Source organism: Rhipicephalus microplus, chromosome 3, assembly GCF_043290135.1.
Source record: "Rhipicephalus microplus isolate Deutch F79 chromosome 3, USDA_Rmic, whole genome shotgun sequence".
NCBI lineage: Eukaryota > Metazoa > Arthropoda > Arachnida > Ixodida > Ixodidae > Rhipicephalus > Rhipicephalus microplus.
In genome coordinates, this window is record NC_134702.1 from 77,699,563 (window position 1) to 77,843,741 (window position 144,179).

At 45.6% G+C, this 144,179-nt stretch overlaps 4 protein-coding genes across 5 annotated transcripts; 2 read left to right on the top strand and 2 right to left on the bottom strand.

Annotated features, from left to right (window-relative positions):
* Positions 1-9,575: 9,575 nt before the first annotated feature.
* LOC119173182 (dynein light chain 1, cytoplasmic) lies at positions 9,576-12,406 on the top strand. The gene is made up of 2 exons (XM_037424162.2): positions 9,576-9,732; positions 11,408-12,406. Exon 2 carries the CDS (start codon positions 11,409-11,411, stop codon positions 11,676-11,678), a length of 270 nt encoding a protein of 89 aa, XP_037280059.1. The 5' UTR covers positions 9,576-9,732; position 11,408; the 3' UTR covers positions 11,679-12,406.
* A 502-nt stretch (positions 12,407-12,908) lies between these two features.
* Coq5 (ubiquinone biosynthesis protein COQ3, mitochondrial) lies at positions 12,909-47,611 on the top strand. Its single transcript, XM_037424161.2, has 7 exons — positions 12,909-13,261; positions 13,325-13,474; positions 15,952-16,128; positions 29,967-30,073; positions 35,949-36,037; positions 36,532-36,643; positions 47,094-47,611. The coding sequence occupies exons 1-7, from the start codon at positions 13,075-13,077 to the stop codon at positions 47,193-47,195; spliced, it is 924 nt and encodes a 307-aa protein (XP_037280058.2). The 5' UTR covers positions 12,909-13,074; the 3' UTR covers positions 47,196-47,611.
* A 6,292-nt stretch (positions 47,612-53,903) lies between these two features.
* LOC119173150 (3-hydroxyanthranilate 3,4-dioxygenase) lies at positions 53,904-84,400 on the bottom strand. Of its 2 annotated transcripts, none has more exons than XM_075889864.1 (5): positions 84,175-84,400; positions 66,463-67,261; positions 61,928-62,178; positions 56,704-56,961; positions 53,904-55,250 (listed from the first exon to the last, which is right to left on the bottom strand). In XM_075889864.1, exons 2-5 carry the CDS (start codon positions 66,763-66,765, stop codon positions 54,998-55,000), a joined length of 1,065 nt encoding a protein of 354 aa, XP_075745979.1. In that variant the 5' UTR covers positions 66,766-67,261; positions 84,175-84,400; the 3' UTR covers positions 53,904-54,997. The 2 variants fall into 2 exon arrangements, with proteins under 2 accessions (XP_075745979.1, XP_037280057.2); XM_037424160.2 differs by lacking the exon at positions 84,175-84,400 and adding an exon at positions 74,987-75,182.
* Positions 84,401-90,260: 5,860 nt separating this feature from the next.
* Positions 90,261-90,560, bottom strand: LOC142802841 (mitochondrial import inner membrane translocase subunit Tim9-like). The gene has a single exon (XM_075887897.1). It carries the CDS (start codon positions 90,558-90,560, stop codon positions 90,261-90,263), a length of 300 nt encoding a protein of 99 aa, XP_075744012.1.
* Between the last annotated feature and the right edge of the window lie 53,619 nt (positions 90,561-144,179).

Genomic DNA, 144,179 nt, shown 5'->3' on the forward strand with positions numbered 1-144,179 from the left:
GCGAGCGCCCATAAGAAAGTAAATATTTTTGTCCTAATGTAGAAATGCAATGTAAGATTTCACTTTGCGTAGGTTGTTGGTCAACACTACTTGTGTTGGTCGCACACAAAAGCAAACCGTTTCGCATGAATGCACATCTTTTTTTGCTCCTCAGGAAGCATGAAAGATGCTTCTATTCTTATCATCATAATAATATCCACACCGCAAGCATGCAAAAGAGATTCTTTATTTTGGGCAAATGAATACTCGCACTTGAATATGTCAAGTGTGTTGCCAGAAATTATTTAGATTAAAATGCTTTGATTTTGTCACTTTTACTGTAAAACATGAAATAAAAGCAGCATGCATCATTTGAAACACATGGTCCCTTTGGAGGGTATGACATAATGCATGATTCTGAAGGAACACAAGCTTGTTAATGTTTGTGAAATACTAAATTGCTTTGTGTAACATGAGACAACAAAGTAATGCAAATAAGTTCAATGAAACATGCAAGGGGGCAGAATGATTCAGAAAGGGAAACTAGACAACCACCTGTTTGTGGCACGAGGCCACAAAGAAAACTGTACGGATTTCTCGCAAGGAAAAGCTAGTTGCCGAAAAATTTATCTTGGTCCGGGGATCGAACCAGAGACCAACGCCTTTCCGGGCGGTTGCTCTACCAATGCGACAACAAAATGACAGGTAGCAGAAAACAAAGGCATACAGGGGTGGCGCAAGGATTTCTTCACTATGGGGGTCACCCGTGATACGCAAGTTCCTTCAAGGGGCAGGGGCGCTGAGAACTTCTGTGCTGTGTTTCATTATGTTTGCTTTTGTGGTGGCAGGGGGGGGGGGGGGAGCAGGTGGAAATTTTCAGGGGGCTCCAGCCCCCCACAACTTCCCCCCCACTGCTGGCACTGCCCCTAGAGGTGTACTTACTGAATGGCAGGCAACTGTTTGCCATTAGTAATCCCCTCAGCAATTTTCTGGAAGCCAGTTTTCCATGCAAAAATGTCACTGCTCGAGAATTGTTAAAGTTGAACTCACCATGTAAGTGGCAACATATGCTGTTTACACTTGCACTTAACCACTTTATTGTTTCAAACCAATAACTCGTATAGCAATTGGCAATGTGGTTGCAGACACACTTCCAAAAACATAATTTCAGTTATGTGTTCAGTTGTAGTATCGCTGGTTCGGTATGATGTCCTACATTTGAAAGTTTTGCTCTAAATTGGCAACATATATTTTTTGGCTTGGATTCAGGCGGGTTTTGAGAAAACTGATTTGGATTGATTCTTACTAAAAATTACTCTTTGGGTACAGTTTTTTTTATTGGGGTTTGATGTGACACCTTGGTGTTACTCCAAATAATGAACGAGCAAATATGTTGCGAAGAAGGCATTTTACAACATGCATGCCGACTAGTATAAGCATGACGTGCACAGTGCCATCCTCGGCGACCCACTTAAGGTTGCTTTCACTGCAATAGGTTACAATTCCCATGATTTGTCAGGCTTAGTGCTTAAAAGCTCATGTTTGGACTTAGCTCAGATTTTATTTTGAGGATATCGGGAGTGGGGAGAGAGGGGCAATTTAATCACTATGTACATACAAATGTGAGTGTACATGATCTCGCACATTCAAACTGAATCATTTTTTAGGTGTTTCAAACATATTCTTTACCTTGTTGTGGTCTGTAGCCTATGCAATATGGGAAGGAATGAAGCATTACTTGTGATATGTGGATTTGCATTGAGTATGTGAATGCACAATCAATTGACCTTCAGCACAATGGCTTGTCTGCTGTTGGTTTATAACAACAGAGAGTCTTAAATTTTTTGTTGTGCTGATGGGGCTGTTTCCATTATGCTTGTTTACATGAATAGCTTACTGTGAAACATGCTCACAGTATCACATTTGCATGCAACGTATTCTGCACTGTTATAAAGGGGTGCCCAAGAACTGTGAGTCTGTACTACAACCCAAGAACAACGTGACATGTTTTCCTGTGTACCCTGTGCTATATCCTGTGCAACCTGCTAATAAACTACCTTGTGTAATGCAACCGTTATCGTCTTTCATTAGAGGATGCAAAAGTTATTCAGACAAAATTAATGAATTGATTGCTCATACCTTGCAGCAATTTACAATTAGTACAATAGCACATGTGGCTCAATGTTCTATCCTATGTCATTTGTTGCAAGCTTTCGTCTCATTGTCCACTTAAGCAGCTTGCTAGAAGAAATGAACCTGTGCTAGAAGGTAAACCTTTTTTTCTATGACACCACTGAACCCATATTAAATTTTAATCATTGTGTTATCTTGGTTTAGTTTAGAATAAAAGACAGATACTAGGAAGCTGTGCATGTCATTTCATTTTATATTTATTTAGCAAGTGCTGACCTTTTGACACTTTATCACTGTGCTATACATTTTTAAAATAAAACGTAGTGGCAGATGGTCAGCCACCAGGATCTTGTTTTATAGGTTTTGGTGCCCCCTCTGCACTTGTAATGCTTTATACTCAATATATGCATGAATGAAATTTGGCACTATACATCACCACTGTGAGAAGAAGAAATACCACAGGTGGATTTTTATCTACTGCTATTTGTTCTTACAGTGGTGACATTCAAAAACAATAATTAAAATCAATATTGAATTTGTATAAAGATGCTGTGATAGTCTGGTTCAAGACAAGAAAAGAGAACAAGATATAAATTTACTGCAAATCAAAACAGACTTTTTTTTTTCAGTATCGAGGTTTTTCTGAAGCAAAATTTTCTAGTGAAACAACAGCTACAGATAGAGTATTTCACATATTACAAAAGTAATAACACTACAAGTAATCATCTTCTTGGGGTGTTCATAAGTATGTTGAGCCATTCCTGTTCTGCTCTATGGCAATAGACTGTCACAGACAGACAAAATGTCTCATCAGACTGACTCAAGAATGGCTTGCAATTTGCTGATGATGTTTCAGTATCACAAGAGCAATATGAAAGAGACTCATGTTATCAGCAAAAAACACTTCATGTTATCAGCAGAAAACAATTAGTGATCTACCCAATACATTTACATTAATACCACAGGTGACAGAACGAAACGGCTCGATGGGCTAGTACAGCATGACTGATAGTTTATTTTAGGATGGTACAACAAAAACATTACCATGCCAATGCCCCATCTCAACTCCACACGTCACATCATGTTCACCCTGTAGTCAGTGGAAAGAGGCTGTGCATACACATCTTATGCTTAATAGGGCAAGGCATACAACGTTGATGCAGTCCAGTGGCAAAGCCAGGGGTTGGCACACCGGGCTCATACCCTCCTCCCTTTTTCGAATATTTTCCCCCCGTAGTATACAGAGTGCAAAATGACGCTCGATCACATCCACGAACCGGGCCACACATAAGATCATAGTGGTGCCCCTCCTCCAATTCCACGCCCACAAAAAAAAAAATCTGCCTACACCCCTGTGGCAGCCCACACACATTCTGGTGCTCTCTTCAGTGTTGTCAATCGTTGCCATAACCATGTGTACGCATAATGTGAAGGCACACATTACATGCACATTTAGAATAGAATAGAAGGACATGCGTATAAAAAAAATAGTGCTGAAGCTCAAGCACTTTCACACCAGTCAGAATTCAGGATAGTGTGGCAGATTTGGCAAAATAGTCTATACTAGTTAACTTGGCAGCCAAAAAAGAAGACATCACAAATTGTATCACAAGTTGTCCCGAGGACAGCTAGTTAAAGCCAAGGCCATGCCTTGTGCCAATAGAATGGTCCTGCACAGCGTATTACACTACGTTGTGGCTGTTCTTGTTTATGTAGCCAGAGTTAAAGCGAACAGAAGTGTTCTTGTCTCTTCTGAAGCCTTACACATTTCAACACATTTACATTTTCAGCAAGGTTTCTTTGCAAGAACCTTAAAATTCATGAATTGGAGAAGTGACAAATGATTTGAATTTACTGATACAATTATGCCCCAAAATGACTGATAGCTGCAAATGTGTCTCAGAAGGAGACGTTCTGCACAGCTCAATTGATCATAGAGGGAATGCCTTAGATGCTGCCCATGCTTTACTGCATTTGGCACTCTGTGCCAGCTAGCAGAATATTAAATGGACGAATTCGGGCTTCCCCAGAAGAGACTGAAATATTGAGTGATGAGAAAGAAGGTTTACCTTAGAGTAAGCACAAATATGCGTCAGTGAACGAGATTCATGGTTTTATTGGCGTCCAAAAAGGAAAACGCATTTCATTCAAACATGCCTTTCACTGGACTACTGTGAACATAGCCAAACAGAAGATTTCCTGCTAACAATTACTCAAACGGGGGAAAAGGAAGCTGAAGCACCAAAAATTTGTCACAGATCATCCACAGAACATTCAAGTGGGTGGAGAAACCTAATATTCCGAAATGAAAACCTGGTTATGACATCATGTTAATCCATGTAACATTGAGGCTGTGTCGGGGTATGTAATGAACCATATTGCCAATGGGAAAAGATGATGAGGTGAGCAACAGGAATGTAGAAGAGAATGGGTTGTAGCAAATAAATTGTGAAACCTTCAGATGAGTTAAAATAACAGCGATGTTTGTGGTGTCATTTTTTACGTACACCAACAAAAATTGCAGACATGTGTTTTCGACAGCAACAAGGTGTCTTGAATAAAATGTAAACACACATTACGCTTCATATTTGGATTCTTTAAAAAAACAAGCTATAGCGCCTCTCATATGATGCATGACTACTTGATATGCCCATACATTTAATTCCAGCTTTAATGAATATATCACACGTGCTAAACATTTTCTTCTAGGCTAAAACTTCAATTACTTCAATACTTGTCGAGCTCATTGTGACATGTTATAGAGCAAACGCGAACTTGTATAGAGCAAAGTAAAGAGCGCGTTAGCTAGCCGCGCACAACGATATACACCAGCGCCCAATCATTAACATTACTGACCAGTCGATTCCTTCAGCTATTCGTAGATAGCATCGCGGTATCGCAGCGTGCAATGCCGCTGCAATTGTAGGCCTTTTCTTCATTGTAATACAAAGCGTTTGTACGTGTTGGCGCCCGCATTCCTGCTAGCTGTAAAAGATCGCCGTCGCGCCAAATGCAACTCGAGCGATACGAATTGTGTGCGGTAACGACGACAACAACAAAAAGGGAGCGCGTAATTAGCCTCAAACACAGATGACTACGGTGACGCAACACTTGCGGCCGAAAAACGCGTTGTGAAAGCACAACAGCCTCAATTTCACGATAAACGCGGCGGCTTGAACCAACGCATTCAAGAGCTTGTCAGCTTCGCATGCGGTTGGTGATGGTTACCGACCTCGAAAACTGAAGCTTCGCCAAATGGTTTCTCAACCTTTCCTGTGGAAAACGCCAACCGTACCACGAGAACACTGCCCTCCCTCTACTTCCAGGGATTGCGACTATATAGTCGTGGCAAACCTAGCACGAGGACCACATCTCGGGCCTTCTCACCACCGAAGAAAAAGCCGATCAGGCTTCAAAACATCGTGTTTCTTAAAATATTATTAGTTGGAGTTTTCTCCATTCCTCTGTTGTCCTAACCAAGCATACTTCTGCCGAATGTTCACCTTTGGAAGAATAGAGATATCTGTGTTGTACGCCCTAAACCTGGAGTATGGAGCTTGTTGCTGCGTTTTGTACCCTGCCTGCATTCCTTGGGGCGTACAAAGAGCGCGAAAGTTATGCACGAGAAAACTGAGCCCGTGTCGTCAAGCTTTGTGCAGTGTGGACTGGGCGCACACAATGACGGTGAGAAACCGCCGGAAGTGCTTCCGCGTGTCAAACCTTACTATGAAATGGAAAGGTGCTTGAATTAGAAAGAAAATGAAAATACGAAAAAAAAAACATGGAGCTGCTATGTTGGGTCGGTACAGAGTCTTGAACTAAAGTGGCTAACTCCAGGCAGGCCTTTCAGTCATGTTAGTATTTTAATATATATATTTAACCTAAGCGTTGCATTTCTTACCGGGATTTGATTCCATGCCTTTAACGTTAATGTTATCATTTTTATTCAAACATATCAGCTAGTGGTTTTTATCAAAGACCTCCACTGGAATGAGTTCCGATGGTGTGGGGAAATAAACAGACTCATTATTTGAAAAATCAATTCTGTGGCTTCAAAAGCTGGAACATATACGAGTGACAAGGCACACCATAAAATGAGACTATAAATTTTTGTAACCATAAGTCAGCAGAATAAATGTAGCCTACACAGACTCCCTCATTAAATAAGTTTTTTTTTTCCCGCATAAGGCTCACTAGGACTCAGACTAAGCAACATTTTGCTGAAGCAAACTCACTCGGACACAGATTCACGGCAATATAACTCAGCCGGACTCACTCAGATGTAGAGGCTCACGAATGCTTTCGTCAACCAGTCTCACTGACACTTAGATTTAACAAAATTTTACTCAAGCGTACTCACTCGTACTCAAACTCACCGAAGTGAAACCCAGCCGAACTCATTCGCACTCAGACTCACGCCTCACTATGAGTCTGAGAGAGTCGATAGACTCATCAGTGAGTTTGACAACGTATAATCAGAACACATCTCTCGTTACCGTCCCGCGTTGAGGAAGACCTTATGTGTGCGTGCACGGGGAGAAAATATAGAAGAATGAGGAACGGTGGGAGGGTGGTTGTTAGGTCCACATGACGACAATAGGGATGATCTTTACCTATATACGTAAGAAGAAACCACTGAAAAACACGAAGTCTGCACATGAACCGGGGAAGACATGAGATGGACTCGCAACTAAATGTTTAAAGAAAGCTTCTATACAGTGGAACCGGAAGCACGTACTTAAAAAAGGCTATCTGAGCCACAATTGCACAAGTAACAGTACACATTTGCCAATAAATGTGTCAAGGTGGTATTAGCATCCGATATCCACGGAACAACAAAATATCAACGCTACGTGTATGTATACCTGCTATCTAGAACCGCGACTCGCTCACTGGATTTCGTGCCGACCGGTTGTGCCCTCGCGATCTCCGACGTCAGCGTAGCTCTAACCGACCGGGCTTTCTCTACGTCATCTCCTGACGCCGATCTTCGACGACAGCGTAGATCGGACCTACTGGACTTGTGATACGCTATTTCCTGACGCCGACACGAGCTCTCGCCAGTGGTGCCCCGTCCTCGGACTCCTGCAACCGTGTCCGTCTTTTTTGTCTTCTCCTTACTTCCGTCGTTCGCTGTCGCTGCGCCTCGCTCTCTCCTTCCTCTCTATCTCTTTACCTCTTAATCCCTTCTCTACCCCCATTCCTCGTGAGCTACTGTTGAGGTGTCCGCCCCGTGAGAGACAGTTACGGGGCTCACTTTTCTCTTCTTTTCACTCAAAATCACCCCCCCCCCCCCGCATCGAGAAACGCGCGTTGTCTATCTGAAGAAACCCGGGGGATCACTCACACATATGACACTCTGCTCTGGTTTTACTTTAAAGGCTTCACAAGTTTCGCGTTCAATCTTATTTCTTCCTTTGCCAATTTAATTCACTGATTTGAAACAACTTCTTTTGTCATGTGACCGTGTCTACAGAGATCAGACGGGTGGAGGCTTTAGTGACACCTAGGCGGTGTGAACAGCCTTCAGGCACTAAACTGACCTCTGCGCTAGTATCTGCATCCTTAATATATCAGTGAGTGTCATTGGCAATTGATGAAAGAAATAAGATTGAACGTGAAGTTTTTGAAATCTTCAAAAAAAAAAAAAGGCAGCTAGGGCAAAGTGAAATGCATGTGTAACTGATCCTTCATTGTCAGTTGTCCTTACAGTAATACAAGGAATTCACGTTGCTAGATAGTGGGTGCACGAGGCGTTGATCATGGAAGTGTGCTGTTTGTACCATTTTGACATGCTTCTTGCCTTTGTAGTGTTAGGTGTGCAACTGTGGAATGCCTAAGACTATTTTTTTTTAATGCACTGCTAGCACACGTGTGTGTCGTCTTTCGGCAATAAAGAATTCGTTCGAAGTCCTGCCTGGTTGGTCTGATTGGTTTCTTCTTCCACAAATGTTATGAAAGAACTCACCCCACAAGCTTCGTTAGTGCTGTCCTGTTTCAAATACGGTTGTGACAAATCGGCGACCATAGTTAGTCGAATCAAGTCCTATATATTAACGGGCGAAAGAAAGGCACATTACTTAGCTTGATAGTGTGGCGCGGAGAATCGCTCAGAGTGTAGGACAAAGCACGTTGAAAATACAAGCGCACAATCCAGTGTGTCTTCCGCATTCATCTTCTGTCTGTTACATCACAGTTCACACGAACTTAATTTATGGTGACCGCCATCTCGTCCATATTGTCGACATTGTTGAACCTGCCACCCCGAGCATCGGTGCTGTTTGATAGAGCATTTTGTCTATTAGTTGTCATTTGAAGTTTATCCATCAAAGGCCGCGTATGTTGTCCGGTTTTTCGATTGATTTTTCTCTCTCTAAACATATGCCCTCAACAGCTAGCTCTTCCTCAGTTAGGCTGCTTTGCAACATCTTCCATAGACATCGAATAGAAGCGCTTCTATCCTGCCCGTCTTGATTCCTAGCCCCCACCATTCGTATCTGAACTGCATTTGTTCTCCGACTCGCTTTCACAGTCATAATCATGAATGTTTCAGTACCGGCTTTCCTCATATTTCATCACTGTTCAAAGCCCACCTCACATATTACGTATGAATATGACGACAGTCCTCGCCAAACACCACCGTTGGCAGCCACTGAGCGGGATTCACTTAACTATAGTGAACTCGTAAGCATGTTAAAATTCACGCTTAAATAGAACTCAACACTACCTTTTCACGTCTTTATAAACACTTCACAAGTTTTTTGTTATCTTTTTTGTTTTTTATATAGTTCAGTTATTTAACTAGAAGTGGCAGGTGAACCAATCGCAATGCGTTTGCGAAGTGAGCAGAATAAAAAAAATAGGCCAGAATATTTACTAGTGGCAGAAGGTGCAAAATCAAAGTAGGAGAACTAAAAAAAATCTATTTAAATGGCGCGCTGATCGCGCCTAAAACACAAGTTGGCGGTGGTGGTGGCGGCGTGCCAATCAGTTGGCGTCGACGGTGTAGCAAAAACTGTCGGTGGCCGATGTCGGATGTCGGTGGCCCATTGCTGAAGCCCACAGAGGAAGGAAACCTTTTCCTTCCTCCGTGGCTGAAGCCTGAAGCAAACAAAAGCCATTTTTTTGTAGCTCGTTCGCTGACCGCAGCGCACTGTTGAAAAAACCACGGTGGCTCGCTTCGCCAAAAGGACAAGGCCGCGAAATTTCCAACTTAAACAGTTTCTATATCCAGCTCCCGAGAGTATCACCAAGCTTGTATTTTTTTTACTTTTATGTTATCAACGAGTAAACAGCCTTATTTGAATCAGTTTATTTTCAATTGTCAGTTTATATAGGCTATATCACTTATACAATCTGAAAACGAAACCAGAATCTGTTAAAAAAAACCGCAAGGAATGCTGGGCTGATAGAAGACCTGGCAGAAGACCCTCTGTGGGCCAATCAGAAGGCCGTTCTCACATTCTCTGGCCCAATCAGGGATCGCCGTTGGAAATAGGACGTGCACATTGCTTTTGGAACTCCTCGTTCGCCGGCAGTCAGGAGGTGCACACGGTCTTCGTTCGACGCCTGAACTCTTCCACGTCTACCTTCACGGCCGCGTGAAAGGAAATCCGTCAGGTAAGCATCATCTTCGTTTCTGACCACGCTTTGGGGCTTTTTAACCCGAGAAAAAGAAAGAAGACAGCCTGCGCATTCCGTGACATTACCGGCGCGCGAGGCATTGCACACAGCGCGAGGCCTGTCTCCGAACCCTCAGCGGCCGTTCGTCACCATTGGCTTGCCGTTCTACGTGAAGGTAATAGCCGTTAAGAGTTTTGATGCTTGTTATTTGTGGTCGCCTTGTTACCAGTAATTGTAGTTTTCACGGGTCACTGGTATATTTGCGACATGGCGCCGCTTCGGTGGGACACGTCTTTTTGGCGCGCGCTGTTCCCGGCTTTTGGGCTATTGTCCTAATCAGCGCCAAGGCGCTGTCTTAATACGTAGTCGTCTTTGACCTGGGAAGTTGTGCTCATTACCCGATAACCAGCCTCGGTAATAGCTAGTCTTGGGTTACTGCGGAGGGGCAAGGTTCTAGAAAAGTGCAGGTGTAGCCGTGGAACGCGGGCGTTGCGTAGGGTGTGCTATGCCTTCCATGTAAGGAAGAGGGCGTGCTGAGGTGTGGAACGCGCCAATGTTCGGGGACAAGAGTGGCGTTTGTAATTCAGTCTCCCTTTACTAAACGCATCCAATTGCTTGCCCTAACGTGCGTTACCCTGGTTGTCACGTGGGCATTGGTCGCATTCGCGGGGCGAAGCTTTTGTGTCGCGCGCAGCAGCGGCGAAACGTACTACCGAAAACAGTTGACGGTCGTCATTTTTGAGCGTGACCCTTCCTAAGCTTGTGGACTGCTGCTCGTTTGTGCCCGAGCGCAGTAACTCGTTGCATTCTTGGTGTCAGCTCGCCGCCGGCATTAGTCGCCGTGTGTGACACGCAGGATTTCAAACGCTGTGTTTGAAGCGTGGTTATGCCATTGGCCTCGCTATTATTAGGCTGCTTCTACGAAAAAAAAAATTAAATTTGATGCATTCACTGCCGACCTTATTCATGTGCTTGCTATCCTTTTTTTTTTCAGTAGCAATCAAGCAGTTATACACGATACAGCAGCACTGTGTAGTTGTGTAGATGAATTAAAAAAAAAAATGGTTTGTAAAAGTACCATCATTTCTAAGACGTTCGCATTTACAGACTGCTTTGATAAGTCGCATCTTTTTTTCGTTCTCCGATGTCGGGGATTCTACTTCTTTGAAATTTGTGCTTAGTACATTTGTGGGTATCCGTATCGTAAATTTGGTAGTTAAATGTTTTTTTTTTTTTCTGTAATGCACTAGGCAGCAGTTGGCCGTTTCCTGTTCATTAGCCTGTTTTCCAGCCATAGTTCCCTCATGGGGTAATTCTGATCTTTATATACCTCTGTTCATACTTTTTTGTGTTCATCATTATAAAACAAAACAGTGAACGTCGGGCTAATTTGATTAGTGTTATAAATTCTTGGCAAATGTAACGAGGGTTATCGCATTGGTGCCATGTTGGAGCTCCATTGTGGCTGAGTGATCAGAGTGCAAGGAATCTATGTTGCAGTTTGACATAAACTAACGCTAACAATGGACTAAAAGGTCACTGGGCCAGATATATCCCTACAAGCTGTAGTAGCAGGTGCATGCCCCATTGTCCAATCGGAACTTTGTTGCTTGGAGAATGCAGTTTTAATGGTCCGTTTCCTGATTGGGGCACCCTCTTTCGGTCTTCGCAGGATGAGCGACAGGAAGGCAGTCATCAAGAATGCGGACATGTCCGAGGAGATGCAGCAGGATGCGGTGGACGTCGCCACCCAGGCCCTGGAGAAGTACAACATCGAGAAGGACATAGCGGCCTACATCAAGAAGGAGTTTGACAAGAAGTACAACCCCACCTGGCACTGCATCGTGGGGCGCAACTTTGGATCCTACGTCACCCACGAGACAAAGCACTTCATCTACTTCTACCTCGGCCAGGTGGCCATCCTGCTCTTCAAGTCTGGCTGAGCCAGCGGAAAGGACGGTACGGTTGGCAGGGAATGGATTAGCTCAAGGGGGACAAAGGACTGGATGCATCGAACACTCTGCAAAAAAAATTGTGACTCGTCTGAACATTTTCAAAAAATGCAATCGCAGATGATGAAAGCTGGTGCTTTTCGCAAATAGGGGCAAGAGATGTTGACCTGTTTCCGCTTCCTGCGGCAAAAGTGTGCGTGCTGCACCCCCGTCAAGTTCTCTCTTCTCATCTTGTAACACGGCTTTTACAATTGTTTGCTGCACAAGAGAAATGAAATTGTCCTGTCCCAGAAACCCTGCCTTGAGGGCTGCTGTAAATCTGCTTCTGCTGCTGTCTTTTCTCTCGCACAAAATGTACTACTCTGCTGTCATGATATAATGCTGCTCATCATAGGCAGCCCCCCTTTCAGGTTCATTCCCTGACCTTCCCCCCCCCCCTCCTTTTTTTTTTTTTGAAAGTTCAAAACTTGTTGCTGCTAAGACTAGGAGTTCCCCCCCCCCCCTTTTTTTTGGCATTTACTACACACTGATAAACTTCATCACTTCATTTTGTTAGCTGTTAAAAATGCTATGGTTGTTCACACAATTTTCTTTTGTTCAGTGTTCCATCACTTAGTTTTCCTATCTTGTACAGCAGCTTACACAAGTCAACTGTGTGTGTGTGTATGTGTGTGTAAATGGCATAATAAATTTTACTTCGAGAGTTCTTGTTCTAAAAACCTGGGTTTGTAGTTTTTCTTCAAAATGTGTTCAAAACAGGGATGGATTGAAGAGTTTTTCCAGCACTTTATCTGTCATTGTAAAATCAGTGGCCAAGAATGATACATTAACACTGTAATGCCCACCGTATCATATTTGATGCAGTGAATATGATGCCCCAATAATGCTACTAAAAGCTACTATAGGTGTCACGATTAGCAGCTATTGCAGATTTAGCACCTTGTAAAGAAGGTACAGTGACGCATTTGATACGATAGTAATTATTTCCAATTAGTACTTATGTTATGCCTCAAACAAAATTTCACATTTTTAAAAGATCAACTGTACAAGAGGAGTGAAAAGAATCTGCGTTTTCTCGCAATATTTCTGAAGGCGTCACTGTTCCTAGGCATTACAGGGTTACATAGGCGAAGGGTCCATCAGTTATCAATTCTGTGGCCTAGACCTTTGGGCTTTTTTTCAGTATTCGATTAACTGACATTAACGCGTGCGGTGGTTCTTGCCCGGTGTCCGAAGCGATCCGCGTACGTCTCTTGCCTGTAGTGGATTCGTCAGCAAAGCCTGAGGGCAGAGCAGTTTGTACCTGCTGCATATGTCACCACTGATGTCACTGTGCGCGGCGGCGTTAACGTGCGGCGTCGGTTAACGTTGGGCCCGACTCAAAAAGATGGCGTCCTCCAGTCGGTTGCGGTTTGTAGCCAGCAGGTTCGTGGGGCACAAAAGTTGTTTGGTAGCGTCTTTGAGATCTCTGAGCGGCGGGCCGCAGAGTTCCCCTCAAACTGAAGAGGCCCTGAAAGATCACAACACGAACTTCGGCTATGAAAAGGTCTCCGAGTACGAGAAGGCCGAGAAAGGTAAGCTTCGTCGACGAGCGACCGTTCTCGTCTGAAAGGGTAAACTTCGCGTTTGGTGCGCAGTTCGTCAAGTTTTCAGCCGTGTGGCGGAAAAGTACGACTTGATGAACGATGCCATGAGTGCGGGAATTCATCGCCTTTGGAAGGACAGGTTGATCTCGGTCCTGGGTCCGCTGCCCGGGATGCAACTCGTCGATGTTGCCGGGGGAACTGGTAGGTCTCTTTTTTTTTTTTTGTCGCGTGGCCCAATTTTGCTATATATAATATGCCTTAGAAACATTAATATACTCTAATGTGCTCGGGGGAGTTTCTAGATATGTGTACGTGCATTTTACTAGATTTTCAGCGTGAGACAAAGAGTTTATTTGTCTCTCTAATGCCATTTGACCTGCCTGGTGTAACCGATCTGTTAGCGATCAAGAGCGAATGCAAGCCTGTAAACGCTGACCAACATTGTTCTATGAGGTTTATTCTAAGCTTTCCCTGCTCTGCTCCTTCATCTAAACCCTGTGAATATTGTCATGACAGATAGCTACTGAAATTTCAGTCTGAAACGTATTTTCGCCCACTAATTAAAAAGCAAAAAGGGCAAGTGTGCCTAGCGAAAATTGCTGCTGCGAAACTTTCCTTTTTAGTGTGAAAAATAACCCGTTGCGTGGTAACAAAGTGGTAAATCGTGACATTTATTTATTTATAATATATTTATTTATTCGAGTATTCTAATGGCCCAGCTGACAGGGCAGTACATAGGGAAGGACACAAGTGTGAGTACGTAAAGGGCGTGAACGGACCTGACCTTATTTTACTTATTTTTTTTGTCTAAAAGGGCCAGGTACATTTTAACTGAAGCTGAGAAAAATAGTTTTTTTAATTGTTTTGCCACTGACAAGATGGTTGAGCCTGGCCCAACAATATATATTTTTTAAAGATGAGATTCTTTCTTGGGTACCTTCGACAGAAAATTTTTGTCTGTCTGTCTACATTTGTCTGACCGCCCTTACCGATACCTCAAACGGCACCAAACGGCCCACCCAAGCTGCGGGCCCACCAATATTCTCAAGATTCACCGCTCATACTTGTGCGATTGTCAATTAAAAAGCAATGATTGCGCCTATCTGAGGCACCATAACAACATGTCGATGTTTTGTATGTGTGCCGTTATACTAGAGAAGGCACACACAAGTAATTATAAGGACCATAGAGTTAATCATGCTGCACTGACAGTGCAACACGATGCTCAAAAAGGTTAGTGCTTCCAACGCTTTGCTAAGACGACACAATAGTGGCATCTGCCCGTCGCTTTGCGTTCTACACCTTATCACCTCCGAGACAGGCGTGCATCTTTCTCCGCGGGCGCGCACGCCTTCCTTCGTTTTCGAACTGCCAGATGGTGCTTGTGTCTAGCGTGCCTCGATGCGTTCGTTCGGCTCCGCTACACGCTCGAGGGACTAACGCAGCGCCCCCACAATACCATTCACCAATTTTCTTCCGCAGAACATCAAATAAACGTTTTGTTCATTTTCTCCAGACGCAAGACTATCGTCTTTCGACGAGATTTGCAGTGTAACATGCAGATTCGGGGCCAATTTTTTCATTGTGCTTATGTCTCCAAAATATCTCAAATCTATAGTGCGGTTAAAATCTATATAACCTGCTGTCGTTGATATGCAGAACTAAATGTTGGATTTGGCTCTCATTGATTGCAACACTTCATTTAGGCTTAAATTAGTTTGTAAAACTAGTCTAAAATGAATGAAATGAACAATATAGGAATATTTCTCGACAAAATTGACACTCTCCTCAAGCCTCTTTCGGTGCCATGCAGTGTGGCATCAGTGTAATTGCAATGACTAGACTTATAAAGCAAAGTGGTGCTTTGAGGCAAAAGGTGCGCTATTCTAGGCTGACGGCAGGGTTTTCTTGTTCTTGGCATCTATTGGAGGCCCTTAAAAAGTGCTTCAGCTTTTCTTCTTAGCTCCCTTTATGCCACATCATTTCGGAATACTTCTTGTTTAAGGAAAAACTCTGGTATCAGCTTTTGCAAAATGTAAGTGTCTTTCAAGGTAGCCTAATTTCTTGCATGCTTTGAGAGTGGTGTGTTGAATGTAAGCATTCAGCTTAACTTCAGTGTAAAAAGACCACTGAAGTATTTAATTGAGGATACTGAGCAGATATTAGCACCACATATTTTATACTAATTTGTCTGTACAAAATATGCAAAGATGTACATGTCTTCGAATTCTTTTTTTCCTACAAACTTTCTGGATGCAAATAAATCATGCAGCACAGGTCATCTTGAAGGGCCTTTTAAATATGTACGTTGTTTGGATGGAGTTATCTTCATCTGTGCTTCTGATATTTAGGCATCATGTTGGTGTTTGCAAATTTATTCATGCAGTGCCGGAAAGTGATATCTGGGCTGTGCCCATTACGTTTTCATGCTTCTGTTCATGAATCATTGCACTTGTCAAGCTCTTGTAGGCCCGTGTGCTCAGATTTGGGTGCACGTTAAAGAACCCCAGGTGGTCTAAATTTCCGGAGCCCTCCACTACAGCGTCTCTCATAATCATATAGTGGTTTTGGGACGTTAAACCCCACATATCAATCAATCAATCAATCAATCAATCAATCAATCAATCAATCAATCAATCAAGCTCTTGTAATGCAAAACACCGCTGTTTGTTCTGCAGGAGACATTTCAACAAGATTCATCCAAGCTGTGAGGTATCAGGAGCTCCAAGCCGATGACAACTTGGATATGGATTTCCGAGACGGCTCATCCAGTCAGCGTGCGCATGCTTTTGTTGTAGACATCAACAGAGAAATGCTGGAAGCTGGCAAACGACGCAATGATCTCCTTTATCCTGGTTGGTTGCCATGACTTGGTAGTCATGCTGATATTTGAGTTTGAATATTGAACGTTACAGCGTATTTGCAGAAAGGCGCAAAATTTGCTAACTGTAACATATTCTCATTAAGGTGTTTTACAAAGTGCTGTATAGCTTTGACATCCCTGCGGTTTAGCAGTGTTAGATATCATCAAGCATTGTACATTTAAAACTCAATTTAACGAGGTGATTACTATGCTCAAATTATTTCATTAAATTGGGAAATATGTAAAATCAAAGAGGGGATATTTCGATCTTTTGGAATAAAAAATTGCTGGGTATAGACACTGGAAGACTGCTGCCACATTTTATTTACCACTAGCACGTACCTCCAAGTATGAAAATTCCACTAGGGCAGCCCGGACATGGAACCTGCCATGTCCAGGCTTTGCTGATATGCAAAGACACGAAGGTATAATGCAATGGTTTGAGTAGTCAGGCAGAGCAAGGTAGTGTCAAGGAGATGAAAAGTGTCGAGTTACAAATGATTGAATAACGAGAGCAATTCTGCGTTTTTGTGGAAACATGTACATAGACAACAAACCATCACCGCCTCTCGTACTATTTGGCTCGCAAAAGCGCTGCCAAGCAAGTCCGTGCACGCGCATGGCTTGTATGCTTGTCCAAATAAAACTAGAGTGTTGACTAAGGCAGCGAGATCCGTTAAAGCGAGTTTTTACAGGGTGCACTAGAAGAACCCATCTGTGTAAGAATCAGAAACAAACCACTGCATATTGTCGCGATGTGAAGACAGGGGTCGTATTGAAGAGGCCGAGAAAGCGGCAGCGGGTCGGTATTTTTATTTACCGTGCGCCAGAGCGTTCCTCGTCTTTCTCGTTATTGCTTTCTGCAGATGCACGTATGCACTGTCGCCTTCGTCTTTCTCTCAGCATGTACGTTGCATTTGCCTCCCTCCGAAAATGGCATCAGCCCAATGCGCAGCCAAGGCGCTCTACTTATAAAAATGCACATATACACGCTGGCGCCCACAACACAAGCGAGAGTTAGCTGGACAAGTTGGGTTTCATCGGGACGACATGCACAATCTCTAGTGAACGCTTTCGGCGACTGGAACTGCAATCGCCGTCGGGAATAACTTCATAGTTGACGTCTTTCGAGTGTCGGGTGACTCGATATAGGCCGAAGTATCATCGTAATAGCTTCTCTGAAAGTCCGCGTCAATGTATTGAGCTCCAGACCCATACCTTGTCGCCTGGTGTGTAGGTTACTAATTTGTGTCGTAGGTCGTATCGTTTCGTATCTTTGCATTGATGGTGACAAATGCGCATGCGGGCTAGCTGTTGGGCTTCGTTGGCGCGCTGACCAAATTCTTCAGTGTCGGCAAGAGTGTCGTCACACTCGTGCAGCAGCGTAGCGTCCAAGGTTGTAGTGACTTCAGGACCATGAATTAAGCTGAACGGCGTCATTCCGGTAGTTTCCTGCCGGGTAGTATTATAGACGAAGTTCACATAAGGCAAGATTTCATCCCAGTTCTTATGTTCTGTGTCGACATACATGTAGAGCATGTCTGCGAGGTCTTACTAAAGGGCTCAGTTAGTCCGTTCATTTGGGGATGGTACGCGTTGTTCTTTGGTGAGCATACTTTACCGCTCAACCTTAGAACAGACTCCAAACGTTCTGCCGTGAACGCAGTTACTCTATCTGTGATGAGAACTGTTGGAGCACCGTGCTGAAGGACGACATTGTCAATGAAGAAATGAGCCGCTTCTTCTGATGTACATAGACAACAAACCATCCCCGCCTTTCGTACTATTTGGCACGCAAAAGCGCTGCCAAGCAAATCCATGCACAGGCATGGCTTGTGTGCTTGTCCAAATAAAACTAGAGTGTTGACTAAGGCAGCGAGATCCGTTAAAGCGAGTTTTTACAGGGTGCACTAGAAGAACCCATCTGTGTAAGAATCAGAAACAAACCACTGCATATTGTCGCGATGTGAAGACAGAGGCCGTATTGAAGAAGCCGAGAAAGCAGCAGCGGGTCGGTCTTTTTATTTACCGCGTGCCAGAGCGTTCCTCGTCTTTCCCGTTATTGCTTTCTGCAGATGCACGTATGCACTGTCGCCTTCGTCTTTCTCTCAGCATGCACGTTGCATTTGCCTCCCTCCGAAAATGGCATCAGCCCAATGCGCAGCCAAGGCGCTCTATTTATAAAAATGCACATATACACGCTGGCGCCCACAACACGAGCGAGAGTTAGCTGGACAAGTTGGGTTTCATCGGGACGACATGCACAATCTCTAGTGAACGCTTTCGGCGACTGGAACTGCAATCGCCGTCGGGAATAACTTCATAGTTGACGTCTTTCGAGTGTCGGGTGACTCGATATAGGCCGAAGTATCATCGTAATAGCTTCTCTGAAAGTCCGCGTCAATGTATTGAGATCCAAACCCATACCTTGTCGCCTGGTGTGTAGGTTACTAATTTGTGTCTTAGGTCGTATCGTTTCGTATCTTTGCATTGATGGTGACAAATGCGCATGCGGGCTAGCTGTCGGGCTTCGTTGGCGCGCTGACCAAATTCTTCAGTGTCGGCATGAGTGTCGTCACACTCGTGCAGCAGCGTAGCGTCCAAGGTTGTAGTGACTTCAGGACCATGAATTAAGCTGAACGGCGTCATTCCGGTAGTTTCCTGCCAGGCAGTATTATAGACGAAGTTCACATAAGGCAAGATTTCATCCCAGTTCTTATGTTCTGTGTCGACATACATGTAGAGCATGTCTGCGAGGTCTTACTAAAGGGCTCAGTTATTCCGTTCATTTGGGGATGGTATGCGTTGTTCTTTGGTAAGCATACTGTACCGCTCAACCTGAGAACCGACTTCAAAAGTTCTGCCGTGAACGCAGTTACTCTATCCGTGATGAGAACTGTTGGAACACCGTGCTGAAGGACAACATTGTCAATGAAGAAATGAGCCGCTTCTGCTGCTGTGCTCCTCAGCATGGCTTTTGTCTCTGCGTAGTGAGACAAGTAATCGGTGGCGACAATGATCCATCTGTTTCCTGTGGTAGAAGTTTGGAATGGGCCCAGGAAATCCGTCATCTGCATAGGTCAAAGGACATGGCTCAGGTGGTGGCGCCTGTGATGGAAAGGCTTGCCCCAGCTCGGTGAGCACGATTTCCGCAACAGAAGCGACTTGAGGCTCAGTAGACGGAATGCAAAGGCCTGCAGCTCTTCCCGTGGAATCGGCCTAATCATTTGCCGTAGAGAGCTTTCCGAAACGGCAGCGTTCTGAGCGGCGGTACCTACAGCAGTTTGGTCAGGCTGGCGGTCAGAGTGGCGGCATCGTTGCCATAGCGCCCGCTCGATGACAGACGCTTCTTTGATTAATTCATCCACTGTTGTTGGCGGATTTCATACAAGGCCGGCGAAATGTGGTTCCTTGACTCCCCGGATCAGGTGACGAACTTTTCTTGCCTCCGGCATGTCTGGGTCAGCGCGACGAAATAGACGCGCCATATCCTCAGCAAACCTGGTGACGCTTGCCTTTGATTTTTGCACGCGGGCTTCAATAATCTGCTGCACGAGATCCCGCCTCTTTGTGCTCAGGAACATCTCGAGAAGCTTTTGGCGGAAATTGTCCCAGGTTCGGAAAGTAGCCTCGCTCTTCTTGTATCATGTGCGAGCGCTATTTTTCATCGCGAAGTAGGCACGGCCAGGTTTCTCTTGTGCGCTCCAGCGATTTACCACAGCGGTTCGTTCGAGCTGGTCGAGCCAGCCCTCGACATCCTCAAACGCTTCTCCACGGAAGACTTTTGGAACACGAGGAAGCTCAAAAGTCACCTGGAAAAGAAAAGTCGTCTGGGCAGGAGGAAGATTCGCAGATGTTGTAGGGGCGTAGGGGACGTCATGTTGGTAAGACAAGACGCAGTCAAGAGTTTCGGACTTAGACCTAGTAGGCACTGGCTGAATCTGTGTACTGGAGTCGTAACGAGATGTTGAGACTCCAGATTGGGTGTACGGTCCCAAACAACTCTTTCCTGTATCAGGTTGCAGGCTCCAGCACCTCCTCGAGTGTCGCGACGTGAAGACAGAGGTCGTATTAAAGAGGCCGAGAAAGCAGTAGCTGGTCGGTCTTTTTATTTTCCACGCGCCAAATCGTTCCTCGTCTTTCTCGTTATTGCTTTCTTCCGATGCGCAAATGCACTGTCGCCTTCGTCTTTCTTGCAGCACGCACGTGGCAATATTCAACTAATTTATTTCTGGAAAAATTTTAAATTGGGTTTAGTGTCATGATAGCTTTGTTTACTCGAGTTGATCACAACTGTAAACCCTATGGGTACCCGCCAAGGAATAAAAATCTTGTTAAATTTGGAAGTTCATAAAATCGGATCTCATCAAATAGAGCTTTAAAGGGGCCATGCAACACTTCTTGAACATAGTCAGAAAGATGATGCTGAGTGGTAGTTAAGGCTCCCGAGAACAAGCCAGCCAAATGTTTTGGCACAGCATGTAGCTTAGAATTCACTATTAGTTTTCAAAGTCAGTGAGAAATCGTTCCCTCTTATTTCTCCAAATAGCGCTATGTACTAAAATGACCATGCCATACACCCAAAGTCACAGCCATTGGCTTATATGAGCATCGTGCGCTGCTTCGTTATGGAGTCCGCCACAAGAAACCTCAGCATGACCATGCAAGAACTAACGATGCACAGAAAGTAAGACAGTGTTCAGAGAGAAAAAAAAATAAAGTGGCCGAGGTCATGACAAGCACATGATCTGCAACTTTTTCCCCATGCCATCCCTTCCTGCTTAACGTCCAGCACACTTGTTGAGACGAGAGATGAGAGGAGGCAAGTGACGAAATCTCTGCACCTCTACTTGCACTTGACAAATTCTGAAATTTTTTGGCACACTCGATTTATGAGCCGATGAACTTATTTATGAAGCCATGCGAAGGTCACATAGGAAATTATTGCAGGGCCTCTTTAACTGTAGCTTGTTGTGCTGAGGGGGTTACATTTGCTGGGGGTTTTGTATGCATGAAGCATATAAGTGGGACATGCTTGGTACCTGTAGTACTTTTGAAAGTGATCTCCAGCAGTTACGGCAGTTAGAGCATTTGCTCAAGGCATACAAACCTATACAAAATTTCTATTAAGCATTTAATTGTGGTACACTGTGGTTGCATCTGTCAAATGCCATAGTAAGTATGTGTGTGGTATTTCTTGGAAATAGACTTCAAGGGCTGGCAAATGGCACTTATGATCCACACCCCCTGAAAAGTTTTTTTCTTACCGAGAACTATATGGTGCCTGCCATTTTCGAACTCAATGCAGGAGCAATAAGTTACGCTACTAAACATGTATTTAATCAAAGAGCAGCATTTTTTACTGAGTGTGTGACTGCATTTCACATACCTATATTCTCACATTATTATTTCAACGTGAAGGTAACCCCCTTAGCTCAACTTGTTTCTTTTTATTGAAATAGAAAATAAACGAAGGAGTATTTGTCACCGTTACTTGGCGACGGCTATCCCTTTCCACTTAATTGGTACAAATAAAAATATGAAAAAACAAACAAACAATAGCATGTGTACATATATACAGTCCTACATGGGCGAGAGAAAAAGTTTCCTATATGGGCAGAACAAACACGTGGATGACATGCTCACTTTTAAGTTTTGTCCGCTCAGTATTCGTCACAAATCTTCGTTTCTTCGAAGAACTGTCGCAGCACCTTCACTGCTTTGCCGTTTGTTTTGGATGGCCATGGACCTAGTATTTTATTAAACCGGAATGGTCGCTCAGGATCTAACCTATGCAGTTCTTGTTCTAGTTGCCTTCGGTGTGTGTCGTGTTTCGGACATTCGAGCGAGAGGTGACAGATATCCTCGTCATTGTGGCTGCATGCACATGCTGACGATGTTGCACGATGAATACGAAGTGGTAAGTGCTTTGTGTAAGCAGTTCCGAGCCGTAGGCGATGAATGAGTGTGTCGATACGTCTTGGGAGGTCACGGTCTAATTGGTATTCAAGATTAGGATCAACAAAATATAGGATCGATTCCTTTGTTTTGTCTGTGAACCAGGTAGACAGCCATAATTCACGTTTTGTTGTTCTTAAAATTCTATTTACATCATATTGAGATACTGGAATGAGGCATGTTTGCGTAGAATTATGAGCGGTTTTCACCAACTCATCCGCCATTTCATTTCCCTTAATTCCGCAGTGACTGGGGACCCACTGAAATGCCACTCGATTGTTCGACTTCGTAGCTTCTGGGAGCTCTTTTAGTACAGCATATACTATACGCACATCAATGTGTCTTGAAGTGGCACTTTCCACACATGCCAGTGCTGCCAGAGAGTCTGTAATTACCACCAATTTTCTTCGTGTCGTTGACAGTTTAATAAAGCTTATGGCTAGCAAAATTGCTACGAGCTCCAACGTTGTTGAAGAAGATAGGTGGCCCAACCGACATGCATATTCTTCGTGCAATTCCAGAATTATGAATGCTGATGTCGCTGTCTTTTTGGTGAAAGAGCCGTCAGTGTACATGTGAGTGTATCCTTAGTACCTGTCAAACAGATGATGTTGTGATGCCAACTGCTGAGTGGCAACGGTTCGCCAGTGTCAAAGAACTTGATGTTGCCAGTGGAACCCCCAGCATATGCTTAAGCTTCGTGCTTGTAACAGCTGCAGTCGGTGTAGCGACGTCTGAGAGATGTTGTGGAGAACTGGCGCAGAGTAGGCAATTTGCTGTCAGATTAGTGCACAATGGTCATGGAGGAGAGACGCTGATGTATTGCCCCATTTTGTTCCCGCGATGCGACGTATAACATTCATGTTTGCTGCGAAGTTCTTCTATTGACGTTTCAATAGTTGGTAGCTCAAGCAGCCATGGAGGGTTGTTTTGGTCCAGTGACCAATGTGTCGACACAGGAAGCCGGAAAATGTACTGTTGATGCACATGGTGTATTTGCTCTCCAGCACGGTTCACGATGTTGGATATGAGCGGATGGGAAGGGTGTTGCGTGACTAGACGAAAAAGGTGCCGACATGTCTCCACATTTCTAATTACTATAAAGTTGGTTCTCTTGCCTCTTCCAGTGTCAAAGAACTTGATGTTGCCTGTGGAACCCCCAGACATATGCTTAACCTTCGTGCTTGTAACAGCTGAAGTCGGTGTAGCGACGTCTGAGAGATGTTGTGGAGAACTGGCGCAGAGTAGGCAATTTGCTGTCAGATTAGTGCACAATGTTCATGGAGGAGAGACGCTGATGTATTGCCCCATTTTGTTCCCGCGATGCGACGTATAACATTTATGGTGCTGTTCACTTGATTTTCTAGATCAGCAATATGCTGACTCCATCTGAGTTGGCTATCTAAGGTAATGCCAAGGAAGCTATGCTTTCGTGCGATTTCGATTTTCTGGCCATCCACAAAAAGCTTCAAGTTTTTCACTCTTTTTCTCGTGAATGGCAGAACTACAGATTTGGCGTGAGGAATCTGTATGCCTCGCTCTTTGAGGTAATTACTTATTGCGTCAAGTCCTTGTTGAAGCCGATGTTCGATCACTTCCAGTGATTTGTGAGACGTCCATATGCATATGTCGTCTGCATACATGGATATGGTCAAGGCTTCGGGCAGTACTTCTGGAAGACCTGCCATTGCAGCATTGAAAAGAAGCGGACTTAGAACGCTTCCTTTGGGTACACCTCTGCTCATGTTGAAGCGATCGCTGTCTGCGTTATTGATTGAAATATATATTTGTCTGTTACATAGGAAGTTGGCGATCCATTGAAAGATACGACCGTGAACCCCTAGTGAGGTAAGCCTGTGCAGCACAGAAATGTGGCTCACAGAGTCGAACGCCTTCTTAATATCTATGAACGCCGCAACAGCCATGTTTCCACAGCCCATCTCATGTTCTACAAATGTAACGAGGTTGAAGACGCAGTCCATGGTGCATCGCCGTCATCTGAAGCCAGCCATCTGTTCTGGAAGTGAGTTGTTAGCTTCAATCCACCACTGTAATCTTCTGTCAACCATTTTTTCCATTACTTCAGATACACAGCTGGTGGAGCTGACTGGTCGGAATGGGTCAAGCGAAAGCGGTGATTTACCGGGCTTCAGTGTGAGACGATTCTCGCGACCTTCCAACACATTAGAACGAACGCCTTTGTCCACATGCCGTTATATATCCGTAGAAGAACTGGCATGTTGTTGGGTCCTAGATTTTTCGGAACACTGTACGATACGTTGTCTGGACCGGTTGCCGTTCCTATGCGGGTTAGTGATAGAGCAGTACGCAACTCTAGTAGAGAATACGTGTTACCCAGTTGAGCATGTGATAAAGTGTATGCATCTTGGATTTGATGCTCTACAGAACTAGGCAGTGCAGTAGTGTTGTGAACCAATTGCCCAGTTCTAGTGAGCATTGTGCAAAACGTATTAGAAACATCACGTTCAGATAATCCAAGAGATATGGCCAATGCTGTGAATGGGTTTCGCTGGGATACTGGATGACTTAGAGCAGTGATTGTTTGCCAGATTTTCGGAAGTAGAGTTAATGTGGTCAATGAATTTCAGAAATCATGCCATTTTTTCCGACCTAACTTTTGCATGTGTCGGTTAGATTGGATGTGTGTGGCCTGACTCTTCTTATAATCTTCAAGCCTCCGAGTGCGGCGATAGCGACGTTCTGCTCGCCTTCTAATAGCTCGTAGGTGCTCAGAGTCAGCATCTACACTGTTAATCGTCTAAAACGCCAAGATCATCTGCAAATAGTAGCCTGAATGATCTACTCAGTCTCCTATAATGTAGTGCCTGCAGTAAACTTGCTGCAGCAACTCTGATCACTCAACGCAAGAGGCTCAGCAAGACCACTTCGAGTGTTGACATATGAAAGAGGATTGGTGTACCGCTCCAGCCAAAGTATGTGAGCAAGGAGCTTTTATGTCTCGTTCCCTTGGAGAGAAGCCACTCGTATGTGTCCCCTTTGCCCAAAAACATGTACCCAGAGTACCATGGTGGTTAGACGTAAGGCTCCCACAAAGTGTGTCCAAGCGTTAATGCAGTGTTTGAATAGGAAGGACGTCTGCAGTTTAGACGTCTCCGCCTATGGACAACCTAACCCGCAATGCAAATGCCGCATCCACCAGCATGTCACGGCGGTGGTGCTCAACAAACGAGGCAAAGGGCCGTGTGCGCTCTTCTTCAGGGAGGACTCGGTGACTGACAATACCAGGACTATCGGGCTAACCAAATACACGGGTGAATGTAAAGGCCGTGACAGTACTATTGTGGCAGGCTTTCAGGCCATGTGTTGCCAGTTAACATGAAGCGAAATTCTGGAATGCTTAACGCTGTAATGCAGGCCTGTAGCCAGGGGGAGGTGCCCTGGGGTCCTCCCCTCCCTCTTCCGAAATTCGGATGGAGGAAGGTGTTTAATCAATACAGAAAATAAACGATGAAAATGCAGGTGTTGCGAGGCCTTTAGCAAGTGCCCCCCCCCCCCCCCCCCAAAAAAAAAAAATTCCTGGCTACGGCCCCCTCTGCAACTGCCACTTGATCTTTCAGTGCCCGAAACACCAGGGTTTTAATGCAGATGAGAGGGCTGATGCCTTGGCTGACGCTCATATCACAATTGTAATGCCATAGCCACAATGTACCACAGTTTATACTCTGCCCCACAAAGATCTAGCAGGAGAGGAGGTTATCGATTGGCAAAAACTTGAAACAGCTTTCGGCATTCGGTCTCTAGGAAGTACTACACCATACTGCATTAACTGAGCGTTCGCAGGAGAGCCCCCCACACCTGGAAAACACAACGTTGGTAGCAAGAAACACAGAACATTGAAGGGCTCAACTGTCCCACTCAGCCTGGCCAGGCAGCAGTCACTAATCGATTAAGGTATATGTGTGGCCAAGGCCACTGGGGGTCTAGGGTCTGTCGTCCTTGATATTTTTTAGTTCGGTTTCTCCTCAACAGGAAGAGTACTGCGAGACCATCTAGCATTTGCTGTAGGTAGGATATTTTATGAAAAGTTATTGCTGCTTGCACGCTTTTTATTAGTGCATTTATATTATCACGTGCGTCCTGCGAGAAAGACGAAGGCACCCGCTTTTATGCAGAACGCAACAACAAGAAAGAGGAAGAACTCGCTGGCGCGCGGTAAATAAAAAGACCGACCCGCTGCTGCTTTCTCAGCTTCTTAAAATACGACCTCTGTCTTAACGTCGCAACACTGGTGGAGGTGCAGGGGCCTGCAACCTGATACAGGAAAGCATTGTTCGAGACCGCACACCCAGTCCGGAGCCTCAACATCTTGTTACGTCTCGAGTACACCGATCCAGCCAGTGCCTACTAGACCTAAGTCCAGAACTCTTGACTGCATCTCCTCTTACCAACATGGCGGCCCCTTCAACGTCTGCGAATCTTCCTCCGGCCCAGACGATTTTTCCTTCCATAATAACTTTCGAGCCTCCTCGTGTTCCCGGAGTCTTCCGTGGAGAACCGTATGAAGATGTTGAAGACTGGCTCGACCAGTTCGAGCAAACTGCCGTGGTGAATCGCCGGAGCGGGCAAAAGAAACTTGGCCGTGCCTACTTCGCAATGGAAAATAGCGCTCACACATGGTACGAGAACAGGGAACCTACTTTCCAAACCTAGGGCAATTTCCGCCAAAAGTTTCTCAAGACGTTCCTGAGTGCGGACCGACGGAATCTCGCACAACAGATGATTGAAGGTCGCATGCAAAAGCCGAACGAAAGCGTTGCCATGTTCACTTGAGGATATGGCCTGTTTATTTCGTCACGCTGATCCTGACATGCCCGAGGCGAGGAAAGTTCGCCACATGATGCGGGGTGTTAAGGAACCGCTTTTCGCCGGCCTTGTATGAAATCCGCCAACAACAGTGGATGAATTTATCAAAAGGCGACTGTCATCGAGCGGGCGTTTCGGCAACGATGCCACCAGTTTGACCACCTGCCCAACCAAATGCCTGTTGGTGCCGTCGCTCATAAGGCTGCCGTTTTCGAAAGCTCTCTAAAGGAAATGATTAGGCAAATCCTGCGGGAAGAGCTGCGGGCCCTCGGCCTTCTGTCTACCGAGCCTCCAGTTGCTTCTGTTGCGGAAATCGTGAGCCAAGAACTACGGCAAGCCTTTTCATCACCGGCCCCACCACCTGAGCCACGTCAATTGGCTTATTCTGATGCTGTCTGCCGTTCTCTGCCAGCCCCAGAAGAAGCACCTTTTCAGCCACGGCCCGTTGTCTTGCCTTGGTGGCAGTGAGAACCTGTGCAGCGACCACCAGTATGCGGACTGACTTGTGGTGCACTGCCGACTGTCGACCCTTTTGTTTCCACTGCGGCGAACCAGGCCACATCTCGCGCTACTGCCGTCACCGAGAAGCCTAGTTTGGAAACTTTTTTCGTCCCCCTTCATTCTACTTTGAGGACCTTCGTGATCGTGGTGCTAATCACCTGCCGACCAACCAAGCGTCTTCACCAAATCGTCGCTGGCGGTCTCCCTCACCTGCATGAGGTCACAATTCCCCGAATCGCCAAAGTTATGGTGACGTCGTCAGAAACCGCTTCCCAAGCCCGTGCCAGGGAAACTAACTGCTGCGACCTCCGGTGGCAAATTTGCCAATTGCCGAGACGCCAAAAAGACCCCCTTGCCTCTACACAAAGATGACGACGGTGATGACGAGAATGACGACAACCACGAGTACTAATGCCGATGAATTAGTACGTGCCGACCTAAGCGTTATTATAGACGGACACTACGTAACAGCACTGGTTGACACTGGTGGTGACTTCTCTTATTATGCGACAAGAGCTCGCCGACTGCCTTAAGAAGGTCAAGACGTCATGGAGTGGGCCGAGCATAAGGAGTGCTGGTGGACAGCTAATGACGCCAACCGGTAAATGCACCGCCCGGCTCGTAATCGGTGATTCGAGCTTCGTCGCCACTTTTGTCATTTCACCGGACTGTTGTAAAGAGCTTATTTTGAGTGTGGATTTTCTGCGAGAGTACGGTGCTGTCATCAAGGTTCCAGAACGTATCGTCACCTTTTCCGCCCATCGTTACCTCGACGCCACCACTGAAGAACAACTGCGACGTTTACGTGTAGCCAATGATGTGACGACAATACTTCGGCCCATATGGAGCCATTTGACGATTGAACGACATCAACCACGAAGTTATTCCCGACGGCGATTGCAGTTCCAGTCGCTGAAACCGCTCACCCGAGATCGTGCATCTCATCCGCATGAAACCCTACTTGTCCAGCTAACTTTTGCTTGTCCTGTGGGTGCCGGAGCATATGTGCATTTTTATAAGTAGAGCGCCTTGGCTGCGTATCAGGACGATGCCATTTTTGGAGGGATGCACATGTCACGTGCGTCCTGCGAGAAAGACTAAGGCGACAGTGCATACGCGCATCTGCACGCTTTTAGGCAGAACGCAACAACGAGAAAGACGAGGAATTCGCTGGCACGCGGTAAATAAAAAGACCGACCCGCTGCTGCTTTCTCAGCTTCTTAAAATACAACCTCTGTCTTCACGTAGCAACAATATTATAATGTTGCTGCTTACATTATCAGAAATAGCTCCCTGAACCACTCGTGCTCACTTTGGCATGGACGTAATACTTTCTTTTTCATATGAATCCTTTGTTCTTGTCTAAGTCAAACTATTGACACAATAGAAAGCAATGAGAAATCTAAAATAATGTCATTGAAATCTTAAAAGTGCTAACCTACCTTTCGAAGGACTTAGCATGAGCACTGTCAAAACGAAATAAGGATGCACAGCTGCAGTTTTCAGCAAGGAATGGCAGTTGCATAGACTTTTATAGCCAAACTAATAATGAGTTACTTACATTTTTCTGGACATGTGCTTATCAAGAAGTGTATATACATGGTAAAAAGGTTAAAATATCTATAAACAAATTTATTTGTGCACATACACATGTAACATGTGTTAAATATGTCCTTCCAATATGCTTTTTGAAAATGTGAAATCAGTGTGGTTCTTTGCAGTGCTTTTCTCGTGATATGTGATTAGACCATGCAGTGTGCAAGGCCAAGCTAAAACAGTCAGATGGTTTCTTTTTGTTCCCACCTTCTAGAGTGCATTGTTACGACCGGCCCTGGGGAGCCAAGCAGGGAGAGTTTGGGGGAGAACCGGTTCTTGACCTGACGGTGTCGTCCACCCCCAACTCCCCATTCGGGTTCCTCCTCGCCGGGAGAGCTACGGGGTCTGCTGTGCGTTCGTGACCATATTTGGTAACATTTTGGGGCGCCGGGACCATATATGGACCTCGTGTTGGGTTGTGCCACTCCTTGTGTTGTGAGAGGTGTTTTCCCCTCCCTCGTGGCCGAGGTGCCGGCGACACCGTATTGGCTGACGATGCGGACAAGGCGCCCAGTGTCAACGGCGCGGCGCTATAAAATGCCGAAGACGTTTTGTATCGCACGCACTCTTCTCTCTTTGGGTCAGTTGACCACTTCTCCACATGTAAATAAATCTCTGTTGTTCGTTCGGGCGCTTCTTGCGCCCCAAAATGTTACCAAATATGGTCACGAACGCACAGCAGACCCCGTAGCCCTCCCGGCGAGGAGGAACCCGAATGGGGAGGTGGGGGTGGACGACACCGTCAGGTCAAGAACCGGTTCTCCCCCAAACTCTCCCTGCTTGGCTCCCCAGGGCCGGTCGTAACAGCATCGATACAACTTTGGCCTGCTTTGTTGTCTATTGGTCAGCTCGGTGTAGCCAAATAGGAATGCACTCTTGTACCAAATGTGACTGAATGACCATTAGTCATGTACTTCTTTTTTTCTGTAGATATATCGTGGACTCAAGGAGATGCTGAAGAGCTGCCATTTGGTGATAGCCAGTTTGACGCCTATACTATCGCATTTGGTATTCGCAACGTCACCCATATAGACAAGGTAAGCGTGTGGTTTAGTTTGCTGGGCTGTTGTGAGATGATGTTGGCTTGAGTTAAATTTATACATGAATTCTGAGGGGTCAAAAGAGCTGAATCACGCTGACCAGGGTGCATTTGTTAAAAAAGATAGAAGTCTGCACTTACAACACTTCGTACATGTTGCTGTTATATGCATCATAAGAATGTACGATATAAGAGAGAGAGAAAGATTAGTTTTTGTTGTTCATACAACTCGTTCATACTGTCATTGTTTACAACATGCAAGATGCCACATTAAGTGCAGGGAAATTTTCTGAATTTGGTCGTTGTGTCACGTGAGAAATCTCCAAACCATATAGTTTTCTAAATATATACTAGAGAGAACTCTGGCACTAGTGTCTATGGTAGCTGCAATGCACGGTGCCTCAGCGAGCTGGGGAATGATGGGTAGTACATGGATTTGTCTAATCTTCGTACTTCTGGCTCCGTGTGTGCTCGTGTGGCTTGGAGCTGTTTTCTCACGAAACGACAGTCGGCAAGTGTTCAGGGGTTGCGCTTCGCCACCTTATTCTTTTAGGCTTACCGTTCATAATCGGGTCACGAAGTAAAAAAAAGGGTTCGTTTTTCTTTCGAAACAATACCGAAATACAGCAACAAACAAAGCCACCAGTGCGATTCGCCGCCCTCAAGCACGAAAATTAAGCAAATCTGTGTACTACCCATCCTTCCCATGGTCACTGAAGGATCGCAGTGCCGGAGCCCCCTCTAGTTAAGTTTAGGAAACTCTATGGGTCAAACCATGGGGGGCGAGTGCTCTGGAGAAGCGAACGTGCTTACTCTTGTGTAAGGAAGGGGTGGGGATGTTAGAGCTATAAAGACGATGTTGTCATTGAAACTTGTTCAGTGCATCCACTTTTGGTCTCCTCCCACCCACCCCATAGGATGGGTGACCTCGACAGTACTTCGTAAGGGAGTGTCTCGGCACACTTGAGCACCTGCCAGGGTGGTCTAGTGGACGTGGTGCTAAACTGCTGATCCAACGTGTGCAATATCAAATCTCGACCGTGATGGCTGGATTTCGATAAGAGACTAAATGCGTGAGGCCCATGCACTTAGATTTGGTGTTTGTTTAAGACCGCCAGACGGTCGAAATTTCTGGAAACTTCCACTACGGCGTTCTTCACAATCACATCATGGTTTTGGGGCGTAGAACTCCAACAATTGTTATTATCGGCATCCTTGGCGCGCCTGAGTGTCCATACTTGATGGATACACTGTCACTGTAGTTAAATGTTTTTGAAAAAGCAGAGGCAGGATTCATGTCGGCTGTCACGTATTCTGACCACGTAGATGCTGTTTTCCTTGTTCACTGTAAGGAGTTTTTGGGGAGTATAGCAAAACACAAAAAGAGACCCACATCCAGATGTCTCGTTACATCAAAACATGGCAGCCAAAAAGTTCAGTGAGCCAGCACTGTTGACCACTGCTACTCAAGCTGCACCTCTTTTGTTCTCTTTTATTTGAAAAAGGCAGTACACATCAGGCTACATAAATTGCCACAATAGGTGCATCTTTATAGCTTCTCAGGGCAATTTAAGGACAAATTGAGATGTATTTATTGGGATGGCAATTACACACAGGCACTTGGGATGCAATTGTGCCTGTTCCGTCCCCTCTCGAAGAGAGCGGCCATGAGCCGTGTTTGCTTTTGAAGTGCCTCCAACGTAAGTGGAGGGACGCTTAAGCCCCAAATTGGGGCTCTGTTCATGTTATGAAAACCCTTTTTCCTTTGGTATAGCCACTTTAAACGGGCGCCGCAAATGACCTTCAGAGCGTCATTTGTCATCTTTTCTGTCGGCTTCTGGAGAGAGTGAAAACACCGGCCGTCGATGGAAGAAATGCCAGGCGGCGGTCAGACTCACCCTACCAGCCGTAGCGACAGCACCGCTTTTTTACGGGTACTTCCTGAGTGCTGGTGAATGCTTGATGAAATTTGACCCTAATTCCTGTTAAAGTTACTTTTAAATGTTCACAAGTGTTCAACCGTTAACCGGCCGGATAGCGGAAGATTTGACCCGTCAAATGCAAGCTGCACGACTAGCATAGTGCCATCGCTGGGTTGACGCACTAGAATGAAAAGACAGGAAAAAAAATTTAAAAAAAAGTTGCCACTAACATGGTCTCAACCCCAGTCTCAACTCAGCCGTCCAAAATTTGTGCTGAAGCGTTAACCGCACCGTTATACTATGTAAACATGTTGCTGCAAAAAATGTGCGAATAAGTGATGTAATAATGAAGTTACAGAGGCAAAGCAATCATTTTGGCGGGGTTAAGTTTCTTGCTCAGCCTCGCCACCTTTCGCATCGCAAAGCACAAGCCCATAGACAAGGGGGGTGGGGGTGAGGGCCCCCTTCCCCTCGAAATTTGGATGGAGGGTGGTGCTTTACCAAAGACAAATATAAAAATAGGTGCTTTTCAAGACTTTTAAACAAGTGTGCCCTTCACACCCCAAAAAATTTCTGGATACGGTCCTAGCAAAGGGGCAGGAATTATCGTGACTACTATAGTACCTTCTTCAGCCCTGTGAAACCGGGTCAGCAGTTATGCATCCACCAGTGACAGAGCTAGGCTTCCTTCATGTATAGTCTGCATCAAAGTGGTGTGGCCAGGAAGTGCAGTGCAAGGTGTGTCAAGCACTGGTGATGTAAAGAAGTAGTACATGACATGCAGCTTTAACTACAAATTAGGAGCTTGTTTGGGATGTGGAAAATATAACTTGGGGCCTGTTTAGTCGCGCTTTAAAGAAGTTTATAAACTGGCCTCACGTGCTAATGCTGTAGTACGGCCCAAATGCATCTTGCAATCCTATACCGTGTCAGCAGCTTAGCAATAGTAAAGCAATGACTCATGTAAGTTGCGTACTATGTATGATGGAACAGTTGTTACATAAGTGCCCGTTTTACTTGTAAGACTGTATATGTAAGACTGTAATATATATATACTAGTGTTGTTTTAGAGTCGCTCTTTGCCACTGCAGCTTCTCGTTAAAGGGGTGCTGACAAAAAAACCTTGGCCTCGCGTTTTTCGGCTGCAATGCGTTGCTGGGGGCCTGTTAGTCATCACACGACACATCGTTTACTACAGAAAGTGACAGATAAATCATTACAGGCCCCTCATTATCAATCAGTTTCGGTTTGAGAGAGTTTCAAAAACTGGGCGCAACTGTTGCCACCTAGCATGTGCAGCTCTTGACCACGTCAGCACACAAAACTGTGACGCACTTCCACATGGTCCGCATAAAGAATTACTGTCAAATGAGAAACGGGACTGGAATGTCGCCGAACACATAACTTTCTAAGCGTGGGCCACGGCCATGCACACGCAACCAGCCCCTGAGAAATATAGGCTGCAGGAACTAACACGGCAAAAGAAAAATGGCAGCTATGATGTCATCATAACTTGTTTTGTTGACCGTAGCGTGGTGACGTGAGAGAAGTAGGGGGTCACCTCGGGGTCCCCTCCGATGGTGTCTATAGCGCTATGGAGTCGGTTGCTCACGCAAACTTCAAAATGAATTTAAAGTACCTTTCAAGCTATATTCGCTGTTGATATCTTCCAGATGATATAAGAATGTTCACGAGAATCAACCCCGCAGGCTATCTCGGCTCGAAAATTTTGCGTCAATACCCCTTTGATACCCTGTTTCTGAAATAATGTATGTGCGAAGTGCTCACGTGCACACCTGCTTTTTTTGTCAGTAAATGTCAGACTACTTTGTCCTTGAGACGAAAAGATTCATTTCTTTCCATTGTATAGGTGTATTTGATGTCAACAATAACAGACGCAATGCATTCGTAGTTTTTTGGAAACAAGAACAACCCAGAATAGTGTCTGTTGTGTACAGGTTCTACTGAACATTACCTAGACTCCGGGCTTCTAAGTTCAGTGAGTTCTGTGTTTCAGGCTAGGCGCCTGTGCGTATGTGTTAGCAGATCGTCTGCTTCTTGATCCCAGGCTGCTAACTAAGTACTGTAGCCCAGCACACAGCTCAGGTTGTTAGTTGTTTATGAGAAACTTCACAAGTTGCAGAAGGTCTTGATATCTTCACTCAGTTTGCAACAAACAAATACAGCAGGTTGTTTAAACAGGTTTAATGCAAAAGGTGCACACATTTCAGCTTTCTTTTTTTTTACACTTAGAGGCAGCATAGCATTATTTACAAGTGAATGCGTTCTGTAAAGCTTGGTCTTTACAGGAACGTTACAAAAAGCCAATGCATTTTGGATGGATTCTCAGTTCTGTCCTGCAACACTTTCTGAACATGGCCGGAAAATGACCAATCAGTAAACGAGGCTGCTAGGAACACGTGAGCCAAACATCATAGCACGGCACATGGCCCAGAATTTACAATTCATTTTTAAAGACAGCTTGAAATCATTCCATTGTCTTTGTACAAATGATGCCATATATATCGAGATGACCACGTCGTATACCCAAATTCATGTTCATTTGAGCATCGGGAGCTGCAGCGGCTGCCGCGGAAAACCCTCATGTGTTCGCGCATGAGCGATCACAATGGAAAAGTGGTGCAGGGTTCCTCTAAGTGTTCAGAAATGCATTGGGTGTGCTTAGTAGTGGGCTTTGAAATATGTATAAAAAAACGTCTACAGAGCTTTTTTTTTTTTTTTGCATTTTCGCAAAGTCTCTGACTCGCATCCAGATGTTGCCATAAGAAAAACTCAAGTGCTGACAGTGAAAATTTTTGTGTCCTTTATATCTTCTGAAAGTTCACCCGTTCTTTTATTTCTTAATGTCGTTCTTCACTGTATTTATTTCATAGAGCTACCATCTTTGTGTGTTCTCGATAATAGGCAAATATGTTCTCCAGCATCTGTTACTTTTTCTTTATCCGAAAACTCTACTCTTCATTTGTTCTTATGTTTTTAAGCTTTTCATGTTCAGAATAAGAATTTGTTTTTGTTTTTTGTTAGAGGTTGACTGTATTGAAGTTGGCTATACTGTCTGTCCTACATGACTGATGGTCAGTTAAAGCAATGGAATAGATTTTAAAGGATGGGAATGTCAGATGTTGTCAGGGGGCAAGTAGGGTCGTAAAATCAAGAAAGGGCGCAAGCACCATGGGAGAATGTGCACTTTGCGTAATCTTTGTGAAAAATGACACCCTCTATATCCTTGCTGTCTGCGACGACAAGTGAAAGTGAGCAATTTTTCTGTCTTTGAGTGTTCCTCTACCCAGGAGAATGTTTTCGGCTCGTGTGCATATTATAAATCTGTTAAAAAGCTCTGAGCAGATAAAATTAATCCACAGTCGACAGTGTGCTTATTTGAGCTGATTCTCAACACTCTCTCAATACCATGTTATTTTACTTTTAAAGCAAGGTTTTCTTTGACTCTTTCAACCACTCTATACGGATGGCGGTCTAGCCAAGTTAGTCTTTCTGTTCTTATGAGTAGTGTGATAGAAAGTGGTTAGTTCAACCTTGATAACAGAGCACAAAAAAATCATCGAATCCTCACGAGAAGTTAGTCTGGCTTATAATGTAGGCCAGTCTGGGGGCCAGTGCCTTGTTAACATAAATCATTACAGCTAACTGGTACACATCCCCTGCAGCGTGCCTTAGCATGTCTACAAGAAAGCCCCAGCTTGACTTTAACAATGACCGTTGTATAGTTTCTGCTTACTCTGCAACTCATCATAATTAATGCGAGCGTTTGTACCTTCGCAGATGCTCTGTGTTTTATTTATTAACTTCTCTGGTCTTCAATGAGGAATACATTTGGGCTGTTTTGTTATTTTACTGTACTTTTTCTTTTGCACATCTGTGTTTGTACTCCATGTGCTGTACAATAATCTTGCCTTTTTTCATCTTTTGTAGGTGCTTAGTGAAGCGTATCGAGTGCTGAAGCCTGGAGGAAGATTTCTTTGCTTGGAGTTCAGCCATGTAAAAAACCCACTTCTGCGTAGGTAAGTTCAATCTCATGTTTTTTTTTTTTCCTCAATGATTGATGTGTCATTGTAGTCTTGTTTCTTGCACACTTTCCTTATTCGATAAATGAAGCTTTAAGGCATGTTAATCTAAATGTCTTTGAGAGGCATCCATAAAATACATACCGCTCAGTGTCATGCAGGTGGAACAACACTGAATGAGACTACTCGTTCTTTGACCACACAGGTAAAATTATCAGCAACATCGAGATTCTTGTGTCTAGCCTTCTAAGCGTTCTGTCGTGTTCTTCATGTACAGTGCTTTCTTGCAGGTGCAGCTTGGTGCTAACAATATTGGCCTAAGAGTCGCTATTTATGAAAGAGATGTTTTTAATCTCCTAAGAACTATGTCCAATAAAGGGACTAGTGTTTTCATATTTTCATATTATCTGCTGTTTCCAAGGAACAAATGTGCGGGATTACAACTGCACATTATGCTCACCATCTTATCTCTTTTATCCCTTTCCTTGAAGCATCTACGACAATTACTCCTTCCAAGTGATACCAGTGATGGGCCTCCTGTTGGCACGAGACTGGAAGTCATATCAATACCTAGTTGAGAGTATTCGCAAGTTTCCATGCCAGGTGAGGCATTGCACAGAAAGTGCTCTTCTTCTGTTGTTTTTAATTCAATTGCCCACTGCTTTATATAAGGATATATTGAAGAATGGTACTGCATTGCCAATGTTCTTTTTCTGGATTTTGTTGAGAAAATATGATTAATAAATTATTTGGAGCAAATCTTGCAAGCACTCCCACGATATATGCAGCTTATGGCTATCCCTCAAATAAATGATTCAGCATGTGGTACAATGTTGTAGCACCAAAAGGTGAAAGCCTGGCTGCACTCATGTAAAACAAATGAGCCATAATGAGTATATACTGCATGTGTTTTGCATTACATTGATCCTTCTTACATAGAAAATTTCTCTGCACCCCTCCAGTTTCGCTGTAGCCGGGTATTGACTATATTTTAGATTTTAGCGTAACTGCTCGCCCACATGGCCTGTGTAAAGTCTTCTACTGAAGGCGTTTCAGTCATTTGTGTGACTCTGTGGTAATACACTATACTGCCATGCAAAATGGCTATGTTGAATTCTGGCTTGAATCGTGTTTCTTTTTATCATGCGTGTGAGACCACGAGTTTATCCGCCACATACAGCATCTGTTAAGGCCAATGTCTAATAATGTCGTCAATGATTTCATTTCAAGATATTCCCAGCCTGTGAATTCTCCATATACTAAATTATGGCAGTGAACTTTGGTGCATAGATCTTTTTCAGAAAAGGGTGCCCAAGCATTCCGCATGCAAATTATTACAAGCCACCACTTTTAAGTCTCCACAGCGGATGACATCTTGTGTGACTGCTGGTGCACGATGTTTCGCTAGCATGGCAGCCATCTTGCACTCTGTGCATTGTGGCAGAAAAGCTTTGGTAAAGATGGTTGACAGGCACTTTGTTCCATGGTGTCTTCTAGGAGGCTACCGTGATGATATCGGAGAAGTAAGCCACAGACATCTGAAAATTACCTATGTGAAGAAAATGCACATGCCCCACCTGGGCATATTGCCAATGTCATTATTGTCATGGAAGCACTAGGCTGCATAGGCATACTGTTGGTTTTGGTATGTGAAAAGCTTGTCCGCTTCAATGAATGATGCGTTAGGGATCACTGTAAGCACTTAGCTGTGGCTTCCCTACGCAACGCTGGCGACATAGCTTCGAACATGCTAGCGCTACAGAAAGATGGCAAGTAGTGCGTTGTTGGCAGAGTGGGTTAGGGGCATTAAGTATGCAGACTGACACTCACAGTCTGCTGATGTAGCTGGCAGTGTAGGGAATGGTGATAAAACAGAAGTCAGTGTCTGTGCTTGAGCAAGCCGAGCACGAACCTGCATATCAGGCTGTATGACTGGCTGCATATGAAATAGTAGAAACCCAAAACAACAAACACTAAGTGATGTAGAACAACTTATTAAAAGCCGTATTAACGTATTGATTGCCGAGTTTGGAGGAGACTTACTTCTTAGGCACAAAAGATTTTCATCTGTTACTCAGCATACAAAAGAAACCACGTACTAAGCGGTAAAAACATTGAACTATACATATTTGTTTGTGCCAAATGCATTCACTCGAGAAAGTTTCGTTTCAGAGTACAGGAGAGTGCTCAGCACTGGCCCGCTCGAGACTTCTAGACTATCGCATCCTCTCTGGTTGGCCTCATTCTTTTCTTTGTAGGCAATGCAACTACCAGAAACTCTCATCAGCCGCTCGTTGCTCCAACGAACATTTTTCTTTGTCTCTAAGGCAGGTGCCAGATGATCCAGCTTGGAATTCAACAGCGGTGCCAGACCTTTCATCACTGTGGTCGTAGGGTCACTAATTACTACGTTGTAGTCAATTGCACTGCCTTTGCAAAGCAATTGCAGTAGCATTTAGGCGAAGGAGTTTCTGAGGCAGCGAGCCTTGGCCAGCTGGCACCACGCATGAACATGCTACACGAGCACATTTCACATTCACGTACCCTGAACATGACCTTTTTACAAAATCAAAGCTGATGAAGAGATTACTGTCAGCTGACATAGATATGAAAGGAGTCTATTGCAGAGAAGCTTGATGGTAAGCCAGGCTGTACAAGCGATGGAAAGCCAAGTGACACTAGGCAGTGTTAGAGGGACTCCAGACGAAAGGCAATTATGCTCATGTCACTAAATTGCTTTTCCTCAGTTCTAAATTCACCGTGCCTACCGTGAGAACACACTCAGTAATTGAGAAAACGCGCCAAAAGGAAATGTGGGTGGCAATGCCGCCTAGAAATTTTCACTGAATGTCGTGACAAGGTAGATTTCGATGGCATCTAGTAGGCCATACATATATGGATCTTATTCAGTAACAACTAGGTACATTGTCTTCTGAGGGGGTCCTAGACACAGCATACCAAATTGCAGGAAATTTTGTCGAGCCGGTGCCATCAAAGTGTGAGAAATGTGCTTTGAAACCCGTGACACTGGCTTGAAACATAAAAATTAAAACTGGACTCTCATTTTCTCCTTTTATAATGAACCTGGGATGGTGAAATTAGTGACGTTGACATTCTCAGACTACAATTTATCAGTTTAAACTGATTTATTGGTTCAGTTTAGTGTCCCTTTGCGAGAAAGTAGAACACTGGTATTTATTAGAAAGTGAACAGGAGAAGTCAGTGTTCTAGCAAAAGGAATGGGATGAAATTGAGCTGTGCAGGCTGCATAGCGCTTAGAGCTGTTAACAGCTGGCCTGTTATGTAACATTAATCTGTGTAATTAGAACATACGTGAATGTTCTCATACATTCAAGCTTAGCTTGTGCTGTGCTTTGACACATGCAACAGTTTGTCTTTTAAACATGATCACATTTAAAGGGGCCCTGAAACACTTTTTTGAGTAACCATGAAATTAATTCACTGGAAAAGCGTATTGCTTCACAAGCTCAACGCCGCACAACATTTAACAATCCGTCCAGTTCAAGCAAGTTTACAAAGATTTGACACACACTACAATCACATTCTTTCTTCTCTTGTCCCAACGAAAGCGCTGGAAGCTAAGCAGGGAGAAATGGGAGGGGCAAAAAAAAAAAAGGTCACGCGTGTCTCGTGACCTTGGGCACTTTTTTCTTTTTTTTTCTTCGAACACGCAGCTTTTTCGGAGCAATCGCGCGCGTGGAGAAGTGACGGCCTTTTGCAGCGATCTCTGTAGCAATCGAGCGCGCCATGTTCAAATCAGCCAATGGCTTAGGGCAATCTATGTGTGATTTTTGAGCGTCCTGTGTCGTTTGTCAGTGGAAAAGAAAGCAATTTTTAGCTGACTTTGATCATTTATTGTGAATTCCAGGTCGTATGCTGCGCTATAACATTTGGCTCGCGTGTTGTCTGGAGCCTCTACTATTGATTGACAGCGTTTTCGAACCATGCTCAAAAAGCGTTGCAGGGCCCCTTTAAAAAGAAACGAGTATCAATATACTATAAAGGAGATTTATTGAGCGGAAAGGTTGTTGCTAGTAAGGCAATGCACCAGCCGCAGTTCACGAGCTCGAGACTCTGCTGCACGCTCGTTGCTGCTGCCTCTGCGCCTGAGTACTTCCTCTTCTTTACAATGGCCCCGCGGAAAAAAAGAGCCATCCTGGCGACTTAGTCCTCTGCAGGCGGCGTAGAACCATGGTACCGCTTGAGTCTCTGGATGTGTACAATTTCCCGGTTGCGACATCGCAAGTCACTTACTGGAGAAGTCTGTTCGAGAATACGATATGGCCCATCGTACTTTAGCAGGAGTTTGGAAGAGAGCCCAGGTGTGGGATGCAGCACTGACAGCCACACAAGGGCGCCCAGAAGAAAAACGGGAGTTGAGGTCTGGGCATCATGAATTGCTTTTTGCCAGTTTTGGTCATCGAAGGTAAAGCGACGAGCTAACTGGCGACATTCTTCTACGTGTCTGGCGGTGTCCAAGATCGGCAGGCACTCGGACGCGTCCGGTCGATAGGGCAGAATGGTGTCAATGGTGGAGGAGGGGTGACGGCCGTAGAGGAGGTAAAAAGGGGAGGAACTTGTTGTTGCTTGCGTTGCCGTATTATAGGCGTATGTAATGAATGGGAGAACTATGTCCCAGTTAGAGTGATGAGGCGTCACGTGCATGGAGAGCATATCACCGAGAGTACGATTAAAGCGCTTGGTAGCCCCATTGATGTTTGGGCGGTAAGCGGTACATGTGCGGTGTACAATAGCACACTCAGCGAGCAATTTTTCAATGACCTCGGACAAGAAGGCGCGACAACGGTCGCTGAGGAGTTCTTGAGGGCCTCCATGACACAGCACAAAATGATGCAGTAGAAAAGTGGCAACCTCCTATGCTGTAGCCGTTTGAAGAGCAGCGGTCTCAGCATAGCGCGTTAGGTGGTCGATAGCAACTATTATCCACCTGTTGCCAGTCGGAGTCAATGGAAGGGGCCCATAAAATCTATTTCGACCCGTTCAAAGGGTCGGAACGGGTCGGGAAGGGCATGGTAAAGGCTGCAGTTCACCCGCAGAGGCGTGCGGCTGAGATTTTCAGCGCTGACAATTGGCACAAGAGCGGACGAAGTTGCGGACGAAGGTATACATACCACGCCAGTAGTAACGATGTCGAAGCCTTTCGTAGGTCTTGAAGACTTCTGCGTGACCACATTGTGGGTCTGCATGGAAAGAGGAACAAATCTGCGACCTCAGGGTTCATGGAAAGACGAGCAGCCACTTCCGTACCTCTGGTGCGTAGTTGCGTTGATAGAGAAGCGTGTCACGTATCCAGAAGTGTGGAACTTGGCACCGGAGCGCTCATGTCTTTGGGAGTTCAGAAGTGCCGGAGAGATGATTGAGAAGAGACGCAGTCCACGGGTCATTGCGTTATTCGATAGCAGTGGCGTCAAAGTCAAGAGATGACAATGTGGGATCACAAGCGGAGTCAGCTGTGGCATTCTGAGAAAGAGGGAAAAGGGCGTTGACGTCAGCATGCTTCCGTCCTTACCGATAAACCACGCGTATGTCATAATCTTGGATTTTCAATGCCCAGCAAGCAAGGCGGCCAGATGGGTCCTTTAACTTTGGAAGTCAGCACAGCACATGATGGTCGGTCTTGACGTCAAAAGAACAGCCATATAGATATGGCCGAAACTTTCTAAGGGCCCACACAATGGCCAAACACTCCTTTTCTGTGATGCTGTAGTTGCTCTCTGCCTTGGTAAGTGTGGGACTAGCGTATGCCACGACGTATTCCGTATGCTCCGGTTTATGCTGTGCGAGCACAGCACCCAGGCCTACACCACTAGCGTCGGTGTGGATTGCAGTTGGAGCTTCAGGATCAAAATGGCGTAGAATGGGTGACGCTGTAAGAAGCCGTCGCAAGGTGGTGAAAGCCTCGTCGCAGGCAGGGGACCACGATGAGAGGTCTTAACAGTTGCCGAGGAGTTGCGTGAGAGATTATATAATAGACACAAAGTTTCGGACAAATCACCGGAAATACAAATGCAAGCCAATAAAACTCCGAAGTTCTTTGATGGTGGCAGGTTTAGAAAACACCGTTACAGTGTGCAATTTTTCGGTATCCGGGAGGATGCCTTCCTTGAAAACAGCGTGGCCCAAAATGTTCAGTTGACGCATGAAAATCGACATTTTTTAAGGTTTAATTGCAAACCGGCGTTGGTCAAGCAAGTAAGGACGTGCTGAAGGTGACGTAAGTGTGTGTTGAAGCTAGGGGCAAGGACTACGATATCATCAAGGTAACACAAGCAGATCTTCCATTTTAGTCCACGCAGGATGTTGTCCACCATTCGTTCGAACGTTGCAGGCGCGTTGCAAATGTCTGAAGGGCATGACGGTGAATTAATATAAGTCGTCTGGCGTGACAAAAGCAGTTTTGGAACGGTCCGCCTCCGCCATCGGCACCTGCCAGTAGCCTGACCACAACTCTAACGAGGAAAAAAACTCGACACCCTGTAAACAGTCCAAAGCATCTTCAATGCGTGGCAGTGGATAGACATCCTTTAGCGTGATCTTGTTCAATCGCCGAAAATCGACACAGAGACGAATAGAACTGTCTATCTTTTTGACGAGGACCACCGGAAACGCCCATGGGCTCTGTGAAGGTCGAATAACGCCTCTGCGAAGTATGTCGTCTACTTAGTCAGCAATGACGCGGCGTTCTGTAGTGGACACACAATATGGTCGTTGTCGCAGCGGTGAGTAGGACCCAGTGTCGATGTGGTGTTCTACTGCTAAGGCACGGCCGAGAGATGTTTGTGCAACGTCGAAAGAATGGCGGTAGCACTCAAGGATGGTAAGGAGCTGTGAACGCTGCGAAGATGTCAAATTTTCAGTGATGAATGGTTGAAATATGTTTGCCGATCTTGGGTCAGCCACGGAGACGACAGCGAGTTTGCAGACCGAGGTAGAAAGCACCTCATCGGGGACGGATATAATTCTGGTAGAACTGATCGTCTCGACATGGCCAAGGCACTCATGACAAAGTAGGGATAAAAGTGATGACTCATGATTATAAATTGCCATTGTGTTTGAGCTTTCTACAAGGTTGAGAGCAGCAAAAGGCAGTGGGAGGGCTCTTCGGGCAATGAATATTGGAGATAGTGTGAAGAAGACCGTGCCGTTGGATATGGCGCTGCATGATGAAACTGGTACGAATGCAAAAGAGGATGGAGGGATGTAGGTGTCGTCATTTACGACAAGTTTAGCGGCGGAGTGGGTGTTGACGGACGCTCGGTCATCCAGTAAGCAAAATTCAATCTCGGCCTGAGCACAGTCGATTACGGCGTTATGACGCGACAAAAAGTCCCATCCTAAGATAATGGTGTGGGAGCACGATGAAATAACGATGAACTCTATCATATACAGAACGCCCTGAATTGTTACACGGGCTGTACTTACTGCGGTCAGTTAAACAGGTTGAGCACTAGCAGTGCGAAGTGATAATCCAGAGAAAGGTGTCGTAACCTTACAAATTGAGTGGCAAAATCCAGCATCGATAACAGAAGCAGATGCACCGATATCTACAAGAAGGACAGTCGGGATATTTTTGACGAACACATCAATAACATCGGTAGGTGACGAATGAGGGCTTGGGCAAACCAAAACTTGCGCAGTTCTTGCCTCAGGAACTGCATCGTCTAGTTTTCCTCCTCATTAGGCGTGGGCAATCGATGCATAGGAGAAGGCGAGCGGCAGCGTGGAGAGGGCGAACGAAGATGTCCCGGCTGAGGACGGTGGTCGTCTTGGTAGCAGGCTGGCGTTGGAGTGGAGGAGCCATAATGCACCTTGGAGTCAAGCGGGAAGAAGGGCTCACGGCAGTTTTCATCGGTGATATGCATCCGGCAGCGGCAATATCTTGAGACGTGTCCGAGGTATCGACATATGTAACATATGAGTCGATTGTCGAGGGTGCGCCACGGGTTGGTGGTGTTAGAGCTGGTCCAGTGGACTGGAGGTGGGGGATAGTTCGCGCGAGGCTGGAATGGAGGTGCAGGTGCCTTGCGAGTTGGCATGGCTGCTGCCGCGGCGTAGGTGTGTGGAGCAGCCACAAGATTATGCTCGCGGGCAGCTGGTAAGGCCTCGGCGACCTCTCCTTGAATGACGCCACGGAGATACGACGGTAAAGTTGTGGTAGGTTCTGGTATTAAGGGCACCAAGTAAAGCTGTTGGGCGACTTCTTCGTGGACAAATGCTTTTATTTAGGCTATTAGCGACGCTTGGTCATGACCATTGGTCACACTAGACAGTGATGCTAAATCGTGCGCTGGAGGACGTCTTGTCAGAGCTCACTGCTTCCGCAATTCATCATAGCTTTGGCACAAGCTAATTACGTTGTTAACTGTGGTCGGGCTTTTCGCCAAGTGCATTTGAAAAGTGTCGTCGTCAATTCCTTTTAGAATGTGCTTACATTTTTCAGCTTCCGTCATTGCGGCGTTCGCGCGTCTGCACAAATCGACGACGTCTTCTATGTAACTCGAGAAGGTTTCACCCCCTTCTTGTGCGCGTGTGGGTAAACGCTGCTCAGCATGAAGTTTTTGGATGGAAGGTCGATCGAAGACTGGTACAATCGACGTTTTGATTTGCGGCCACGTTCGGACGTCTCTCTCATGGTTTTTAAGCCAAAGGCTCGCTACACCCACGAGGTAGAACAACGCGCGTGTCAACTTGTCCGCGTCCGTCCATCTGTTCAAAGCGCACACCCGTTCGAAAGTCGAGAGCCAATCTTCAACGTCGTTGTCATCTGTTCCGCTGAAGATCGGAGGCTCCAGCTGAGGAACACTGCCTGGACAGGTGGCCGGAGGCGATGGAAGCGTTTGCTGATTGTCGTCTGGCATAGCAGAAGGTAGCCATCGAGAACGGAGTTGCAGGATGGTAGCAGGAAGGTATAGGGGACGGTGCCCAGCAGAGCTCCACAAAATATAAAATAGATTTATTGAGCAGAAAGGTTGTTGCTAGTAAGGCGATGCACCAGCCGCAGTTCACGAGCTCGAGCCTCTACTGCACGCTCGATGCTGCTGCCTCTGCACAGAGGCAGCAGCATCGAGCGTACTCCGAAACCCCGGAGTACTCCGAAGTACTCCGAAACCCCGGAGTACTTCCTCTTCTTTACAATACTTCCAGTCACTGGTGAATATTTCATGTCTACTGCACCACAGTAAACAAGAATATTGGTGAAAGTAGGATCTATTTGGTGTACAGTTGTTCACTCAACAGGAGTTCCAGTATGGTGGCCATGGTTGAAAGGGCTCCAAGCTTGAGCAGTTATCTTGGCATCCGTCAAATCGGTTCAGAAAATATACCAGTAACTGAAACGGTGTCCACTTCACTAACTTTTGCTATGTCAGTGCCACTTTGAGCACGCACAACATTTTGCAGCTCATCTTGGACGTGACTGTACATGTGTGAAATCATTTAAAAGGTTTTGTTGCCGAAGAGATTGTGTGAAACTTCTCATTTGATTTCGGTCAGTATTCAATTTTTGTTGTCTTCTAGCATTTCTACTTGACCCTGCTCAAAAATGGTGCTCTTTAAACATTGCTATGAATTTTTTCTGTTGGGCCCATTCTTATTATGATCAGTAATGGGAAGAAAGGTGGCAAATCGAGAGCCGAGGGACAAAACAAAACGAACGGCTGCGCATGCATGTCATGCAACGCTATACTCAGAAGATGGCCTTGTTTATGTAGTAGTATAGACTATTTTATTTATGACATATGGCCGCCACCACCATGGGCAGTTAAGCCAATGTTTTCCTGCTTTTAGATATTGCGAGGTAAATTAATAAGGCCATGAAACATTATGCACCAAATTAAATGTTTTCATCCATGTGCGTCTACTGTAACACTGTTTTTTTACTTGCTAGAGATGCAAGACACAAAATGTGAACAGCCCAGCATGGCGGCACTGAAACTCCTCCGTAACATAGTGTATACCTGTCGTAGCTATTTTCACTAAATTTAACTAATGTTCACATCAAAAGTATTGGATCACAGTTTCTGTAACAAAACTTGCAGATGAGCCATGCTCTTGTGTATAACAATGATTAGAAGCCAAATGAAAATTAAATCGGAAAAAAAAAAAAAAAATGTTCTGTTAACTTGAGAAAGCAGTCAGCTGCGCAATGCTGCCTGTTCAGCTTAGCACATTCAAAGAAACTATGAAACCCAATTTTCGCTCATATGTGTTGCGTGAGTTCTTCCTTGGGTGTTCACAAACAAGCTGTCTAAATTTAATCGCATTTGATCGATCACTGCATTAATAATGGATATCTTTATAAACACGCGAGAGGGGGCAACAATCGGACAACACTGGCACGCTCGTGAGCCGTGACGGAACAAGTTGCTTGCTTTGCAAGTTCTTGAATTCCAGTGACGATTGTGGTTCGTGGTGAGTTGCATGTGTGACGGAGCTATGACAGCTGTCTCTGCATAGTGTGGCAAATTGGACGATTTTTAGTTACAGAAAGTGGCGTTGAAGATGACTGCTACACACCACGAAGCACATGACGTCACAGACGCCATGGGAAAATGGTGGTCGCCTGCATTATGTAGGATTTATAATCGGCTACTTCTAGGGCTTCCTTTACAGTGAAATATATACTTTTACAGCCCATTTTTTTTTCATATATCTACAGGCACAATAGACCCTTCAATTTTTCGCTGAAAACTGCAATTTAGTTGGTGACCCAGCGTAAGGCCTACAAAACATGCGACCATGGTGTGACACCAAGCATGTGATAACATGCCTGGCATCTGTCGTCATGGACCCAGACGTCGTGGGTTTGACTCTCATTGACGCAACATTTTTCTTTGTGTTTTGAACATGCATATTTCGTCTATGTTTTTTGCATGACGAAAGTACATCACTGAAGTCTTGGTAGGCGCCGGCATAAAACACTTTCATGTTAAAAAAGGAAGTGAAGCTAGTATTTTCTTTGCTAATGGCGAAAATCTAGTCTATTCATTCGTTATTTTATTGACGTACACAGGACCTGTTCAAGGAAATGATCCAAGCGGCGGGTTTCAAAGAAGTCGCCTATGAAAACCTGATGAATGGAGTAGCTGCCATTCATTCCGGCTTCAAGATTTGACGGACACGAGAAAGATTAACTGAGACGGCCTCGCTTCATTCACTGGACTTGGTTCGGATCTCAATTTTGCGCCATTGAAGCAACTTGTTCCTTGCTGTTGTGTACATACAAAATGTATATATAAGTGTTCCGAGGTGCTGGTGAATTGTAGAAATGAACTTATTCATGAAAGTATCTTCCCGTGCATTATCTGCATTGACAATCTCTAGCAAGTGGATTGAAAGTGTTTTAGAAAATGGCACTGTCAGAAAGTGTGCGTGTGGATTACGCACTACCCCACCTTCACTCAAGCACACACACACATTTTAGTTTACTTAATTTATTATTAATCTGATACATGTAGCCCAAGCAGGAAATATGACAAGTGTTAAATATATTGGATACATTTGACAAAATAAAACAGAATTTATACAAGATCTTGACGTCAATTCATTTGTACAGGTACATTCGGTTCTAACACAAGGAAAAAAAGAACTTAGATGTATTCGTTCTTGCGAAGTAAGGTGTTGAAGGCAAACGAAATGAAAGAGCACCGACGAAAATAGAAAAGTTTAAACACGAAAAATCGATGTTTCAGTTACCGTAGCCGAAACGTCAATTTTTAATACTTTAAACCTTTCTATTTTCATGGCATTTTTTCATTTCAATTTAATATTTGATGCTTCTTCCCGTCCAGACAATAGTCTATACCAGACAATGCTGTGTCAAACCATCGGTTTCATGCAGTAAGGTGTTGGTGCATCATGTCTACAGTGGCATGAGGTTTTGGATAATAGCTGTGATAGAAGTAGAGATGAGTCTAGGGATAAATTATCTTTCATACTCCTCTAACGACTTGATTATTCCGAGATTTGGGGGTAAAGTCACGAGTGCAGCCAGTACACGAAGAAAGAGCTGGAACCTTTTGTTTTTATAAATATCTTCGGCGGTACTTGCCTTTATTGAACCGCAGTGCTCACTTGTGCTGGGGAAGTGAAAAAAGAAAACAGAAAAAAGAGAGCGTTTTTTTCCTCGCTTTGAACGAGACATCGACATGTGACTGTACGATATAGGGGGAAAAGGTTCGAACATGATGTAGAAGTTCCTTCTGAAATATGTTCCAGAAATGAAATATAGGAAAGTGGATACGCTAGCTACAGTCTGTTTAATACACCTCCCCCTCTCTCCTTCTTTTCATTTATCACTGTCCCGGCCCTTGGGGAGACAAAATTTTATGACTGAGGACCTGCTAGCTGAATCGAGTTCCCTGCACCCTTGCACTAACCTGTCTCAAAGCTTGCTTGGCCTTGCTTGACTCAAGTGTGATTGGGCAATAAGGGGACATGGGACCAGAGAACCTATGGCAGTTTTGTCTAAAGAAAAGCTTCCCCTCTTGGGGGACTCGGTTAAACCTTTGAAAATCTCTACATCCTGTTGCTGAGCTGTTCATAAGACAGCAAAACATTCAGCCATCATCATCCCTCTTCTTCAAAGTGTGAGGGGCCATGAATGTTTATCAGGACTTCAAATGCATATGTTACACAACTTTTCTGGGAGCCGGCCCATTCACACGGTTGAGGTTTGGAATAATATTCATACCTGCGAACGCTTTTGATTAGCTTGGGAGACTCCCAGTTTCTGACCTGCCTTCCCAAAAGAACAATTGCAGCCATAAATCTCCCGACAAGCTGGCTCAACCCGATTTTGAAACAATGAAGAGTATACTGGTATGACTGCTAGAAGTCGTGAAACCACCGCGGTGGCACACCATGGTGCTTGCGCAGCTGATGCAGCACTCGAGCAATTTTCGGCACTACCGCACTATGGTTGTTCTGCAGGTGCCTGGTCTGGTGCTCACCAGTGTTGTACTTCATGAGATTGGTTGACGGATAGTAGCAGAATCCAGATAATACATTCTGAAGCAGTTTCATCTAGCCAAGCATCAATCAATGTCTATTGAGGCCTGCATTGCTTGAGAGGCGCTTAAAAAAGCAAGCATGTACTGGCCAGTGTTCTGGTGGACTTAGAACTGACGATGTGAATTCTTAACAACTATGGTAGTATTTTCAATGCAAAGAAGAGACCCACTTAGGTCTGTAGGGTTTGAAATAGCACAAGCTTTTCTAAACCATGTGTTGCCTCATATGAATATGTGAAGAAACAAAATGGATGACGATTAATCGAGATAATAAGTACTAGGAGAGATTACTAGAGTTTCCAAACTGTGATAAATTTGTATCTGCTGTTTAGTGTGCTCGAAACTACCAATATAAGCTTTACCGAGAAAGCATTTATGATCATGAAATCAGCCATTGGCCGTGTCCGTGTGAGTCTGCTGAGAGAAGAGCAAGCCATTTGTGGCTTTTCGGGAAATGACTGTGCAAATTCCGCGCGTCATGCAGTGCTATGCTTGTCTTGCATATTCACAAGAGCCTCGAATACTGATGTGCAGTTAATTCTCATTACATATGTACAAAAAGTATTGCAGGGCCCCTTTTGAAGCAATCATTTAGGACAAAGTTCTGTTTGCCGATCACAGGTGTTGCCCCCGCAAGTCTTCGATCTCTGGCAGGTATGCATGTTGATTTGCCCCTGTTATTTTCTTTACTTTAGTGATCAGTCTTTATGCAGTGAGAAAAAGTAATACATAAAAGTAATTCATTTGATTAGTCATTACAGTAAAAAAATAATTAAAAAATGGAACCTAATTACTGGCAAGTATGCTCTATATTCACCAAATTTATCATCACACACCTTCATTATGAAACTGACATGTCTAACCATAAAATTTTGTTAATTCGGTTGCCATTAGTTCAGGAAATGGGATAATTCAGACGTATTCTCTGGTCTCAGCAAGCATGTGTCAATGGCATCAAAACCTATTTAATTTGGACATATTGGACTGCAGATCGGTTAGTTTGGACAGTCTTTGGAGCACACTAAGCGTAAAGTGCTGCAAGTGTGCGAACCAAGGAACCAAGAACAGCGTTTGGGAATAGCCGAAATATCCGTGGGCCTTTAGAAATGCGAGGTCGCTATTGACAGCCCTACCGGAATCCCGTCTGCAACCAAACTTTTAGTGGCTGCAGCAAATTTGTTTGGTCTTTTTATTTCACTCGCTGCACTCGAACTGCATGGGTGCTACCTATGAACGCTTCAATAACGATTGGGGTCAAAGCTGGGACAAGCAGTAGTTTCGTTTCTGTCGCATGCCTTCAGCATTGCACATTTGCCATTCATGATTATAGTGTCCACACTGTTCTGAAGCACATTCATGATGGTGCTTTATCAAGCCAGGCAAGAGCCAGGTGTATTTAGCAGCAGATGAGGTGCTCAGCAGCTTTGTTTTGGCTCTGGGCGTAAGAAACGTGGGTGCCTTCAGAACAGCATGAACGTTATGACCATGTCTTTAGCGAACACGGTTTCATCCACGGTGCAATCGGCTCTCAGTAGCTTTGTTTTGACATTCGCACGTGATGTCATGAAGCTCTAACTCACTGGAAACTGTTCAAGCTAAAGAGCTTCCGCTGCAGTCCACATGTTAACACAAAACTTGCTTGCTATATTGCGACAGATGAACGATCAGTTGACAGTCACTTTTTTTCAGGGGATAGGAAAAAAAAGCTGTTGCCATATGTGTGTGGTGATGTTGGAAGGGGTAGTTTGTTGTAAGGGATGACTTTAGAGCATGTTTCAGTTAAAGACATGGTTGCCCTGAGCTGCAGTCACATTATGAACGTAGTCACGATTGATTAAAATTGCAGCTTTCACACTGCTCCTATATGAAATAAGTATGATTTGCATGTTCATCGTGATACTGAAAATACATTGCTGTAATGGTCTGTTGTTTGTTGTTTTCTTCATACTGTTAATTATTCTCTTTTAATTATTTGGCATTCAAATATTTAAAACATTTTTCCTGTCCGATAAAACTTGAATGAACAAGCTTTTACTGTGATGCAGTAGCAAACCAGGAGGCATAGAAACTGAGGCATGTGGACACCTGCCCATTATTATGGCCACATTAACAGCCAGTAGTATTGCCACCAATCCCCGAAAAGTCCAGAAAAGTCACTCTTGGCCTTCAAACTGATTGCGTGCTACGATTGCGAGTGTGATCAATGTGATCACTGTGTGTCCACTAATTGCTCCATGACAAATCTAGGACTCTACTGCACAAACCTGCACTCTGCTGACTCTACTGGACACAGACTGTGAAAGTAATAATAATAATTGCTGGGATTTTTCATGCTATAACTATGATATGATTATGAGGGATGTAGTTCTGGAGTGCTCTGGAAATTCTGATCACTTGGTGTTCTTTTCTATGCACCTAAAAGCAAGAACACATGCCTCCAGCATTCAGGGCTCTATTGACGTTGTGACCGCCACTGCTAGTGACGACCCTGTGGCCATCGGGTCAGTAGCCAAGCACCATAAGCACTGTACCACTGCCACAGCTGAGACTACGGAAGCGCAGATGCAGCTTGCAGTGGCTTAGTTGAATCCTAAGTGCAATGGACAATTTTATTAAATTAAGAAGCTGTGTAATGTGATATAAATTAAGAGGTATATAGTCAAATAACTTTTCAGTACTTGGACAACCATGATACTAGCCTTGTGGCAACCCACTTTGAGAACCCCGTGCCGACAGCGCATTCTAGGGATGACAGTGGCAGGAGGAGGGCAGGGTGTTAGTGGGTGTGGCCACTTCCCTGCTCGAACACTAGGAAGGGATAACAGCATTGAAACTGCATGTGCTATGCTCACCTCACCACCAACGCTTCACCGCAATGCACATCTTGTGAAGCCTGCCTGTAACATTTCTCGCAAATAGTTCGATTATTGGCTGCTGTCTCTTATTGTTGCTCGTCTTCTTGTTTGCATTAGAGCAGCGTTTATGAGCTTTATATGCGGTAAAAAGTTGCTGGAATTCCATTGTACTACCACTTTCACAAGATTGGCATGTCCATGTAGTGACAGTGGCTGGCATTTGCTTGCTCATTTTATTTTGTTAGCTGCAGGTGTACCAACTACATTTAGTCAAACCAGGCATTTTAACTAATGCAGTTGGGTTGTTCCAAAGTGATACAAGGCCTCATTGTAAGTACATGTCCTGACATCATCATTACAATTCTGTGTATACAGACACAAATGCTGGCCTTGCATGTGGCTATTCATTTTTGCTTTTCAACGAACAAAGAGCTCTTTAGTTCAAATGCCCTTTTGTATGAATCTAATGATCTGAGACAGCACGATGAAACTTGATCTTTCTTCAGATTTCACTCAAAATGTCTCATAAAAAACAAGCTGTTGCACAAACCATACCTGCCAAGTCTCCCGGATTGGCTGGGAGACTCCCGGATCTCGACCGTTTCTTCTGTTTGTACGGTTGTCATGAAAATCTCCTGGAAATCGAAATTTTTGTGTGATCTGGCCCCATTGACAAAAAAGCAGCTCAATCCGCTTCAGGCATTGCGAACCCACCACATTTTATTATAAATGAATTTAAGAGGCGTTCATCTAAACATACAGTAGAATCTCAGTGATGCGAAACCCCGGCACATACGAATTCGTAAAATTTCCCAGCCAAATTCCACTATTTTCATCGGTATAGTGCCTAAAATACATTAAGCCTAAACTCTAATGTTCCAAACGCATTTCCTAATTGTGGCGGGTGATGCAAACTTTAGTACAGAAACTGTCGAACGAAGGCCGAAAGCAGCATACTCGAAGCTTCAGAAGTATGCATGCGACCGGTGCATGTACTGTCTTCTACAGTGCGTCTGATTGCCATTGCCACAACCCCTGTGGATGAAACCGCAGTCGTTCTTGATACGATCATGTATGGCGACGACGTAGCTGACAGAACCCCGAAAGTGGGCACGTCCAATGCTCAACCAGTCAAATCAACACTGCTTTTCACAAACTCTGCAGACAAAGCCGCAGAAGGTGCCATTGCAGATGGCATAAAACGACTTGATTTTGAAGGTGCGTGCACAGCCAATCTCATGGGGATTAAAAAGTGAACTTAAATCACCTGGACGGAAGCACTTTCACTGTCAGAAAAAATATTGGGATCATTGTACGCCCATCACAATTTCAAAAGGCTACGAAAGCGCTGTTGCATGTTCTCAAGCACACCGGACTGATCTGCTGCTTGTCAAACGTGTTGCAAACGTGTGGCAACCGCCGCACACAAAACCACGGTAGCGGCGACGCAATAGCATTCTATGAGCTTCGAAGGCACGCGGCTAATGCAAGGCTAGATTGAAGGCAGTAAATACACGTAAAAAAAAGCCAGATGCGTTTTGGCGTTCCTGTCAAAAGAATCTAGCAGTGAGCAAAGCTTTGACCAGCACTTGTGCGGCAGCCAGCTGTGTCGTCCCGTCCGTTCACGTGTGTCCCTGGAAGACATACGCGAGTTTTGACGGAAATAGATTCTGCTAGTTGTTTTGATTCTTTGAGACTCTCACCTTAGTGGGAAACCCTACCCTCGTGTGTTTGGCCACTCCAAGGCACTATAAAACCGCAACGCTGATGTTGGCGCTTGTGATCGGGACCCCCCAACCCCTCTTGTTTTTCGTGATGTTTTTGTTTGTATGTTGTTTGTATGTTTGTCCTTGTCTTTGTTTTTTGGTGCCAAAAAAAAAAAGTAAGGCCAAATCATTCAAGGCACCCCCCCCTTCCCCCTGTTTTGGAAATGTCCCGGATTCAGAATCCTTGAGCTTTTCAGGTATGCAAAACATTTATTTGTCAACTAAGATACCTCGTACACATTTTTACGTTGAAACATCACTATGCAAAACACATATTTGAACAGAAATAGTCCTATACAATCGTTATTGCAACAAGTATGCAATATCCTGTATGGGTAAAACTTGTGTACAGCTAGTAACTGCATTTAAAAACATTCCTACAGCATCCTACAAGCAGTAGTAGTTAAAATGTGTTATTTTGATATGAAGAACCTGTAAATAGGCTAAGATAGAGAGCGTGCCATCTACTTTCGAAATGCCTCTTAAGTGCACTTCAAAAACATTGATGTCTTTTCTCTAATAAATCAGACCATCACATACAAATAATGTACCTGATGAAAAAAATGCTGTTGAAAAGATGTGCTTGGAAATTTGTTCTAAACTGTAACTTTAGAAAAGGAAATATATTGTTGCCATGGTTAATCATCAATGGGCTGATATACTTTCTTTCACAGCCTTTAAATCTTCTGTATTTGCTTCGTCAAGGTCATTGAAAAAGAGAGATTTTTACATAAAAAGAAAGCCCAGCATGGTTTCACTAAAAGTAGTTTGTACTGTCTACTCTGGTGCTACTCTAGATTACATTTTTACAGGGACACTTAGTTTCCTGCGAAGCGTGTTCACCTATGATATAAAGCTTTGCATGCAGAACTCTGAATACTATGTGATAGCCATTCCGATTTGACATGCTTCACATAACAGACATTTCCACGGTACATTATATTCACATAACGCAATTTCGTGACAATGCCTGCAGGTTAACTGGACAGTAATACATCTGCCTAAAGCTTTGTAGTCGTCATGTTATAAAACTAAGATGCAAAGATGATAAGAGATATGGATGTGAATCGGTCATTGAATATTGATGAGGGGTTTGCTAACAAGATTGGATGTCCTAGTACAGCAGCATCTGAAATGCAGTATAGGCATGACGCAGTGTCATTCACCTCATTCGCATCGTCAATTTGTGGAATGACTGCAGCCACACAACTTCAGCACGCTGGGTAGATGGCATGGCTAGCGACCGTTGCAGGGTAATGACAGTTATGGAATGATCGTTGCATGTTATAAGGTGCTCTTTGGTGGCATGCTGGTAGCAATTGTGCGTCCGCCAGGCTGGTTCACAAGTGTATAGTTGCCGGGCGTGGGCACAAGCAGAGTGTCATTCTCGGCCAGGGTGAATGCTCTGCCAGCAACGCTGACACTGGCTGATCCCTTGACTTGCCAGAGAAAGGTCTCAGTGCCTGGGCACTGCGTTTTGTGGGTGCCGTTGCCGAGCACCACCATGGTCGTCTGGTGGCCCTTGCCGAACAGATCTCTGCACACAAGTTTGAGTTTTAGAGAAGCAGGCACAACATATATCATTGTGTATTCTGCCCTCTGGCTACCAAATTCAGGGCTAAATTGTAAGTGCACAGCATCCTTAAGCATTGATGCTAAAAGAAACAAAAAAAACTCCCAAGCATTTCCCCGAGGGTGAACATGGTTAAGTTCGAATACACGGGGTGATGCTATGAGGGGTATTTATTAATTCGCACTATTATATTTATTATTCACACTATGGTGCCTTTATGGTGTAATGGTTCCTGGGAATCACAATTTGATCACACGGGGGAGTTCACGTTAACTCACTGGCGAATGCCAACGAATTTTAACTTTACTCCCCCTCACGACCCGCTCTCGACTGGAGACTGAGAGAGAAGGCGGGCGCGCGAGAGAGAGGGGTGAGAGAGAGCGAGCGAGGAGAGCGGAGGAGCGAGCGAAGGGGGAGGGGGTATAAGGCGCGTTACTGACACCAATATCAGCGTCGCGTCAGTGGCTTATTCGGTAGAGCGTCGCGCTGCGGCCCGCCAAGTCCTCTTTCTTTTAAAGATAGAGAGAAGACTGCGGACGCCGCCGACGGCGGTGGATGGTTTGGGGTCGCTTATAAAGTGTATTCACACTTAAAACAAAAACGCTAAACTACCAACAAATGCATTTATTTGTGCAAGCACTAATAAAAACCCTTCTACACATGTCAGGAAAAGGAGTAGAGATTGAAAAAAATGCATGGCCCCTGCCCTATACGTCACATCTACTTAAAGGTGCAGATAGTTAATCTCGTCTGTTAATTCTATTGAGGGTGCACCGACATATTCTGACCCCACATTATCACATCTCATCTACGAAGCCTTTTCGCATCGATGAAGCTTTTGCGAACAAGCTTGAACCCATTCACGTTTAAAATAGACTAAAAACCAATTGCAAAGGAAAATACATAAGCATATTTAAGAGGCATCAGTTGGACAAGTGGGCACACCCTCCCTCGAGCTTTCGCGACTTTGTCATAGTTCTATTGTGAAAGCGGGCGTGCATGTTGTATAGCTGTGGTTAGAACCAATTTTATATTTACCAAGGATTTTCTTAAAAAGGGAGGGTAGGGGAACGTTCACCTGACCTTTAAATATGTGCATGCATGTGTTTGTGTTGGGGCATGTATTAATACACGTGCAGAACTTAATTGAGAGGGTAGTTGAAACCCCTCCTCCTTGGCTACGCCAGTTCAAGAGTCCGAAGTTATGTATAAGTTGTGCAAATGTCTGGTGAAGAATTGAGCTGGATTTCAACCCCTGTCACCAAGGATTACTGTACTCATCTTGCCATACAGCATTGCTTGCAAATAGCATCTGATTTCACCATTGTCTGTAACTGTATGAACAATGCTGTTGCTATAAGCACTAACTACACTTCGCACTGTTTTGGGCCAGATTTAGTGCATGATGCGTACTGACCGCTTGCCGCCCTCTCGGTCCAGCTCGACCCTATGTTTGTCAAGCCACTTTTCGAGGTTGAAAGGTGCTTCCAGCGTAAGGCTGCTGTCTGGCTCGTAGGCTGGCTTCACCAGAAACGACTTTGGCCCAGGCTTTCTGGTGCGGTGCTCTTCCGAGGCCATGAACTCGTTGAGCAGGTTGGCCAGCTTTTGTGTCAGATCGTCACACTGTAGCCAGCGTTCGTACAAAATTTCTTGGCAGGTGTCGTCAATATAAAACCTGGACATGTGAAATTGCGATCAGAGCAAGGTGCAGGTGGAATACTCTACTAAAGTGCTGTAGTAGTGTACCTAATCAAGACATCATTATTTACTTATTTGTTAGTGCTTTCTGAAAGGAGCCCTGGAACACTTCTCTAAGTAGCAATAGAATGGATTCATTGAAGGAGCTTGTCTCCTTACAAATTGACTGCTACAAAAACTTTTAGAAGCCGTTCAGTACAAGCGAAGTTACAAAGATTTGTTGCATGCTGCAATTTCATTCTCCTTTCTCTCATCCCAACAAAAGTACTGGAAGCTAAGCAGGAAGAGATGTCACGGGGGAAGAAAATGCTTCACGTGCGCCTCGTGACCTTGAGAACTCTTTGTCTTGTTTTTTTTCTTCGAATGTGCGGCTTTTCAGTGCAATGGCGCGGCCAAGTTGCGGCCTCTCGCGGCAGCCCCAGTAACAACCGAGTGCGCCATGCTGAAATCATTCGATGGCCGATACTAAGCCTTTGATGCAGTGGTTTCTTATTTGTTGAGAGGAGAGAAAGTGATTTTTAGCCGACTGATAATTTTTGTAAATTCTAGGCTGCCTGCGCCCTATAGTATATTTGGCTAGTGTTTTACCGGGAGCCTTGACCACCGATCGGCAGCGTTTTCTGACCATGCTCACTAAGTGTAACAGAACCATTTTATGAGTGAATATAATTAAAAAATTAAAAGATAAGTAGATGAAGAGAAGCTTTGCGAACTCATGTTGCAATTAGCATTTGCTAGGACATGATACTTCGATGAATGCATACTATGCAGCACACTTTATAAATGACCTTACTGGCCCAAGGAGCTGTTTCAGTGTAGGCTTAAAATGCCGTTCAGATGATTTGTCAAGGATCTTCGTAATACAGTTGAAGCACAGGTAAAAAAAATATTCTAGAGAAACCTTCAAATAATTTTGACATTTCTTTTATCAACTCATTTAGCCAGTAGTGCAAGTCTTTTGGCTTTGCTGGGGCAAAGGGTAAAGTTTCTATCTGCTCTACCTACCATTATTTCTGTTTAAAGCTACTTGCTTGAGCACGCATCGATGTTGCAGCTATTGCAAAACGTGCCATGCCACAAGGCTGCAGATGAGACGCAAGATTTTTTAGGGCCTCTCAAGCCTACTGTGAGATTTTAAAGCTTGTTATTCATGTCATGCCTCATATTATGATAATGTTATCTATAATATGTCATGATATTACAAGAAAGATCTGATTTCGTTTATATTCGTGGTTTATCGATTTGTTGATTGAACTTAATGCAACTGTGGGGCTATGTAGAAAGGCTGCAGTAGAATGCCGTGTGTGGTACTACATTACCAGTAAGAGTTTCGTTTATGTAGTGTTGTGTAATTGCATCCATTTCCACTAAAATGTGGCCACCATGGCACGACTTTCAACCTGCGACACGATCCTCTGCGCTTTAGAGCACTTATAATGCCTTTGTACTTATTGTGTGAGGCATTTGCGTTGCCTGTATAGCAATTGGTTGTTGAGCCATAGCCAAGAGCCATAGCTTGATGCTTAGGACACATGGTACTCTGAAAGGAGCACTACAATGCACTATAACACAGTGCGAAGAATACAGAGCACAGTCGTGGTGAAAGCTGGAAAAGCGACTTTGCCAGATCCTCTTATAAACTCTCCTGGGGCAACTAATACACTTGCAGGGTATCCACTTCACCATAAATCAAAACATTTCTTGACATTGATCCCACATATTTTAATGCGATTCCTTGCCCAATAGGACACCTGTACAAGGTCTTTCCATGACGGAGTTTCAAGCACTGTTATGGCTCGGCGGTTCCAATCTCATCTGATCCAGTGTATTTTTTTTCTCATTTCGCATGATAGCGGTTAACGACACCAGCGGCGGCAGACTACGGCACCAAATATGGCTATTATTCTGATGTTGTAAAACTGCTAGTGCTGCGAAATCGGTCTTTGTATCCTCGGTAACACTTTAGAAAGGATCTTCAATCTTACTCCAAGTTAAAGTTCTTTAACCTTACTGTGCTCTTTTGTAGTCGGAGCAAAATTATGCAACACGTCTTGCAGAGCATTGATAACTGATGAGACTAAATAGTTATAGTGTAGGACCATTGAAATGACACGTTTTTTTCTTTTGGTTGGCATGCAGACATAATAAACTAAGTACATACTCATAGAGTTCACTATGTAGCCGACTATAAAAAAATTCAAAAGAAACAAAAAGCAAAAAGATACAGGAAAAAAATTACCAGACAATGCCACTTTTCAGCTTCTTGTTTAAATGTCACAACTTTTTTTCTTCTAAACTGGGCTTGCAGAAATGTTTATTTTGTCTTAATTAACAAAATTGTCCTAAAAATTAAAAATTTGTATAAATATTCATTTCTTTTTTTGTAAAATAGCTTATTGAAATAGCCTTAGTCCTGAAGTTTTCAGTGGCATTGATAGCCTGGCTTTTTTTGAAGTAAATCTAAAGTGGTATCTTTTGAAAGTTATAATTGCTATTGCTTGTGTTCCTTTCTCATGCTGTGGAGTATTGTATTCCACAGTGACAGATTTCACTGCATTGTGTGTGCAAATCCCACCCTGTAATGGCTCATATGAGCTTACAGTATTATGAAGAAATGAATAAAATTAAATTAGCAATAAGAATAAAAACCTTAGAAAATCAGGACATCACCGAAAATCACTTTTTTAGAATATCTCGATCAAAGTCGGACATGCTCTTATTGCGTAAGCAACATTTGTCAACCTTGTCACAGTTTACCATTTCTTATGCTGAAACAAATAGTGCGCTGAAAAACTGTGTCCGGTTCCGATACGTGGAGCGATTTTGCTGCGCAATGTAAATTTATTGAAATACACTCAAACCTCACTATAACGAAGTTTTATCTTGCATGAAAATAAGTTCTTTATAACCAAAAAGTTGTTATAAAAGTATAATTTTAACACTATATCTATTGTGGGAGTATTGTTCATATCCTTCGTTATAACAGATATTTGGTTATGTCGTGGTGCGAGGATCAAATTTTTCTTGAATATCCTCTAGCACTCTTTATCTGAACAGACACCGGGATATTTCTGTCCATTTGTTTCAAAGTTCGAGCATACTCGGTACAGTGCCGCCCTTCACCATTCGCCCACCTAATGTGGTGCTAAGGAATCGTGAAGTAGCCAGCATATGGCAACTGATCTGATCTGTCAGATTCCGCAAGGATCTCGATTCGATGGGTTTTTGAAGTGTTATTGCTGTTTGTAATAACGTCTGCTAACTATGCAACTCCAGTTTTAATTTTATCACATACCTTAAGGTCCATTTTATCATATAAAAACCTTAGCTTGACCTGTTCTAACCCTTTTGTGCATATATTCAATTAATGTCGGATCTTTTGGACAGTCACACCATCGCCTGACGGGGTAATCAGAATTTCAAGTGCTTTGGAATAGTGTTTATATGAGCTTCAAAGAAACCGGGAAATAAACCGCACAACCCCAAAAAATGTATTATTCAAAGCAAGGCTGAAAGTAAGAAAATAGCTTGTGTGCTCAGTAACAAACCTTCGTGTAGCAATTCCTTCGCACGGCTGTAGTAGTTTCTCCACACAGCTGCAAGCTAGGAATACAGTGTTCGTCCGTATGTGGAAATTGGCTTAGTCTTTAATGCGCATATAGCATAAAGCTGTGCGTTTTGGAATTGCCTGTAGAATCCCATTTCTGCTCCTGTATTTCCCAATACAGATGGAAACATGGTCGCGTTGACTCGATAAAGACTTTCCCTATGATACGATGTCCAATGAAAGAAAGAACGTAATGTCCCCAAAAACGTACATTAAGTTTATTATTGCTAAGTGCACTCACCCTTGGGCACAGCAACGGGGGAAGTATGCGAAGCCATGCAAGATTCCGTAGCACAGTCAAATACACTTACACAACTACGACTCTAAAGCTCCATAGTTAACCAAAGTAGGCTCCAGCAAATTTTCTTCTGTATTGATAACTTAATTCTTATTCGATAATAATTATTTTGACTGACCATTCTTTTTTCATTTTCACAAGCATAGCTAGAAAAATCGCAGCATATCCACGGAGTGCGTGATGATAAATGGAGCAAAGTGTCCGTCCGTCCGTGCATGTGTCCATGCATTCGATCGCATTTGAGAATACAGACGTAGTGCGGGTAAAACCGACGAGATGCGAGACAAGGAAAATAAGCGCAAGCATCTTCAACACGCCCGCCACTCTACTTCGTCCATGCCCCACCAGCGGTCCGCCATGTACGGCGGCTATCCAGGAGACAGAGAGGCACTCGTTCTCCGCGTACTAAGGCAAAGCGCGCGCAGCAGTCAATCGAAGAGTAGAGGCCGAGTAAACCCATCTAGGAATTGAGACGAGAAATGGTCATCTATTTCTTTTGCCTTCTTTCTCGTCTCTTCTCTCGGTTACGCGTGACCAGTGATGAGGTTAGACTAAGAGGAGCTTCGCCTCTAAGAACCGCGCTTAGCTCAGCTGTGCCAAAATACAGGTACCGTGAGCTGTCGACAGACTCTTGGACATACTAGTGAGTGAGCTCACGCTAGTCAAGTGCCAGCTGACTAGTCGCATATCATTCCAGGAGTTTCCAAACCTTCTCCGGCGCGCTAGTGGTGCGCTATGTGACGTCACTGCTCCTTGGGTATGCGCAGCACGGCTTTCAGATAAGCTACGTGAAACTGCTCCACCTCGGCCAGGGTCGCTTACGCTACAAAAAGTCTTTGTTATAGAAAGCGAGAAACTATTCTCTTCTCTAATTTTCAAATATTTTTTTTCTAAGCTACCCGATTCTTGACCAATCCTCAAAGATAGTTGTGCACCGAAAGTTTAGGATCTACATCTACGAAACGTAGCATGCAGAATAATATCAATAAGGTTACATTCTAAACCCACTGATAGATAGAGCGAAGTCGTCACCCGCACCTCATGCAATCCTTTTCTTGCTGTGTTCGTTCCCGCTCGATGACGAGCCCAACTGTGTTGGCTCTGCGCTGCGGCGAGTGCGGGATCCTAGCGGGCAGCAGGAACACCTCGCCCTCACGTATCAGCACGTCCTTCTCCTTGCCGTGTTCAACCACCTTGAGGAGCATGTCTCCACGGAGCATGTACATAAACTCCTCGCCTTCTTCCAGGTGGTAGTCGGGCCTCATGTTGGGTCCACCCACGCAGAACACCTGCGCAAACAGAGAGTGGATCATTGAGGAGGAAATAATAATATCTGGTGTACTTCTAATGCCAGGTTATGTGACTACAAGATGACGTTGTGTTTTGGGGACCTGCAACGGTATTTTTTTTGCATCACTCGATAGTGTGAATGCCAACGATCAATTCATTTGATGAGGCAATTCTACAAGATTAAGAAGTTTGCGGGTATAAATTGGCAGCAGCAAGCACAGGACTGGGTTAACTGGCGGAACATGGGAGAGGCCTTTGTCCTGCAGTGGACTTAGTCAGGCTCATGATGATGATCTACAAGTCATTTGCCTTAGAACAAAAGAGGAGTTTATGTAAGTGGCAAACATAAAACATGAGAAGTTGAAATCTACGATATTTATTGTGCATGCGCTGTAAATAACGTGTACATTAGTTGTGCATGAGTGATAAATTTTGTTACTTTCGGCAGCTGTAATTTTTAATGCAACCTAGTTACATTTGAAAAAATTCTGGCAGTTAATGAGTAATTTAATTTTATTACTTTTATAACGAAGCTGTCTTTACCCTATGCCATCGTCGTATCAATAGTTGTCACAGATGTCACGTGGTCAGAGAGGGGGAGTGAGTAAAGAATAAAATGAAACTGTGATGATGATGATGCACGGGATCCCGCTGGCCAGTCACATGCACTCGCAGGTTTGCAGCTTCTCTGTTCGACAGATTTTACGATGCGAAACTGGCAGATTTTTTTCAGCAGTTATTTTGCCATCACTGGTTCATATGCAAATGCGACGACACCATACAAAGACACGGAGTTAAAGCAACGAAAAAGTGCTTGTCCGTCTCACGTTTGTCTTGTTGGGGCTATATTACTTTCATAAGGACGCGTACTATGCGAGAAAATCACCCGATTTCCACGGCCCTGATACTGCCCCTGACATTTGTTTCCCTGGGCTGTTAAGCAAGGTAAGCCTTATACTCACCATGTATTTTAGGTGAAGTTTACGTACCTTTTCTCTATAATAATAAGAGTTACAGTACTTATTTTACTATCATTGTTATCATGAGCCTTTATATGTTTACTGACGCAGATTTCACGCTGAAAATTGCAACACTATTTTTTGTAAATTTTTTTACTTCCGTTACCTAATTATCATTTGGCAATAGCTAATAAATGTGTTGAAGAAGAGCGCTTACTGACACAGCAGTAATTCTGCTTCAGCATATTGCCTATTACATTATCTAAATACTGGCCGAAATTTATGATCATAGATACCTAAATGAAGGCACATAAGTACAAAAAAGCATGTCTTGAGATAATCGCATTTTAAGTTAAAAATGGCTGTTAATTCAAAAGTACAACGAGATAATAGCAAATTCGCGGGCCAGTTCAATAATCAACAGACAGATACCGATCACCAATATCATTTTTGTGTTTAAATGTCTTGCTTAGCGAGCCTCCTTTGGTGCCTGCTGTGCAGCCTTGTCATCAAACATCAGTCGACGCAGGTCAAGGGCACATAGGCTCTGCTCTGCGCAGTGCCATGGTGAAATTCCAATGGAGTTAGCACATTCACGCGGGCTATAAGGCCATCATTAAAAGTGAGCACATCATCAAGAGTGAATATTTTCAGTGTTTATTGTCTGAAGAAAATGTTTCTTTAGAGTGCGCTTCTACATGACAATTCAACGACTTGTTAGGGTTTTAAGTTTTCCCATAAAGACATTGAGCAAGTAATTCTGCATGATATAGTTCCACATAATTTGACCTAAAAGCCTCAATAACAGATGCTGGAAGGTGTTCTTTATGCACGAATGGTTCACCATTCAACTGGGCTTTGTTGAAATTACACCAAGTTTTGGTGTGCTTCGGGCAAAGGCCGTGGGTTGTATCAGTATCATTTAATGCCATGTGAAAATATGTGGTCCGGACAACTTTTGGCATGTCCTCCAAGCTGGCTCTATTTATCTTGATGGCCAGACGATAATAGTTTGGGTGCTTACCTATGATGGCACTATTAAGACGTCCCGAGCCAGAAAGATACTTACGGACTGAAAGCTTGATGCCTCTGCTTTCTTTCGTTTTCGTAGTTATGGGTCCATTTTTTTTTCTGAGTGTGTGAAATGTACCCTAGCTTGAAAACTGTACCATCTCAATATGACTATGATGCTTAAACCGGAAGGAATATTTGCTACGTAATAAGAATGGGGGCACGGCAGGCCACCACACAAGGTTTAAAATATGTCAGTTTTAGAGGAAAATCCATGAGCCATCTTTCCGAAGGGAACCCTGATGGGATGCGAAGCAGCAGCGGTGCGCACGGCGTTGACCCGGTTGAAACGGGCGTCCACGCGGGTGCTTTAAGAATGCTTTGCAGCGAAATTCGGTGTAGCGTTTATTCGGGTAAACGTTTGAAAAGCGGGACACGGGAGGCGGGACGCGTTGAAGATGCTTGCGCTCGGCTTCCTTGGCTCGCGTCTCGTCGGTGTTAACCGCGCGCCGTCTGCATTTTCGAACGCGATCAGTGTTCTTGACTCGAACCTCGTCGGTGTCGCTAGTCTTCCACTGCCGACGCTTGCGTTCGGTTTTCCTCGCGCCTCGTCGGTGCTGATGTCGCCATTTGCGAACGCGATCGGCTTCGCTAACCCTCGCCACGCCGGCGACAGCCGGGAAAGGTCAACACCACCTAGACTATTGTCAATAGTCTAGGTGGTGTTGGAAAGGTACACGAACACTAGCGGGAAGCCTGGCGCGACAGCTTCCCGCCCGTCGGCGTGATCGCGCGACAAGCAGCGACGTGCTGTCCACATTGTCGGCGCCGCACGCTCACCCGCTGGCTTGCGGCTTCTTCTCGCCGACAGATGGAGAGAGGTGGCGCGGGTGAGATGATGCCAACGTGGGCTCGAGCATCGCGAGTGGTGGAAAGGGAGAAGCGAGAGAGAGCAGACACGTGATTCGCGCGCGGCAGGCGAGGGAGAGATACGTCACCGCGCAGTGCTAGGAGGCCGCTCGATCACCTGCGACGAGAAAAGTGGTGCGGACGGAGGGACAGCGTTAGGGCCGTTCCACGCGCTTGCCACACAGCCGCAACGCACGTGCCGGCACACCTGCTGCAGCAAAGCGGATGGTGAAAGAGCGTCCCAAATTGGCTTATTTGTCCCTCGCTTGCGTGCGGCGGGGGTCCCGACACGTGTGTTGCGGCTGTGGGGGTAGCGCGTGGAACGCTCATTCCATACGCTAGACGCGCAGCTGCAACGCACGTGCCGGCACACCTGCCGCAGCCAAGCGGAGGGTGGAAGAGCGTCGCCAATTGGCTTATTAGTCCCCCGCTGGCGTGCGGCAGGGGTCCCGACACGTGCGTTGCAGCTGTGCGGGTAGTGCGGGAAACGGCGCTTACACAGGCTAGTCAAAGAGTTGATTCGCATCTAAGGAAAACCACCGAGACAAAAAAAAAAACAAACGCCGATGCTGGTTCAGAAAAGGCCACAGATTTCAAATAATGCAAGAAAATATTTTTTCAATAGTTTTGCTTACCCTGTCCTCTTAATTTCACGCTGAATGTACGGCAATATATGGTTCCAGCACGTGTTACAAGACGAATTTTACAGCAAGGAGTACATGGGCTAGTTTGTTCTAATCGTGCCTAGCGCGACATAACTGAAGATCATCACGAAGACAATTTACGTGAATACACGCTGAACGAATACAACGATGCCCATGGGAAATCCGTAAGTGATAGCCCATTCTCCCGTCTTTGTCATAGTAGGGCGTGTACTGCCGGCCCATAAAGCGAGGGTGACGCGATTATACCGAGTGTTCACCTTGCTTACAGGCAGCGCATGCGCATTAAAAACCTGAAAGTCGCATGCTTCGTTGGTACGGCTCTGGACTTTTTCCGCAACTTTTTGACTGCACCTTTACGATCGCCGAGTACAGATGGAAACACGCTTGTCTGCGGGGCGTGTGGTTATAGACATTGTCCTCGGCCGCGGCTTCAACGTCACGTTAGCTACAAGCTTACGTTCATGCTTAAATTATAGCAAAAGTACTTAGCACGCAGTATGACCATGTTTGGTTATCATTACGGCGTCGTTCTCTATATATTTCTGCAGAAAACGGTAGCTGGAGTGGCCGGCTGGGCGCTGTAGACAAGTGCGATTCCATCTGCACACGCTGACCCTGCCGAATGGCTGCTGCAAAGGACCTCGATCGTAAAAGTGAAGCGAGCGGTAACAGACATCGAAGAGGAATGGGAGGCCCGTCCGTTCGGGGCAACTGGTTTCCGCGAGTGCCACTCACTGACCTTGAGCTGACCGTCGCAGTGCATCATCTTGTTGCAAATTGGCGGCAGGAAGTAGGCCTTGTTGTCCTCCACCCACTGGTTCAAGTTGTACTTGACGGCCCCCATGGCGGTTGCGTCGACGGATGACCTGCGCTTTCGGTGTGGCTTCCTGCCGTGGACGATGTACCCAGTCTCGCCCAGCTGAATGCGCTGCGCGGAGACGGTTGCACGTCGTCGTCTGATGGGTCTCGAATACCTCAAAGGCGACTGGCTGTGCGGACGCCGGGGTCCGAACGACCCGTTTATAGTGGCCGTCGCTATCATTATGGCGTGTCGTGGTGTGCACAGAAAGATACGGGTGGTGTGGCCGCGGTTGCGGTGACAATTAAGTTGTTTCCACTAGCTCTTCGAGGATCCCGGCTTCGGTCCGCGACACTCCTCAGCTATTTTCCTTCCTGGGAGACACTGGTATCTCTAGCGGGTATGCGAGATACTGTGGGCAGTCAGGGCTCCAGCTTACGGTGATACGTTTTTCGATCCGGGCGATTATCTTATGCAGCCGCAATTTTTATCTTGTCCAAGCAATATTTTGTAAATGACTTTCAAAACAGTGCGTTTGCAGCCGTTCGCCCTTGTCCTCTCTTTTTTAGCGTCTTAGTTAGATCTTGTGTTCCTTTAGGAGTCTATAGCACAAAGTCTGCCTTTTTTGAATGACGTCTACAAAATCCCAATAGTTAAGTTTGTCTGTGTCGTTGACTTGGCAGCACCGATGGACACTAATTTCGTGTTGCTGTGTGCCGGCTCCTTTCCAATGGTGGCGCTGCACACGAAAATAAGATTAGTTGATATGAATAAAGAAACGACGGAATACAACGACACAATCTTAGTGCACTTCGAGATGCAGCAATGAAAGGTGTCATAATGGTCAAATACTGGTGGTCGCGACTGCTCATGAGTGGAGCTTACCTGAATCAGCTGTGTTTAGTTGATGGATTACACGAGTTATTATTACTGCGCAACATGGCGTACTGCATGCCCAGGCTGCCCGCCTTGATCCCACTTCGTTCGTGTGACCTGCCCAAATGGTCAACAGTATTGTCGCTTAGATCTTACCGTACGTCCTGTTCAGTCGATCATTACTGATGTCAGTTTGTTTTGACGTTGCTATGCAGTCCTAGACGGGAGGCATATGGGTGCGGAAGTACTCCGGCTTCTCACCATTTTACGAGACAGTATGACGTTCGTTGCCTTGCGGAAGAAGAGCTCGAGGTCTATAATTTAATCAATTAGATCGTTTTTAGCTAAATGAGAGCTTGACCCTGGGACATTTTCGAAAATAAATTGGGAGTTCGACCTTTACGTCTTTATACACTGTCCAAATCACAGGAATTCTGACAGGTACACGCAGTAAATTATAATTTTGGGGATGGTTTTGGGACGTTAAACCCCTCATGTCAACCAATTAAATTATAATTTTGGTGGTTTTACGGCCCAAAAACCGGAATATGATTTTGAAGGATGCCGAAGTGAAAATTTCGACCACCTGGGGTTCTTCATCGTGCTCCTATGTCTAATGATTGATTTGTGGGGTTTAACGTCCCAAAACCACCATATGATTATGAGAGACGCCGTAGTGGAGGGCTCCGGAAATTTTGACCACCTGGGGTTCTTTAACGTGCACCCAAATCTGAGCACACAGGCCTACAACATTTCCGCCTCCATCGGAAATGCAGCCGCCGCAGCCGGGATTTGATCCCGCGACCTGCGGGTCAGCAGCCGAGTACCTTAGCCACTAGACCACCGCGGCGGGGCTCGAAGGTGGAGCACTGATTGCAATAAGAATGTGTCATACAGCTTTGCATTGTAAGGTTTTATCAGGCACGTGGGCTGATTACGTTCCACATTCGCTCGAACTTAATTGACCAGTGTGGCGTCAAAAGCGCTCTGAAAAGAGCACGTCTCACTTGACCGTGAGCGGTTATCTTCTCCGAAAAATGCGTTGACCCTGGGTCCAAACCCCGGACCAGGACGAATTTTTCGGCAATTATGAAGCTTTTCTTTTTGAGAAATCTGTACGGATTTCCTGGTGGCTTCTTGCTGCAAACGGGTTGGTTGTCTTCTTTCCCTTCATTAACCCTTCCACCAGCTTGCGGGTTCCCGGAGAACTCATTTGCAATACTTGCGTCCACGTGCTTCGAGTTGTCGATGAATTCGCCCTCGCGCTGTCAATTGGTAGCTTCCTGGTTAACTCACTCGGCAAAGCGACTGCCCCGTGAAAGTGTTGCTACTCACTTCGAACCCCGGACTAGAACGAACTTTTCGGCAACAATAAGAAGCTTTTCTTTCTCAGAAATCCGTACGGATTTCCTTGTGGTTCCGTGCTACAAAGGGGTGGGTTGTCTTCTTTCCCTTTATTAACAAGGTTCTTGGCAGATAAATGAGTGTCAGTGGTACACATTATCTCGCTTCAGGAGGCACGCTAATTGCAGGTAAAGGCAGAGCAGTTAACATACACAGAGATATACCCGTGCAAACATACTTGCACAAAGATACCTGATGGATAGATGGATGGAAGAATTTTATACCCGATGACGTGCATAATGTGCCAGACTTATCAGGGAGAAAGGCTTCACGGAACATTCGCTTGAAAAGATTGGTTGCGTCACGTGACGTAATGCTGTCTCTAATGGTTTTATTTTTTCCTCCGCGGGAACAGTCAAGCGTATCTAAAACACCGTGTACTATTTAAAAAAAGGTAGTAGTACTTGCTAATATTCTGGTAGTAATGGTTTGTCACATGTTACAAAACTGGTAGTAAGTGCAGTTAAAAACGGAGAGGGTAACGGTTACTACTTTTGCCGTTACTAACAGCATTTAGTAACTGCTTCTATCCTAGCCATGAGTAGCCATGGTTAGTAACCTTTGAAGGAGTCAAAAGTAGTAGTAGCCTGTACTAGCTTGTCCATTTTGCCACATTATCTCTCCATTGTTAATGCTGGTCAAAGAACGTCGCATTACTACACAACTTCGGGTGATCTTGCGTGGTGTGTCGTGAACGCGAAGAATACATAGTCGTAAAACGTGCACTGCATTACGGTACTAAGTAAACGACTCCCAGAGCATATATGGCCCCTACTTTGAAGATGCACGTCTGGTGCAGGTGAGCACTTGTGTTTCAGGATGAATCGCAAAAAATGTGAGTTCAGAACACTATACCTAGTTATGTGTATTTAAGGACGTAGAACAAGACACTAAATCATCCATACTAAGAAGAATTATATGTAATATCCGTTTACTATGAAAGAGCCACAAGAAAGCATTATCAACAGTGGTCGAAACAAGGTGCGAAACTCATTAAGAAAAGTCTCAGTGCATTTGAATGATTCACAGTGCTAATATATCGGTGGTTAGAAGGTCATAATAGCTTCTGGGGTTTTACGTGGCAAAGTCACGATAATATTTTGATACACACCGTGATGAGGGACTCCGGAATAATTTTGATCATATGGTTACATTTTATGCGCCTTTCATGTTTGTTTGCTGTAATTTTCTAAGTTTGTTGCAATTGTCTATTGCATCGCGTGCAGCACTTGCTTATGGCTCGTTTTCTTGAACTTTTCCGTTTTTATAATAGCCGAATGTCGCTTACATAACTCGGTCGCGTAATTTAAAATAAACGTTTATTTTGTCCGTTGATATCTAATGTGTCATCTTTTTTTTCCGTTTAAAAATAATAAGGCAGGACGATTACTTTTATAAATTAATACAATAGATATTGCCTATTGTTTTAGACTAGATAGTTAATAGGCGTATAGCAAGAAGGTAGTAGCGGTGCCAGATAGTCAGAATGGCTGCAGTTACCGCCTGTTTCATTCCAGAGCCTGTGTACTAACGCAGGTAGTAAACAGGTACCAAAACACGTTAGTAACGGTTGCAGCTAGTAATTGTGTCCTAACGTAGGCAGTTAATAGGTTGCGAAGAGGTAATACTGGTCGAGAGGTTAGTAACGGTCTAAGATATCAACAGATCCCCCCCCTCCCCCCCATGTTTGGTGGATGTATGAGCCGAGAAGTGGTAAACCACTTTTCTCTTACAGCCTATAGTCCATTCAAAATTGATTAAGAGGCGCATCGTCAACCTTTGCTTTGCCAACGCCCTCAAGAAGACGTGCCCCCACATTAAGCACCCTGTTTACTCGGTAGGGGGAGCGCCCCGCCGTGGTGGTCTAGTGGCTAAGGTACTCGGCTACTGACCCGCAGGTCACGGGATCGAATCCCGGCTGCGGCGGCTGCATTTCCGATGGAGGCGGAAATGTTCTAGGCCCGTGCGTTCAGATTTTGGGTGCACGTTAAAGAACTCCAGGTGGTCGAAATTCCCGGAGCCCTCCACTACGGCGTCTCTAATAATCATATGTTGGTTTTGGGACGTTAAACCTCACATATCAATCAATCGGTAGGGGGGGGCGTCTGACAAAAGCTGGATATTGTGCACACCGTCCCGTCTCGGTGTCAGAAAATCTGTTATAAACGAAGTTCAACGAGGGAAAAAAAGCCTGAAAAGCGTATACAGTTGTTTCGAAAAGAGCCAGCCAGCCATTCTACCTTATGTGCATTGGCCAGCCCGCCAGCGTTGACGTGGTTTCCTCAGCACCTGACAAGCTGCAGAAACCTTGGAAGCGAGTAAGCACACACCTCGCATCAACCCTGCTCTTTGCTCTGTTGCGCACAGGTGAAGCTACGTCCCCTTCGCAGTATAGGCTTCGTCTGCTCGATCCCACCGACGTGTTGAAATGCTTATGTCAGTTAGACCGACGGGTGCGTTAACAACCGCCTGCGTGAGCTCCAACGACGTGCGCAATGTGGTGCAGGGGCAGCTCGACATCCAATGCCGTGACTGATTAGAGAGGCTTGCAGCATCCTTTTCAATCAGTGCGCGATAGTGGCGAGGCATTGGTTCCAGCTACACCGTGAGATTATAGAAGCGGAAACTAATACAGTAACTAGGCGACAGCTGCGTAAGCACTGCATCCCTGGCGCTGCCACAATTTGAGCTTGATAACCTGGCCGGGCTGTAGGACAATCGGGAACACGTGTTATGATTTGACTGTCGATGCACTGATTAAGCCCGTCGTTATTTCTGACATCCACCCAAATCTTTGGCTAGCGTGCGCGAGTGCCGACCTTCTTTTTGTGCGTCAGTGACGCGGCCTACGACGGAGCCAAGTTGCAAATAGGACGAAAGTAAGCTCATGCGCACCACGAAGCGCGCTCAGCTGGGCACATCGTCTGCTTGGCTGTTCCTTCGTGAGGACGTCGCCCCGCGATAACTCCCTTCAGACCAACAGACAGCTCATCTTGCCCGTATCTTATGTTCTGAAGATCAGTAAGCAACCGAGAAAATGAAAACCGTGGATAGGTCACACGCCTCCTCGCATGAGATAAACTGACAAATGTGGATTGTTCATTTGTTATCTAGCGACGGAAATGCCTTTTTTCTCTTGTAAGAGGGCTGATATCCACGACAGACGCGCTTCGATGCTTCAAACATGTCGAAATGTTATGGCTAAGGGAAGCTGCTAAAGACCCTGGCCCGATTCACGCACGATTTCTCAGATTCTTAAAAATAACCTTCGTTACCGTCATAAACCATAGAGCGATTTCGTTATATCTGAATAAAACAAAACATAATGCATTCGTGAAGCATTTTATGATGTGTAGCACACTTGCTGATACCCTAAAAAATAAAGTTGAAGGTGTGCACCAATGCGGTGCTCGCAGGGACCGCAAAGTTCCACAACGGCAGACATACGACGTGGAAGGAAGAGCGCCCGCACGAGGTCACTGTCGGCCTTGGGCTTCTCCCACTCACTCTTGATGGCCTGCCACAACTCATGAGGAGTTGCTGTGTGGAGGCCTATTTGCGACAAGCTGTGTTTCGAAATTCCCCACACATTCTCTACAACATTCATGTCCGCTCCCTTGGGCGGTCAATCTAGTGTCATCACGCCTAGGTTTTCCAGATGCTTTGTCACTAAGCTTGCGGTGTCAATAGGGGAAAGGTCCTGTTGCAGCAAAGAATGTCTACCACAGTATGGTCCGTTAAGCACATGAGGAAGGAGCTGATGGTCAATGATTCTTATGTAATCTTCGGAACAAAGATGACCCACGACCCGGTAGAGAGGACCAAGACCGTTTTTTTGTGATAGCACCCCAGACGTTCACAGATTGACTTCCACTACATTTGACGGCCAAGACCTAAATGGGGATCAAACCTTAAATAAATGAATGTAACTGAAATTAATGATGGTCGGTAATCAATCTGTTGGTATGTTATATAAGAATGCGACTAAAATATTTTCCGTTTTAGCGACTGCCCGGTATACTTTATTGTTTCTGATCTCACAGGGAAGCTACTTTAACCACTGAACACGATGCTTTCCCAATCATCAACTGCCCATTGGAGATGCTCCTGTGCCAAAGCGAACCTCTTTGCATTGACACTTTCGGAAAGCAGGGACTTCTGTGCAGCCGTCCTCTTTCTAACCCCCGCATCTCTCAGCCGTTGTCTAATCAGTTCTTTGGACACACCAAGGCCGAGGGCAGCCTTTATCTCACTCGTTGTTATGAGAGGTTGTCATTAACACGGGCAATAATCTGCAGGTCTTCTTCTTCTTCGGTTCTTTTTCTAGTGACGTAGTGAGGAGCACCTTTGATTCGTCCTTCATCTCGTGTAGGCTCGTATGGTCCGAACCACTGAAGGCTCACTCACTCTACGTGATTGAGCGATTTTCTTCTGCGATGAGCCGCCCAGTGACATTCCTATAATTCGGAAGGTATACGGGTTGGCATTGTGTATAAGTGTTGCAAAGTACCGTTAGCACGGCCTGTTGAACATCCGCACTAATGCGTCGCGTTTATCTATGAAGCGTTCGTGGTGTAGAAACGGCATATCCGACAGGTGAAAAAAAGTAAAGGCATTCGAGTTGCTAGATAACAATTGAACTATCCACATTTATCAGCTTATCTTATCTCATGCGTGGGGGCGTGGGACCTATCCGCGGATTTGATTTTCTCGGTTGCTTGCTGATCTTCGGAACATAAGATACGGGCCAAATGGGCAGTGTGTTCATCTGAAGTGAGTCAATGAGGGGTGACGTTCTCGCGAATGAACAGCCAAGCAGCCACCGTGTCCAACTGAGCGTGCTTCGTGAGCATGCACTAACCCCCGTATTCACAAACGCTCCTCGACTCGACTTTCCCCCTTCACTTGACAGAGTTAAGCACCGCGCCACAGCTCGGCTCAGAATGACCCTGCCCTCCCCAAGAATCGCAGCAGATGATCGCTGATCTGTAGTGACTTTCCGTACCTAGAGACGGCGCTGCCATCGGCTTTCTCAAGTGAAGGTGAAGCGTTGAGTGAAGGCGCCTTGTTTGCTACTTGGCTCCGTCGTACGCCGGTGATGCACAAAAATGTCGGTGCTCGCGCACGATAGCTAAAACTTTGCGCGGCTTTACATGTCTTTTGCCAGTCTTCAAAATGAGCACCAGTTGTAAGTCGGCGCTCCTTTGTACTATGTCCCCAATTTTCCCAAATGTTCGCGAGCAGCGAAATTCACCATCATTAATTCTTCCTTGCTGTTACTGTCTTCAAACTGCACCGGTCGACGAACTATACGGGGTACGGTCACAAACGACAGCAGCGCACGACGGAGTTTTCCTGAATTAGTCGATGGCTTTCCGCCAACGAATTGTATAGGCTGCAGGCTCTAGATCAATTTGCCGGCTGCTGTAAACATATCGCTTAATTTGCGTATAGAGTAAATTTACAGTGAACAACATAAATGTACCCGCGGGATCACTTACGAGGCGTGCAATATAATTCATGTTCCCGCTGGTTTGTCGAAGGTGCATAGTTTTTTTTTTTAGTTAGCGGTGCAGTTTATGGCACAGCGAGGCACCGATATATAACAACCTGACACAGCTCCGCTCTGGGTGGGCTGCCGCACGAAGCACGCCGACCGCTTTCGTTCCCTCCCGCACCGCGGCGCCACCAGCTCATGCACGTTAGCATCATTGGCATACCGTACTAATCAAGGGTATATTCTGGTATGCAGAATGCATAACCTGTCATTTATGTTGTCGCACACATTATTAATGCCACGCCGTAGCGATTTTGGTGTATATGCAGTAGCTGAAATGTCCGCGAGCACACATATAGTGTCATGTCCTAGGGTACGTGACATGTGTGTATGCCATGTTTTCATGTTAAAACCTGTCATTCATGTCCCTTATACTCCCATCACACACCTTACCAATTTTACTATATATCCGCTTAATGAAACGGCCGGGAGTACACCAAAACGGCATCATGGTAAACCGTGCCTGTAGCACGACCTGCATGTCGTTATTTTCATGCTATGATCTGTCAATTATGTTCATCATACGCCATGCCGGTTTCGGCATATATCCGTTTAATAAAACGAATGCCTTCACACCGAATCCTTTTAATGTAAGTCATGTCGTACATGATTGTAAAACCGACTCACCGAGGTTGACGGACGAGCGCCCTTCAGCTCAACAGCTGATGACGTGGTGCCGAAGTGTCGCACACACCAAGCGCAGGAATACAGCTTCTATTGACATGGGGCAATGTTCTAACCTCTAAGTTTGAGTATGAAGTGAGTAGACCTTCGATGGATTCTGTACACGCTGGAAAGAGAGCTATAGAATCTTGATGACGCCTTTCTTTCAAGAATGACGATAAACGCCAGATGTACGAGATGCCGACGTCAAGCGAGGCTCTGAAGTATAAGCCGATCACGAAAGTGCCAGGGACACACCTTAGAGCCGTTATCGTCTTATCTATATTGTGCCTGAAATGCTTCTGTAGCGAAAAATGAGTTCAGAGCAGAAATAATAGCTGTCTGCTGTCTTTTCTATTTATGTGGTTTTTGAAGCGATCCACTCGAACCACGAAAAGACGCTCGGCAAGCTATAAAATGTATGAAGAGGAAAACACGCGGTTGGCGACGCCTCTGGAGTTACTGCGCTGTATCTCGCCATGACGTCATAGCTTTCAATGGCCTCTTTTCGTGAATCTACAGTTAATCTATAACAATACGTAGATACAGATGAATTACGGTGGTACTCTTACTCTTATACGTACTAATTGCATTACCGCAATAAGTTTTTTTTTAATACGTCAAGTACGATACGAGAATTCGTCACACACTTTATGCGTTTTTCTTTTCCTTTGTTCGTCCCGACGAGTGCGCTGGCAGCCACAAAGAAGGGGGGGGGGGGGGTAGACGTATGACAAAGGGGCAAGAAGTTGCTTCAGCGCTCGTCATGACCCCAGAGCATATATTCTGAACCATCAAATCAGCCAACGTCTGTTCTCTTCGGTTTTAGTAAGTCTCTTAGCGGGATGAGGTAAAGTTTGTCTTCGTCTAGGCGATATAGCTGCAGTACGTCGGTGTATGTTGTAGCCGGTATCGGTGGTTGAATGCCATGGTCTGAGGGGGTCGGTAGACAGAGTCCGGGGAACGAATGCTCAAGCCAAGTTGTGGGCTAGCTTGTTTCCGGCTACCTCCTGGTGACCTGGCACCCAGATGAGCTGCTTTTTTGTGGCTTGTGTTCGTGCCTGCCATAGGATGGTGTGAGCTGGAGGTGGAATACGTCCTCCCATGTAGTTCCGGTAGGCTTCCTTCGAATCTGTGAGTATGTATTCCGCAGAGGAGTGCGTTGCTGCTAGGGCTATTGTGATTTCCTCTGCGATAGATGTCTCAGAGCATTTTAGTGATAGGCCGTCAACTACCTTACTTTGGTGAATGACTGCTATTGTAGAAATTCCTGCCACGGAGCCCGCAGTGTCAACGAAGTAGGCTCCCTCTCTGTAACCATAGCATTCATTGAACGGTTTAGCTCGAGGTGCTGCTCTTCCGTGGTGGTAATTTGGGTTCATATTCCGGGGCAAGGCTTAGTCGAAAACAGCACCGCCATTCATCACGAGGTATGTCTTCCCTGTCCGACGCTGTAGGGGAAACAGACATGCGGAGGTCGTCCAGGACTTTCCGGTCGTTTTGGTAGTAGCTGCAGATGCATAATTTGGTTTGTAAGATGATCCTCGATTGACTCTTCAGCTGTGTTGTGGACACCTAATTTTCAGAAGCCGTGAGGTGAATGTTTTCTGTGGTAAATTTAGTGCTGTCTTGTAGACATTGTTCAAAACACATCTTCGTCGTTACTTCAGCATTACAGGCTGGAGCGACGAGTATACCCTCCACCACACCCAAAATTGACAAGAGAGGAAAGCGCAATACTGAGACACCTGCAAAGCAGCACATACACACATGGGGCCCTAATGCACCGTCTCTACCCAACGAGATATAGCTCAATGTACCCGCTCTGCAGCGTATCGGACACCCTGGCACACTTGCTTCTTGCATGCCAGACGCAACAACACACGACTGGTAATGAAGCAGGACGGACGAATGAAGACCTAGCTAACCGAAACGTGGGAGGCGAAGCTCGCCCTCAAGGACCTGAAAGACCAACAACAACTCGTCGCCAGGGCCAAGGGGGCAGTAGAAGCCAGAGGGTTCCTGGACTAAGGAGCCCTCCCACCTCAGGGTGACACCGGGCATTGCTCGGGGCACTGTTCCGAAAATAAACGTTTACTTCTCCCCCCCTCTCTCTCTTGTAGACTTTACTAATTTAGAACATATAATTTATGTATGTCACATTTTGTAAGTCAAGGGAGGGAGTGCCGTAAGTTATTCTGCATGTTACGAAAGTATGTAGTAGTATAGTAGGATGTCATGTTCCTTCCAGCCTCGGTTCCTGCATTCTAGAGAGCGTGCGCGTGATTTGCTCGCATGTGCATTGCAACTTATCGAGGACGGCCCCGTTTGCACCGGTGTTGCTAAACGTGACTCCCAGAATCCGAATGCTGTCTCGCTATGGTATGGGGGTGTCATGTACCTGAGCGTGAACCATGTTCTTGTCTTCTTTTTCCAGAATAACAGTTCAGGCTTCTCTGATGCACATCGGAGACCGCATGCTTCTGCTTGGTGTTGTACCTTCTCCGCCGCCATTGAAAAAGCTTCCTCTATTGCTTCTATGTCTAGTCCAAATCGTAACGTCATCTGCGTAGAGTGCTTGACGAATATATGGTATGCATGATATTGAGCTTCCCGGGGAGCTGCAGAAGTGCTATGTTAAAAATCAGCGGGGAGAAGATGGCCCCCTGGGGTGTGCCCCTGGTGCCCACGCTGGTCGGCGTGGACTTGATGTATCCGATTTTGACGATTGCTTGTCGCCCGGCTAAGAAGTTCCTGGTGTAGTTGAATATTCGTCTTCCACAGCTCATTCCTTGTACAACATGTAATATTTGTGAACGCTTGACATGATCAAATGCCCCCTTAATGAATGTCTCTATGATATTACTTGTTGGTAGGATCGATAACTTATTTCTTGAGTTGTAGCAGGACATCTTTTGTTGATGGATGTGCCCTGAGCCCGTGCTCCTCGAGGTAGGTAGATAGTTTTTGGTGAATTGCTTTCTGCATGAGTTTGCCCACGCATTACGTCAGGGATATGGGGCGAAGATTATTGATATTAACTTCTTTGCCTGACTTAGGGATGAACGCAACCTTCGCCGTTTTTCAGGCATTGGGCAAGATGCCGCTTCGCCAACACTCATTGATGTAATTTGTGAGGCTTTCAAGCGCGTTATTAATGAGATTGGCCAGAGTACTGACAGTAATTTTGCCGGTGCCAGATGTCGCGCTTCGGCTCATTGCACCGAGGGCGGCCTGGATTTTGTTGGTGGTGAGTTCGCGATCTAATTCCTCATTTTCTGGCTCCAGTATATTCTCGTTCAGGTTAATTCTTTCCTGTCCTGCTTAGATATCTGAAAAATATCGGCGAGCAGGCACTGTACGAGATACGGACACCATGTGGTGGTAATATTAAGAATCGAAACTTTTCTAGAGCTCAGAGCCACTTGTCGGAGGCAGCACCACGTCGTTTTAATGAAGCGTAGGAAACATCCGCCTTTTCATTCACATCATCGCATTGTCAGTGCAGCGTAATAAGCACGGCGGTCACTAAAATTACATATCGATGGACTTTACAAATAAAGTAACACATATTTGTGCTACCTACTTCTACTACTTTCGGCACCCTATTGGTGCGCCAACATCTCCTTACATCACATCGATAGAAAAGAACATTACCTAACACGTGTTGATGTTTGCCTCAAATATGCGTAATACTTGCTTTTTTGATTAGCAATCTTTACAAGTATGAACACAGCAGGCAGATAAAAATGGCTTGGCGTTGAGGCAGTGCTTACACTTTTGCCGGGTGGTTGAACCGTGGGACACACAGACCAACACGAAGACAGACCAAAACTGCGTTGCTTTTCTTAAGAAATAATATGTGATTCTGTTCAAGCCTAGTGACTTAGTGACTTTTTGTAATCTGTTTCCTCTTTGTTTTCTTCGGGTATCCGTTATATGGGACAGTATTGCAGTGCTGTGAGTTACGTCGTGCCTATGCTCTCTTGTTTGTACGTCCCACTGTTGTCATTTCGTTACACCGGACAGAGTACTCACCTGAAATGCTGTTACTATATAGCATGTAATAAGCTTCCCTGTTTTAAGTATCCCAAGAAAGACTATTGTCTCTGAAAAAAAAAAACAAAAAAACTTCGACGTCTTCACGGAACGCGCAGCATTATAGCCACAGAAGCTGGGGAGGGGGGGGAGGGAGGCAGCCTTACAGAGCTTTTCTTGGGAAAAACGGCTGCAAGCAAACTTCAAGGTAAGCAATACACCATGAATAATCATTATTTTTGTGTAGCAGGGAAGCATTCACTGTGCCATCTTCCATCATTCTTTGGAGAAGCGCGGTACACGCTTCACACTTTGCAAGAAATTTTGTCCATTTTTTCCTACGCTGTGTCTGAAGACGATGAAGAATTATGCCTGAAGCTTTTGTAATGGGTTGGAGCACTCGACTACCCACCCGCTACGCAATGCGCATTGTGTGACGTCTGGTTGTTCCTTTGGTACCCTAAAACGCTTTATTACCCATATTAACGCGATTTCTTTCGCGACATCATTCGGCACATTCGAAGATAGTAAAGACTGGGATCGCAACTTCCTGCATCAAAGCTGCCCTAATGAATGCGTGCGTACACTCAATGAACGAGAGAGTTTCCGCGCAGATCAAGCGCTTGAGGGGAGCTGGTTACCGAGATGATTGTATCCTATAGTGGCCTGTGAGAATAATAGCCGGGAAGTGAAAAATACAATGATCGGCACATGCGAAGAGGGGTGAGAAGCAGATGGCGAAAAAGAGCGGACACTGGTCATCCTGTATCTGCACAACATTTGATTGCCTGTGGGGTTTAACGTCCCAAAACCATCATATGATTATGAGTGACGCTGTAGTGGATGGCTCCGGAAATTTCGTCCACCTGGGGTTCTTTAACGTGCACCTAAATCTGAGCACACGGGCCTACAACATTTCCGCCTCCATTGGGAATGCAGCCGCCGCAGGCGGGATTCGATTCCGCGATCTGTGGGTTAGCAGCCGAGTATACCTTAGCCACTAGACCACCATGGTGGGGCTGCACAACATTTCACATCGGTTGAAAAAAATTGCATTTGTCTTTTCAGCTGAAAACAAATTATCGAATATTTGCCCAGTAGTAGAAAGGCTTGTCAAAAAGAAAGGAACGGGAGAATCGGAAAGATGTAGCATAAAACATGGCAGGAGGTACGTTGAGTGCAAACAAGATGTATATACCAAACTCCTTTCTCATGTGGAAAGGAATACGTCGGTGAGACGGGTAGGTGCCTGAATGTGCGCCTATACGTGAACTAAAGGGGGCCCCTACTCACACTTAGCGCTGCACTGCTAGGATTGCAGCTGCCAACTGAAATTTTCAGACACACGAATAATTGACAGGCACAAGAAGCGGACGACGAGGGAAGTAATAGAAGCGTATAGAATTAGGAAAGGAGGTGACAGTTGCGTCAGTCAAGCGTCTGTTCTACTGACAGATGCGGAATTTGCTTTTTTTTTGGACGCAACATAACCCAGTGCATTTTGTTCTTTTTTCTTTTTTGTTTGTTTTTTACGTTTCCTTTAGTTCATGACACGTGTTTGTTTCCGGTTGTGTGCCATCGATTATGGGAGTGATTATTTTGGTATATCACGTAATTGATGATGACAGAGGGAGCTTGGGAATGACGTACATGCGTGGTATGTACTTATTAGTGTTCGCTTCGAAATAAAACTGTCAGTTGCTAATAAGTGTTCGTCTGTGTCCTCTCTGGGTGCGTGTAATTTTTAGCGATTGTTTCATCATGGACCTTTAGCAACACGCCCAACTGGCAGTCATCCTAAATGACCTTGAGGGTAAGTTAACACGGATACCACACGGTTATACCAGAAAACTTGAGAAGTGGGACCACGCCTAATTGCCACGTTGCTTTGACCTGGCCCATCACTTGGGACGGTCTATTCGTACAGGAAGAGGTTAGAGGCTGAATTGCGAGTGACATGAGATTTAAGCTCATATGATTATCAGTTTACTCACTAACAATGGAGAGCTTTAAGGAGAGCGAATTCGCCCGTGCCCAACGTGGTATTCTTCAGATTACAGCAAAACGTCCAAGTGAGCTCGAAGAACATATATGAAATTGACCTCACTGGCGTTGATACACTAATGAATGTAATAGCATTTGTGCATCAACTCCCGGTGACAGGTGACGACTACCGGTGACAAACCAAGAGTCGTCAGCGACTCGGGGACGCCCAATGATAACAAGAAAACTTCCGTCCTCCGCGGTGGTGTAGCGGCTATACGGTGCTCAATTGGGGTCCCGAAGGTCACTGGTTCGATCCCAAGCACAGCCGTCAAACTTAGGTGGAAGCGAAATGGCATACATTCGTGTTCTCTCCATTGTCAGCGCACGTAAAAAACCACCGAATGGTTGGAACTTCCGGAGTCCTCCGCTATACGGCGTCGTATACATAATCATATCGCAGTTTCGGGACGTGAAATCCCAGATATTATTATATAGTGTTGATCCTCCGGGCCTGCGTATTAGAGCACAAGGCATAAACGTGGTTCACGTCGTGTGGACAGCTGAGCCCGGCTTTACAGCCCGGCTCAGGGTGGACGATGGGTCCAGCTGTTAGAACAGAATGTTAGATAACGCAGATGGAAGCGCGTGGGCTTTGGCTTAGCGGTCTTTGCGACATACATATAGGAAGTTATGTCCATGTTGTAAAGATTTTTGGGTATTTGTTCATGTTTAGTTGCAGACTTGGAGCACCGTCTCAGTGTCTCGCTGGTGCGGGTCGACGACCCACGGCTTATCATCGGGGTTTTTTGGCGATGCCTGACAGCGCAGCCAAGGAACCCGATTACGTATGACGCAGTTACGAACGCTACGTACGCAGTACTAAAACACTCTATGCGAGGTTCTCTGTTCCAAAGGTTCTTGTTTGCGATGGATGGTGTTCCATACTTGGTGATTTGCGAAGTGTAAAACGAAACAAATAAATGACTTGAGTTTGGCTTAAGTTATGAGGAACGTAATTAAAGGATCTGGTCGTCATTTCGGTGCTTTTTCAACGCATCTGTTTAGTCTACCCCACTTCGTCATGGTAATGGTAGCAGCAGCAGCAGCAGTAGTAGTAGTAGTAGTAGTAGTAGTAGTAGTAGTAGTAGTAGTAGTAGTAGTAGTAGTACTAGTAGTAGTAGTAGTAGTAGTAGTAGTAGTATACGCGTCACGCAAACCATGTGGCCCAAAGACTCCTATCCACTCATCTTCAGCATTACTATCAGTCCTTATTAGATTAACGTTTATACTCACGTCTATTCGCACTTATTCCAAAGCAGTGTCGCACATACACCTTTTCAATATTACATATATTTTTTGCAAGCGTAATTTCGGAACACCGTGGGACCATGCTGTGCAGTCTCGAGCTGACTATTTATCCATATACTTTTTTTACTCTTCTTCTTTTCTCTCTATTTCTTTCATTTCTATTATTCCCTCTTTTACCCACTCGTGTAGGGTAACCAACCGAGCCAAGTTTGGTTAACCTGTCTCTCTCTTTTTCTCAATTTTTAATGATCGGATGCGTGTATTACTTAGGGGGGGGGGGGTGCCTTGACGTCGCCCGGGAATTTTTTTCAGAGAAATTCTTGATAAATCTGTCCTATGTAGTCATCTCTTCTAAGGAAAAATGACCAAACTGGTTTTTGAGCACTCATAACTTGTATTTGAAGGTGTGAGATATTAGTGTTAAAGAACATTGACATCCTGGCCGATAGAGCTGCTTATTGACTCATGAGTCGCCTCGCTCGGGCTCATTCAGCTCAGCTCAGGTCGACCCATGAGTATGAGTCGTTAGTGAGTCCAGCTGAGTAATATTTTGGTGATTTTCAATCCGAGTGAGTTCGGTCGAAGACTTTTTCGTGAGTGTGAGTCCGAGTAAGTCTGGTATAGAGAAACATTTTGCTGAGCCTCAGTTTGAGGAAGTCCAGAGTACGAATGCGTTTCATAAGTGAATCTGAGTGAGCTCCGAAAATTTTGCCGATATATGATTTATGTAGTTTAGGAAAGGGGACAATAAATAATCAACTGAAATGTAACGAAATGACGATGATCATCATGCCGCATTCAGTCTCGCTAGCCAATCACATACTCTCGTTCGTTTACAACTGCGCTGTACGTAGGTTTTCACAGCGTGGAAGTGGCTGAATTTTCCCGTTTCGCACTTATCCGGCCACTCGTAACATTCGAGCCGCGTCTTCCGTCGGGGCTGCTCGAACACCACATTCCCGCGCACTGTAACAATACATAGGTGTTGTGTTATCATGCCACTAAGGCAAATTCATCCAGCAAAGTCTTTAGCTGCTGGGCACTCTGCGAAGCATGTCTTGAAATACAGCGCACCGCACTTGTTCAGGATGTAGGCGCTACACATATACGTCACTGTTTCTGACAACGAACAAGGCAAAGTCCCACGTCTGAGCCCTCTCCTTCTTTTCTTCACCCTGACGTTTTTTGTTTCCTTTTCCAGCGCAATGTAGCCAAATGGATTCAGTTCGAGACAACCCCCCTGCGCTCTTTTTATTTGCCCTTCCACTCTGAGTTCTATCGCACACAGCCCTTAAATGCGCCATTTTGTCACTTCTGTTGAAGTCAACGCTCGACTCTTTTTTTTTTTAAACATGCGCGCGTGAACTGTTAGTACATACTATGTCATCGCAATCACAATTATCATATTCATCATAACCAGCCTGGCTATGTCCAGGGCAAAGGCCTCTCCCGTGTTTTGCCAATCAGCTGGGTATTGTGATTACTGAAGCTACGTTTTCGCATGCACCCGCTGCCTCCCCATCTGGCACCTGCCTCCTCTTTTAATCTTTAATCCCTTCTGCTACTATCGATGACCAGGGGTTATGCTGCCTTCGTGTTACATACTCTGTCCATGCCCATTCCTTCTTGATTTTGAATAATATATTCTCAGTTGTTCCCAGGATCACTCTCGCTCTTGTTGTCCATAATTTTTCCTTTCATGGACTCACTGCGTCATCGAACCAGCGTGGTCACAGCTCAAGCCGATCGCTCTTGACATACAATGCTAATTTTTTTTGTAAAATGCTGTCCTTTACCTCCGTAATTGATTGTAGACTGACCTGTTGCCCGGAGCCGCCGGCGGGAATCTCGGAACAGTAGCCGGAGCAGAAGCGTCGCTCATGCGCACGCACCATTCAAACGATGTCCTGCGGGTCACTGGAGGACGCATTCACACTCACTTGCGCGGTGACGTCCCGCGCATTTATGTTTGCCTGTTGCAGCGGGAACAAGTGGCACGAGACAGCGAAGTTCTGCCGCAGCCGCCGCGCATCATCGGCAGCCGCCCGCCGCAACCATGTACAGACATGTCTTCGGTGTGCAAGGCTTTCACGTTCTCGGGTGTTTGTTTTTATTATACATTTTATACTTATATACTTCTTTCAAACCAAACTCCTTCAAGGCATCGTTGCATCAGATAGATACCAACGTCGATGTGGAACACTTCGAGGACGTGACGTTGCTGCGAAAGGAGGCGTCGTTTCGCTCTTTCGGGACGACCGCGTATAATAAGTGAGCGGAGGGCAGTATATATTTATACTTGCGTGTTCGGGCGTGATGTGGCGCTGTCTTGACCCACGTGCGGCCGACGCTTGCGTAAGAATACGAGCAGGAATGTGCTTGGTCTTATAGAAGGAAGCAAATATACAGAGAGGTAAAAGAGAACAGACCGACTATATCATAGACACTACCTTGAATGTTTTGTGCATGCGTTGGGCGTTACAAAGTGTAGGACAGAAGACATAATGTGTGCACGTGTTCATATCCAGTTGTTTTCCGCCCTTTACAAAATTATATACAGGCTAAAAAAAGAAGAAAATGTAGAAAAAATATAGTGGGGTGCAGCTGGGTTTTCAGAATTAAAAAAAAAGTGGCTGGTTCTCACGTTCTGTGTACAATGCGCGGTGCAGTGTATGCTGAATAAGCTTCCATTAAAAATAAAGTATATATTTAAGCATGACTATCATGTTTTTGTTATCACTAGAATAGTGAAGGTGTTGTTGCAGAAAGTTCTGAAAAAAATATGAATTCTGAGGCTTTACTCGTCTAAACCACGAACTTGTTGAGATCAACTCTGACCACCTGGGATTCTTCGACGTGTACCATAATCGACGTTTTGCGGCAATCACAATATTACCGCCGCTGTATGAATAGATTCCGCGACCTTTTCTCATTCAGCTAAACATTACTAGGCAGCTACTACGAATAATATCTGAGGTTTTACGCCCCAAAACCACGACATGACTATAGGAGAGATGCCGCATTGGAGCGTTCCGGTAATTTATAGCGTCTGGTGTTCTTTAACGTGTACTCACACCGCACAGTAGGCGGGCCTCAACCGTTTCGCCTCTAGCTAAATGCGACAGCCACGGCCGGGCTCGAACCCTCGACCTTCCGGCCAGCAGCCGAACGCCGTAACCGCTACACTACGGCGACGAACAAGTAGTAACCACTAATGTGCACCTTCTGCGAGCTGAGAGTAACGGTGTCGCGGTGAGAGGCACTGACCGTCGGCTATGTGCCCCGCGCATAACGCGACTCACCCCAGGCCGACTACTTCCTTCTCTTTAAGCGGCCCTGCAACCCTTTTTGAGCAAGGTCAGAAAACGCTGCCGATTGGTAGTAGAGGCTTCCAAGAAAACACGAGCCACATATTACAGAGGAAATTCACCATATGTTCTCAAAGTCGGCTAAAAATTGCGTTCTCCTCACTCGACCATGTGACGTTACAAGCTGAAGAATCACTCGTCACAGCCATTGTATCAGCAATTGGTTGATTTGAGCATGGCGCGCTTGGTCGCGACTCGGGCCGCCGCGGGAGGCCGCCACTTGTCCCACGCGCGCGCACGCGATCGCACTGAAAAGCCACATATTCAAAAGAGAGAGAGAGAGAGAAAGAGAAATAGAGAAAGTGCTCAAGGTCACAAGGTGCGCGTGACGTGTTTTGTTCTCCGTGCCACCCACCCCCCCCTGCTTACCTTCCAGCGCTTTCGTCGGGACGAGAGAAGAACGAATGCAATTGCAACCGATTTCTTAAAGGGGCACAAAAGGCACCTATTAAGTCGATGTTGATTGTTGATGGCAGTCCATGAAACCTCTATAGCGTTACCTTTGTGCCAAGAAAGGACCTATTTTGAAATAAAATCACGTTTTAGTGGTCCTCATTGGGTTAGTGCACTTCGAATTACTCGCCTCAAGAAGCGGACTGACCAGACCAACTCGCGTCACTGTTGCCGTGCACAACGTTGCCCGGCTTTACTGCGCAAGTAGCAGCAGACCGAAAGCAGCGAGAGCCACAGCAGACACAGCGGCTCAATTTCCCTCAATTCATCAATTTCCCTTCATTGGCTTAGAGATCGCAGACGTTTTTTGTTTCAACTGCGCCTCTCTAGATGGCACCACCTGTCCCGTGTAGCCACGCGAAAATTGAATTTTTGAACCACTCGTGCCATTCTCCATAGGAATGTCCGGCGGTTCTTTTATCCATGAATCAAATAAAAACGAACAAGTAGCATTTTAGTGCGTCTTTGATGCACGGAAGGCTCTTTATTTAGTGCAGTTAGATTGATTACTAGTGCTTAATTGTAGATGGTCCGTCTGATGTCATCGGAATCATTTGGAAAATGTCCTACGGCGGCGCTTGTGTTCTGAATTTACCTTAATTTCTCGGTAATTAGGTCACTGTTGTTGATAATATTATCGTCTTAGATGCTGCCATACATTGAGCTTTCACTGTGGCGTAAAATGTTATTTGACTTAGTGTCCCATTAAAACTCGGCAGAGTCACATGGATGTAACGGTGTCAAGAAACAAATCTAGCTCGTCACGAGGCAGCAAGCCTTTCGGTATAGGATTTGTCTGAATCGCAAAAAAGATTGATAAGCTCAACTATGTGATTCATAAAGGTTTATTAAAATTTATTCATATATTAAATAAGACTTCAGACAGCGTCACACCAAGTAAGAGCAGCTTTCCCGAGTGACACTGGCCGTTCTTCCTGAAAGACGCCGAATAAATGTTGCTCCTCCTCTTTTTACAAACTGTTTTTTTCCTTCTTTTTTCTTTTTCATCATAGTGCATGTTTTAGACAGGCGCTTAATTCGCCTAACGCATCTTCGTCTCTGTTTGATGAAGGCCATATAGTTTCTCACAAATATGATTCTGAGAAACTCTACGGTGAAGACACTCGCGTTTGTGCTCGAGGATCAGGATCGATATCGTTGTCCTTGCTGTTATTGAGACAACTATCATCACTTTTATCTCCTGATGGAAAGCGGGTGCGAAGCCCATAAAATGAGTGTACAGTACCCACGGATTGAAGCAGGACAAGTCAGGGCTAGGTAACGCCTATACTATCGTTTCCATTTACTTAAATTCAGGTCATATCGGCTTAATTTCAAGTCGAACGCAAAGACCGGAGCCAACATTATCCTTATGGACGACGGTTGTTACGACATGACGTGGTAATTTCCAGTGATTTCGCATATATGTTCCGATACTAAAATGTTCAATGACCTGTTTTCCGTGAGTACCACACGTCTATCATCTATCAATCAATAAAAAACGAACCTGTTACCAGGCACTGATTCAAATGTTGGATGTCGCGAATTCGCGGCAGAGCACAGAAGCTGGTGGGCAAGAAGAGCTTTGGAGGGGATCTTCGGAAATGATGTGATGCTGTTAGATTTTTTTTAGTGGTCAAGGCGCTTGATTTCTAACCCGAAATTGGAGGCATGTGTACTTACATTTAGAGGCACGTTAAATAACCCTAGATGTGGACATTTCCACAGCCCTTCAGTACGGCGTCTCTCATAACTATATCGCAGTTTTACGACGTCAAACCCCAGGAAATATTATTCACACACACACACACACACACACACACACACACACACACACACACACACACACACACACACACACACACACACACACACACACACACACACACACACACACACACACACACACACACACACACACACACACACACACACACACACACACACACACACACACACACACACACACACACACACACACACACACACACACACACACACACACACACACACACACACACACACACACACACAGACAGACTGTATATATATATATATATATACGATTCCTCAAAATGAGGAATTGTTACGAGGACCTCGTGTTCTGTCTTATCTTCTGAACACGCACTTATCACTCTGTATACAGTAACAGCCTCAATAGATCAAAATAGCTTGGAAAGGCGTATGGGTGCTTGTTATCAATACAAACGTAGTCATTCATTCACCTTGCATCAGCCTCCTTCAGCTGCAGCGATAAAAAATTGGCAAGTAGGCTAATGCAAGAAAGGAAAGCGATAACAAGTATCGAAGTGCAATTTATAAACGACTAATCACGATACCGAGAACAATAACCCTGTCGTTGAGGTTTGGCAAACGCGGGGAAGTGTGGGTGTGTAAATGCTATCTGAGAAAAAGAAAGAAAGAAAGAAAGAAAGAAAGAAAGAAAGGAAAAAACTCGACCGCTGTTGCGGTTCTGCGCTGTATAGCGAACAAAACTACAATGACAAATCATTTTTCCCCGCTAAACCAGATGTTGACATACAGGAAACTGCATAGCGACTTGTCCGTCAAAAGGACAAAACGAAACTGAAAGAAAAAGGTAATGAAGACATTATGACCACTTCAGAACGGCGAGATAAGTGCAATTTGCATAGATATCTCAAATATTTTCTATATCTGTATATGGCTGATCAACATAGTTAGGTTTTGATGGTGTGATGTTGTTCGTATCGACAGCCCCTCGGTGATTCAAGTGCGCGCTGGCAACGTGAAAGAAGAGCCAGTGTAGTTAAATGCAGTGTTTATTGCACGACCGTCCGCTCGGGCCACGCCCAAGGAGGATTTAAAAAAAATTGCTGGAGTGGAAATGACATCCCAAGAGTGAAGCCGTTCCACTGGCAAGATGGCGGCTATGGCGGCCATCTTGCTAGGGGCATGATAAATTATCACCGTTCAGCGAATAAAAACGAAGCGTTTCCTTCGCACACTCAACAAATTTAGTGTGGGAACTTTTTCTGGTCACATAGTCTTCAATTGCGTCTTACAGTTACTAGTTTTTCTTAGGGAGTCTCTAATTGGAGGCAAAGTTCCTTGAAGATTCAGTCATCTATACTCGTTTCTGTGTATTATTTTGTGGGGAACAACAATCTTTTAACATAGAACTAACGTAGCATTTACATAACATATCAAAGCCACTTGATCTTTAAGTGGGCACCATCAGAAAAGAGCATGTTTCAACCATCTTGGCAATGGCAAAAGGTGGCTTCGCTTCTGCTGGCAAGGCATTGCAAGAGCTTCCACTCCAGCAATTTTTCTTTAATCCTCCTTGGCCATGCCCAACGAACTCTCCGGTCTTTATTCCAACCGCGCATTCCCGCACAGCTGATGAACAACCCGTAAATAGAAAGTGTCCCCATCTTTCTTGCCTTCATTAGGGAGAAAAGGAATTTGCGGGACGCTCTGCTGCGGCCGCAACCATCACCAACACCCGCGATGGCCATTATCGCCGACGGACCGTAGCCTGATCTCGCGCTTCTGCTCCTCGGTCGCGTGAGCCACGTGGCTCGGACCACGGCGCACGCCTTGCCGTCCAGCAGTCGGCTGTGGTGGTTCGCCTCTCGCCAAATAATTCAGGGAAACCGTCACCGCCTTCAAGCCGCCTCTGTATACCGACGATCACCTGCTGCTCCGCGGATCCGCGTCCGCTGTGATCTTACAGCTCGAGAACGTAATTTTTACTCACTGCCTCACGATGAGGTATTAGAATGCATAAGGGATAACATAGAAGTCTTCAAGAAATCAAACTTCCAATTAAAAACTGGCATCAGTGCGCGAGATTTTCTTGACCTGGTTTTGCTGTACCTTACCTCTACTTTCGTTCAATGGAATGATTGCATTCATCTGCAGAAAAAAGGTGTTTCAATCAGCTCATGCATAGCCCCCTACTCAGTGATCTTCTATTGGCGAAAATGGGCAATAAACCGCAGTCCAAGAAGCTCACACACTGTGAAACTGACTAACATATTGTGGACTGCGTGCGCAGGTGGACGTGGCCCAAGGTGAGGAATGCCGCTCTCTCGTCGCATTCATCTCTCCGAGTCACAGCGACGGCTAGTGCAGCCCTTTTTTTGCGCTGCCAACGCCGCTTCGTCGGTTGGAATTTGGAACTCCTGGAAGCGCTGCGATATGCGCTGGTTCATCTTCATGTATTTCTCCATGCAGTTCATGGCGCACTTCTCCTCCTTATTCCTCACGTGCCTCATCGTGAAGTCGTGCACGCAGTAGGCGAAGAACAGCTCCGATAGCTTGTTGTACGAGACGAGAAAGTCTTTGAACTGCTTGATCTGTTCGGCTTGCGGGTCCACCCATGGCATGGTCGCCGCCATTTTCGCCGCTCGGCAGTACAACCGGAATCTTATATGCGCATCTGCACAGGTATTCTCCGGAGGCGCGCGAAACGACGTTGAAGCCCTGCGAGAGCTCATTAGATCAGTTATTAGAGAAGAGCTGAGCAGACTGCAAATGCCCCAGACTCAAACTGCACTATCTGTTGCGGACGTTGTTCGTGACGAACTGAGGCACATGATACGAGAGCCAGAGCGTGAGTGGCAGCTGGTTCGACCTATGCGAACATACTCTGAGGTTGTCAGACAACCCACGGTACACAGCAATGCTGCAGTTGCGATGGCGACTACTCCTCTCCCATCTGCGGCACGCAGCGCACCTCGTCCACGGGAACCGACAGCTACCTATCTGCCCCCAGGAGCACGTAGCACACATCACTATGTGGAGCGTAGGCCCAGGAAAAGTGACGTCTGGCGTGATCACGAGCGCAGGCCTCTGTGTTTTCATTGTGGGGAAGCGGGTCATCTGTACAGATTCTGTCCTTACCGACAGGCTGGATTAAGAGGCTTCCCGTCATATGCACCGTGCCCCCGAAACGGCTAACGACCAGCGGAGATTGAGGAGTACTTGTCGACGCGCCAGAACTCGCCACCTCTACGCCAACATCGGTCACGGTCACCATCGCCTATGCGCTACCGGTCATCCAGCCCACGTGAACCTCCAAGACAGCCTGGTCATCGCTCTCCAAGTCCACACCCGGAAAACTGAAGCAAGCGACCTGTGGAGGTGAGGCCGCTGATAGCGTGAGTTACGAAGATCCTCCAATGTGGTTTGAGGGTGATGACGGTGTATTTCCGGTGCAGCAACGGGTGCAGCAACGAAAACGTTACTTAAGATTTGCGGTTGAGAATGGAAGGATGGGAGCTGAATGGCTTAGTCGACACTGGTGCTGATTATTCAGTGATAAGTTACAAGATGGCGAAAAAGCTAAACAAAGTTGTGACACAGTGGAGTGGATCGCAGATACGCACGGCAGGCGGTCACATTATTACGCTCCTTGGCAGATGCACTTAAAGACTTGAAATACGGGGCTTTATTTACGTGGCCGATTTCATTGTGCTGCCAGAATGTTCAAGAGAACTCATTATAGGAATGGATTTTTTGCGAGCTAATGGCGCCGTAATTAACCTGCGTAGGTCCAGCGTGTCGTTTTCGACTGAACGAGCTGTACCTGTGGAGGAATCTGAGAAACGACGCCTAACTGCTCTACGCGTTGTTCATGATGACTTAACTGTGCCGCCACGCTGCAGTGTAATGGTGCTCGTAGAAAATGACGCATTGCACAACCGCGAAGGCATAGCAGATACAAATGTAGGGCTGTTTTTGAACCAAGGTGTCTACGTAGCTCGGGGTCTTGTTCATTCGACGAATGGCCATGCAGATGTCCTACACGAAAGGATACTACACGAAAGGATAATTTTTGTAGAGCTCACTGAACTAGTTGATAAAGCTCTCCCATAGTAGAGTACCGAGTACTCTAAATCGTTACCCACTCTTTCTAAACACAACTCACTTTTCGACCAACTTGGTGCTAAGCAGGGCCCGTTGAGTTGTTTTATATGATTTCATTTGTTACATATCGTGCTTCATTGCATCTATTGTATCGTTATACCATTGTATCATGATATCGCATGGAGTTCTTGTGCACATATATGCCAACATTGTCATGTATATTAGAGCAAATGTCTTCACTGCAACGTAGTGATGTTAGTCGTGAAATATATAGATGTGCCGAAGTGTATGTGCCCTGTTACTGGAATGGTATGAAACCTTTGTGTTCTGTACATGCTGTAAATAATTTTTTTCTAAACAAATTTCTCCAATGAACTTCAATACATCGCTCAAGGCACGGCTATTGCCTATTTACACGACTTCTGTATGGCGACCGAACTATGCAGCTTAACGACGTCAACGACTCGACCAGTGGCCTGCAACATCGACACATCCGTGACCGTCAACCAGAGTCTTCCGGACAGTCAAAAGAAACAGATTTACGCCTTAGTAAAAGAATTCTCTGATTGCTTTTCAATTGCCTCGAAGGTCCAGCGCACGTCAATCGCGAAACACAGAATTATAACGCAAGATGACACGAGGCCTATATGCCAGCATCCATATCGGTTGTCACAGAAAGAACAGGAAATTATCAAGAAGCAAGTGGAGCAGATGCTTTCGGATGACGTCATCCAGCCTTCGAATAGTCTATGGGCGTCTCCCGTAGTGCTCGTTAAGAAGAAAGACAACACACTTAGATTCTGTGTCGACTACAGAAAACTGAACAGTGTAACTAAACGAGATGTCTACCCCTTGCCACGTATCGATGATAGAGCGGTTGCGATCCGCGAAGTTTTTCTCCTCCTTAGATCTGAAAAACAGATATTGGCAAATAGAGCTCGACGAGCGGGACCGAGAAAAAACGGCATTCGTAACACCAGATGGCCTTTACGAATTCAAAGCGCTTCCATTCGGCCTCTGTTCCGCACCAGCGCCGTTCCAGCGAATGATGGACACTGTCCTCGCGGGATTGAAATGGCGGTCATGCCTAGTGTATTTGGATGACGTGGTGGTATTCTCTGCAACGTTTGACAAACATCTAGAGCGACTACGCACAGTATTGGAAGCCATCCGGTCAGCGAAATTGACAATCAAACCCGAAAAATGCCACTTCGGCTTCGAAGAGCTGCGATTCCTTGCACATGTCATTAGTTCCGAGGGTGTTCGTCCTGATCCCGAAAAGACAGTCGCTGTTCAGAGGTTCCCTACACCCAGAGACAAAAAGTCAGTGCGTCGATTTTGGGTTTATGTGCCTATACTATAGGCAATTTGTGGAAAACTTCTCAAAGATTGCAAAACCTCTTACAAAACTAACAAAAGACCACGTGCCCTTCACATGGGAAAGCGAACAACAGAAAGCTTTTGACGAATTAAGAAAACGACTACAAGGTTCACCAATACTTGCCCATTTTTATGAGGCAGCGGACACTGAAGTCCATACCGATGCCAGCAATGCTGACCTCGGCGCCATCCTTGTCCAGTGGCAAAATGGTCAAGAGAAAGTGTTAGCCTATGCCAGCCGGAAACTATCAAAAGCTGAGACAAACTACTCTGCAACTGAAAAAGAGTGCCTCGCAGCCATCTGGGCAATAAACAAGTTTCGACCCTACCTTTATGGTAGACCATTCAGAGCTGTCAGTGACCACCATGCTCTATGCTGGCTGGCAAATCTCAAGGACCCGTCAGGTCGACTAGCAAGATGGTGCCTTAGGCTGCAGGAGTATGACATTACGGTCGTGTACGAATCTGGAAGGAAACGCAGCGATGCCGACTGCCTGTCACGCTCTCCCGTCGATCCAAGTGTACCTGAAGAAGAAAACTTCCCGTTTCTAGGCGTTGTCGACGCATCCGAAATCGCTCAACAACAACGAGGTGACCCGGATTTGCTGGCGCTTATACAACACCTGCACGGTCTCGACGTTCAAATCCCTCGCATATTCTCCAGAGGGCTCTCCACGTTCTTCCTTCGAGGAAGTGTCATTTACAGGAGGAACTTCGAACCTAATGGTGAAACGTTTTTACTAGTCGTGCCCACAGCCATGCGAGAGGAAATTCTTCACGCATGCCACGACGAGCCAACATCTGGACACATGGGTGTGAGCCGAACATTCGCCAGGATTCGCCTGAAATACTATTGGCCTAAGTTGCTCGCATCAGTGCAGCGCTACGTGAACACTTGCCGTCAATGTCAACGGCGCAAAACTCCACACGTAAAACCAGCCGGCCTTCTCCAACCAATAGACTCTCCGGATGCCCCATTCCAACAAGTCGGTATGGACTTCCTAGGACCTTTCCCGACATCGTGTGCAGGCAAGAAATGAATAGTCGTAGCCACAGACTATCTGACCCGTTATGCTGAGAGTGACTCTCTGTACAGTGCGACGGCTGCCGAAGTGGCCAAGTTCTTTGTGAACAATTTAGTGCTCAGACATGGTGCGCCCATCGTCGTTATTACGGATCGGGGCACCGCATTTACTGCAGACCTAATGCAATGCCTGATGCGCATGACAAATACCGATCACAGAAGAACAACAGCGTATCACCCTCAGTCAAATGGCTTAACCGAACGCCTCAACAGAACTCTGACTGACATGCTATCAATTTATGTCGATGTTGAACATAAACAGTGGGATGAAATATTACCCTACGTAACATTCGCATATAATACAGCCGTTCAAAAAACAACCCACGTTACCCCTTTCGAACTAATATTCGGCCGAAGAGTGACCACCCCGCTGGATGCCATGTTACCACTACAGGACGAAAGCAGCTATCCACCTGACTTAGATGACGTCTTGCAAAGAGCCGAAGAAACATGGCAAATGGCAAGATACCGAATACGCCACCAACAGCACGTCCATTCTAGTCGGTACAACAAGCGACGCAGTGACGCACTTTATCATCCGGGTGACAAAGTGTGGATATGGATGCCAGTGCGCCGCCGCGCACTCTCTGAAAAGCTTCTTTGCTGATACTTCGGCCCTTATCAAGTACTCAACCGTATCAGCAACGTCACTTATGAAGTCAGATCCGCTGGACACGTGAGTTCAAGACGCCGCAATCCCACGGAAGTGGTACACGTAGTCCGCATGAAGCCCTATCATGACAGATCGTCGAAAAACAAGTGAGAGTGCGCATGTATATTTTCACTGTCTTAAGCATCGGGACGATGCGTCTGAGGAGGGAGATAATGCTGCGACAGGTTGGCCACGTTCAAGTAGCCTGCCACAATTATCGTGGCACCAGCACCAGCAAGACCCGGCTGGCATGCGCCACGCGTTCGTGCGCTCCGGCAACGAGGAAGAGGAAGATAGTTGGATTTGTGCCACTCGGCTACTCGGACTTGACGACCATAGACTTTAGAATCGTGGGCACAAGTTCGCCCTAATAAAGACGCTTGTTTTTTTTTTTTAACCTGTCTGCCTCAGCATCGCTGCAATATTTATCAGCAGCTTCATATACAGGTTCTACAGCAGGCATTAACGTGAGTGCCAGGGTTAGACGTCCCTTTATAGTTGTCTAACAGAGAGAGAGAGAGAGAGAGAGGGGGGTGGGGGTCTAGTCAACGCGAAACAAGCTCCATACATTGACTTTGTAGGAGGTGGGCACTAGATCCCTGCGCACGCCATAGGAATCTTGTGTATGCAATCCAAAATGAGGAGCACTTAGCTATTTTAGGCTTTTCTGGCTCTCCCGCATATAATGAAGAATTTGGGCTGCGCTTGCTCGCTTATTAGGTTGTGAGCTGCTATGAATGGTGCATCCGTAAATCCATCGCGCGTCCTTGAAAGTGCGAAAGGAGAGGGAAAAAGAAAACGACATAGTTTGTTGTGTGACGCAGAACGTGAAGTAAAAGGTATACTCATGTGCACTTCAAGCGTCACTTTATCATGCTGAAGATAGGCGCCAGGGCACTGATATCTCCGCAATAGTTCCGCGATATCTGCCATTCCAGAAACCAGGACAGCAGTGCTCGGTGCATGCTGTCGTTGAATGATACCCGCATTGAAATGCTTGCGCAGGCGCACGGAGACACAAAAGGGAACAAAAAAATTGGCAGATTTCACGTACAGTGGAAATCGATGATATGCGAAGTACGAATAAGAAATTTTCATTTGTCACTCTAAAGTCAGCACAACGTTACGAGGTGGAAGTAAATGATGCTGTACATGATTTCCGTGTCATGATTATTATGTTTGTATGTGTTGTTTACCTTCGCCATCTAATCACGTCACGTGATACCAAATTTAGTATATGTGGAGCTAGCGAAACGGCCACGAGCACGCTATGAGCGTGGTATGTTGTCATGTTCTTACATGACACGCGTGTCAGGATTATCATGTTTGCACCATTCATATCTTTCGTCATTCATTGACGTCACGTAACACCAAATTTGGTGTATCTGGAGCTAGCAAAACGGCCGCGAGAGCGTCATGAAGGGCCCAATATACTCCTATGTATCGCTGACGCGCGCGCACGCTGGGCACAGCGACGCAACGTTAGCAAAACGCGAGCACTCTATAGTCTGACGCCAGGCGCGACCAGCGTCCGTCCGCGCGGCTTGATGGCAACTTGCGCGAAATGTGACATGCTGCATATTGCGCCAATGCACTCCCTCTTTTCGTGACGGAGGGACGCAGGACGTGCTGAAACGCGCATGCTTCAAAGCAACGCAGTGCGGCACGTGCCTGCGAGTATATGGCAGGACCGGCGCCCGGCGTGGCAACGCCGGCGTGACGCGACGAAATGAACGCCGGCGAGCACGTGCACCGCGTCATGTCGAAATGTATTGGCGCCTTGACTGTGGCATGTAGTCATGACATGACACGAATCTCATGATTATCATGTTTGCACTAGTCACATACCTTTGTCATCCATCGGCTTCACGTAACACCAAATTTGGCATATGTGAAGCTAGCGAAACGGCCGTGAGCGCTTCATGAGCATAGCATGTAGTCATGTTGTTACATGACACGCATCTAATGCTTATCACGTTTGCACCAGTGTCATACCTTCGTCACTCATTCACGTCCCGTAATACCAAATTTGGTATAAGTGAAGCTAGCTTAACGGCCGCCAGTGCATCATGAGCGTGGCATGTAGCCATGTTGTGACATGTCACGCATCTCAGGATTATCATGTTTGCACCTATCACATACCTTCGCCATCCATTCCTGTACTGTAATACCAAATTTGGTATATGTGACACCTAGTGAAATGGCCGCGAGCGCATCATCAGCGTGGCATGTAGTCGTGTTGTTACATGACGTGCAAGTCATGATTTTCATGTTAGGTTCTGTCGCTTGTGTTCGCCATGCAATCATGCCATACCATACTTGTTTTGAAGCATGCTATGTGAAGAAAATTTCCGCAAGACCTGCAGCACCATGAAATGTAAATCATGACGTTCATGGCATACTTATCACCATTTTCATTTTCATGACTAGTCAAATATGTTCTTCATGCAGTCATGCTATGCCATAGCAAGTTCGGTACCGATGCCAATATTGAAACAGCCCAGACAGCTAAAAGTCGTAGGTGGCTAGATAGATAGATAGATACGCTCAAAGTCGCTGAAGTTCGGCAAGAAATGCTTCGCATTTAAAAACGCAAGGCCTGCTCAGAAGGCGCAGCACAGTCACAGCGAAAGCTAGAAGAGTGGCCTTTCAGAGCTTTTTCTAAACACTCACCAGGTAACTACTGCAAGCACACTTGCTCGATACCCACTAGGTCATTATTAATAAATTTATTTGGGTAGTAGGCCGGCATTCGTTATGCTATGTTTTGTCATTCTTCCGAAAAGCGTGGTATCCGCTAAACACTTGCAAGGAAGTCTGTGTCAATTGTTCATGTAGTGGCTGAGAGATGAGGAATTATGGCTGAAGTGGGTATGCGCCACAGTTAATAGGTGAACAAGAAAAAAGCTTTTGTGATGGGTTGTTGGACGACCCACTCGTTACGCTATCCGCATTGTGCGACAACTGGTTGTTCTTTCGATGGTTTTAAAACGCTTTATAAGTCGTATTTACGCGATGGCTTTCCCGACATCAAGCCTGCCTCAGGCAAGTTTCAGAAGAAGTTCCAAGCACCAGTGTAGCTCAGTGGTAGAATACTGGGCTGGCACCTAGCGGATCTGGGGCCGAGTCCCACTGTGTCATTAATGCTAGGTCAAGCCTGCATAGTTCGACAACAAGTTACAAGCACCGGCGTAACTCAGATAGAATACCCAGCAGACCCTGGTTTGAGCCCCACCGTGTAATTAGTGCTAAATTTTTTTTAAATTTCTAGCGATGCGGTTACGGACACCGGCGGCGGCAGACAACTGCGCGAGACCCGAGTTGTGATTTCATAACAGCTTTCGCTGTAAAACTAACGCAAAATTGCGTCCGTGTACGTGTGTTTTCTTCCGTGTCCCCGTGGACCCGCGCAAACATTTCAAGATGGATACGTTCCAACTATATAGGCCGAATCGAAGTTTTCCTTGTATGACACACCGTTGTGCGCTCTGTTCCTCGAACTATGTATTGATTTGATTGATATGTGGGGTTTAACGTTCCAAAGCGAGAAGATTATGAGAGATGCCATAGTAGAGGGCTCCGGAAGTTTCGACCACCTGGGGTTCTTTAACGTGCACCCAAATTCGAGCACACGGGCTTACAGCATTTTCGCCTGCATAGAAAATACAGCCGCCGCAGCCGGGATTCGATCCTGCGACCGGCGAGTCAGCAGTCGAGTACCTTAACCACTACAGACCACCGTGGTGGGGCACTCGTACTATGTATAACAGGTAACCACTATTCGTTCTTTTTTCCTGATTGTGGCACGTCTCGGTGACATATGCATAAATGTTAATCATTTCTGTCCTATCAATAAAGTGTTGCAAGTCAGCGCTGCATGTGCGTCGCCCTTCCTTATCGCCGTATTACTTTGCGCCGTGTTCCAAACGAAAAGGCGCAGAGAATTCCGAAACACAGCCGATAACACAACCTGCCCATGACTTGTGCACTTTGTTTGTCGTCTTTCGTTCAGTAATGCGCTGTTGCACCGAAAGAAACCCTGTGAATCAGTGCGATATGCCCGACCAGAAAGTTCCTTTTCAAGTCGGAGCATGCTCCTCTAAACGTTTTTTTCTTCTTTTCAATAAAGTTTTCCTTGCATGCTTACAGCGCACTCTTGGTGACAATGTGCATGCGCTTTGAAGACGTGGACAAAGTTCAGATGAAACACACCTAGCGCAAATTTCAACTTCTTTAATCGCGCTTCCCGTCTTATATTTGTGCGCGTCTTGAACGCGCGTCCACATCGTCCGATCATGAAGAAAGAACTGGTCCAACTGAGTGCGCTGACATCCTGTTGGCGTTTCTTTCACCCCTAGTGGAACAGTGGTGAGTAGCGGAACTATATATATATATATATATATATATATATATATATATATATATATATATATATATATATATATATATATATATATATATATATATATATATATTGACATTGTTGCTGGCCGCAGCTTCTACCGCGGGTTAGCTAGAAGTTTCCGTTCACGCTCGATATATAGCACAAGGACGAGCAATACGGCCATGCTTGGTAGGATTACGACGTCAGTCTTTGCATATTTTCCCAGAAAATGGCAGTCGCGGCGACCGCGTGAGAGTTTCGGACAAGTGGGATTCTCCTGTACGTTTTTGCTGTAGCTAACTGAAAGCCCAGCCATCTTCGCGGTGAAAAAACAATGGGGGCGTATGCCAGTCTGAGTAACTTCGTCCGTCAAAGAGAGCGAAGCTGCATGCGCGAGGTTTGACCCGTCCCTACAGCCCGCAATACGAACACAACTTCGTCATTCGCATGGACGACTGATGTTTCATGTCTATATGCCCTTTTCTTGCAGGAAATTCACCCAGTGAGCAAATTTATACGCTGCAGCCATAGCAGAGGCCTCGTCAAATTTCGACCATCTGGAGTTTTTTTTTTTTTTTAGCATGCACCGACGTCGCACAGTGTATATGGGCGTTTAGCATGTCGCGCCTCTATCGTAACGTGACTACTGCGGCTGGGATCGAAATCCCGACCGTCAGGTACCAGGTGCTCCGATGCGCGCCAGACTACTAGAATGGGAACGTTCTAGGGGTCTACATGTGCGAATCGAGGTACCTGACGCGTGACGTCATGGCAAGGACGAAAGAGCGAAGTTCTGCGCGAGCCGTATAGGTGCTGAAACGAAATTACACGCATCATTCCGCCCTAAATTTTCGCAATTCAATCCGTAGGTGCTGTGCGCTGCTCGCAGAGTGAAACGCGACATTACAAAATTCACTATATCAAGTAGTATGCTCGATTGGTTGAGGGATAACCAGGCTATGACGCCGGGAATATGGCCCCAATATATCTGGGGTTTACGCCACAGAGAGAAGGAATGTAGGAAAGGTAGGGAGGTTAACTAGACCTCCCTACCTTTCCTACATTCCTTCTGTCTGTGGCGTAAAACCCAGATATATTGGGGCCATATTCTCGGCGTCATAGCCTGGTTATCCCTCACAAAGCGACGATATGATTAGGAGGTACACCGCATGGGAGGGCTCCGGAAATTTGGCCCATCTGGTGTTCTTTAACGTGCACTCGCATGGCACAGTGCACGGGCCTCTATACCGTTTCACCTCCATCGTGATGCGACCGCCGTGACAGGTATCGAACCCGCCACCTTCTAGTCAGCTGCCGAGCAGTGTAGCCACCGTTCCGCTGAGGTGGATGACCCTTCAGGTTAAACGCTATAGGTACGCGTACGCACATGCTATACCCACCCTTTAAAAGCAGAACATTGCAAAGGAAACATTGAACGATGGTAACCTGCTGTCAAATTCTACGAGCGTGAATAAGCTCGTGTGCGGAAGCGATGTTGTTTTACGGTGACGCAGAGGCTCCTGAAAACATCGCAGACATCGATGCTGTCTATGTGCTGACGTCATCTTCCGATCAGCAGCCGAGTACTCTTGTTCCACCGATGTGGATATATGATGATGCTGGCTGTGGTGTAAGTGTGCCCGCTGATATTACGCCTATATAACACACGACCTGAAGGCAGCGTACGTACTTGTTCTGACTGAGCGTGAAAGAATGGCGCAAGACACTGAAGTGGAAAGGACACGTGAGCTGCGATAATCCTTTTCATTGTCAGTGATGCTTGAGCATGAGCACAATGGCAAAGAATATCGATTTCCGTAGATTACTGCGGCGAAGAATGTCACTATGCTGTCAACGTATACGGCGTCATTTATACCCTATACTCACATATTGCATCATTTTCGTTCCCTCGTTTCTGATTTTGTCGCGCTAATAATGAAAGCTGCTGTTCACGTGGGTGGACACGTGGTCTGAAGGGGATAAGCATGTTTTCCTGGAGCTAGATTGTTGGAAACACTACAGCAAGGGTGAAACAGCAGAGTTGCGAAATTGGCCGCAGATGACGTGATAACGGCACACTCGAAGATGTGTTGTTTGATACGTTCCACAAAGGAAGGTGTTTAATTGCTCTATTGATTGATTGAATGATTGATTTATATGTGGGGCTAAACGTCCCAAAACCACCATATGCATATGAGAGACGCCGTAGTGGAGGGCACCGGAAATTTTGACCACCTGGGGTTCTTTAACGTGCACCCAAATCTAAGCACATGGCCCTACAGCATTTCCGCCTCCATCGAAAATGCAGCTGCCGCAGCGGGGATTCGATCCCGAGACCTGCGGGTCAGGAGCCGAGTACTTTAGCGACTAAGCCACCGCGGCGGGGCAAAGGGAGGTGTTTAGAAAAAAAAGTTCTTAACAATTTAGAGTACTTGGTACTCTGCTATTGGAGAGCATAGAGCCGTCCTGCGGGCCGGACACTTGAGGCCGTGTCGACGAAAATCACGCCGTGAGAGAGTTCACAGCGTACTCAGTTCGCCCAGAGACGACTGATGCACTTTATCAACAGAGCAGAGAGCACCGTGAATGGACATCTTACCCCTACAACAGCGTTCGGCTTACGTATTAGCCTAAGACGATTCGAAAGCAACAACCATCTCAATTAGTGCTTCATTTCGGCCACGCTGCTCATGCCACCCTTTAGTTCAAGGTCATGTAAGCGTGAGTTATACTGGGTGATTGTTTCAGAACTCGCCTCTTTATTGGGTTTTAGTTTTGTTACAAATTATGCCATTTTAATGTGATTTTCGTCTGGGGATTCAGGAAGGATGAAAACTTAATGACCCATTTCATTTTTCAACGCACTGGTCATCGAAAATAGAAAGACATAAGACAGGACGAGAATCAAGAGATTCAGCGGTATTACGTACGAGAGGAACGCCAGGCTGGCACAAATGCGCATGCGTCAAGGCGACACGGCCCATGTGAGTGCATATATAGAGTGCACAGTTTTTGCGTCAACATGACGTGCTGAACCTGGCGTCGAAAACCTGCTGCCACTGGCTGACGCCAACGCGGCACTGGACTGTATGCATGCCTCCTTGGTTGGTGAGCAATTTGCTGTTTTCGAAATATTTTTCTTACTCAATGTATATTTTCAGTATTTTCCATTAGAAAATAAGACGAGCGATTACATTTTCATCCTTTCTGAACGTTTTGCCGCAAGTCGCAGGTACTTTTTCAGCAGAACTACAGCCCAACTAAATAGGTCAGCTCTAAAAGAATCCCCCTAATAAAGGTTATTGCTTAAGCTTATATCTATTTTTTTGCGCTTCTCAGGACAGCTTAGACATAAACATGATTCACGTGCGCAGAAATTCATCCCGAGAGAAATTGCAAACAACATCCTTTCCCAAACGAGGCGTGTTGAGTAAAACAGATTAAACCGGAATGCGAATGGTGCCAGTGAGTGGCAACCTATAACCACATTATGTGGGTCTGTAGCATGGTGCCGCTGCCGGCTAATATGCACTATCTCTCTCTCGAGTATAGTGCGAAGCTCTATCGACGAGCTCAGACCCAGACAAAAGTCGTCAAGTGGGCCACCCATGGCCATTCATACCTGCTTTCTGACGAAGTAATTTTTTTTTTGCATCCGACCATCTATTAGTACACGCGAGGCCTTTCGCACTTTTGAGTGGCTTGCAGCATTGATAAAACGCACACGCGTAAAGCCTGGTGTTCCTATGCACTTTACGCAACTTTATGCACTTTACCTTAGTAACCTGCGCTTCGCCGATGACATTGCATTGCTGAGTAACTCAGGGGACGAATTGCAACTCATGATTACGGAGTTAGACAAGGAGAGCAGAAAGGTGGGTCTTAAAATGAATCTGCAAAAAACTAAAGTAATGTACAACAACCTCGGAAAAGAGCAGCGCTTCGAGATAGGTAATAGTGCACTTCAAGTTGTAAAAGACTATGTCTACTTAGGGCAGGTAATAACCGTGGAGCCGAACCACGAGATTGAAGTAACTAGAAGAATAAGAATAAGATGGAGCACATTTGGCAAGAACTCTCAAATTATGACAGGTAGATTGCCACTATCCCTCAAGAGGAAGGTATATAACAGCTGTATCTTGCCGGTACTTAGCTACGGAGCAGAAGCCTGGAGACTTACAAAGAGGGTTCAGCTTAAATTGAGGCCGACGCAGCGAGCAATGGAAAGAAAAAAGGAAAAACCTTAAGAGACAAGAAGAGAGCAGAGTGGATTAGGGAACAAACAGGGGTTAAGGGTATAGTAGATGAAATTAAGAAGAGGAAATGGACATGGGCCGGGCATGTAGCGCGTTGACAGGATTGATTTATTGATATGAGGGGTTTAACGTCCCAAAACCACCGTATGATTATGAGAGACGCCGTAGTGGAGGGCTCCGGAAATTTCGACCACCTGGGGTTCTCTAACGTGCACCCAAATCTGAGCACACGGGCCTACAACATTTCCGCCTCCATCGAAAATGTAGCCGCCGCAGCCGGGATTTGAACCCGCGACCTGCGGGTCAGCAGCCGAGTACCTTAGCCACTTGAACACCGCGGCGGGGGATCCGCGTAGACAGGATAACCGCTGGTCATTAAGGGTAACTAACTGAAGGAAGGAAGGAAGGAAAATAAAGGGAAAAGAAAGGCAAGGAGGTTAACCAGCCTATAGGCAGCCGGTTTGCTACCCTGCGCATGGGGGAGGGATGGGGGAGATGAAAGAGAGCAGAGAGGGAAGATAGAAACAGCACATTTGGCAGCACATGCGCGCACACTCAGTCATAGTCCAGTCTTGTCTTTCGCGGTGTGTGACATTGCTGTTACAGTCGCTTGTTCAAGTCGGTGTCGCGTAGGAATTTCAACAGAGCTTTCGTCGCCTTCTGTTGCAGTGTCTTCTCTCGGGCACTTGACAGAATAATGTCCACAGACATTTGGCTGTTGTCAATGCGCGCAAAAGCAGACGCCAGTGACTGTCTCTGGATTTCATACAATGGACAGTCACACAGGATGTGGTGTAGCGTCTTTTCGCAATGACAGGCATCGCAGAGAGCGTTGTCGGCCATTCCTATGACAAAGGAGTAAGATTTTGTGAATGCCACTTCTAGCCATACGCGATGAAGTAGGGTGGCTTCTCTTCGGTCGAGTCCAGTGGGCATGCGGAGATCCATCAAATAGAACAGGTGGTGTTGACGATTCGTATCGATGCTTGGTGGGCACCATAGTGAAAACGTGATTTCGCGCGCAAGTCGTCGAAGATTACTGGCAGCATCAGTCCTCGAAAGTGGTATGGCTTCTTTTCGTGTTGCTTCAAGGGCTGCCCGCGCGGCAGTATCGGCATGTTCGTTTCCTATGATGGCGCAATGACTTGGCAGCCATTGAAGCGTCACATGATGCCCTTTCTCGAGTAAAGTGTGGAGAAGGCATCGAATTTTGAAAACAAGCTGTTCGTACGGGCCGCGACGCAGTGCTGAGAGCACAGATTGTAGGGCAGCCCTTGAGTCACTGAAAATTGACCATTGTTGCGGTGGTTCCCGATTGACCACACAAAGTGCAGAGCGCAAAGCAGCTAGTTCCGCTGCTGTAGATGCCGTGGAGTGGTCAGTCCTAAAGCTGATGGTAACACCTCTTGCTGGGATAACTACTGCCCCTGACGAACACTGGTGGTTCGTGGAACCATCGGTGTATACATGTATGCTGTCTGAATATTTCTCGTGCAAAAGAAGAAGAGACAGTTGTTTCAGCACGGGTGACGAAAACTCAGATTTCCTCCGGATCCCTGGTACACTAAGATGCACTGTGGGTCGAATAAGACACCAAGGTGGTATGGATGGTTTAGATGCTTGAGTGAAGCCCGAGGGAAGTTTATCGTTGTATTTCACGATAATTTTGGCGAACGATGCTTGGCGCCTCTCAGAAGGCAACAGTGCAAGGTGATGGCCGGGGGCACGTGCGAAGTGTCGGATGTGCGTTCTCAGGACTTCTACAACAATGTGAGTTTGTATTGGATAGTCACCAGCAATTGCAATTGTTGCTTCTGTTGACGTACATCTGGGCAGACCGAGGCACACTCTCAGCGCTTGGGCTTGTACTGCCTGTAAAACACGAACATTGGTCTTGCAGGTATTGCTAAGCACAGGCAAGCTATATCTGAGGAAACCGAGAAACAGGGCCCTGTAGAGCTCCATCATTGCGTCTACTGACATCCCCCACGTCTTTCCTGCCAGGAACTTGAACAGTTGAGAAACAGCGGTCAGGCGCTTCTTCATATAGGTCACATGCGGACTCCAACAGAGGTCCCTATCAATAATGATGCCCAGAAACCGGTGGGTTTTGGCGTAAGAAATCGGTCGCCCGCAGATTGAGATGACATAAGGGGTCATTGCTTTGCGAGTGAAAGCCACCAGCGCGCATTTTTCTGGTGATATGCTGAGACCTTGTGGTAACTAACTGGATTCCCAGGGAAGGCAAGCGGGTTAGGGGTAGACAGAAGATTAGGTGGGCAGATGAGATTAAGAAGTTTGCGGGTATAAATTGGCAGCAGCAAGCACAGGACCGAGTTAACTGGCGGAACATGGGAGAGGCCTTTGTCCTGCAGTGGACGTAGTCAGGCTGATGATGATGATGATGATGATGATGATGATGATGATGCACTTTATGTGTGATGTAATTGGGTTGCAGTTTTTTGGGGGGAAGGGCGAGGGAGGACCGTTGAGATAGATCGCTTTCTATTGTCTCGGCTGCTTGTGACGTGCGACATTACTTCATCATAACCCAGCACAGTACTTTTCGGGCTATGGTGCTGGTCTGCTGATCCGAAGGTCGCGGCATCAAACGGGGCTGCGGCAGGTGCATTTAATTTTTTTACGGAGGGGGAATGCGAGAGATTTGTGTACTTAGATTGAGGTGCACGTTTGAAAAACGCCAGGCGGTCTCCATTTGGGGAGCTCTCCACTACGATATCCCCCAGAATCATGTCGCGCATTCGGGACGTAAAAGCCCAACAATTATGACACTTTCTTCTTATATAAAGTGAAGTACAACGTGAACAAACGTCTGTCAAATGAATTGTTCAGCTGTGCGAACGTTTTCTGTATTCTTTTTCCAATCGTCCGCCGAAGCGCCATTTGACCTAATGCAATTGCCTTTCAGTTTTACAAAACGTAGTGCAGAGCACATTTCAGTTCTACGAACACATTTTGTGGCTCCATCGAATTTTCCCCACGTCATACTGATTGCAAGTAGTGTTGCCACTACAGTATCGCTTCTGCGCCCTTTCTGACGCATAGTTTTACCGACGCCTTCGCGATAAGTTCCGCCCGCAGCACCTCCCGTTATCAGTGCCATTACTTTAAGCTGATAACGGCCCTTCATGCACGTAAGGAACAGTCGGACCTTTCGTCTTTGGACTTGATTGGCTCGCTACGTATTTCAGTTCTACGATTTATTTAACCAAGCGATCCAAAGCCACAGTGGCAGCCTTGCAAGGCAACCACGTGCTCTTTACGCTAATTGCCGAAAGAAAACACTTGTCTCTATACGGAAAATTGATAAACCGCTTAGGCTTGACTCCGGGCAGTGTCAAGTCACGCGTTGTGAAGGCATTCGGGATACCTGCATCATAAGTGCCGACAGTTAACAGCCAGCATCAAGTGACGGTGGCAGCATCGGAAAGTGCACAGCGCACAGCTCAGCCTCGCGCTGAAGGTATACTGCGCACTACATATATGTAACATAGACGGCGCTGCTGCGATATCGACAAAGAATCTACAATGCAGAAACATTCCGGTTTCGGATGCCACAATTCAAGACAAGGCTGTGTAAATCGTATATTACTTTTCAAACTCACTGGCTTTGCCGTAAGCAGCAGATGCCTCAATCGTTTTCGGGTGCATTTCGAAATCGTCAAATGAGCAGAAATTGACATTCAACTAAGCAACCTTGCAAATGAAGTGGTTAAAATTTAATTTTATTAACTGGTGTTTTATTTTTCTCCCGATGTACTGTTCGATGTCACTTCCCGTTAAAGAAAACCGTATGATCGACATTTTCTGAGCCCTCCAGTATGGCGTCCTTCATAATCATATCGCCGTTCTGGAACGTGAAACACCTGATATGATTATTATTTAGCTTCTGATAACAAACAACTTGCAACATAGCTATTTAAGTTCAGTAAACTCTCATCTTCAACGAAATTTTTGATAAGGTTCATTGAAATTCGTTCGAGAGAAGTTTCACTGTCTTCCTTCTTTCAGCTGTTGCTCTTTCTGATTGTATGGCTATACAGAATAATATGGCTACGTAGAATCAAAGTACGATATTCTGTTGTAAGGTACGCCCTTTCCACCGTGCTCACAGAGAGAGAGAGAGAGATAAAGATACAAGGAAAGGCAGGGAGGTTAACCAGACGCACATCCGGTGCTCACAGAGATGAGCAGATTAAGATAACGAGCATCTTTACCCGGTGCTCGCTGCCAACACAACCAAATTGCAGCTTTAATGACGTTAGCACATAGAGGGCATCGGCGTCTGTGACTTTTTCGGAAGCCTCTGGGCAACGATCGAACCATTTCTCTTCCACTCGTGAGATTATTCGTGCTCGTTAACTTTTACACTGGGTTAACGCCGTTCAGTGTCACTTCTAAAGTTCTTTTTTGGGCATGCGCTGATTTTGAACGAATAGTTGTTTTATAAAGTCTGTCTGCGGTGAAGTTTTGTAGGTCGCACGAAGCAGGTAAAATTCGCAATTTTTTCGAATACGCGCGGGATGCCGTCACTAAAGGCTCACGAAAGTATTCGTTTTCAATACTTTACAGTGACGAAACGTCGAAAGAACTCGGAGCACTGTACCGACCAAAGTACAAATTTAACAGAAGGGATACGTTTCGGCTCTCATTTACGCGTGCCTGGTGAAACATGATTATACGCACTTCTTCAGGTCTCGAAGTATAGGGGAGATTATTGAAGAAGTGCATGGTATGGCACTTGTTTATCAATGTACGACTACGACAAGTGCAACTCTAAGACAAGATGGAAGGTGGCTCTATGTGTACTGTATTACCGCGCGCAAACTTACGTGCTAGTTTACGTCGTGTAACTGTCTGATGCATCGATATGGCTATCAGTTCCTTGTCATTCGGGTGAAAACAGCGATTTTTTGTTGTCGTGAAAGATAGCGTTTTTTTGAAGGAGTCAAATGTGTATGATGACTTTTCATAGCTTATTCTATTAAGTAGCTGCTCGAAGATGTTTTCAGCGCATCAACCAACGTCACGCTACTGTATACCTTGCGCGAAGATGAGGATTTAAAACATGGTAACTGCGACTCACGCTTCCCAAAGTTGTACTGCATCGCTCGAAGGCAGGATGTTTTCACACTTCCGTAGATTGGGTCATGAGAAGGGACCACTTGACCCATAGCTACACGACCTTAAATATCCTTCAATTCAAGAGCATAGGCAGAAAGTTTTTTTTGTGTTTTTGTTGCGGAGAGGGGGGGGGGGGTTAACCATACTTTACGTGTGTTCGTGCACGTGTTTCTGTGTTTGCGTGTATATATACGCCACCAAATTCACAAGTTTCGGGGGAGTTGAACTCCCAACCCCTCCGCCTCCTTGGCTACGCCCATGCTTCGCTTAGGCCACACTGGCGCAGGTGATTAGCGGGGCGAGATTGCCTGGATGGATATTCACTTTTTGCAACATGATAGCGACGCCCACAGGAACACATTAGATAGATAGATAGATAGATAGATAGATAGGAAAGGAAGAAGCCTATACCTCCTGTTTCGGAACGGTTAGACTTTACCTGCAAGATTTTTACTTGTTTGTATATGCATGACAGTGACCCACGTTTGGCTTGTGTCTCCGGTTAGAGCGATCAGTCTCACAGCACGAGATCTCAGGCTTCTGAATGCCAGATAAGCGCATCCCTAGAAATATTTTTTTTACTTTATAGATTCATTTTTAGTACCTATATAGTATATCAGCATGTTTTTTTTTTCCCCGCAACTTGCGTCTGACTATAGTTGGTGATCGACAAGTTGTTTTATAATGAAACCGGATGCTGAGAGAAGGGTGCGGGAAATGACGTCAATTATTTGTAGATGGAACGGTGCGGTGTGCTTGGGGCTGAACGGTATTTTCTTTTGAGCAGCGGTGGTAGGGAGTGAAAACAGCCGCTTCGCTGAGTGCTACAGTGAAAAATGCGTGCTAGTATATTGATGCGAAGTGCCGCACCGCTTTCCGGGAAGTGAAATAAAAATATCTTATGTGTGGTGGGGTATCAGACGCTGAAACAGCCTTGTGATATGACAGCGCGAAAGCGGTGTAAATACCTGGGCAACGCGACTGAGCAGAGGCCAAGGGCCTGCCCCGCCACGGTGGTCTAGTGGCTAAGGTACTCGGCTGCTGACCCGCAGGTCGCGGGTTCAAATCCCGGCTGTGGCGGCTGCATTTCCGATGGAGGCGGAATTGTTGTAGGCCCGTGTACTCAGATTTGGGTGCAAGTTAAAGAACCCCAGATGGTCAAAATTTCCGCAGCCCTTCACTACGGCGTCTCTCATAATCAAATGGTGGTTTTGGGACGTTAAACCCCACATATCAATCAAATCATATCAATCAAAAAAGCCATGGGCCTCGGAAAGTGGGTTCAAAAGGGGCACTTGCCCCCCTTAAGCCACACCAGCCCTTGCCCCCAACCTGAGCCAAAACGAAAGCTCTCCCACTCCCCAGGTGGCATTCAACATGGCTTTGCACCCTCCGAGACAAAATCCTGCCGACGCCCACGGCAGAGGCGCCAGATACGGGTGACGTGCAGGGGGCAGGTGGGTGCGAGGGTTGCGCTCTCTCTGTTTTCATATCATATCATATTTATTGCAGACAACCAGTGTAGTTGTCTATACAGTAATTAGCGTAAAGGCAAAGAAAGCCTGACAAAGTGCTAATCCCCCATGTACACATGAATAACCGGTTATGCAGAGCAAAATAAGTATGAATGTATGCAATAGAATGAAACGTTATAATTTTTCCAGAAATAAATCTATTAGGCGCAGAAATGTATGTATCATTGTAATGAACACATAAAGAGCAAAAAGAATTACTTATGCCCAACAATGGCCACCAAAAAAAAATACAGGCGGACTGACAGCTCCCGTTGAGAAGCGCGTGTTGCACTGGCATAAAAATGAACAAAGGGAGCGTTGCTCGTGCTCTTGGGGGGAGTAAAAGTGCACCTTTTCTGTCAATATGCTTCACCAGCTAGCCTATCAGGGAGAACTTTTAAGCCGGGTGATCGCACGAAGGGTGTCTCTTTTATATTGATCACACTTTTGTCCTCAGGGCTGAATGCGAAAGACCATGGGACAGAATTTCGAAGACGTTCGCTCTTCGTTAGGTTTTAGAACGCTTGCCTTCGGTTAACCGGACTATACAAAAGAAGGCAGCTTATGTGCAGCCTTTGACCGCAATCCCGTGCGCAGAAACAGAACGCCCAAACACCGTACAATGACCGAACGTGCAGCAGCATTCTGCCGAACCAGCAGGCACCAAACATTTTGGAGAGATTACTCCGACCTGCACAAGTCGGAACATTCCTTGACCCAAACGGCAATCTTTTCCGAGCGCTTACACAACTTTGTCTGCAATGACGCTTCTTCGAAGAAACTGAGTCTTTCCAGCGTGTATAGTAGAAGGCTGCACACAGCCCACACTTGAATCGCCCAAGCCCTCAGCATGCCAAGAAGCGTTGGGTGGGAGCCGTGGCCAGCTACAACCTGGATGTCTTGTAAACGTCTATCGCCGTGAGAGCCCAGAACGTCGCTTCAACTGAGGGAATTCTCAACAAAGGGCGCTTTTCTTTTTCATGCTCATGTCAATTTTTCTATCTATATTTTTCCCGCCCTCTCTCTCTCTCTCTCTCTCTCTCTCTAAATATATATATATATATATATATATATATATATATATATATATATATATATATATATATATATATATATATTTATCGACAGTTTATCACAAGATTTCTCTTTTTTTAATTGCCGGTATGCATAATCTAAGATCGCATCGCCATGCCTACGGATCAAAGAGTTTCACATAATAAGTCTCAAATGGTCGCGAATAGTAAAAACGTGCCAAGCAATAGCTATCGACCGCAGAGGCAATGCGAAACTTAGCAGCAGCAGCTCGTAATGCAGCTGCCGCGTAAGTTTTCACTAGAGTATCACAGCCTTTAACATAGAAAGGATGGCTATTTCTGCCTTAGTCACTACTATCACAGTGAAGTCTGAGACTCCATCTTTGTTATTAAGTGCTTCTTCTAAATGCGGCATTACAAACTCGGAGCACACCGTGCACACTTCTACTCACAGACACTTTATACCCAGTGCCCACGAACGAAAAAAAAAGGGGGGGGGGACCTTTTCTCTGTCACCGAAATCGTTCAAGGAGTACTGACACGAGTTTTAAATTTTTTTTGGTGTTCTTGCTCTAAATAACCCTAAAAAGTGTCGTGTTGCTTGGGAATGCATTGAGTGTAGTAATAAAACCGCTACCTCAAAACAGCAATTTCTCTTTCGGTGTTGAGGGAGTGGCTTCGCAGTGACGTGGCAAGAGAGGTATGACGTCACGGGAAGACTGCGATTCGCCACAGACTAGTAAGAACTGTCAGTTTGGTGCAAGTCACGCATAATTCACGTAAACAAAGACGAATGAATATTTGCCTCGAGGCTCCGACAGTGATTGCTGCAATTCAGGCTGCATGAAGGACGCAGATACCGCAAAACCAGTGAATTCTGTTTTCTCGTGATCATGCACATTGTGGCGGGGTGGGCTCGCAGATGCTGCTAGACGAAAACTTTGAACTAAAGATATTGGCAGATCCTACGTACAGTTGGAATCGGTGATATGCGAAACGTGAATGAGAAATGTTAATATGTGCTACTTCTAAGGTGAAAATAACTCCGTCAACTATGATTAAACCGCTAAGCACAAGAAGGACCCGTCACACGCATGCTCATTCCATTCAGCCTATCTTCGCCAAAACTAAGCAGTTTAAGCACAGCTTCTTCCCACGTACAATTTCCGAATGGAATGTGCTCCCGGAAGCAGTGATACAAGCCAAAAATTTTCCCCAAGCGCTCCAGGAAAGCATCTGTCGCTAAGTATATGCATTGTATGATGTGCTATGCCTTGACCAATCTGCATTGTACTCCTTTTTATTGTTATTATTTTTATTCTTTGTATGTATGTGTAACAGTGTTATGTGTATTGCCAATTGCCCCTCCTGCTTGGGCCACAAACTGACCTGCAGTATTCGCAATAAATAAATAAAAATAAATAAATATGTCGATTTAAAATCAGCCCAACGTTACGAGGTGGAAGTAAATGATGCCGCACATGACTTCCGTGTCATGATTATCATGTTTGGATGTGTCGTTTACTTTCGTCATCTATTCATGTCACGTGACACCAAACTTGGCATACATGGAGCTAGTGAAACGGCCGCGAGCACGCTGTTATGCCAGCGAGTCCTCGTCAAACGTCCGTGCCTCTGAAAAAGGCAATCTGGGTCAAGGCCAGCCCGCAGTCCGCCTGGCGCGAACAACTCAACGGCATGAACACGCGCGGCGCCTCTCTGGCCCACGTGCATTGAGTCATCAGCGCACGTGACAGCGAGCCGGCGTCCTCGTGTCTGGTGGTCTGACGCATGGCGCGGCGACCCCATTGGAGGAATCTGCCCTGACGACCAGCGGCGCTTCTGATTGGACATTTTGGTTAGACCCGGTGCAAATAAAAGAAGCCCTGCGGCGTGTCGCGATCGGCGGTTCCTACGAGAGAGGAGTCCCCATGTCGGAGAGCCGACATGTGTGTGAGTCGGCGGTCTTAGGCGAAAAGTTGACCTATGTATTAGAGAGGAGAGCTCGGCTCTTCGAGTCTCTGTCGGCCCCAGTGCCGAATTTGTAATGCCTCTGTGTATATGCTGTACATAAACCTTGTTTAACTCACCGTCGTCTCGTCCGCTCGTCTTATCAGCTCTGCGCAGAAGCAGTCGCGAGCTGATAAACATACGCTACCAAACGGCTGGTGACCTTCCCGGCGGAGTTGAAAGCGGTGGCGCCTTCAGGGCCGTGTTGGCGTCCCCGTCTTTCGCAACAGTGGTGGCTTCGGTGGGATCGGTCCGTCTTTCGCAACAACGCTATGAGCGTGTTATGTTGTCATGTTCCTACATGACACGCGTGTCAGGATTATCATGTTTGCACCAGTCATATACTTTCGTCATACATTGACGTCAGGTAACACCTAGTTTGGCATATATGTGGAGCTAGCAAAACGGCCACGAGCGCATCATGAAGGGCCCAATATACTCCAATGTAGCGTTTACGCACGCGCACGCTGGGCACAGCGAGGCTACGTTATCAAAATGCGAATGCTCTGTAGTCCGACGCCAGGCGCGACCAGCGTCCGTCGGCGCGGCCGACGGACGCTGGTCGCGAAATGCGACATGCTGCATTTCGCGCCGAGGCGTTATCCTTGACAACACTGCGTCTCCCTATTTTCGTGATGGAGAGACGCCGGACGCACCTAAACGCGCATGCGTCAAAGGAACGCAGCGCGGCGCGCGCCTGCGATTATATGGCACTGAAGGACCGGCACCTGGCGTGACAACGCCGGCGTGACGCGACGAAATGAACGCCGGCGAGCACGTGCAGCGCGTCACGTCGAAATGCATTGGCGCCTTGACTGTGGCACGTAGCCATGTTCTCAAATGACACGCATCTCATGATTATTATGTTTGCATCAGTCACATACCTTCGGCATTCATTGGTGTCACGTAATACCAAATTTGGCACATATGAAGCTAGTGAAACGGCCGCGAGCGCATCATAAGTGGGGCAAGTAGTCATGTTGTTACATGAGACGCATGTCGTGTTTATTATGTTTGCACCAGTATCATACCTTCGTCATCCATTCACAGCCCGTATACCAAATTAGGTATAAGTGAAGCTAGCGAAATCGCCGCCAGAGCAGAGCGTGGCATGTAGTCATGTTGTTACATGACACGCATCTCATTAGTATGCTGTTTGCACCAGTCACATACATTCGTAATTCATTCACGTACTGTAATACGGAATTTCGTATATGTGAAGCTAGTGAAATGGCCGCGAGCGCATCATGAGCGTGGCATGTAGTCATGTTGTTACATGACACGCATGTCATGATTTTCATGTTAGGGTCTGTCGCTTGTGTTCGCCTTGCAGTCATGTCATACGATACCAGTTTTGGAACACGTTATGTGAACCCACCGCAAGAACAGTAAGACCATGAATGTAAGTCATGACATTCATTAGATACATAGAGCCCTCCACTACGGCGTCTCTCATAATCAAATAGTGGTTTTGGGACGTTAAACCCCACAAATCAATCAATCAATCAATCATTAGATACATATCATGATTTTCATGTTATGACTAATCAAATGTGTTCTTTATACACTGATGTTATGCCATACCAAGTTTGGTATTGATACCATTATCGAAATGGCCAGGAGAGCTAAATGTCGTAGGCGGCTTGATAGATAGATAGATAGATAGATAGATAGATAGATAGATAGATAGATACGCTCAAAGTCGCCTAAGTTCGCTAAGAAATGCTTCGCATTACAGAAAAAAAAAGAGATTACGTTATACGTGTTATCTGCCTCTGGTGCTTGGAGAGCAATGATAGCGCAGCGCACACCACAGAGACAGAAAATGTCGTTGTGCCTTAGAATCACGTCAGTACTCGCTTAAAACGGAAAGACGAGGTAAATGTTGCGGGTCTACTCACGCCAACGTACGCTGGGCCGTCCACTCTCGATCGCCGGGAAAGCACAAGAGCGAACGCCTTCAGCTGCTCACACTGACGGCGTCATGTACCTACGCTTCCACGCCGGCGGATGCTCAGGCTCGTCTTACTGTGGGGATCTACGTAGGTCTACGAAGCACGTGATGAGCGCGGTCGCATGAGAAGGCGAAAAAAAAAGGCTCCTCAGGTGTTAAACGTCTCAATGGAGGGGCTCCATATCCCTAAGTGTATTGGATTAAGAAGCGCTCATCGTCGGGCGGGTAGGACCGAAGTAGGCACCGCGCAAGCGATGGAGAAGTACTGACTTTTCCCTGTGATTCTTTCGGATTATTTACCTGAGTGCAATCCTTGTGGGTTATCATGAATCACCTTGTTATGTATGTAGAACGTGCTTAACTATTGTTACGAAATTAACGTGGTAGCCAGAACAGCACAAGACCACTTTTTGAGCCATTGCCACGTACACTCGTCAGCAAGCTTAGCTGGAACGCTCCGCAGCACGGTCTGAACTGCTTTGACAGATATCAGCAGTGGCACGTGAAGCGCCGGGCACTGTTGCAGAGATAGCACCTCGGTATGCTTGGATAGTACGACAGCCTGTATTGGTAACTGCTCTGACGAAACCCAAAGCTACGCAACGCCGGCGTCAATGAAACCGTTTCAAGACCCGTGGCGGAGCGCTTGCTGGGTTCTCTACTGCAACACCAGAAATTACAATAATTGCCTAGAGGAGCGAGCGTACGTTAGCAGACGCTCCCAGCATCGGCGTTGTGAGGCGAGAGAGGGGGAGCTAGTAGAGAAGAGAGAGGCACAGCGGACGCGCATGAGCAGTAAGGGTGGTCACGCCGCACACCGGATCGAGCTCGAACAGAAGCTTCGCATCTAGAGTCACAGCATATCCGCGGAGTGAATGATGATGAGTGGGGCTAAGCGTCCATCCATCCGTCCGTCCATCTATAGTGAGCACTTTAAGTACCCCCATCTCGCATCTTCTCATCATATATTCATCACATACAAGTACCGCCATCCAGTGTATACGTTCGAAGGACTAAACGAGAGGTGGCAACCTACTACTACTACTACTACTACTACTACTACTACTACTACTACTACTACTACTACTACTACTATTGTTACTACTACTACTACTACTACTACTACTACTACTACTACTACTACATACATCGGGGACGCATGGCCCATGGCTTAAGGAGCTTGGCCCCTAAAAATGTGCTCTAGTGGCCTTATGAACGACACATAAACAATTACATGACTTTCTAGCTTCACCCCTGGTGTTGGTGAACTACTGACAGCGTCTACGCCTGTGTACTCCTACTGCAGCCAACTACTTGTTTTCGTTCTTGTAAGAATGAAATATGGTATTATATGTGTATACTAATTACTCCACTAAATGAGTAGCCTCCCATTGGTTCCTTCATTCAAATAAATGATTTCGGCGTGACAATTTCCATGCGGTATACTGATTGTCACCAAAGATATACATTCGCCGCCGACGGTTCGTTAAAAATGTTCGTTAACGGCACCACTCTTCTGGACAGGAACCATTCATAAGGGCATGCTGCGGGACCGGAGGTACATGGACAGCTCAAGTCATGGAGCATAAATGTTCAGCCGTCACATGAGAGTGCATGGCAGATAGCCTCGTATGGCACACGAGGCGCGGTATATAGAAAACATATGACAATAAAAGGATACAGTGGTATCGTTCTTTGTGCTGCCTAGAAGCCCCTGTTACCAGTGTGTCTTAATTTGGCACTTTACTCGTGATATCTATCTGCTATTTGGATATTAGAGTGAGCAATCACTGCTTTTTGTTAAGGATTGTTGCTGTCACAGCTTCGGAAGTATTCGGGTTTAAAAAAAACCATAACAATATTTCGCACAAATCAAGTTGCTTTTACTATGTCACGTGAGTTGCTACCAGCCCAAGTGATACGATAAGAGCGCTCCACATCCCACGCGAAGCCAAGTTGGTTTAGTAGTCTACTTGCCACGGAGGAGTGAGGGAATTGCGTAGCAGGGACGCATTGATTGATTGATTGATTGATTGATTGATATGTGGGGTTTAACGTCCCAAAACCACTAGTATATGATTATGAGAGACGCCGTAGTGGAGGGCTCCGGAAATTTAGACCACCTGGGGTTCTTTAACGTGCACCCAAATCTGAGTACACGGGCCTACAACATTTCCGCCTCCATCGGAAATGCAGCCGCCGCAGCCGGGATTTGAACCCGCGACCTGCGGGTCAGCAGCCAAGTACATTAGCCACTAGACCACCGCGGCGGGGCCGTAGCAGGGACGCAGGTTCAGCTATTAACAGTGTTTTCATTGATCATTTTCTAATATGATTATCACCCTATTACTTACAAACATAAGGCTCTAGTCCGGTTGTCTGCCACAGCACGAAATAAGGGGAAAAAAAGGAGGACTGCGAGGAGGAATGCGACATAAGGAATGGAATCGGTCTCTTTGTTTTCTTGCCGTCTGAAGAAGGAAAATACAAATAAATTGCAACAAGAAAAAAAACACAGACAAACAAAAAAAAAAGACGAGAAAATGAAGAGAAAACCGAAAAGGCTCAGTAAAGAACGTTGTCCAGCCCCACGCTTCATCTAGGCTTGGTGCTACTTGAATGTGAAGCTGCCTTATCTATTTTTTTTTCATTTTTATGTTTTGCCCCTGTGCCGTGCCACACGTGCGTTACGAGGCTGTTTTGCAGTGCGTGTACCGGTCGAAACGTAGAATCTCGCGAGGCGTCACACCATGTAAGATGCCTTACGACTGCCTGGTTGAAAGCTTCCCAACCGTTACAAGTTGCTCGGAAGTTATTCTCTCTACACGATGACCTACAGAATAAAGCGTGGCGCTACGTAGGTGCGCACAGGCACACGGATTCTCTACTTTGCAGAATGCCTGGTGAAGCATGGCGTTGGGTGTATTTTGCAACTGTAATTGCAGTAGGTACGACGCCCAGTATCTCTCTCTCTCTCTCTCACACACACACACACACACACGCACGCACGCACGCACACACACACACACATACACACACACACGCACACACACGCACGCACACACGCACACACACGCACACACACACGCACGCACACGCACGCACGCACGCACACGCACGCACACACGCACACACACACGCACACACACACACGCACACACACACACACGCGCACACACACACGCACAAACACGCACACACACACGCACACACACGCACACACACACACACGCACACGCACACGCACACACACACACACACACACACACACACACACACGCACACACACACACGTGTTCTTTTCCTCCCGACACGGTTGATGTACCAAACCGATAAGCGAAGCATGACAAGCGAGTTAAGAGACGACGCGAATGGCGCCCGACAAAACCGAGGATACCTATGGTTTTTCTACTCTCTTGGCGTCTGAGATATTGTAATCGTGGACAGTTAGCACTTCCCAGCAAAACAACAGCGAGTGGAGGCCAATTGGCCCACAATACGGCTCGTGTGAGCCAAACCGCAAAGAAAAGAGAGGTCTAACGAAGAGCTTGTGGCACTTGCTGTCAGCCCAATTCAAAGAGGATACTCCTACTTTACTTTCATCTAGCCATTCATCCTGCCATCAACCCAGGAATGCCTAGTGTTACTCACTCGCAGTGTCATTTATGAGTTCGCAAGGTGCGCCACAGCACCAAGCCTGTTGAATCGAGCCGCAGCGTGCGTATTTTAGGGGTGAAGCTTTTTATAGCGGCACCCGTTCGTCCCTCGTAGTCGTAGTGTGTAACAATTGTTACATTTTGACCTCCAATGTGGTGCCGGTGGGAAATTTCTTCTGTGCGTTGTTGAACAATAAAAAATAGTGCTCAATGTACATGCCGATGGCTGCTAATGGGGAATGAGAGACAGGAGCATTCGGCTTTTAGTTAACGCGCACGCTGCGATCGCCATTAGCAGCCATTGGCATGTACATCAAGCACTATCTGACAAGAAAGGGTTGCTACCTTATACTCGCTGGGTGTAACCTCCTTAGTTTTAGAAGGTTTAGCGAGCGTTGAGCCGCAGTGCCATGAATACAATGAACTAGTATATACCATGAATAACTCGAGGTGGTTAAAGGTGGGAAGTAAGTAGATACGAAGCGCAAGCCGTAAGAAAGTAAAAGCGGAATTCTTCTGTCTCTCATTTCCCATTATGAGCCATTGGCATGTACATTGAGCACTATCTGACAGGAAAAGGTTGCTACGTTATACTCACTGGGTGTAACCTCCATAGATTTCGAAAGGTTTAGCGAGCGTTGGGCCGCAGTGCCACGAATACGGTGAGCTAGTATATACCGTGAACTCAAAGTGGTTAAAAGTGGGAAGTAGACCCGAAGCGCAAGCCGTAAGAAAGTGTGCGTGTGCCACCTCTCGTTTAGTCCATGGAATGTCCGCTAGATGGCGGTGCTTCTATATAGGGAATATATGATGAAAAGATGCGAGATGGTGGTACTTGGGATGTTGAATAGATGGACGAACGGACACGCAGACAGACGCATGAACGGACGCAGGGGCGGATGCATGGACGAACGCAGTGACGGACGCACGAACAGACGCACGCACGGACGGGCGGATGGGTGCATGGACGGTCACACAGACGGTCGCATGGACGGATGGAAGCAAGAACGAATGGGCGGACGAATGCTTCGCCCCACTCTCCATCATTCACTCCATGAATATGCTCCCAATTTTTTCCAAACAACCGTTCAATTCGAGTTATGAAGAACTTCGTAATGGATTGCAGAACGGTAGATAGGCGGGCTAGTTAGTATAGATTCAATCAAAGATGGATTCCTATTCCGACATGTTTCGCAACTTTCCCACAGGTCTTCATGGCCGCATGTCGATCTTAGCTTATTTCTTTTTTTTTTGCGCTGACCCAGTACGCGCTGTATCTCACTTTAATGAGTGCATCTCAATCTGAGTACTCGAAAATGTCTTACCCGCTTACTTATACGTGCAGAGCGCCGCATTCCTCTCAGTATCTGGCCTTCTCTAATCAGTGAAGGGCACGCAGGAGATGAGAATGCAGTGTGCGGCTTGTTATCTTTACTTATTCTTTTTGTCAACATGCGGCCCGCATCGAAAACTTATGTCTTGCGAAGAGAACGCCACCTGTTCATCACAAGTGCGGCATCAAGTGTAAAAGCCGAAGAGCTGCTGACTATGTCGTAAGCGTCAATCACGTATGGTCTGTGTTGAATCATACCGCATTGCAGAGTGTGTTCGGGCTTCGGAGAGACGCAGGATCGTGTTTCGAGACCACGTGGCAGTACAACGCTGCTCCAGCGTATCTCAAGCGAATGAAACAAGAGCTGAGAATAGAAAGGTCCACGTATGTACAACCACGCGATAGCGGAGCGGCAGTCGCTCACTACGGCATCTTCTCGGCAGCATGCCTTAACTCAGAAGTGTGACCCCTGAAACGCATTTCAAAGTGGGTCGGGGTCACTGTAGGTTCGGGCCCCTGGTGACAGGGATGTGTGGTTCACTGAAGGTATTGATTGTGGAACACTATCATGGAATGTCCATTAAACATTTAACAATAAACGGAGCATTCGCACGGCAGAGTTCTCACGCAAGTTGTTTCCCGCCAGATAGAGCGATAGAGCTCATTACTCAGGAGCTCTTCCTCATCAAATGAAATCGAGCGGTATAAAATTGCGTAGAGTGTGGCTTGGTTACTTAAGGATACCGCTTAAGGGAAAAAATGATTCAATTTCAATTACCTTTGTGAAATTCAGTGAGGGCCGTTTGGGCGTGGCGTGCAGGCCCTCCTTCGTTGTCCGTCTATAAGCAAGGGTGAATGAACGTTGAACGATAGCTCAATGAACCATGAATATCGATTGTCGCGAAGGCCATCGGTCCATAGGAACGCTGGACTAAAACCAAGCTTTCGAAACTAGAAATATGGGAGATACCATGCAATGTTGGAATCGATGCCATATGAAGCAGTCAGCGAAGAGCCGCACACAAACACCAAGTTTGGCTTTGCGACTCCAAGTCGTGTCATTGATGATGGTATGTTTGTCACGTATCAGTGCCACAGCGGCTGTATCAGTGCCACACCATCTCGTGGTCAACCGACGCCTGTGTTTCCTCCGCTCACAACTACTTTGTGGTGGCGTTGTGCAAACAGGGAGCTCAGGGCGCTTAACAGAAACTCTCAGGGCGCTGTGCCGGCGCGAGAGCGACCTAAGGTGCTTGTTTGCTTTGCTGTGCTTTGACAAGTGCGTTTGGGTTTAGCGAGTTGCGGTGAACGGAAGTTTTTGGTCCTCATTTTATCCTCTGCTCCTGCAGCTGACACGCCGCCAAAAATGAATTGATTTGCAGTATCAATATAACCAGCTGCTTTTTGCCCTCGATACTTGGCGAGCTTTTGCAAACAGTTCGCTCAAACACAACCCGACTTTAACAAAGCCACTCAGAATACATAGGGTACACATTTCCGGCCCTCTGTGCACACAGCTCTTTAAATTTAATGCCAGTGATGGCACTTATGACCACAGAGTGCGAGTGATGAACCACTTTTGTATTTACTTCATCAGGTCATTCCGCCTGAACCATGCATTTTAACGTGACTGGCAAGCAGGATGCTTGCAAATATATAGTACGTAAGGTTTTGAAAAAGGTTGTTTTCTTTTGCATTATATCTGATATTTTATTCTGTCAACAAAATTTTTATTGTGAGCCATTTTTATGTAACGCTGTTAGAAATGCTGTTTTCTTGTGGCATTTGTTGTCTCTTTGTTTCTTGTCAGCAAATGTTTTTAACCTCAGGCCATTGTATGCATACCCCGAAAAAATGTTGCAGAAATATACCAGGTGTTCAAGTTCCTGTGTGGAAAAACCTGGGGCAATACGAAACCGGGCTTCTGGACACTAATAGTTTTTTGTGAATGAATGAATGCCGGTTCACTCAATGCTGGAACTCTAAAGATCACTGTTTCTCATTTTCCTTTTTTTAAAGATATAGCCTGCCTGTACTGACTAATTCTAGCAAGGCTAATATTCGCACTCTGCAGGCTGTACAAGCTCAGGCACTCAGAGTCTGCCTTAGATTGTCGTAATGTGCGCTGACTGAAGCGACAATAGATTTTCATATCACGGGACTATACAATATGTAAACACACGTTGTGGTGGAAGCCTTGAGAGCCTACATAAGGCATTTTCCCCAGGCCCATTGCCATCACCTTGCAACGCTGTCTTCAGACCACTGGCGTCGTATTGAGAAACGATCTCTAACTATGCCACCCACCTTCCATCATTCAGGCTTGACCGGGGTCCCCACGCAGCCTGTTGGGGGCATCCAGGCAGAGTAAGCTTCACCACTGGGGCGACGCGTCACAGCCCCTCGAAGCCCGCCTGTACCCTGTTTAGCTACCGGTGGGTGGCCGGCCGGCACTGGGGAGCCCAGCATATCAGCCAGCGATACCACCGTGGTGCTTCATTCGACTTGAAGAGCACCTCATAGTACCAGTACCAGAAAAAAAAAATCTGATCTCGTAGTGCTGAAACAGCTATCCCTAATGCTTTTGAACGTGAAGTACGCCAATTACGTACGCGCTTATACTGACGGATCGGCCACTGTCCAGCGTTTGTCTGGAGCAGGAGTCGTCCGAGCGAAAGATATTGCCTTCAGTTTCAAGACCACGCAACATCATCGACGGCTGCAGAGCTCGCTACTCTTCGCGCTGCACTTCACGTAGTCAACCGTCAGCAGCGTCAACGTTGGGCAGTCTTCAGTGATTCGAAGACAGCTCTGCAATCATTTTAACCAGTCCTTTTCAAACAGGACCATAGGAACAGCTGGACTTTAAGGTTCGGTATTTCCTCCATGCTGCGTTTGAGAAAAGACACCACGTCACACTTCAGTGGTTGCCAAGTAACTGCGATGTGATAGGCTATGAACACGCTGACAATGCTGCTCGATCAGTGCTTCAAGGCAACAGGCTTGATACAATGCCTTTATCAAGGACTGAAGCTGCCAGGCAATTTCGAGTGGCTGCACGGGAAATCACTCTCTTCACTGAGAAAACAAGCACACAGCCCCATCAGCTGAACTACTGCCCGTACACTTTACAACCACAAACGTCAGCTGGACTACACTGAAATAATGCCACTCTACTTTGCCCTTTATGACTAAGAGTGGCTTTCACGAAAGCATTCTCATTTTGTATCGAAATGGTTGACAACCCTTCTGCGACAACTGTGGTAGCGAGGAAACATTACAGTGCTTCTTCTGCGGTGGTCTTCGCTACAATGCGCCGAGAATATCACTTGCAGCAGCGCTGGCTTGAATAGATCGCAGACCGATGACGGCGGACACCATTCTGGAATGTCGTCCAGAGAGGTCATCTCGAGTGAAGGCGACGAAAGCAGTCATCAGCTTCTTAAAGGCAAAGGACTTGGACCGGTGGTTACAGACTGATAGTGTTAGGATTACTGTGACGTGCGACTTTGAGTGCACGTGCCCTCCTCTCTCTCCTTTTCTCCATCTTTCAAACTACCTCATCCCTGTCCCCGGTGCAGAGTAGCATACCAGTCGCTCCAGACTGGTTAACATCCCTGCCTTTCTTTTCCCTTCTGTTCTCTTTTCCTGAACAATCGTTTTCTAACGAGAAATGTGTAATTTTAGGCCACTGTATGCGTTGCTCTGAAAAATATTGTTCCGTTAAATTTTTTATCTTTCTTCTTCCAGCAAATGTTTGTCTTAGGCCAATGCATGTGTGTCTGTGATAGCCGATGCATGTATTACTTAGGCTGATGCATGTATTGTATTTTTGGGTAGGTAACTTTTTTGTCATCATATGTTTCACTAGTAGGCCAATATACGCGAGCGTACGTGTGAAAATTGTGTGCGCAACTTTATATTTGTTTTTTGTACGCAAATGTTTTAACAGCAGGCCAGTATATGTAGGGCAGCGAAAAATCTTTCTTTCTTCCAGTGAAGGTTTTTTTTTCTCTGTCAGCTGTTGATTAAATTCTAGGCAGTAGGTTGAATCCAGCACAGAGAATAAGCGCGAAATATTCTGCCCGATATTTTAAATTAGGAGTGCAAACTGGTCCAGTTGGATTTGTTAACTCGTGGAAAGTGAACTGATGATGAATCGGTTCTTGTATAAACTTGCTACGCGGCCGACTGCCAAGTCGGCAACTGCGGGTTTTGCCAATTCTTACGTTTTTTTTTTGCAGCGAAAGCTGTTATCAGATCAAAACTCGGGTCACGCGCGGCGCCGTAGTTGTCCGCTGCCGCCGCCGTCGTCCGTAACCACTATCGCGAAATAAAGAAAAAAATTGCCCGCAGCTTCCCTCGGGGGAACACTGAGGGGGATGCGGAGCATATAATTGGTTAACGGGGTGTTAAAGTGCGACTTACTTGGGTCGATGGCTAAATTGGTTAACGTGGTTGTGAAATGGGGTGTTAAATTGCGACTTACTTGGGTCGATGGCTAAATTGGTTAACGTGGTTGTAGGAGGGGGTGTTAAATGAGTGAACACGTACACACGTATGCGAAAGGGCGGCGCTGGTCGAAGGGACGTCGATCATTGTGTTTGTGGATTCGTTGGAATTCATTTCACCGCGACCTTGGACGTCGACGCGCCGTACAAACCAACCGACGAGCGGCAACTGAGCGAGCGAGCGCCGACCTTGAGTATATATACAGCGCGACGGCGCATGCACTGTCAGCTGTCGAATGTTCGAGAAGGGGGAGAAGCGCAACGGCGCATGCGCGCGCGTCAGCTGCCGATGTTCTCGAAGCGTGACGGCGCATGCGCGCTACATTATACAGCTAGCGAATGTTCGTGAAGAGGAGAAGCGCACGCGGTGTGTAGAGGAGGAAGGGTGCACAGATGGTGGAGGAGTGAAGCGCGCGCGGTGTGTAGAGGAGGAAGGGATGCACAGATGGTGGAAGAGGAAGGAGGAAGCTTGCGGACGGCGCCGCACTACAAGCCTCGAGTATTAGATGCTCCGCATCTAAAAATAGTATTACAGACACAGTGGGACTCAAACCCGGGTCCGCTGCGTGCCAGCCCAGTATTCTAGCACTGAGCCAGGCCGGTGCTTGGGAATCGTTCGCAAACTTGCCTTAGCCTTGATGTCGAAAAAGGAATCGCATTAGTATGAGTAACAAAGCGTTTTGTAACAGCTAAAGAACAACGAGGCGTCACACAATGCGAATAGCGTAACGAGTGGATCACTCAATGCTTCAACCCATTTCAAAAGCTTGTTTTTTATCACCTATTAACTGTGGCGCATACCTACTTCCGGCATAATTCCTCATCGTCGTCAGCCACTCTATGGACATTTGGCGCAACATGCTGTGCAATTGTTTAGCGGATACAACGCTTCTCAGAAGAATGGCGAAAAATAGCATAGCAAGTTTTGGTGTATACTACCAAAAAATTATTATTAATGCCGTATGATTACCCAGCAAGTGCGCTAGCAGCAGTTACCCAAGGAGTGTTTAGAAATGGCTCTGAAAGGCCGCTCTTCTGTAGCTTTCGCTGCGACTGTGCTGCGCCTTCCACGTAGGCCTATAGCGCTTTTTGTTTATTATTTATTACTTGATACTGTTGCGAGCTAGTTCCAGGTTTAACGGTTGAGTATTCCTTGCTTTTACCGACCATTTTTAACATATCAGGATACCCTGAAGTCGGCGAAATCGCGAAATGAAAGTAACCATATAGCTGCGCAAGCGATTCGCGGCCAGCGAGAGAAAGCGGCGAAAGACGGCGTCGCCTGGCGGTGAACGGTTGCACTCGCGTCGACAGCCGCGTCTTTTGTTCTCCTCCCCGTCGACCAGACACCAAGTTGCATAGAGGCACTGCACGTATGGATGGATGTACGTACGTACATTCTTCTTTACATCATGTGAAAGAAACAACTGCGGCGGCTTCGCAACGCTTGCATCATGCCATTTGTGTTAAATGTTTCTAAAAGCTCATTCGAGCGCGAACACACGACACGATCACTCACACACGCACACACCCAGGCATCAAACACACACAGCGCTCACTTACAACTGATTTATTGATAGCTCGAAGGCTTGAAGTAATACAGGACACATGTGCGCACTAACACCATAGAAGGCCACCAGCATACATTATCAACGCGTACAGTTAATCAATGTCGTTGTTTAAAAGCGATGAACTGGAATTCGCTTGGTAACAACGATAGCGAAGGGGCGCTTACACAGTGATCTTTATTTTTTTTAATGAAAAAAGCCTCTAACACTTCACGTGGAGTTTTACTTGCGCCGTTTGCCTAGAATCTTCGTCTCAGAAAATCGTGCGTCACAACCACACGAGATGACATGCGCTACCAGGTGCGCATACTTGTCATCTAGTTTTGTTAATTTTTTGGGCGTGTTCCCTCAATCGGTCATTAATACACCGTTCGGTTTGGCCAATGTTCACTTTCCCGCAGGATAAGGGTCTGGAGTACACGACCCCCGTGGAACACTTGACAAAGGCCCTCTCATGTTTCTTCTCGCAGCCGCGCTTCTTCCTATCGCACACACGTTGGCACAGTCTTCCGATTTTTTCGGGTGCGGAAAACACGATCGGTACACCGTGCCTGGCCGTGACTTTCTTGAGGTTGTGCGAGAACTTATGGATATATGGCACAGCTTGTGGCCTAATCCTTAAGGGCTGGGTAGCAGTAATCGCTTCCCGTGTTCCACGTTTAAACTTCTGCAGAAGTGATTCAGCAACAACCGTAATGACCGATCGAGGGAACCCAGCAGCCTCTAGTCGGCTCACCCGATTGAGGAAACTAAGTTTTACGCTGTGTGGGAACGACCTCTTTAGCGCTGATTCCAAGCAAAGAGACGCAACGCCCCTCTTCACAATCTTTGAGTGGGCAGAATCGTACGGCAACAGCTGCTTCTCAACACGAGGATGATAAAAACAGTAAAAAGGCTCATCGTGCCACGTGAGGCTTAAGTCTAAAAACTGCAGACAAGCTTCTTGTAGCAATTCAACAGTAAAGGAAAGCCCTCGTCCTAGTCTTATAAAAACGTTGAAAATAAAATTAGTGGTTGTAAGGTCGCCCTGCTCATCTAAAAGAATTAAAAAATCGTCAACGTAACCAAAAACCTTTACCCCCCCCCCCCTCTTTAAAAGCATTGTCCAAGTCCCTATCTACATCCGCTAAAAAATGATCGCAAAGAACCGGCACGACACGGGAACCAATGCAGATTCCCTGCCGCTGAAGAAAGGGCTTTTCGTCAAACATTATAAAAGTTACATTGAGATAAAATTCTCAGAGCGATAAAAAAATTGTCTACATGCAAGCCCGCGTCATTGATAAAATAAACGTCGCCATTCTCTTCAATGCAGGATTTTACAGAAGCTAGAAGCTTGTCATGCGGCACGGAATAATACAGAACAAGGGAATTTACAATTAAGCAAAATTAACAAAACGAGATTACAAGTATATGCGCACCTGGTTGCGCATTTCATCTCGTGTGGTTGTGACGCATGATTTTTCTAAGACAAAGATTCTAGGCAGAAGCGCCAGTAAAACGGCACGTGAAGTGTTAGAGGCCTTTTTCATTGAAAAAAAAATAATAAAGATCACTGTGTAAGAGCCCCTTCGCTATCGTTGTTACCAAGCGAATTCCAGTTTATCGCTCTGAGGCAATGACATTGATTAACTGTACGTATTGATAATGAATGCTGTTGGCCTTTTATGGTGTTAGTGCATGCATGTGTCCTGTAATAATTCAAGCCTTCGAGCTATCAATAAATCAGTTAGAAGTGAGCACTGTGTGTGTTTGATGCCTGGGTGTGTGCATGTGTGAGTGATCGTGTCGTGTATTCACACTCGAATTAACATTTAGAAATGTTGTACCAACTAGCCCAACGACAAGTTCTGTGTTACATGACACAGGTGGCAGGATGTACATCCGTGTTGCCACCTGTCGTTTCTTTTCGTCCTACGCGCCAGTAATTCGACGGATAATATGTATACAGCAACGTAATGGAACGACAACCATAACATTACATACGCCATGCGTATCGTAAGGTACATGACCTGATTTTAATGTTATGGCTGGTAATTTACGTTCGACGTACGCTCATATAATTCCATGCCAGTTTTGACATCGTACATCAAGTTTATAAAACCACAGCGAGAGCCCCTAGACAACGTAATTAGCCCCGCCGCGGTGGTCTAGTGGCTAAGGTACTCGGCTGCTGACCCGCAGGTCGCGGGTTCAAATCCCGGCTGCGGCGGCTGCATTTCCGATGGAGGCGGAAATGTTGTAGGCCCGTGTGCTCAGATTTGGGTGCACGTTAAAGAACCCCAGGTGGTCTAAATTTCCGGAGCCCTCCACTACGGCGTCTCTCATAATCATATGTGGTTTTGGGACGTTAAACCCCATATATTAATCATTATTAGACAACGTAATTGATGTCATGACGCGCATGACATGCATGACGTGATTTTCATCTTATGATCGTCAATTTCTTTTCGTCATACGTTTAGGTCATGTCATGCCAATATCGGGATATATCTGGTAATTAAATGGCCGTGAAAATGCTAGGCGACCGGATATATACTCTCAAAGTGTCTTTAGTGCGCCAAGAAATGCTTCACATAAAAAAAAGGACGTAGCATCTTGCGAAAGGCGAAGCCCTGGCAATGCCTATATGAAACAGCTGCAGATAAGTTCGATCGTTTTATTGGCCATGTATATTCGAGCAAACATTACTACTCATCACCTTTTATGCCGATGTCCCCAATTTCGACATCGTCGAACTGGCCGATGGGCCTTGAAAAGACTTAGTGATCATTTTTTTACTTATGTAAAGATATTAGGAGCCTGGCCACACAGAGCGCCAGCTAAAAAAGCCACATGAACCCTTCTACAGCAATTGAAGACAACAGAATTGAGCGACCACCTCTAAAACGTTACATTATGTGTTGTGAAATGTCTCTCTCTCTCACTCATTTATTCCCACCCCATGTACATGATACCAAACTGGAAATTATCAAGTTGAGCTCTCTGTCTTTCCTATATACCATCTCTCTTTTTCTCACGTCCGCGAGAAATTTCAATCACGAGCATGGTGTCTTCACCACACATACCCGAACACAACTCGCTCGACGAACGTGAACTATGCTTTTCACAGCGTTGGCAAAGTGAACAGCACAAACGGAAGTGAGAAAATGCCCTAAGTAGATTCTTTCTTTCAATGGCGATAGCAATCATGTAAACACATTTGGATGATTTTTGTCCTCGGCGTCACCGATATGTCTCTTATTTGTGTATGTATGTATGTATGTATGTATGCACAGTACTGGTCATAAGTTCGCAGGCCACGCTCCAATAGAAATACATGGGAGAATGCCCCTCCTTCCTTTACCCTCCCCTGTGCATATTATATGAAAGTCACTAACTCGATTCAGAAGAGACCTTTTCTGAACAGTGCGACCGGGGATTCGAACCTGTGACGCCTCGCTCTACAGCGCGTGGCGTTAAACAACACATGCGGAGCATACGCCCGACCGCACACTGACAGTGACATATACACCACGTACTGCTGCCGTTGCGCTGAGATCGGAAGTGCTTCCCCATGTCCGCTTTCTCTCCAGCGAGATTGTGCGACGAGTGTGCTATAAAGGTCAGCGCCCAGCTCGTTTTTCACCTCAGTTGTGACGAGCACACTCCTCCTCTCTTTACTCTTGTACTTTGCCTTAAAAGGATGCGGTCGCCTGTGCGCGAGCGCTTATCTCGTGAGAAGGGTGGTTTGTACGTTTTGCGCTTTCACCGCAAAGTTCGCGTTGAAGTTACAGAGCGTACGAAGGTCACTTGGCTCTCTACAGCGGCTGCGTTTGCGAAAGGAGTGAGCTGTTAGCTATTCTCAGAAGTTCACTTTAGCACTGTGGAGGCTACAGGGCACCTTAGTCAATAGGAAGGGTGATTAGCCCCTCCAAATGTATTCATCCGCGTCGCGTCATCTGCTGAGCAACCCCCTGGCGTCTGCGTGCACACGTTCGGCGAGCACATGGCAGCACCGAACAGAATGAAACATAGCTGCACCCATCGACCCTAGTGCCCTCCGCTTCGAGCTATCGCGGCCCGCTGGCAGTTCACGTCAATGACTTAACAGTGCTGCTTCTTGGGCGAGTCGGAAATCATAGTCTAATAAATAAATAAATTAAGTAGCCAGGACATCCGGAGAATCTCAATCCGCCTTTTTCACAATGCCGCGCCGCAAGTATTCGCTCTTCACTAGTGCAAATGTCGCGAAAGCGCTGCTTGTCTCGGAGGCCTTCGTTCTAGCAATGTCAGTTCTCCCGGCTCCCACCAGACCCTACTAAGACGCCAGATGGCAGCACAGGAAGATGGAAAACGCGGACTATCAATAAGTCGAGAAAAGAAAAAGTGCGCAACATACATTTGTGATGCAAGGCTCCTACAGCGGAGATAGCGCTAGACCGGGCTATGTTTTGTTAGTAATGCCAGGTTTTTGCTAGAGGAGCTAGCAGTATCAAGTATGGCTCCACTTGGATGCTCTTCTTCAGCTTCGATCGGTGCCCCACACTTACGCACGTGGACTTGCCAGGAGCGTCAACAGTGGAGACAATTGTCATTGAAAGGACCATGCCACCAGCACTCCCATGACCTTAGATGTATATACTTAGAGCACACATTAGACACCGTTCTCGCACCCCTGCCCGTTAGCTCTCCTTTCTTTCAGAAGACCGTCCTGCCCGTCACCTCACCTTTCTTTCAAAAGACCTTCCTAGTGCCTCCTTTTGCAAGGTGATTTCTGTTTATCGAGAGTGCCTTCCAGCAGACTACACACCCTCTGAAAGAATCCTGACACATTCCTGGTGCCTGGATCAACCTAAATAAACTTCGTCTGACAGTGTCAGGGATTCTTGAGAAGTCGGAGCTCACGTCGCCATCTTTAAAGCAGCCGTTCCTGCTGATGCTAAACGAGGTATACGCAGGCCACACTAAAGTCTACGCGGATGGGTCGACAAATGTTGAGGTATCTGCAGGAGCTGCGAACAGCCCAGCAAAAGGCGAAACCAATAATTTCAAAACGTCTCGTAGGACGTCATTGACTGCTGTGGAGCTGGCGACACTCAGCAGTCCGCTTCGGCAGATTCAACTGGAGTAACCACAAGAATGGGGCATATTCACCGACTCCATGCTGGCCCTGCGTGTTTGTCGTCAGCTTTGCGTCGTGGTGAGCATTGCAAGACCAGCTAGTATTCTGAATAAGATAAACCTATCAGCAACTGGAAGACAAAGGGCATGGCATAATTTTCAAGTGTATTCCAGGCCACTGCGGCATTGACGGAAACGAACATGCCGAGAATTCTGCCGGGAATTCTCATGAAAGTGGCGTACACGAAATCATTCAATTATCAAGAACCGATGCAGCATTCAAGATTCGCTTGGCCGCACGTGATATAACACGCTCAATGTGGAACACGACCGGTTTTCTGCGTACCCGCCTACGTCGTTTAGATCTGTCACTTCAACTTCACATTTCATTTGGACTATCACGATCCAAAACAACCGTCCTCTTCTGCTTGTAGCTTGGAGTGTAATTTACTAACAGTTTTGCTTACCGGATCGGAATGACTGACAGTGCTACCTACCTGTGATCACTGTGGCAATGAGAAAACCATTGGCCACGTCCTTTGTGATTGTCCTCATTATAGCTCCCCAAAACATCAGTTTTCAGCAACGTTAGCACGGCTCAACGACCCGCCGTTTTCGGAGCAGTTAATTTTTGAGTACTGAAACGTTTGACCCTCCAGCCAAAAGGCGACGAAGGTGCTGCTGAAGTTTCTGTGGTCAACTGAACTCGCAAAACGACTGTGACACTCCCGTGCTAGAGTGTGTGAGCGTTTTGTTTTTTTCATTTTATTTTCTCTAACCATTAATTTCTCTCCCTTTTCCCTTCTTACCTTTTCATGCCCATTACCCTTTACCCAGTACCGCGTAGCAAACCAGATATTTTCTTCTGGTTAACCCCCCAGCCTTTGACTCAACATTATTCTCTCTCTCTCTCTTGCCAGGAGCTTGTCACATGACAGGTTGTTAAGTGGCTTATGGCGGGGCCATATCACGTGACTAGTTACGTGATGTTAGGTTTTTTTAGTCGCATGACTAGATGTTACATCATGTTAAGTGATTTCAGCCCCGTGACTAGTCATTATGTGATGCTACAGGATATTTATTCACGTAAAAGACTCACCCATCATAATTATTGCATTCCACGCCAGACAAATTGGACGAGGTGCAGCAGGAGCGAAGTAAAAGATGATGACCCGAGCACGTATCGTTTTACGATGATGATAATTTCTGTTAGCACTATTCGGTGCAACGAAAAACGCTCTGCTCTTAAAAAAAGACATTAAAGAGCAAAACAATTTATCACACATTAGTGGAGGACTATCTAACAATCCTGAAAACACCACTCTTACCGCGACACGAACGGCGCTTGGTAGGCAAGAAAACGTGCTAAAAGAAAATGCGGATGGAGATGCCATTTTGACATTCCCGCAGCAAACGCCGCGACGTAGGGAATTTCGAAGACGTCTACAGGGTACAGCGTATTTTATAATCAATAAAAGTTGTGTGCGTTGTAATCTGTGGGTGTTATAGACGAAGTTTCATGAAATCTCATGGAGCTAATGCCGCGAAAATGCGAGAAGCGCATTCTGGAATTTTTTTACGTTACGCACCGAAATTTGGGCACGAAATTTCACAATCAAATTTCGCCCTTCATTTTTTTCCCGCTAATAATTAACCTATGATAATGGTCAGAGTTCTCAGAGTGCAATTTGTCAATCTAAACCAAGTGGTTGTTTGTATTTCGTGTCCCTTGAAAGGAGAACTTTATGCATGCCTATTTGCTTGACTTGGTGAGCTTCAGGAAAAAGAGAGACGTAGCGAAAAAAATATTGCCTGAAAGGGCTGCGATAACGGTCGGAGCTCGGCACAGTCTTTGTGGCCACCCATGAGAAGTTATATCATATTGTCATCAGTCACAATTTATTGCATTTTCGATTTATTTATTTATTTTTGCTTGTATTGTGTTATTGTTAATCATTGTCGATGTCATCCTGAATAATAACCTAAGCACGTCTTTTGCCACCTCCACCAACTGCTGCCACCATAGTGAACGGGGCCAAAAGCTCCTCAAGCTGCCCAGAGCGGCTTTTTTCTTGGCCCATGCCATTGTATAAGAAATTTTGCAATGGAAATAATAAATTAATGAAGTTGCGCGTTATTTCCTGCTGAAATGCGCGAAACACGACTCAGAGTGAGGTGTTTTCAAAAGTAGATCTTTTGCTTTTAGATAGACCTTTGACTCTGAATGAAATACTTTATCAATGACCAACCTTCATAAAAGGGCACTGTCACTCTGAGAGATGTTTTTTTTTTTTCAGGGAACAAGCATTTTACGGAAATAATAAACTTCTGTTAGTCCTAAAATACAAATGACGACACAAATATGGCTGTGTGTCAAAATCTTTAGTGTTCCTACCGTACAAATGAATGACATGAATGTCAATACTAGGTGTCTACACTACACATTTGTAGTGTCCCGATCGCGTGTTATACGCTAGGTGCAATTAATTGTCTTTTGCAACTTGCTGTGCACTAAAAGCCACACAAATGTCTTATTTCAAGCTCGTACAAGCGAACGTTTCGCTTACCTGAACTAGTGCCAAAATCTCTGTGACTCATTTGCTCTTGGATGGTGCTGTGTTCGCGTGTGTGGTGTTGTACTGTATAAAATTATTCATGTCATCTGGCTCCCCTTCTTTCTGTTGCATATTTTTTCCAGATGTTTATAAAAGTAGCGGATATGAGGAGCTGATATTACCATAAAGGCGCCAACCCTTTCTTACTTATCATTTTAATATTAATGAAAAAATCGAAAGACAGGCGCGGCTTGGGCTCGCAATTAATTTATATTCATACAAGACTTCCAACATATGAAAATGCGCAAGTGTTCACAGTTAGGTTGTCTGTAATAATAGCGTCACGCGAAAATAAACGGTAAATTATATACTTTTTTTTAAAAGCTTGGCACATCTGCAAAAACACTTGATGTAGTTACGACCGGAAAGGCTAATGCCAGAGACATATAGTCACTTGCTCGTGACAAGGTAAACAAGCGATGAACAAAAACAAAAAATAACGCTATCAATTTTGCCACCCTCCCCACCCACTCAACCATCGAGCGTTCAGCAAATATTTCCAGAGAACGACAGCCTTTTCACGTTTCATGAAAGGCACTCTTGAGAGATAATAAGTCTCTGATTCACTCGGTTCTTCACCTTGGTGTTTAACTTGTTACTGCTTGCGCTCAGCCAGACTGTATAAAGGGCGTAAGATTAGAAACTTGAGCGAGTTGATAGGCGTTCATATTTGGTTGAAAAAGCTACGGTTGCTGTTAGGTGGAGTTGAAAACGCTCCAGAACTCAAACCAAAAGTTGCTAAAGTAGCCATGCCATTAATTATTATCGCGAAATTCGTTGCCAATCAAACCGGAGTGGTATTATGCACAATTTTTTGCTATCGATAAATAAATAAGACAATCTTGAATAAGTAAAACCAGAAATTGCAGAAGTAGCACAAAGATAGCTACGGTAACAAATGGAAATTTTCGATGTGAAACGCAGCATAGAAGTAGTTAGTTTGGCGCCAAGTAACCACCAATGCTAACCCCGGACGCAGCGCACGACCCGGAACGAGAACCATGTGCGCTGCTTAAACCAAACGTTTCAAAGTTTAGTCTTTCAAGGAACGAGTAACTCTGGCTTCTCTGGCGAAATTATCGGAAATTCGTAATTGATCTGCAGTGGCAGCTTACGCGGAAAAGCTTCGCGCTGCTGACCTCGAGAACATGGGTTCAATTCTGGGCTACAACGGTCGCACTTGGATTGAAGATGAAATGCAATAACATCAGCGTACTTCAGATTTAGAGGTGCACGTTGAAAACTTTTGTAAGTCGAAATTGATCCAGAGACCCCCCCCCCCCTCTCCCTCCTCCCGGCGATTTCCCGGCCTAAAATATTTCTAGCTACATCCCTGGTAACATTTTGTGCTGTAAGCTCTCCACCAGCAACGGCAACCCCCCCCCCCCCCCCCCCCGCCTGTTGGTTCGCAAAGTATACGTTTAAGAAAAATTTTCTTTCAAAAACTTACCGAAAAGCATCCATTAGGACGGAAGCTGCTTGTTTGTGCACATGACGAGCCTATGCCGCTATGACCCATAAAAGCTCCGGTGTTCTTGACACGAATAAGACACTTTCTACGTCAGCGGCAGCATCCGCCGGATAATTTAAAGAGGGGCACGCATTGAGCGCGCGTGCACGTACACGTGCTATGAAATAGGGATCGCTTCAGGCAGCTGGACCGTTAGTTATTGTTTCTACGGATGTTTACGAGCGTCGTAGCATCAGTAATTCCTTTGATCTTGTTTCTCCTATATGAGTGTCGCTATGAACCTAACTTTTATTTATTTTCACACTACTCTGTAACCTTCTGATTTCCTTGTCGACGCGGCGAGATGTGTCACACAGCGCAATAAGGAACCGATGAACCTAAATGATGAGAAATGCTCAATTCATTCATTTAGTTCATGAAAAAATAAACATTCACGAAGTCGCTTATGCATTCGCTTAAGACGGATCGAAGCCGAAAGCATTATTATTATTATTATTATTATTATTATTATTATTATTATTATTATTATTATTATGTTCCTGTTCTTCATCACCATTATAAAGATGATACCTCAAGCATGGCTGAATCGGCACATACCCACTCAGGAAAATCAGCCAATTATCGATTATACAAGTTAGTGAGACATTTCGATATTTAATGTCGATAACCAACAGAAAAAACAACGTACATGACACGAAAAGAGTGCAATAATTGTTTTTACCCAGCTTAGATCATCCACTATAGTGGGTATTTCGAAGAGAAATAACAAGATTAAAAAACAATAACATAATAAGCATTTTTAAATATTAAATTGTTCCCGCTCTTGTAATTGTCGCACAAGTAGAAATTTAGTCTTGTTTGTTTCGCTTCGTGGAAATATGCACAAACGGCATCAAAAGAGTTCTTGTCGCTGAAGCCCAAAGCCGAAGCACCGAAGGTAAGTATATTGTCGCTTGTGAATTTCAGCCCCAGCTTAGCGAATGGGATAGCAAGAAGTATTTTCCTTATCATAAAAACCATCGTGGGGGCGCATCTCAACACGACACACTAGAAGAAACAGACGAGGATGTCTTCCTGTGTGTTGTGTTTAGTAGCGCCCTCACGGTGGCTTCTATGACAAAGCACCTACTCGCCCAACAGCCAACATTTTTGAAGCTCTTTTTCTTCGTTGTCGGTACAGGCGACATGACGTCTTTTAGCGCGACGGCTCAGTGCTCTCCAATAGTTCAGTACGAAGAACTCGAAATCGTTAAACATTTTTAAACGCACAAATAAATGCCCTTATGGCGTACTCAAGGTGTAATGTGGCACTGTGTCATCTGGCGCTGAAAGCGGACGGAGAGATAACTTGCCATGGCAGAGACCGAACGCGCCAACTTTAATAACGCATCGGACGCGTTACTCGAAGGTTACAGGTTCGATCCCTGCCCATGGCAAGTTATATTTTCGTCCAGCTTTCTTTCTTCCCATTTACCTTAAAATTGCTTTAATAACATCCCCTATACTTTCCTTGGTATTATTGTCCTTTAGCCCTCATTAAGCTTTATTGAAGGTAATACGACAGACAACTTGAGATTCTTAAAGTACGAACTAATAGAATTCCGTGTGCCTCTGGCCATTTCTTATAGTCACCTAAATGAATAAACAGATAATGTAAAAGGTCACTGTTTTTACTGCACACGCTCACCGAGAACAGTGAAGAATGCTCGAGAAAATGTTTTTTTTTATTGTACAATCGCCACGCACTTGCCTATAGGGCATAACTATCTCTAGTTTCTGACCCCGACGCACTTCCAGGATATCACGGAGGGGACGCTATTGGTAGTTGCTGGAAGTATTGGGATCATTTGCAATCATTTGGTGTAAAACTTCCTCCGAAACAACGTAAAATTTGTCGGCAATTTCACTACAGACAAAGGCAACGTTTGATCCCTAAGAAGGACTCCAACAGGTCCAGCTTCATTTTGTTGCGAAATTTCGTGTTGGTCAACGTTGCACGAGAAAAATACTCTTTCCATTTCAGTATTTGAGAACGGAAGTGTCAGGATCTTGATGGCTCCAATGGTGAGCGCTGGGAAAGAGCACACATGAGCAGTGCCCCTGAGTGCGAGCGCCGCATACAAAAAGCTTGCGGCGTAACTGGTTTCAGTTGATGTGAATACAGAGCGAAGCAGTCGCTATAACAAAAGATGGATGGTGTACAGTGCCTTCTTTCCGATAAATTAAAGAATTTCGTTGCATTCAAATCGTACATCCAATAACCGAACAACATCAATTCAAAACAGCAGAAATAACTGCTTCCAAAATACTGAGTGACCTTCGCAATGCCCGCATCACGCTTTCTGTGTGGTCAAACGTACACTATACACATTCGAATTTGTGCAGTTTCTGAAGGCTGCCCAGAGAAGACGACTTCTTGGTGTGCCTGAAAAGTATGTTAATAACGAAAATAAACTCTGCACACCTAATCAGAGGGTATACTGAAACAGTGAAGAGCCCCACAAGGTACTAAATACAGTTGGAGCTATGGCCGGAACACGTGGTATACCCGTTGTCTATAGAGCACCTAATGAACTTGGTCTGACACCACCGCGTCACGGCATGCCAAGCAGTCCGCTGACTTAAATTTTGCTTGGAGTTTACTGGTGGAGGCACCATGCACTACCTTTGGGCATATACAGTTTCCCTACGTTTACTATAGAGGGCACTCTGGCACTGTAATTGTACAGCGACCACAGGAATAATGGGTAGTATACGCACACACTCGTGGCTTTGATTATTTCAGTGTTTTCGTTTTCTTTTGAATAAAAGAAAGAACCGTTGTGAACTTTAAGACCCGACTTGAACTGGTGAGCCTAAGAAGGTTAAGGTGAGGAAGTGCAAGCGATGAACACTTGCCCATTGTTGTCTCGTGGCAAAGCAGCTCCAAGCCACACAAAACCAAACGGAGCCGAAAGTACCAAGAGTAGACAAATCCGTGTACTACCCCTAATTCCCATGCTCGCCGAAGCGCCGCACGTTGCATATATAGCTCCCATGGACACTATCGCCAGAGTTCCCTCTAGTGTACCTGCAGTAAACCCTATGCTTCTTGAATCCAGTTTAGCTGAGGCGATGCACACGAGAAACAGGATGGACGTACCGGATTACGCGTAAAGTGTACCTTATACCGGTGAGTTCAAAACCAAGAAAAATAGGGAAAATGACGCTTATTGTTGGGAAGACAATGCACATAGACTGCATCTCTCGGTGAAGACCTAAGCCAAAAATTGCCGAAAACTCGCCGTGCACACTCACGTAATACTATTACGTCGTCTTAGCAATCACAGAATATTAATTTCTTGTCGACAGTATGAGCTAAGGTGATTTATTCCATTCCTTTAATGCTGCTTGAAAAAAAAAATACGAGTGAAATACTCTTGTTCTACAAGAAATATTGAATACATATTTATTATCACCATGTCTTTGTAATACAATAGACAAGTTGTTTAGGAAATCAGGGCTCATCAATCTCATTTATCACTGAATGCAATACTACTGATATCAAGTGTGTACGAAAAGAGACACTTTTTACAAGATGGTTGCTCTTGTGTTAATTTAACATGATTAAGTTACTATGTCATACGCCATTAGTAACACCGCGAAGCGCATTAGGTCGAGACCTTACTCTAAGCTTGAAATGTTTGCGTGATTGTTAAGGTTCCTATCAATCACGTAGTCATTGGTGTATAAACTTACTTTGGTTGTAATGTTTAGGTCTTTAATAGTATGGTATTTGAGAAAAAAATGTGGCCTCATAACTGACTTTTCTGGAACGTTTGATAATACTAAGGCCGAATGTGATTATGATCCATTTATTGCTACTCTTCGGTGTCGTATTGTCAAACAATCTTCCAGCCACCTAAGAATGCACTGTGGTAAGTCAAAGTATCTTAGTTTGAAAATAACTAAAAAAATGTGGTACTCTATCAAAAGCCTTTTGAAAAGTTATTGGTAATCATTAGCAATCATTAAGTCATCTTTGGCCAGTATCATTCAGCACTTGTAGATACCGGCAATAATTTAGTGCTCACGTTGGTACTATGCATACGCTTGTGGCGATCACCTGACTTAGTAAAACGCTCTATTTTAGAAGTACAATGTCGTCGGGCAGGTGGCGTAGTCATGTACCCTCTCCGCCACCCCGATTTTTTACTTTTTGCGATGGCATATAGAGCGAGAAACAACCACTTCAAGGGGGTGCCCTCCCCCTCCTAAAATCAAGAAGCCCCCCCCCCCCCAAAAAAATATAAAAAACATTACTGTAGACGCCCTGTCTTCAGGATCAGACAGAAGTTTTCATCACATATCGGCCTTTGCACCCAGGGGCGGCGCCAGCTGTGGGCATGATGGAGCTGGACCCTTTCCGAAATTTTCGACTACAGATGGTTGTCCCCGCCGTTGCCCTTGCCCAGAGAGGGAACATAGTCACAACACAATTGCCAAGTTCTCCGCCTCCATGCCCCCCTGATGGAATTCATTTATTGTGGGTGCCTCCTATCCACTACCCCGGTAAAATAATCTTGAAGCCGCCCCTGGTTGCACCCCGTAAAAGAATGCGAGGGTTTTTCTGGCGAGACACGATCAAAATGAGATTTGAAACTGCGCGCCACTGCCTTGACGCCGTTGTTATGTCGTCCGCCGCGTCACCTATCATCGTGTTTTCGCAATATGCAGTTTTTAATCTTGGAGCCAACGCTTTGGTGGGCTCTCATTCTCTTCACCTACGGTTTAGGGTACGTAGGCGGAGGATATTTAATGTAAACCTACCTCTGCAGCTCATAGATTAAGGTCAACACAAGGTAAACAACACACCATTTAGATTAGAGGGGGGGTCCACGGCGAACCGAAATATTATAGGCCAGTTTTGGGCACGACGTTTCACAATGGTACGTTGTGGATTCGCAATCTCGAAGGCCATGCACTTTTTATTCAATTGAGTATTTTTAATGACCGAAAGATGACACTACATACCCTTTGCCCACAGTGAAGCATATTTTTTTTCGGGAGGGGGCGGCCTAAAATTGCCAGAAAGTTAGCATAACTTTTGCACAATTTTCACAGGGTGTAGATGCGTGTTAAAGGCAAACAAGAAAAAAACCAGAAAATAACAGTTACTTATTCGCAAGGAAGTTCAAGCGCAATTTTTGGGACAGGCCGCGCATCAAAGCATAAGTGTGCTTCAAACGTTTTACAGGAGTGCTAATATGCACATAGTCGGATTTCGCCATGCTGTCTAATTCGCTATCCTGGCAACTCTGATTGGTTCACGACGTTGCCACGGCCTGTCTAATTGGCTTAGTAGTTCCGTTGTTGAAATTAAGAATATGGCGGTATTTCACGATTGACGATCAACACCGCTAAGGTGCAAGTGTTAGAAAAGTGAACTGGCTCACTCGTGCACATGTGATTGCCAGAACTGGCCGCGAGGGCAAGCTAACCAGCTGACTTTCAGAGTCGTTATAATATAGCATGCCTACTTACGAGAACGTTAGATAAAACCACATAAGAATACTACACAACCCCACGTTTTCTGGCAAATCATTCTCAATTCAATAGTGGCGCGTGCGGTAGCCATGTCTTTATGTGCAGCAATAAAGTAGGGCAATGGAGCCTGAATACATAAAATATTTTTAGAGGGTTCTCAGCTTCACCATTTTGTTTCTGATTGATTAAATTACATATCTCTAGGGCGGGAGAAAGTCACTCTATATTAAGGATGGCTTATAACAGTTGTGACACTTGGACATTATTGTTCACGCTAGCGTAACTTTTTACGGTTGTACCATTGTTATGCGTTGTTAAAATTCGTAGGCACTACCATTATTCACATTTTTTTTGTAAACGTTTGGTAACGTTCGTGGTATACATCAGCAGACATACATTCGGTGCGTTTTCGAAAATTTGTTGAAGTTGCTCCTCAAACTCGTTATGCTTTTCATATTGTGCTATATAACCCATTTCTAGTCTTAAATTGAAGGAAGAAGGCACCGTTTGTCATAAACCATGATAGACGAGTTAGAGTAAACAAAGCCTCTACCTGTTTTCTAGAAAATATGCCTCAATATTACATCAGAGTTTTTCTGAAATAGTGTCTCTGATACTTCGAAAAACGCAAACGAAATATGCAATAACTTCTGTGAATGTAACGAAGAAAATGTTTTTGTTTCATTAAAATGAGTTCAGTATTACCTACGTTAGGAATATTTCCTGTTAACGTGTTAATATACCCCTATATGAACCAAGGCACAATTAGCGGCGCAACACACAGTCAGATAATACAAGATGTTATAAATTATTTGACACCCTGAACAAGTTGTTTGGCGATGTTCTGAGAAGTAATCTTTCTTGGGATGACCATATAAAAAGCTAGGGACTAAGGCTCGCCACATGTCCAAGATTTTGAAACAAAATTTCTTGATAGCCTTCCACAATGCAATGACTATGCGCTATTAAACAAACAATAGCTCAATCTCAGATTATGGTTACTATGCTAGTGAATGACAAGAAAAGACGTTAGTTAAAGAAATGCAATGAATACCGCATCATTTAAAACTTGAATGACCTAAATGTGTCTGCAGTGTTTACATAAGCTAGACCGTTTGTTTATATGACAGGTTCAGGAAGAATCCAAGTCACACATGGTCCAGAACAGATCGCCTGTTAAAAATGCAAGAATACAGATGCACTTGGCAAAAGACCTTGCCAAATAAAATAATTTTTTTGCGTGAAAACTGTCACAGGAATGCCACCCGTGTTTGAAAATTTTCCGCAGCGACTTGTACCTGCTTAGCGCAAAATTTATCTGCTTTAGACAGCAGAGTGAGAGATTGACCTTTTAAGTTCAAAGCGCTTTGTTGCGAACCTGGGGCACCACAAGCGTTTCCATCTATCTGTCTCTCCGCCTGCGCCTGTGTGCTCTCGGGATCAGCTATATCGCTTGATGAAGACGGAAATTAGTAAAAGAGTGTGAGAGGATTAGACGAATATGAATGTTTGGTCAGTACATGAATAACACCAAAATCCTGCCGTGTACGTCGTCAAAGCCTCTTCCGCAGACGTGTGCCACATAACCGTACACCACAGACCACGGGTATATGCCACAGGTGATTGACAAGTTGTATCTGCCCAAGAACTACCAAAACAGTCATTGGTGATTTAAACGCAATTTGGTTAAGCAAAGACTATAATGGCTGCAGCGTTGATTCGATCAGTACAAAGAATAAAAATAAAGTTCTCGGCAGGAATTGAACCAAAGTATTTTGCTTGGAAGTCGGGCATTCTACCACAGAGCCGCGCGCAGGTATTGAAACTCCCTCGAAAAAAAATCATGGATTATCTCCCCGAAGGGAACCCTGATGGAATGCTAAGCAGCAGTAGTGCGCACAGCGTTGACAAGGTTGAAACGGGCGTTGACGCGGGTGCTAAGAACGGTTTGAAGCGAAACTCGGTGTAGCGTTTACTCACGTAAACGTTTGTTTGAAACACAAAAACATGGGAGGCGGATTGGGTCTCGTATAAGTTTATCACTGATAAACGAGCCGAAAGAGTGTTTCCGCTCGACGTGGGGTTGAGCGTTGCGGGCGGCGGAGAGCGTGACGCGAGGGAGAAGTCTGTTGCGAGCGAATGGAGGAGCGAGAAGCTGCGGGCGCTGAAGCGAGCGTGCTGCGGGTTAACGAGAGAGTGACGTCAGCGCGCACCTGCAAGGGGAACATGACGTCAACGCGCAGCTGCGGCGTGACCTATTTGGCAACGCTCCAACACCTGCACTGAGGGGAACGCGTTGCGGCGCGTTCGTACGAACGCTTGTACGTATGGCATCACAACGTGAATCAAAGAGCGGCGTCGCATCTGACTGCGCAGGCGTAATGTTGGTGCAACGCCAATGTTTCGTCTAGTTTTGGTTGTGTAACTTTATAACAAATAGTGAACATTACATATGTACTCGTGGGATACAGGTTTCACGTCCGATTAAGGGAAACTGTGGTTCCAGAGTTGACCCCACTTCCATAGCAGTCTAAGAAACATCACACTTTTGTTGCTGTGATTAATCAAGCTATACGAGGTGTCAGAATGAGTTGTCGAAACGTCCCGCCACGTCCCTGACTGTGGCGACCTTGGGTAGCGTGGTCCTGACTGTAGCCATCCGAGTCTCAGGAGACGACGAATCGAGGAGCCGGCATAGGTAAAAAGAAAGCGTTTATGTACAGTATTTACATGTTTAGAGTAACGTGAACAACATGAAACAGATGAAGCACACCTGAGCGTCTCTGCGCTCACGTTTTGCACACTCCGTCTTGCCAAGATTCCCTGCGAGGGAACACAATTGGGTCCGGGTCCCTCCAACAGGATCGTCCTCCTCCACTACGTCCCCGAAGAGGCAGTCGAACCTCCTCCTAGGAAAGTGCAAGGGCACGCACACGTTGTTGCCCAGGGAGG

Coding starts and splice junctions, on each gene's coding strand:
- LOC142802841 (XM_075887897.1), bottom strand. CDS start 90,560: ATGGCGGCGACCATGCCATGGGTGGACCCGCAAGCCGAACAGATCAAG.
- LOC119173182 (XM_037424162.2), top strand. CDS start 11,409: ATGAGCGACAGGAAGGCAGTCATCAAGAATGCGGACATGTCCGAGGAG.
- Coq5 (XM_037424161.2), top strand. CDS start 13,075: ATGGCGTCCTCCAGTCGGTTGCGGTTTGTAGCCAGCAGGTTCGTGGGG. Junction 13,475..15,951: donor CGATGTTGCCGGGGGAACTG/GTAGGTCTCTTT, acceptor TTTGTTCTGCAG/GAGACATTTCAACAAGATTC. Junction 36,038..36,531: donor AAAAACCCACTTCTGCGTAG/GTAAGTTCAATC, acceptor CTTTCCTTGAAG/CATCTACGACAATTACTCCT.
- LOC119173150 (XM_075889864.1), bottom strand. CDS start 66,765: ATGATAGCGACGGCCACTATAAACGGGTCGTTCGGACCCCGGCGTCCG. Junction 62,179..66,462: donor ACTGCGACGGTCAGCTCAAG/GTCAGTGAGTGG, acceptor CTGTTTGCGCAG/GTGTTCTGCGTGGGTGGACC. Junction 56,962..61,927: donor CAAGAAAAGGATTGCATGAG/GTGCGGGTGACG, acceptor TCACATGTCCAG/GTTTTATATTGACGACACCT.